Source organism: Schistosoma mansoni, chromosome 5 (assembly GCF_000237925.1).
Source record: "Schistosoma mansoni strain Puerto Rico chromosome 5, complete genome".
NCBI classification, from domain to species: domain Eukaryota; kingdom Metazoa; phylum Platyhelminthes; class Trematoda; order Strigeidida; family Schistosomatidae; genus Schistosoma; species Schistosoma mansoni.
Window position 1 is genome coordinate 1,102,442 of NC_031499.1, and position 124,864 is coordinate 1,227,305.

Consider the following 124,864-nt stretch of genomic DNA (forward strand, 5'->3'; position numbering starts at 1 on the left):
AGGGAGGAATACACTTTTTGGCTTGTTTACCGAACGTTCTATGGTACCAGCAAATGTTAGGTCGGATGGTGCTTGGACTACGACTTGTACGACTTCTGGACCTTCCTCTACACTTGCAGTGGTGGGTATTCGAAAATTGGAGCTGAGATATCTGTTTAGTGACGGCTTCGACTGTCAGTCGTAACTCGGCGATCTCGTCGGTTGAGTTTGTTTGTACGTGTGATACTGAGTGAGTCCTGGTTCGCTCATAAATTCGATCGGCTGTCTGCCAGCTTGTCAAAATCGACATCCTCGTCTCCAATTGCGAGTATCTGCTGTATGTTTTGTGGGAGGCGTCTGAGCCACAATTGATATAATAGACGTTTATCAACTATACGATTCCCTAAAACACTTGTCATATGGCGTTTTAATTGGGAAGGTGTGTTACACCTAGCTCTACATTGGCTAAAAGTTGATCGATTGTCTGCTGGTCAGAGAGAGATATGACACGTATGACCTCTCTTTTTAGGCAATCATATGATGAGTCAGGATCCGGTTTAAAAATGACGTCAGGCACTTGCTCAATAACGTCATCCGGCAGCAACGAATTTGCGTAACTAAATTTCGTGATCTGGCTTGTGATTCTGTTTGTAACAAAAAGCCTTGTAAGCGTGCAAACCAGAGTTCTGCCTTTCGAGGATTAAAAACAGGTAAAGGTACAGAGATGGCACCCATGGAAATAGACTTAGATGAAAGGCTTGGTGAATTATCGAGTGACATGATACAAAGAAATAATAACAGTAGCAATAATAATAATAAGCTGTGGATTGAGATATACAATATGAAGAAATAATCAATAACAACAAGAAATATATGAGAGATTCACTGAGTAATAAACTCACTTTTGGTACAAATATGCGAATATATCGATATAATTCCAAAGGAACAATGTTATGAGTAAATAGATTATGACTGTCAATGAATTGTAACAGTAATTCCAATGTGAAGTTTTCTATGATATGATTAGAGAATATGCAGCAGACTTGTAGAGAGATAGTGCACGTTCAAAAAGCGGATCACAAACTTTGTAGAAAAATGGTGCGTGTTCAAAATGCGGCTCACCAACTTTGTAGAGGATTAATTCCTCTACATCTGACTCCAATAAACAAATAATATCCCGCTAACTCATTATTTAATGCAGGCTAAATCTCCTAGTAGAATTATGGGTTTACTCGAGATTATTCAAAAGCCTGAACACCAGTTATAGAGATAGTTTATTGTTGAAGCTCAGTAAAAATCCGCAAGCGTACAGATAGCAAGCACACTAAAGAGCTGTCCTTTGGTGTAAATTTGAAGTGATCTTACGAAATACTACAAATCCTGAACTTCGACAAGACAAGCAAATGCTCGAATTTGAAGTTATTTTAATTTAAAACAGATTCAAGCGAAACACAAAATATTGAATTGTACAGTAAATGTATTACTTATTTACCATAAACAGCCACCTATTTGTTGAGCCGTTATGGTATTAACTGGTGGTTGTCAGGAGTCTATATTCAAACAGACTGATTAAATCCAGTTATAAATAATAATATTGAGCAAATACAAATTTCTTGTCAAGCGAACATAGTACTTGTAGTTTTACATGTTCCAGTTTGCATGGCATCGATTCTTGTTTCTTTTTGAAGTAGCTTATAAGATTAACTGAAAGCAAATCATTTCACTCAGACGGAGTGATTCAACTTAACGTATCCAGTCATTGTAAAGCTACAGATGTAGACTTTGGGCCAGCTAGAGCAGATATCCTAACTCTACAAAGGGTCAATTGTGGTGTGAATAAGCTATTGACAACGTCAATGACTGACATCGATTCAGAACTCTATCGGAACATTAGTCCCCTCAGTAATACATATGCGTTTAGCAAACGTGTGTCAACCACCACAAAACTTAGATCCGAGGCTTCCTACCAACAACGTTTAATGGTATTAGATAGACGAATGTTTAAGATCTACTTATATACATACGACTTAAAATTCACATACTCAACAGAACACTTAGCTCGTTTTCTATATTATCTTGTTAAGTACACCATTTTAGGCATAAACCTTAAACAATCGTTTCAAAAACTTTGTGATTCGGTGATTAATCATGATATTGGTGACTTCTAATTCTAGTTCATGAACTTGTTTGCTACTTCAAGACATTTACTGGGAAGTTGAAATCATCTGAATATTCCTGTAGCTACTTCCTTATATTATTGCATCTGTATGATTTTCTCCGTAAATGTAACTTCGTAATTACTCCTTTCATCATCACCAAATAGTGCTATTGAAGTGAATGAGAACACAGGTGAGGACAACCAACTGTGTACTAATCTCACATTACAAAGTTGCTTAATAAAATACAAAAATCATACTCTGATACTCTATTTGCAAAATGTTCATTAATTGGCTCAAGTTTCGTTGTTCCGGGATTTCCACACCAATTGCTTTTTATTTCTGTTCTTCTCTTCTTGATCTTCTCAATCTTCTGCTGTCAGATATTCTATTCCTGGCTCACGATATATACTACTTATGTCGATATTAGTAGCCCACACCACACTCGTCCCCCATTTTAATAAGCTGTTCTCGCAATCTTTCCGATCACCGTACCACTGTCTTCTTTGGTGCTGTTCATAACTCGTACTCATGATGCTGTGGCATTTGATGACTGGCATTTACACGCTTCTGTTTGTCTTCTCTCCGGATCGTGTAAACCGAGCCACGTCTCTCCGTGATAATGTATGGTCCCTCCCATTTCGGGATCAACTTTCCTAACCCTGGTCCCCCTTCTATGCTACCTTTCCGTTCTCTACACTTTACCAGGTCACCCACTGTAAAAGACTTCCACGTCCTTCTCTGCTGTTCCGCCTTCTTTCTGTCTGATATTTGTTCCTTTTCCACGTTCTTTATTGCCTCCGTCCTCTCTTTTCTTAATCTTGTTGTTGTCCACTTCTGTTGTTATGGCCATGTCTTATTATGCATCGGAAGTCGTGGCTGTCTACCATACATAAGTAGGAAAGGTGATTTCCTAGTTGTTCCTTGTATGGAGGCACGATGCGCCAGCAAAATTAGTGGTAACTTTTTCTCCTAATTCCCTACTTTAGATGCTAACCATTCCTTTAACGTCCGGTTGTTTCTTTCTGTAAGAACGTTCGTCTGAGGGTGATACGGTGTAGTTCGTATCCTCTTGATGCCAAACTGCTTTAACCGGGCCTTAAACTCGTCACTTTCAAAACAGGGACCCTGGTCGGTCAGTATCATCTTCGGTATTCCGTGACCCGCTACAATATGCCGGATTATTACTTCGGTAACTGTTTTTGCCCGCTGGTCTGCAATCGGTACAGCGCCTACCCATCGTGTAGCATGTTTCGTCATTACTAGTAAGTATCGGTTGCCGCTATCCGTCTGTGGAAATGGTCCCATCACATCTACTGACCATGGATCGCCGACTGCGGTTACTGGAACTGATTGCAATGGCGGTTGTGGGTATCTATCGCTTTTCATTGGTTGGAACTGCTGGCACGTTAACACGTATTGGGCCACATCGTCTCTCATGCCTGGCCAGTATGCACTTTGCCGTAGTAAATCCGTCGTTCTTGCAATACCTGTATGCGCTACCTGGTGACATTCGTGTATCATCTTACGCCGCCAGTCTTTCGGGATCACAGCCACCCAATTCTTGTCATCATCCTGCCAGACCAGTGCTCCATATGTGTTCACTCTCAGCCTTTCCTTTTGCCGAAGTAACATTATTACCTCCTTATCCATTGCTCGTTTGTCAACATCTGGCGGTCTAGCATGTTTTTGATTTGGTTAAACGTTTGTTGGGCGGTCTCAGTTCACGTAAACTTAGTGTTGCTCAACAACTTATATAGGGGTGCTGCTATTTCGTTGAAGTTCTGGATAAACTGACTGTAGAACGCCGCCCTTCCCAAGAACTGTTTCAATTTCCTTTTCGAATTAGGTACTGCAATGTTCTTTATGGTCAGAATTTTCTCCGGTAGTGGTTTTATTTCTCCATTTCCTACTTTATGCCCCAATAACGTGATGCTTTTTTTCGCCATCTGTGACTTGTCCTTATTAATTCGAAGTTCGAATTCTTCAATTCGCTTTAAGACCGCTTCCACATGCTTGACATGATCTGTTTCTGTCTGGCTGTATACAACTACATCGTCGCCATACACTTCTACATTATCTAGATCCCTGAGCAGTAGCGACATTAATCTTCTGAACGTAAATGGTGCACCCACCAACCCGAACGGCATTCGTCTAAATCGATATTGTTTGTCACGTACGGTAAATGCTGTCTTGCTTCGATCGCTCTCTTTTATAGGCAGTTGCCAATAACCTGACCGCAAATCCAGCACTTTAAACACCGCAGCATTCTGCAGCCGATCTAATCTTTCCACCACTGTTGGCATTGCACACGGCTTTAGTTCTGTTATATTATTCAGATCTCTAAAATCAACACAAAATCTATACTTTCCATCCGGTTTCTTTACCAAGAGTACCAGTGAGCTATAGGGGCTGTCCACCTCCTCAATTATACCTTCTTTCAACATCTCTTGGACCTGTCGATTTACCTCAGCCTCTAAGTGCACAGGGACACGACGTGTTGTAAATATACTTACTCTATTGTTCTTTATCGGGATTTCGTGCTTTACTTTGTCGCAAAATCTGTACGGTTCTCCTTCTCCAGTGAACAGTTTCGCATACTTTGTGCACAACTCGGTTATGTTTAGTTTCTTCATTGAAACGACTGTTGCCACTCTTACTTCAGCCACCTCGCTACTTTCATGTATTGGGAACGAACCGTACTTTGTGACCACCTCACCGCTTCTTAGGTCAACTATTGCTTTTACTTTTCTTAAGAAATCTGCTCCTAATATTGGTCTCGATAGGTTTGCAGTTACCACGAACGGAAAATTTATCTCAGAACCATCCACTTTTACGATACTGTTAGACACACCCAATACCTTTAACATACGCCCTCCTATGGTGTGAACTGCTACTGTACACGGCTTGAATCTCTCACATTGCTCTTTACTTATTAAAGATACTGCTGTCCCTGTATCGACTAGACACACTGAATCTCGTTCATTTATGTTCACTCTTGTATAGACTGCCCCTCTGTCTACCAGAGCAACAACCCCCAGATTCCTAGGGTAAAACGAACACGCGTTATAACGTCTAAAATATCTCCGTTTCTGTCTTGCTGGACAGTTTATCTTCCAGTGTCCTGTCCCTTCGCAAGCGTAACACTAATTATTCCCTTTACCATTCACTCGTAATGCCGCGATATCGTGCTGCAGCCCACACCACACTATAACTTTACTTAACTTGAGTTCACATCATTTTATTTTTCTACCTTATTGTTCCATTAAGTTATTTTTTTCTTAGCATTCAACTACATTTGATTTGATTGCTCATCCATCTTCAAATTCTCTTTTACTACGCTAATGTGAGGGGCAGGAACTGGGATTAACATGTCCTGAACTGTACACTAATAGTCAATGAATCACCAGATTTATTATAAACAAAAACAGCTTTACGACGTTCGATGTATATGGTTCTCTTCCTTTTGATTTCTTAATGAACAAGTTCTACGTTGTGACTGACTGAATGAATGAACAAGTATTTACTGGCAGTTTCTATCAATGAGCATGATTTGTTGTAACTTTATCAGAAAATGCTCCCTTTGAACTGACGTGAAGGATAACGAAATTGCAGATGATATATAGTGAATTATTCAGTCAGTCAGTCAGTCACAGCATAGAACTTCGTACGTACGTACATCAGTCCGAGCTGCCATACCACTTTAGCACAGAGATGAAGTTGTCGATTCAAATCCCATAGTGGTAGAAGTGGTAAGAGTATAAACATTATGTGAAAGATTAGGGTTTGAGGATGTTATTGAAGGAGTATAATACAGTGAGATAAATTTGAAAAGAGAAAAAGGATAGGGACATGTAGAATTTAGAAGATTAGACTTTGGCAGAACACAAAGACTGGATGCACCTTCGCCATTGCAAACGATTTTGAGCCATGTCATTCAAGGTCTCTAACCATCGGTTGCTATCATCTCGCGAATCCCAACCAGGTAGTCTACACCTACCAACATGGCTCAGTCCACTTGTCAGTGACTTCATGGATTTGTGCCACATTTTGGTCTGGCCACCCCTAGCTTTCTTGTAACCTACTCCTACACCATAAAACATTGCACGTCGGGGCAGTCGGTGGTTGGGCATACGTAACACGTGTCCCAGCCATCTCAACTGATGAAGTTTCACTACTTCATCAATCGGTTTGCCATCATTACCTAGTACCCGTTTCCTAACAACTGCATTACTTACTCGGTGGTCCCACCATATACGAGTAATGCTTCGAAGACATCTATGATCGAATACTAGTAGCCTACGAATGTCCTCTACTCTTATTGACCATGTTTCACTGCCATAAAGTAGAACGGAACGAACTGCTGCACAGTAAACCCTTCCTTTGGTTGCTAGACGGATATCTCGCCTACGCCATAAATGACGCAAAATTGGCGAAAGCTAGATGAGCCTTCTGTATCCGTGTTGAGATTTCGTCACACATCAGACCACAAGGGCTGACGAGACTCCCAAGATAAGTGAAGCGGTCGACACATTCAACTACTTCACTCCCTATCATTAGTTCAAGTGTCGATGCAACCCAATCCTGAAGTAACATTTTGCACTCCGAGGGAGAGAATCGCATCCCGAACATGCCTGCATAGTTGCTTATAATGGTCAGAAGACTCTGCATTATGTCAGCGTCTTCACCAAATAGAACTATGTCATCGGCGTATTCTAGGTCAACAAGTGAGTCTCCCGGTAAAAGTTCAACTCCTGGAGGTTTAGCTGATGAAAGTGTTATCTCTAAAAGTATGTTAACGACAAAGTTAAACAAGAATGGAGAGAGTGGGCAGCCCTGACGAACACCACTTGAGGTAACCAATTCTGATGACAGTTCGCCATAGGCTCTAACTCGACCAGTTGTGTTCGAGTAGAGAGCCTTTATGAGGTTAATGTACTTCTTTGGTACTCCTTTCAGTGACAAACACTGTCATAGAACCTCTCGATCAACTGAGTCAAATGCTGCCTTAAGGTCAAGAAATACTACGATTGTGGGACGTCTGAACGTTGGGTCCAACGTTGGGATGAATTCGGGGGTCGCTATGTCAAAAGATGCTTTTCCTTGTGCTTAAAGTTAGTATTTGCAAGAAATAGGCGGTTATCTGAGCATAGCTGCAACAGACGGTCTCCATTATCTGTTCTTTTCGCCATGACGCCATAAGATCCACCCACGTGTGTTTCCTTTTCACTTAGTTTACCTACTTGAGCATTAAAGTCACCAGCCACTATTACTACATCAGAATGCCTAGCTTTTCGAAGGTCAGAAAGTTTTCTGTAGAACTCATCTTTTATATCGTTTGAGCTGCAGTCAGTGGGAGAGTAGGCAGAGACGACGAAGAGGCAACGACGAGTTTCCCTATCTTTCTGAGTCCTTACTGATCCGTTTAGTCGGACAGAGCATAGACGACTGTCAACTGGGATCCAGTCTAAAAGAGCTAATTCTGCCCTAGGACTTAATGCTATACCTACTCCAGCGAGACCACGGGAAGCAGCATCAGGGCTTCCAGATACACGAAGCGTGTATCGAGATGGTTCTTTATTTTGATTAGGTGCGGTCAAATGAATGACACTACTCGGATCTTGTATGCGCGTTTCGGAGACGCAACACACATCAATGGTGTAAGATTCTAAAGTCCTAGCTAAGGAAGCTTGTTGTCCTATTTGGCACAATGTTCGGACGTTAAAAGTTCCTACATGTAGTTTAGAGCGTGGTTTCAGGAGACCAGGAATAATGTTCCGTGTACTTGAATCGTTTGCCCTAGCGGTGCGAGGTGACAAAAGGACGCGGGAAGGGTTAGTCGTGGAGATAAGAGAGTTATTAGGTGTAGGAAGGATTTGAAAGTGACCAACTTGGTCTCGTGTGCTGTTACGGGTATGAGGGCTAATATCACTTCCTGGCTGCCCACACCGTGGAAGGGTATTTCTTGAGGGACCTGAAAAGGAAGTTGGATTAATGTTGGTCTTAACGACCTGGGAGCGTGACCGCAAAGTTAAAGGGACGACTGCTTGAGGCCGGTCAAGCACGGCCTATTTGTGGGGGGTTTTGACGTGTTAGCTCCGTTCTTTAAAGGACCTCACCGCCGGAGACGGAAATCCGTGGGATAAGACGAGGTGTGCATTTTTAGGGTCGACCTTTTCTAACCACACCCCTCCTTGTGGGAAGGCAGCATCGCTGTCATGCTGGTTGTCTGAAGGAAACACCTTACTGTCGTCACACCTCTGTACAGTCGGCAGTACGACTTCGCCTTCGGACCTTGAGATTGCTGCTTTTAGTCTTACCGCTCTTCAACCGACCTGTCTGGCATGGTAGGACCTTGAGGAACGATTGTTCCAGCCAGTATAGTTCGGTTGGTTCATCACGATAGGCAAGCCCGACCACCACGTCAAGGTAGCAGCAACGGTCGGGAGTGGATTATTCACAGTGGTTTACCTCAGGTTTACACGGTTGCAGTTGTAGTAAATACCTTTCGAGTTCATAAATAAACTTGGAACTGTTCCCTGATGTACTAGCTGCAAACAATTATTTTGTACCAATTAATTTACCGTAAAATTGGTTGGGGTCCACTCAACCATCACAACCGATGGTTAAATACTTTGAAGTATGTGGCCCAGAATCGTTCGCAGTGGTGAATGTGCATTTACTCTTTGTCTTTTCCCAGATCTTAGGTTTCTAAATTCTTTATGAATTTTTCTCATTATTTCAATTTATATGTTCTCGAATTGAATCTTGGATACCGAATCCTTTTTAGCTTTGGTTTTGAAATATCTGACAATCGATTCGTACTGTATATCCAAGTCGAGGGTCCAATACACAAACATGACACCCACTTTCAAATTTCATGACCACTACTGCAAATATATCTAAGGTCTTCCGTAGAAAATTCATTAAAACTTAAAAGATGCGAAACTAAGATCCAACAAGTCAGTATCTTTAGGCGTAAATCTAGAAATGTAGCAATAAAGATTGTTCGGCTTGAAACACTGTCGATGCATGATTTCTCTGCTTCTATTCGTGAAATAAGTATGTACACAGTATTTTATCAGTTTGTAACTCTACATGAATGTCGCTTTTTATCTGAATATGGGATATGAATGCAATGACATTTGTCTCTAATATGCTCAATTTGTAAAGAACAGAGCATTTAAAACGACTCAAATAACATCATTAATACAATAAAATGTTCAGCAACAACTTGGGTTCAAATTTCATTATGGAAATAGACACAACCTAACATTTTCTTTGTTACCATAGTTTAGTGCTAAAATGTTTCAAAGCTGTTTCTCACTAAAGAATCACCATAGAATCAAACATCTCAACCATCAGTGAAAACAAAACACGTGTTACATCAATTGAAGGCATATATAACAATCATATTAAAGTTTGATAGTAATTGACTGCATCATTGTACAGTTCATAATATTCCTTAATAAGATGTAGAAAGGGAACATCAATACCAACTGCCTCCTTCTGAAAGTTTTAAAACAATTATCACAAAATATATGTTTAATGAACGCGCAAAGTGATGTGTGATGGTTTGTGGTGAATCTGGAAGAAATTTCTGTAAAATGTTCATGAAATTTTGATCGCTATTTATAAAGACAACATACTGAAGTTAGTAACCCATTCTAAAAGGATCAAACATTTCAGCGCAAGCTGTGAAGGCTGCAAAATTGCCTCTAGATCAAAACAATCATCGATTTAATATATTGGCGTAGACACTAAATATCTGGGGTTTTTGTGTTTTTGGATCACTAATTCATTATTAGGATGATTGCTTGTGAAATTTCAGAAAATCTGAGTATGAACTCGATTCTATAGAAGATTTGTAACTATGCGGAGTTTACGAAAACAGATTATAAGCAGTGCAAGAGCCTGATTTATGGGGAATGTTATGGATATTTTGGACATTCAAGATGGAAATAGGACGATTGTATTTTTACAATCAAGAAACGTCTTGAAGTGGTTAAAATTAGTGCACCATAAATATTATGAAACAAAATTTTATGACACGTTCGCGTACGTATTACTACTAACAAAAGAGTAATTATTCATGCCTAAATAAGTCCTCTAATTGATTCATATGTATATCCACTAAATTTCCTCAAAAAGATCACCAAATCCAAATGTTACTGAATATCAATGAATTTATATGGTTGTCTCCTATAAACCTAAGGTGTTAAATAAAATGAGTCATACGCGGTTTATTAAAATATCTCCGGTGTTGTTCTAGATAACAGAGATAAACAGAAAGAACGCTTCTAGCAAAAGATCAAATCATTGCACATATTTGTACATCTGTTAACAACCCTTGATTTTGATGACCATCGTACATCAGTAAAAGTTGCTAACTCTGGTTAAACTCAAATATCTCCACACTTTCAAGGTGTAATCTTGAACACGGGCAAATCCTTCTGCCATTATTTAATGTATCGACAATAATTATCATGGAATAGTATTGTATGTATGTACATTTAAGCTTCCAGAAATCCATACTTCGCAAATTTCATATTGGTTCTTACGGATTTATTGGAATTTCAAATGAGTCGTTGTGCAGCAGTTCTACAACCTGAATGATCTCAATGTTTTGTTTTTTGAGTTATTGATTCATGTTTACACTCTTTCAATTACCCGTTATTGTCTTTCCATCACTATTTTACTGAGATACTAACTCCGATATGCTCATCCTTATACCCTCTAGATTTTCGTCCTGGCTAAGTAATTTTACGTCTCCACTTTCTCTTAAATAAAAAACCCATCAGTTGGATATAAACCTGCTAACAAGTGTCCTTTACAGTAGTATATCAGACCAGAAGGATGTGTTTAAAATAATTAAACTACGACGGACTCAAGATATGGGGACATATATTTCAAAAACGTTTTCTGAACCAGTATGTACTACAATTGGTGCACACTAGACGCCATATAAACAAAAAAATAAGGACTTACAGCAGAAGTTTCGAAATATGGAATACTTAGATCATCCGCTAACGCCTGGGCTTCTTCTACACTGTTGATACGCTTCGCTTTAAGATCTATTTTATTTCCCACAAGAACGACTAGAAGCCAGGTATATAGTAAGAAAGTGCTCATACCCGGTATACGTATGTAATTAAGAGATTTCCGGAATTCTGTCAGTGTAAGCTTTGCACTGGAGAAACTTTCGTGGTCAGTTACATCAAAAACAACAACGACAAGGTTGGTCATATCAATCTAACCTTATAAAAATAATGAATACCCTACATAATGATTCATGAGATCCTGAAGAACTTCGTTGCCTGGGATGTTATATAAGAACAATTCCTAAGAAATAAGTTCTTTATTGTTCACTTTACCGCACGATGCTGTCATCCACTCCTGGTATTATCATTGTTTTGACAACGAATTCAACTGTCTTAGACTGGAGTTCTTATTGTTACTTTGAATAATCATAGCTACCATAAAGTAGTTCTTTGGAAAGTCCCGGCCAGCACTGCAAAATGATTGAACAATCGATGTTTTCCCGCAGGACTGACTTCCTAAACACTTAAATACGATTATTGAACACTAACCAAGGATATAACATTTTGCTCTCAAACTTTCGTGCATTTTCAAAAGTCACCGTGACGATGCTATGACAACCAATGTGGTGTAAATAAAGAGTAGAAATGACCTTGAATTACTTTAACCAACGAAAAGACTCCGTCTGTGAAAACTTTTATGAAGAGAAAGTAATGCAGCTATAATGATTGCTAAGAGCTGGTGCAAGTCAACTGGTTTCTTTGGGCTAGTTGTTGCGATCTATGTTGCGGTTTCAGGTTTTTGGTAGCTTTTAATGAAAATAGTCTGTCCACTCGATTCCATTAACGCGAGTAAAGTCTATTGTTATTTGTGGGCCCGCATATCTACAGTCTGGTTAAATCCATTTGTGTAAGAATATGGAACCAGCAACTACCAAATTACATGCAGACGATTGTTTGATTGTAATATTAAGAGTGCAAAATTGGGATCCAGAGGAGCAACAAAACAATGATGGGGAGTAGTCAACAAGTTAACTAAGCAAACTTCATAAACGAGGGGGCCCTTGATTAACAAACGAGGGAGAGTAGATGGCCTCGCACTGCTCTTGTGGATACACTAGGGGTGAACGTTTTACACTTCAAACACACTCTGTTAAATTTTGGTACAAAATGCTCGGCCCTGAAGATAATTTGATAGCTAGGAATGTAGACATAAGAACCCTATTCGATCGACCTTAGCCAGTCGGACGGTATGGGGAATTATATCAATTGCTTCTGGGAGATCCAGGAGTAATGCAAGTATGAACACTTTAAGTTCCCAGCATTTTGCTCAACTATCCACCGATGACAGCATGTTTGTAGCACAGTACCTAGGCGTCCCTATCCCATGTTATGCTTCATAAGAAGGTTATCTTGCTGACGAACCTCATCATCTGGTCGTTTACCTGGCTTTCAGGTAACTGTAATGTCATCGGAGGCAAAGCTAAGTGTCAGTAGCAGATCCGGTTCGCCCTTTCTCCTCCTTGAAATCAGGAGGACAATCGCTCCTCTTCACTCCTTCGTCAACTGCTTGGATTTAAAAGAGTACTAAAATGCATTGATTTGTGGGCGATAAGAATCATTCACCAATTCCTCCAACATTGTGGAGTTCATATTGTCATGAACCAGTAATTTGCAGGTTTCCAAATTCGACAGCTTTCCAAACACTGGTCTAGGTATTAGTTGGTCAACGCCTTCGAATATTTTCAGCGTTGGAGTATCGATCCAAACATGTTGGTTCGGTTCTTTATAAAAGTGCCTAACAAATACGTCACGGCACCAAGGTCATTTGAGGAGCATATTAAGACACGGTGACGACAAAATTCCCTGGACCGTGCTTTCCTTTGTGATATGAACTGGTACAGTTGCTCCAGGCCAGACCTTGGTTTTTCAGCAGGGTCTGTTTAAAAATCACTCCTACGCTTTAAAACTCTTATTTTACACTTTTGTCTCGGCCCTAAGTAAAAGTTATGGTCGAATCTTATCATTGAGGCCTGTTAAGTATTTCAAGTTTCCTTCTTTATATAAAGTAAACGTTCACTCCCCCATTTTATCTAGAGTGTTTTCTTAACTGGATTATACCGCAAATATGCAGTATTTGTATCAACCCAGATTACATGGTTATGAATTGAGTGACGACTTTCTATAAGGAGTAAAATATCACGGACGAAATAGTCATCTATTTGGTCTATGTGGGCATTACATTTCTTATTTCTCTCCATTGAATGACGAGATGTTTGCGTTTACTAAATGATTGTTAAGAACACTCCTTTTTTGCTTGGAGTTGTGTGATCAACCGTATGCTAACAATCATAAATCCCCTCTAATTACTGTGTAAAATGTTAAGTATTAAAAAGTCTTCTAACAGAACTGGAGATTCGGTTCGTAGGCTCTTCGAGTAACCCCTAGGCTAAATCTACACAGCGACTAGAACACGAGAGAAAGGCACTAAACATAGAAAAAACGCCTTACTACATGGTTCGTTTATGTACAGAAAATCTGGTATTTTAGGCGGCGCTTTGTTTCCAGAAAATTCTGGAACATGCTAGTCATAGTAGCAGTATAGGTAACCATCCAATCAGAAATTCAATATGTGACTTTTTCACTTTCTAGATGTTTCTGGCCAAACTTCTAGTGAATGTTGATTGGATAAGGTGCTTCTCGGTGTTTTCAGAGCCCTTTCCGGCTGTTTGTTCGAGGAGTTTTCTGGAGCTTCCTAACAAGTATACTCCTATTATGCTATCCAAGGCGGCCTTTTCAGTAATACTGTCTACTGCTTTCTAGTTTTTCGGGGCCATGGAGCGTGTTGAAGACAATCCCTCATAGCCAGATTGTTAACCCATGTGTATTATATGCGTTGATGAAATTTTCTGTATTTCATCGGGAACCCTGCAGTGAGATCGCTGCTACTTATATGGTGCGTGGATATAAACGTTTTCGACTGTAAGCCTATCAGCCCCGTACTTTTGTTGCTAGCCGCCAGTTTGTTGTTCAGCCATCAGACTGGTGCTACATTTTCTTTCCTAAGAAAACAGTAGTGTATGTCAAAGCCATCATCAAGAAGTATCTTGTCACATCCCAGGATTGTTGATAATGATAGTACTTGCATTATCAGTTGTTTTTGTGTCTCAGCCTGTGGGAGTACCATTCACTCCTTCAGTCCAATATTTGTTATCGCCCCCACCGTCGAGTTATCAGATGTACTGCTGTAACCCAGCAAGCGAGAATTTAGCCAAAACCGAGGTGTTGAGGTTTCCTGTGATATAAGTGGTCCCCTAACCTTCTGGTATATCTTCCTTGTTACATAAGAATAGTGTCATACCTTGGGTGTTCACCTGATTTCACATGGCATCGAAGGCTAGTAGAATTGCAGTAGGGGCTATGATCATCATTTCGAACCGGACAAAAGTTTCGAGCCCCACCATTTTACATTTAACCTCAATGTAAAGATTTTCATCTTTTCGGCGTCTTAAGTGCCACCGTGGAAGCACGTCAAAGGTCTTTGTAAGATCTATTTTGAAGGTGAAAATCCCTCCATGTGTACATTTGCAATTTCTTCTTAATGGTTTCTTTAGTTGTATATATTGTTAACTTTTTTGATGCCAATTGAGACTGTAACGTTTAATTTGATAATAGTTTTCTCAGTTTTCCTATCCCTTTCATTGAGTTTCTATGTTTCTTCTTGAACTGTATCTAATGTGTTTTAATTGATATTATTCTGGCGGCTGCCATATTGACTGTTCGCTCTTTGATTGTGCTGTTTGATTTTGACTGGGATCGTGCATTTTGGTTGTAAATTGGAGCACTTTCCCAGAATTTAAAACACTTTGTGTCATAGAACAGACGCTCAACCGGAATCTTACTTGATCTATCCAGAAAGGATAGAATAACACTTACTTTTTGGTGTGTTCGGTAAATTTTTATATATTTCTTACCACTTTGCTATTTATTGTAATTTAGATTGATTATTTTGGGATCCATTGTTCGTTGAATAACTGTGTGGTAATATTTGTTTGGGTAAATTTGTATATTTCTATATATGATGAATTTTAGAACCGTTGTCACCCGAAACACCTTGTTCTGATTTCGATTGGGTCACGCGTCCATAAACTTATTCCCCAGTTATTCATCAATCCAAGTTAGGCTTGGATTTTACAGTCTTCACTTGTGTCACCACGCAAGAACTAATAGAGACTTTATGGTGTAACAAGGCACTTGGCAATATAAAGCTCAAATTTAAGGCTCAAGTTTTCAACGTTATCTGAATATGTGGAAAACTTGGTCAAACATTTGTCGGTTGGTTAGATCTCCACGCATGAGTATAGCCTTTTTTAGAGTTTCCTGAGGTTTCTAACTATTTCCAGTAAACATACCAGGTGCGACGTACCTTTTGAAATGGTGCGGTAGTGCCTTCACTACTGTGAGGAATTGTGCACGGGGGTCTGTCAAGTCGTGCTCATAGAAGTTAGCTTCTTCGCAGCAGAATCAGGCTTAGATGATATCGGGCCAGATTGGCATTAGCCGAAATGACGGGGTAAAAGAATCTTGATCTTAAATATTTAGGAGCCTGTTCGACCATGATGAATATAAAGTATAACGATGAACGGGAAAAAAGCTATCAGAAGGTTGATAAAATATCATAATGTGTAAAAATTAGAGTAAAAATATGATATACAAGGTCCCAACAAGGAACAGACTCAAAGTTTACAAATAGGCGTACCAGATGACGTCGTGCTCACCACTGAAGATGCCACAAGTATTCGGAGTTTGACAATACCTTACCTAGTAGCACCTATATAATCAAAGTGTGACAACCCAGTAAATTGAGAAGTCAGAAATGAAGAGGCTCGAATACACATTTGAAAGGTTATCGGTATATCATTGATCGTTTAAGCCAAGCTCATGGAACTTTTTATTAATGGGATTTATGTACCGCTACACCGGCGATAATCACAAGCTCAGTCAACATTCAGATAGACTATGACGACCAACATCCCAATATTTTGGTTGAACGCAAATCTAATGAACCAAAGTTTATTCGATCAGACTAGACTTCATTCTTCTGTATAGTGTACGACGCGTCTTTGAGTGACTGGTGTTAGATTAGATCAAAACACAAACTCCGTGCTCAAACTTAAACAGCAGCTTCAATCCTGGCTACACCACTGAGCGTGATGCTCTTATACTCGCTAAGTCGAGGAAAACTACCGAAAATTTGGAAGCTGGCTCACATCATACCGATTTTCAAAGGAGGTCGACGAAGCGAACCTTCAAGGTACCGACCGGTGACTCTTCTCTCTATAACTTCAAAAATTATAGAGTCCCTGATATGCGATCGTATACATGACTACTTATAATCCCTAAGCTTCTTCTCACCCAAACAGCATGGTTTCGGGAGGCGTCACTCTTGTATAATCAACCCACTGACTACGGTGGACAGATGGACAGGCATCCTTGATCTCAAGGAGAAGGTTGACACCACTCACCTCGACTTCTCAAAAGCTTTTGATAGGGTCAACATATATGTCTTATCAACAAGCTCAAACGATTAGGTATCAAACCACCTCTAATTGATTGACTTACTTCATATCCAAAAAACCGACGTTTTAAGGTCAAGGTTAACTTCACCTTATCTCAGGCTATGAAATGTCTTGGTGGGGTCCCCCAGGGCTCGGTATCGTGACCTCTACTCTTCTTCATTGATATAAACGATCTTCCACAACGGGTATCTTGTAACCTTTTACTTTTTGCTGACGATGTAAAACTTTGGAGAGAGATACACAATCAAGAGGATATACTGGCACTTCAGGAGGAACTGACTCTACTTCAAAGTTGGGCAAATGACAACGGGCTTACCTTCAACACTTCAAAGTGTAAAGTAATTCATCTGAGACATGTTGCAGACTACAAATACACTTAGATAACTCCATCCTAGAGGTATCCCAGGTTGAAAAAGATTTAGGAGTGTTGGTATCCTACTATTTGAAATCTTACGCTAACTGCGACAAGAATGTCTTCCAAGCAAACCTCGCACTGATAACACTGAAGCACATTTTTGGCAAGTTTGACGGTAGAACTTTCCATATAATCTTCAACAGTTTCATTCGTCATCATTTAGAGTACGGAAACATAGTATTTCTTCCCTCACTCCAAAAGGATAAAGACATTCTGGAGCGTATCCAACGGCGATCCACGAAATCAGTCAAACGATTGAAATTCAAAATCTACAGAGAGTGTCTCCAATCAGTTAATCCATATCCACTGAAAAACAGGCGTCTTGGTGGCGACTTTCTGATGGTCTACAGCATCCATAACACTTCTAGACATCCCCTTAAACACCTACTTAAGTTTGGCTCCAACACAAAAATTAAGGGGTTGCACCCAGAAACTGGAAACACAACATAGCAGAACGGACTGTAGACACAACTTCTACTCCTTAAGAGTTGTCAAATGCTGGAATTTGCTGCTGGCTGGTCTAGTCCAAGCAACTTCCCAGGATTCTCTTCAGAGGAAATGTTAAACCAGGAGACTATATTTGTAGTATGCCGAGTATAACGCAAGCGCTCAGACGCTAGAACCTTCCCAATTAGCAAATGAGAAGACAAGTGAAAGGAATGTTATTACAAACAGTGTCAATCATGATACAAAACTGTCAGGTATTTATAGTTTTTAGGTAAAAAGAAATCATCATTAAAGTTATCCCATCCACACACAAAGGGTTATTAGCATTTGCCCACTTGGGAAGCTACATGTATTGATTCTGGAATATTCTTTCAAAAGGTGATTAGACGGAATATGTTTGGCTTCTTCTGGGATTCTTGAGTTTCCTCAAGTTCACCTGTGGACCGTCATCTTACCTTCCCCCTTTAAATTCTGTTGTGTAAAACGTTTCCCTCAGATCCACCTTCCACGTAATTTTCAACAGTTTTATTCGTCCCCATTTACAGTACGGAAACATAGTATTTCCTCTTACCCTCCAGAAGGATAAGGACACTCTGGAACGTATCCAACGTTGAGCCACGAAATCAGTTCGGGGACTCAAATTTAAACCTTATGAAGAGCGCCTCCAATCACTCAACCTTTACCCGTTAGAGTACAGGCGTCTTAGAGGTGACCTTCTTATGACTTACAGTATCCTTAACACTTTTGATCATCCCCTTAAACATCTTCTTAAGCTTAGTCACAACACTAACCTAAGAGGTAACACCCAGATAATGGAGACCCAACATAGCAGGACAGACTGCAGACACAACTTCTACTCTGTAAGAGTTGTCAAATGCTGGAATTCGTTGTCGACTGAGCTAGTCCAAGCAACTTCTCAGGAGTCCTTTAAGAGGAAACTTAACTTGTTCTCAAGGACTAAGGATAACATATTTTTTGATTTACCAAACTCTTTTTTCTCCCTATTATCGTTAATATACCTAGGTTCTTGCCTGGAGATATTGGTGATCCACTGCTACTAGACACGGAAGCCTGTAAGCGAAAGCTTCTTCTATTCCGTCCTCAACCATTTGAACCATTTGAAACTTCGTTACCGCATCCCCCTTGCGGCTCATCACTTCTGAAGGTTGTACCGCTTTGTCCTTGCGTCGTTTATCATTTCTACATTTGAGCTCTTGAGGGCTTTTTCGTGATGAGTCCACTAGCAATTGGAACGGGAGTCGGCTTTGTGGTATCAATGTCTCTCCGTCCCTTTGAAGTTGATTTATTTGTCTTATACACGTTCCGACATTTCTCCGGATTGGGTACAGTACACTTCCCATCCGACGTCCTATAATACCTGGTTCCCACTTCCTATCACCTTGATACGATTTGACAAGTACTCTTTCACTCACCCGGAAGCTAAGAGTGACTGTACGATACTCATTCGCGGGTTTATTTATCTTTCTGAGTGTCAGCATACCGATCGTTTCATAGGCGCTGGAATTGAGGCTAATCACATAGGCCCTGCTGCGTCTTATCGAGGGAGATGATTTATATCTCTATTAAAATTAGGCTTTCTACCATTTGAAATGTGATGTTGAATATATTTCCAATGGCGCTCCAGTTTTCTACCTTGTATATACATGAATCCGTGGTTATTCGAAATTAGTGCTACTGTTAGTACTGTTTTCATCTCTCCGATGCAGTGGTTAACTCGGAGAAAAATGGTGCTCTGAAATTGTTTTTTTCCTGTTGGCCAATCTACAGTTATCACTGGCGCTAATTCCGGTATTGGTCGCGCAACTGCATTTGAATTGGCCAAAAAGAATTGGAAACTTACGTTAGGTTGCAAAAATATGGACTCTGCCATTAAGGTTAAAGAAATTACATCTCTCACTGGTAATCATAACATTTCTGTTAGACATTTGAATTTGGAGAATCCACAGACGATTAAGGAATTTGTACAATTTTTGCCTTCACCTGTTCATGTTTTGATTAATAATGCCGGTGCGTTTCCAAAGATTCTTCGTCGTTCTATATATTTCCAAGATATCAATGTTGCTCTGGCTACTAATTATGTTGGACATTTTTACCTGACTTCAGTACTTTCACCTTACCTTTGAAAATCATATCATGAAACATCTATTTATCCTCGTGTGATTGTTGTAAGCTCCTCTTTATCAAAAAGTGGACGTTCTCAATAGAAGATTTATTTCAACCGTACAATACGGCTTCAGATATAAATTCTGGTAAAGCTTGTCCTTATTTCAAATTGGCTTGCAATTTATTTTCACGTCAACTTCATTAGAGGTATGGTTCAGGTGATAATAAAGTACCTGATGTTTATTGTTTATTTACCGGAGGGATGGTAAATGCTAATTTATTTATTCCGAAATACTTTGAAGACTGTCCAGATTCTCCTCCCGAACATACATACGGCTGGTGACTTTCCTTCTGGTGCTGCCGAGTTAGGGGTAACTCTGTAAGATATTGGGAACTTACTGACTACTTTTTCTGGGATACCCTCTCCTCCCCCTTTAACTAGAGCTCTTTTCATCCTATCCATGATCTTTCTGCCTGGCCATTCGACTGAGTTTGGTACAGAGAACACTGAAGGTGAGATATGCCTTTTTTTACTGCAAAACCGTCCAAAAACAGATGACATGAACTGAGTGCCGTTGTCAGTCATTAAGATCTCTGGAACCTTAAAGCAAGCAAACAATCCTGACAATCTTCTATTGTACTCCTGCCTTGTATTGGACCGGCGAAATCAGCGTGTATTCTTCGCCAAGGAAAGTCTGGCTTTGGCCATGGTTGTGGTTCAGATTTAGCTGGGTTCCTTGTGACCTCTTAACAGGACGAACGACTGCGACATTTTTGTTCTATATAATGATCCATCGAGGTCAGTAGGCATAGCTACGAGCTAATGACTCCATTTTGCTTATTCCTGGGTCCCCTCTATGGAATTCCTTAAGGACTTGGTGTCGGGGGTTTCTGGGGATAACAATACGGTGGCCAAACATGATGCAGGAATCTACAACTGTCAAAGAATCTCGTCGGCGGAAATATTGCAAGGGCTCTCCACGTAATCTAGGTGAGCGCCAATGGTTGAGTATGCAGTGGCGAACAATCTTCAACGTATTATCCTTCTCACCAGCTTCTTTAACTGCTTCGAATGTGACCGGAAAGCTGGAAGCTGCGTCTGCCAGTGCTGTGTGAACCTAGGCCTCAACATCTGCGGCATCTTCAAGCACCTCCTCTTTTTGTTTTGCACGGGAACTAATTATTCTTCAGAAGGCAATAGCCTGTCGAAAATCCGTTGTTGGTTGATATTTTATCTTGAAATCATATACCAGCAGTGTAGCTGCCCATCCCTGTAGACAGTTTACTGCATATACAGAGATACCTTTTTTGATTCAAAAACTGTCAGTAGCGGTGTATGATCTGTTAGTAAGGTGAACTGTCTACCAAACGGTATCTTCTGGAATTCTTTTTACAGCGAATATTATGGGGAGGGCTTCTTTTTCTATCTGACTGTAGTTCCTTTCTGTCATAATCAGCGATCGTGCAGCGTAGGCGATTGCCTACACAGACCCGTCAGAATAAATATGTGAGATTACTGCCCGGATTACTTAGTTTGACGCATCTGTTGCGACTATAATTGGAAGGTCTGGATCACAGTATGTTAACAGAAGGCTTGACGACAGGAGCTGTTTTAGTTTTAAGAATGCTTCTTGGCATTCGGTTGACCAGAACCATTTGGTATCCTATTTCGGTAACCCATTAAGAGGATCATGGGGCGATGCAGATCTGGAAGAAAAACGCCATGATGACTAAACATCCCCAATAAGGAACGTGAAGTTGATGCATTTGTCAATGAAGCCGTGAAGTCGTTAACCTCGACGTCTTCTGGATCAGGTTTTCGTCCGTTTTTATCGATTATGAATCCCAAATAGCGGACTTGACCCATGTAGAAATCACATTTTTCAGTACGTAATCTGGACCTATAATGTGCTATGCGTCTGAGAACTGTATCCAACTTATTCTCTAAGTCAGTATGATCTGTACCCATGATTAGTATGTCATGAAGATAGGCCGCAGTACCAAGAATATCTTTTAGCATAGTATCCATAACTTGTTGGAAGATTGAAGGGGCGGTCTTTACTCCAAACGGAACTCTGTTATTTCGAAGCAACCCTTTAGGAGTGTTTATTGTCAAGTAATGCTTACATTCTTCCGCTATTGGAATCTGTAGATAAGCTTCTGAAAGGTCCAGCTTTGTAAAATACTTCCCCCATTCAGTCTCGCAAATATGTCTTCTGGTAACGTCAAGGGGTACTGATGAGCTTCAAGTGCTTCGTTTAATCCAGTCGAATAATCTGAGCATAGCCGAATACTTCCATTGGGCTTTTTAACAATTACTATTGGTGCTGCCCAATTCGAAAAGTTCACTGATTCTATAATTCAACTTCTTTGCAGTCGCTCTAATTGTTGTTAAAAATGGGTAGCGCTGCACAAGGTACAGGTCTTTTAGGCCGAAAGACGGGAGTAGCTCCGGATTTGAGGGTTAAAAATGCTTTGGCCTTCGTACATTCTCCAAATTCTTCTCCAAACGAGTTGTGATGTTTTTGCAGCACAGCATTTTTCTGGTTCCACTCTAAGAGGTTATCAGTCCTGATCCATCTGCTGATGCTGTTAATTGTATGGTCTGCTAGTTTAAGAGTCTCTATAAGATCTAACAACAAGTGCTGGTCAAGTGCTGGATTCTTTGTAAAATATACTGTTGCATTTGTCGCAAAAGTACCTTTAGAAACAATGTAGGGTACTTCTGTGACAATTCACACCAGATGTACTGTGTGCCCGTTGTGTTGTTGAATGTACTGTCGGTCTCTCAATCTTCCTCAGAGTTTCCGGGCTGATTGGAGTAATATCAAATGCTGTATGATGTTGAAGGCAAGCACGCTGTTTATTAATATCCAAGGTTACATACATTCTTTGGCGATAAATTGGTGCTCGGTTATGTGATACCAATATTTTGTTAGTTAATGCGCCAGATCCGTATTTCTGGCACTCTGTGGTTCCTTGCTGTAGTGTTATATTCGGGCATTGTTCAATTTTACTCAAAATTCTGGTTCTGATATCAGCATCTTCGGGTAGTCGGAGCCTGCACACAAACACGAGCCACTTAAACTGATCTTTTGCCATTGCTGACAGTTTGATCCGCCCACACTCACGATTTACGTGACCCGTATACTTCACCTAGCTTAGGTTTATTCGAGTCTTTGTGTACAGTATCATTAGGGGGACCCATTTTTAAATAAATATGTTTAGTTGGATGTGTTCCGATACACGGCTCACACTTTAGTACTTTACTGAGCTAACGGCCGGGATCAGAGATGTCGTCATGCTTTTAAGTGACAGTTGGAGACCGTATCTTATCCAAAGGTTTCTGATCTGCAGACTCATCTAGATCTACGGATTGACCTGCTGTTTGTGGTATGACATCATGCTTGTATTCCATGTGCTTTATATCATTCACTGTGTTGCATGCTGTCTTTAGCTGGTTATTTACTATAACTCTATCATACGATTCTATTGCTTCACGTATTCTTATACGACGTTGACTGGACGTTAGGTCAGGAGGGACTTTTATGCTTTTGTATGGAATTATTGGGCTAATATTTTTGCTCCAGTCAATAAATTGTTTGGCATCGTTACGACAGCTAAACTTAAACAGGAGAGGGTAAGTCAATCTATCCGACCTTTTTCTAAGGCGGATGACTTGGCAGATGACTTTCAGCATACCGCATGCTTTAAGGTAAATATCCCTTAACTTATTTGGGTGTGTGCGATCAGAGGGATTGTATACAACTACATTGTGGGAAGACATCAATCTTTTCATCACTTCTTCAGCCACAAACTCTAAAATGAACTCAGCTTTAGTGAGTTGTTCAAGATTTTTATCAGTATTAATACCCCATATGTGTGAGGGATGCCAGTTGGTTAAGTCGAATGTTAATTCCGGTTGGGGAGTTTTGTAACTGACGAATATCAGTACTATGTCGATCAGTATTCTCGTAAGTGTGAGATAAACTGTTAGACTCCTTGGTTTTTGGTATTTTGGATCTAGGCCTTAGTTAAGCATGCTGTCTGTTAGACTGTGGCGACTTTTCGATGCACGTGGGTATTTCGCCTTTTATGTCAACTAGTCTTACCGTTGGCATACTGCACGAAGAGATAGATGGGTTGTTACATGGAGAATCAGGTAGTGTTAGTGATATTTGTGGATAGGGTTCAAAAGATGAGGGTTTATCATTGTCAGGTACTGAGTCATCAGTTGTAGGAGTCAAAGACGTGACCTTTTAATAGGCCTGAAAGTTGGTGAAAAATTTTTTTACTAGATTTACTTGACATAGTTTGAAGCTGGGTGATGGATGATCTGTACGATATTCAGGGCCCGACCGACGGATGATTTGTCTAGGGCTCAATGACATTTCACTGCCCCTACAATAAAACACAAATATTGACAACTCAAATGGAATGGAAAAGACTACCAGAAAGTACAACAGAAGGAATCAATAGGAACAAATTACAAGTATATACATGGGGGGATTTCCACACACCAAACCTTCAAAGGGATCTTACTGCACCTGCTTAAAGGTTTCATGCGAAATCTGAGCGACGATGTCATCTCTCATCTCTTACAAATTTTCGGCTGTGCTCAGGTTACTAATATGTCAGGAAGTAATGACATCCAGTGTCTGATGCTTGCAAGATGCACATAAACTTGGCGAATTTTTTCTATCGAGTAGGAGCGTTACAAAATCTTATTAAAGCCTGACTTGGCCTCTAGAGGTCTTTTATTTTCATCATATATTACCACATTGTTCATAGTTGCTGAGTAATCGTCACCTGTATCAAGTTTTCATTCAGTTTGTTTTAGAGATAGCGGGTAACCGAAGAGTCGCTTTAGGTTAGTAAAGTTGTTTGTTGAAGCGCTTTTCCTGCCGGATTAAAAGTAAGTTGTGGCACTAGCTTTCTAGAATGGTCACTGACAGCTGGTGTTTTAATAACAGTTCTCTTTCAGTAATATTTACACCCATGGATTTCAGGGTGATTATTTCATCCACCAGTGTTAAAAAGTCAGTGTAATGTCACAGTTTGGCCTTCTAATGTTCTGTATAATCTGATCCTAGTTTAGGGAAGACTTCATATTTCGTATCTCAAAATTCATTGTTAATGGCTGGGCATTACCAACGAAAGTATCAATCTTACGGACTGTTTTTTCAACTAAACAAAGGCTAATTAAGAGAACTGAACGAGCAGATGTAGTCGTCATATACTTGATCATAGTATATGTTCATGTGGATTTTACATTTGCGTGGTAATCTCGGACTCCACATGTGTTGCTCTCTGTCTCATGCCCAGGTAAAGGATAAGGGTAGGGTATGGGGTCAACAACTGTATCTCATAGAAAACAACCTTGCTAAAAACGTCGACTTCCCTTCCTTCATTTGAACTTACTCCACCTTGATAAATATCACAACTCATTGTTCTTTATTACTACATTCTCTCATCTGAAGCCTCTGATCGCATTTCACGCTGGTAACAAGAGCTAGTAGGAATTAAATCTAACAATTTGCCATACATCTGTCTGTTCCATCACTAAATGTGAAGCATTGTTTATCGTTCATGTCCAAATGCCTTTCTGTCCCTCGTTTTCTCTTTTTTTCTTTCTCCTTCCTCAGAATTTCGCTCTGAGGGCAAAGCTATAGAACTTCTGACATTTGGAACAAACTCGACGTACGCATCTTCCCAAGTTCATAGTTCACATCAAGCGCTCTACAAATCTACTTTTTAACGGCTATAAACTTAAAAAGTTGCATTGCATAAATACTTAGCACGACCAAATCCTGGACAAGTTTTAAGAAAGGAAGAACAAAGAGACAGCAATTAACAACAGCCGGACAAGAGCCGAGAAGGTCAAGATACAGGCTGAATGCATAAAAGCAAAAAAGCAAATGAGGAAGAGCATTAGAGCTGACAAGCGAAAATACATGGAAGACCTAGCAGCGATAGCAGAAAAGGCTGGATGAGAAGAAACTACGTAACAACTGTATGACACAATGAAGAAACAGGTGAGCAAGCACCTTGATGAATTCCTGAACAGACCAGCTCTATTGAATCCATTGGACATGGATGTCTCTCTATCAACGATCGAATAAATCAGGATGGTTATCACACGAACCAAGACTGAAAAGCAGCAGGACCTGACAACACACTTGCTGAAGCACTGAAGTCAGACACAGAAGCAATAGCAAAGATGCTCCACGTTCTATTCAGGAAGGTTTGGGGGGAGAAACAGGCGCCGACGAACTGGAAAGAAGGATATCTCATCAAGGTGCCAAAGAAAGGAGATCTGAGCAAATGTAAAAACTACAGATGCATCACACTACTATCGGTACCAGGAAACGTTTTCAACAGAGTGTTACTGAGCTGGGTGAAAGATTCAATAGACGCCCAACTTTGAAGTCAACAGGCTAGATTCCGCAAGGATCGGTCGTGCACAGACCAAATGTTGACACTGTAGTGACCTGCTTTTCTCGACGAGAACGCGATTAGTATAATGGAAACAATTATTATTATAACCAATTATACCAGTGATTGTTTTAATGTACTCGTTGTTGTTTAACTGTATCAAATTCACTTCCCGTCTGGTCGTCCGCCTTGTTCGCTCGAACTTTCCTACGCTCTTCCCTTATTGCCTGTACTCGTTAGCACGTCTCAGTATTCTTTCGATACCACGAGATCGACAATAAATATACCTTATCTGGACTAATTACAGCCTTCTGGTTTACGAACTATCAAAGGAACCAAGTCGTTTTCGGGCGCGTAATCTTACTGTAGTGGTGATCATAGTCAATCTAGACTCGACGCCATCTACAATACTACGGATCATTGTTGAGCAATGTATCGAATGGAACTCGTCACCATGCACCAACTCCCCTGACTATGAAAAGGTGTTTGACAGTGTGGATAGGAGAACCTTACGGGACTCGGTTCGACACTATAGTGTACCTCAGAAGATCGTCAACATCATCCGGAATTTATACGACGAGCTACAGCGCAAAGTCGTGCATAGAGGAAAGCTGACAGACGCACTCCAGGTGAGGAAAGAAGTCAGACTGGGTTGCCCCCTTTCTTTTTCTTCTGACTGTTGATTGCACTGTGAAGACCTCCACATCTGAGAGGAAGTACGGAATGCGGTGGACAGACTCGATGCAACAGGAGGCTTTGGACTTTCTCAGAAGACCTGACTCTTCCATCCTATACTCATGAATAATTGCAGATGAAGACAGTCAGCATAGAAGAAAAATCTGCATCAACAGGCCTCAGCATACACAAGAGAACATGCAAGACCCTAAAACACAACACAACCAGCACCAATGAAATCATAGTTGATGGATAGGTCGTGAAAGAGGTGGAAACCTACATACCTAGGCCACCTCACCGATAAACAAGGAGGATCTGATGCAGGCGTAAATGCAAGGATTGACAAGGCAAGGGAGGCATTCCTACAATTGAAGATTACATAGGACTCAAAGCAACTGTCAACCAACATCCTACATCCTAGGTTACTAAAGGAATTAGCTAACATTGTTGCGAACCCTTTAAGTATATGTTTTATTCTATCCGTAACCCAGGGTCGTCTACCAAAAGACTGGAAGAACGCCATAGTAAGTCCTGTCTTCGAAACAGGTACAAAACATAAGCCTGAGAGTTACCGACCCATTAGCCTAACTAGTATGGTTGTTAAAATCTTAGAAAAGATTATCCGGATGGAGCTGTTTAAGTATCTCGATGAAAACCGGATCCTCTCGGAGAAGCAGCATGGTTTTAGAACAGGTTACTCTTGTCTCACTAACTTATTAGTCGCTCGTGAAAGCTGGTGCGCTCTTAAGGACCAAAAGTCACCTGTAGACGTAGCTTACATCGACTTCAGCAAAGCTTTCGACAAAGTTCCGCACAACCGTCTGTTATATAAGCTAAGGAATGACCTCCCTCGTCTGCTATCGTCATCGGTCTTTCTCTATGCTCACGATGTCAAGATATGTAGAGCGATACAAAGTAAGGGTGATAGCTTAGAACTCCAAATCGACCTGGAGAAATTATCTGAATGGTCCCCAACCTGGCAATCGCCAATAAATACTTCTAAGTGTATTGTGATGCACATTGGCCACCAGGGTACAGATACATACACGATGAATAACACTGAGCTACCTATTGTCCAGACACACAATGACTTAGGAGTCACCGTTAGCCAAGACTTAAAGACTACTGCACACTGCCGTGCAATAGCCGCCAAAAGTTTTAGAACTTTATGGTCCATACGCAGGGCTTTCAGTCATCTCGACGCTAAAACGTTTCTGACTTTGTATACAGTGTTCGTGTGTCCTAAACCTGAGTACTGCATACAAGCAACTAGCCCCTGCCTAAAAAAAGACAGTGAACTCTTGGAAAGGGTTCAGAGAACGGCAACTAAGCCGATTCCCGGAATAGCGAAGCTCCTGTATGATACTAGACTGACTAAGCTAAACCTATTCACGCAGTCATATCGAAGAACCAGAGGAGACTTGATTACAGTTTTCAAATTGCATAGTGATAAATTTGCACCTGATATGCCCTCATTTTTCTTGTCTCCCAAGACAGAAAATCTACGAGCACACTCCAAAAAAATTCACAAGCCCAGGACGAATTACTTGTCAGCTGACTACTGACTTTCCCATCGAATCATCAACGAGTGGAATTTATTACCTCAGCACGTGGTTGAGGCTCCATCCGTCGACTTTTTCAGAAGCAAGCTGGATCAGCTGAGAGACCATCATTGTCAGGACTAACACAGGCCATCAAGCCTCCTGTCCTTTCCAAACTGAAACTGAAACATCAAAGTGAAGATCTTCATTACGAACGTTTTATTGTACGAAGCTGAAACGTGAAAAAATAATACAATCATAGTCAAAAATACACATGTATTCATAAACAATTGTCTAGATAAGATATTTCAGATCTTGTTTGAATACACTTCCCATGTTCATTACTTAGGCGCAAATTTATTTGAGGTTGTTATCTCATCATGGAACGGACGTTTATTATGGTCAAACCTGATGGCGTGCAACGAGGTCTTGTTGGGGAGGTTATACAACGATTTGAAAGGCGAGGCTATAAACTTGTAGCTATAAAGATGATGCATGCCTCAGAACAGCTGCTTCAGACGCATTACGAAGCACTCAAATCCCTTTCATTTTTCCCGAAACTAGTTGCATATATGTCATCTGGGCCTGTTGTACCAATGGTATTTGAAGGGCGTAAGGTAAGTAAAAGCTCAAGGCGAGACTTTTTATAAAAATATACTGATACTTCTCATCTCTCCAGATATCTACAAATCATCCCAAACTTCGGAATTTAGGATATTTACCCGAAACAAAGAGGAAATGTTTAAAATGCATAATCTCTTCAAATGTATTGAGAGTTTCCACAAAACGACCTGAAATTTTGAGGGAAAACCATAGACCAGTAGTGTTTATTGCGGAGGGGTTGTCGCATTTCCCCTTAATTTCCTATCGCAGCTCGCTCAGAATGTACAAGGTGAGACTCACAACATGGGCAGTCCAAAGGTGTACCACAAGAATCCGCATTGTTTTTCGGCAATGTGATGTTCACGCCACCGGTCACCAAAGTATCTGGCCTTGGTAATCGAAATATATACACTAATTTCTAAGGATATGTGGTTGGTTGGTCCACGCGAGTTCTGCAAATGGGGCCGTTACGAACAGCCGTGATAACAGCAGCCACATCTATTGGTAATTTTTACCAAACGATTTCAAAAAGACCAGTAGATTTCTAAGTTCATTGCAATGATGGGTTCGCGTAAACTCATCCCATCAGGCTCTGAACACGACGAGGAGCGTAAACAAATCACATCTAGGTTGACTAAAAGTCTAAGGAACGATCGTAAGCAGTGATGGGCAACGAAAGCAAAAGAGATGGAAACGGCAGCGGCTATAGGCAACTCGTTAGACTAATAAAAGAAACCGAAATTAAGAAGTCAAGTGTGAGCGAGACGATCTCGGGAAAAGACGAAGTTCTTATGTGCTCTCAGCCCGGACGTTTAAAGCGATGGGCGGAACACTTTAGAGAACAGTTAAGTTGGCCTTCAGCTACTCTACAGTTACCCACAATTCCTAAACAGTCTGAATTTCAGTCAGTCACAGCGTAGAACTTCGTACGTACGTACATCGGTTCGGGCCGCCATACGACATTAGCATAGAGATGAAGTTGTCGATTCAAATCCCATAGTGGTAGAAGTAGTAAGAGTATAAACATTATGTGAAAGATAAGGGTTTGAAGGAATATAATGCAGCGAAATAAATTTGGAAAGAGAAAAAGGGTAGGGACATAAGGAATTTAGAGAATTAGAATTTGTTAGAACACAAAGAGTGGATGCACCTTCGCCATGAAGTTTCACTACTTCAATCGATTTGCCATCGTTACCTAGTACCCGTTTCCTAACAACTGCATTACTTACCCGGTGGTCACAGGATATACGAGCAATGCTTCGAAGACACCTATGATCGAACACTAGTAGCCTACGAATATCCTCTACTCTTATCGGCCATGTTTCACTACAATGAAGCAGGACGGAACGAACTGCTGCACAGTGAACCCTTCCTTTTGTTGCTGGATGGGTGTCTCGCCTACGCCATAAATGACGGAAGTTGACGAAAGCTAGACGAGCCTTCTGTATCCGTGCTGAGATTTCGTCACATACTAGACCACAAGGACTGATGAGACTCCCAAGATAAGTGAAGCGGTTAGCTCAACTACTTCAATCCCTATCAATTGTTCAGATGTCGATGCAACCCAGTCCTGAAGTAACATTTTGCACTTCGAGGGAGAGAATCGCATCCTGAACATGCGTGCATAGTTGATTATAGTGGTCAGAAGACTCTGCATTATGTCAGCGTCTTCACCAAATAAAACCATGTCGTCGGCGTATTCTAAGTCAACAAGTGAGCCTCCCGGTAAAAGTGTGAATGGAACATTGAAGTAGGTCCCCTGACTCTTGTTGAAGTTCAAAAGCATATAGATAATCTGAAACAAGAAGAGCAGCTGGCCCAGATGGATTGGCTCAGAGGTCTTTAAATATGGTGGCCCAATCTTAGCGACTAGGTTGACTAAAATCTGGGAGTTGCACGTAATCCCATCTGACTGGTCGCAATCATTGATTATCCCAATATATAAGAAGGGGCCAAAATCATCCTGTGATAACTATAGAGGGATTAGTTTGACCAATATAGCATCTAAAATACTAACCTCAATAATTATCGGGCGCCTAACTAAGACTCGTGAACTCCAAAGACGAGCAAACCAGGCTGGCTTCAGACTTGATCGTGACTGTATCGACCACATACTCACTATTCGTCAGGTTTTAGAACACAGGCATGCTTATCAGCGTCCGACAGTGATAGTTTTTCTTGACCTAGAAGCAGCATTTGACCCTGTAGACTGAGAGGTTCTGTGGCAGTCTTTGTCATTGAAAGGTGTACTTCAGAAATAACATAGACCTTGTGGGGGCTCTTCACTCAAACACTTTGTCGAGTGAGAGCTTATGGCGAACTGTCATTTGATTTGACAACCTCAAGTGGTGTCCGACAAGACTATCCACTCTTTTCATTTTTGTTTAACCTCATCATAGATCTACTGCTAGAAATAACACTCGTCGACTGAATTTTGAGGAATTGATCTCCTACCAGGAGTTCCACTTATCGACTTAGAATACGCAGATGACATAGTCCTGTTTGGTGAAGATGCTGATAAAATGCAGTCTTTTGATAGCACTGAGTAACAATTCAAGGATATTTGGGTTGCGTTTCTACCCCTGTAGATATCCGTCTATCAATTAAGGGACGAGTATACTGCGCAGCTGTTCTCTCTGTTCTACTTTACGGCTGCGAAACGTAGCCATTAATGGTAGAGGATACTCGTGGATTACTAGTATTTGGCCGCAGATGTATTAGAATTGTTTCCAGCATCTGCTTGAGTCATCGGGTTAGTAATAGTGAGGTTAAACTCAGGGTATTTGAGAACGATGGTTAATCAGTTGGTGAGGTTGTTAGTCTTCATCAACGGAGATGGTTGGGTCACGTGTTACGTGTGCCTGAACACCGATTACCACGACGCGCAATGCCGACTAGTGTTGGAGATGGATGGGAGAAGTTAGGGACGGCCAAACCAAAACGTGGCATTAGTCCTTGAAGTCACCAACTTCTGGTCTGAAACATGTTGGTGGATGCAAACTACTTGGTTGTGGTCCGCACGACTATCTTAACCAATGGTTGGAGACTGTGGCATGGCTCAGAATCGATCACAATGGCATAGGTGTATACACTCTTTATCTTCCTTTAAACTATGAGATTAGAATTGCTTCATATCTTCCTGTACTATGTACTTATATACAATCTTTCTTTTATATATTACCACCATTAAATTGACTACTTCTATGACTTTGGTGTCTATCTTGTTGTGCTAATGAGGTATGGCAACTTGGACCGATGCATATATGTGCCTGGTCCTACGTCGTAGCTGAATGACTGACACAAATAGAGCGATGGTAACTAATTGCTTAAAGCACTTAACTTTCAACTGGTATTTCCCACATTAGAAACGCTGTTCACATACTCAGGTATCAGCAGCCCGGTAGTATTGTTATCCATTATACAATTAGTGTTGCACAAATCTGTACTTTGTACGTGCGTTAATCAATAAGACATGCTTTTAAACTTATATATAATTATTAGTTGAAGGCGTTTTATTGCCTCCTAATGGTTATTCAAGATAGGGGTGATAAGTCGCTATTTCTGGATGATGTTAAATAAATGTTATGATACCGCCTGATTGTATTTTGAATAGTATGTATTGCTCTCAGATACCGTTCCAGTGAGACATATCAAAATTGAAGAAACAAGTATATCTAGCTGAATTTTTCAAAATAGAATGGAACCCATGTTCTGAATTATATTGCTAGCTACTGTCCAAAAATATAGTTTTTCCTATTTTTTTTATTGAAGTTCATGATTGTATACGGCCTTAGAAATTTAAACAACAAATATAAGCTTCTATGATGATCGTATAAAACTATTTCTTGATTATGTTACTGTTATAATGAACTGTGAACCTATTCATATATCGTGTATATTTTTCCTTACAATTTCGAATATGTTTCGTACCTTTATTTCTCTTTCATGTATTAGACCGAGAACAAAGTAATAATTAGGATAACCATTCATTTTCAGGATAGTGGCTTGTAGTGATATCCTGGAAAAGCGTTTTATCCAATATGAATAGACGGTGAATTTTGCCTGAATGTTAGTATTGATATTTTCAGTGAGACTTAAAACTCGTTATGATCTCTTCACTTTATGACTTATCCACTAGGCTACTAGTCACGGCTGTAAGCAACTAACTCAACGAGTATAATATTGATTAGTATTTAGATATGTTTCCATTTTTTTTCACTGTTAGTATTCACTTTTTCCTCATTAGTCCTTGTTAGGCCTTTTGAACAAATCCCTTGATTTTTCCTTTCGTGACTCAAAAGACTAATTAAAAAGATTTTATCACTTCAAGTGATTGCTCCCGGTCGTGTATTCAAATGTCAGAATTAGTATTGAGAGACGTGTACATCCAAATGACGTATCTCTAATGGGATGAAGGTAACAACTTGGATTCTACTGCCATCCATTATGTAGAAAAAAATAGCTTGTAAAATTAAACAGCATCGTAGCATCGATTCGAGAAGTTTCTGGTATGATAGAAACAGGTCCATTCAGCAACTGTAGAGTACAAAGTCTTAGAAAGAAAATTAATGACTAGCTTTATTAATACATCAGATCTATCTTCTGAGTAAATTTAAAGTACATTGCCAGTTACTACTTCCTATCTTATGAGAGCACCTTATTTGTTTTAGCAAACTAACCTCCAGTCTAAATAGAACTATGTTCATAATAATAAAGTTGTACATTTTTAATGTAATTTTTATCTTGACCTGACATTGGTTATGGTGTGGTGAACGATACTTTTAAAATCTAATCTAATAATACTGAATTTACAAGAAAAATATTATATCCTACTGTAGTAAACAAAGACTTGGGGATAAAAACCAATTTATCGTTTAATACAAAATTACGCGGTGCCTTTGTAAAATATAAAAAGCATGTATTAAATACATTATTTGCATATCTTTCCCTTACGTGCTCCATTATTCCTCTACTTCTGTTGTTATTTCGATAGCTCTCTGATTTCCTTCCTGTTCTGTTCATTTCAATCTCCTGCTGCCAGGTGTCCCACTTCCTATTGCGACTACATACTACTTATATCTGTCAACATAAGTAGCATGCACCACAGTGGTACTATTTTATCACTTCAATTGATTGCTCCCGGTCGTGTATTCAAATATCAGGATTAGTAGTGTGTTGTAACTGTTATATATATATATATATATATATATATATATATATATATATATATATATATATATATAATAGCATTATTAAGATTGCTGGTTGCCATTATCTGTTCATGTAACTGGAATACTAAGGCCCATCTCATTATAACTCGCTCTGGTTTGAGCTACCAACTTGAGCGCTGAAGTCTCCTACGATTACTGCCCAAACGTTTGGCTTTTTGTAATAGGACAGAAAACTTTATGTAAAACTCATCCTTTCAGAATTACAGTCAGTGTTTTCGTAGGTGAATACGACGAAGAGGCAACAGCGTGTCCCTATTTTTCCTTGCTCTCACTGCTCACATAAATACTTATTTTATTTAAACACATAAATATTGGTACAAGGGGCACCAGATATATATACGCCACACAGATCTCATTTGATTTGTGTGACGGCTGTCATACTGCCCGGGTGCCCAGATTGAAGCACGTGGTTTTCTTAGAGAACCACACCCTGAGCCTTCGACCTAAAGGTCTGATCCACAAGGCAGTGGAACATCGTGAGGAGATGCAGTCCCATGGTAATCGGTAACCAATTATTGGTTCGTACGCCATTTGTTCCCTCAGGATCCTGGAGCCCATGTGCACCATTAGTTTGGAATCAGGGTTTTCCAACTCCCCTCGGTGAACTTCCCGTGTCCACCAACCCGGTTAAAGCGCCGTATATTCGCTTTTCGTCCTCTCAATTTCGTAAACAACAGTAGGACCACGGGAAGACAGTGAGTAGGACATCTCGGGCAGAGGCTATATACGCGTGGCCATGTGAGAGTATTTCGAGAGGGAGAGCAGACTCTCCTCACTCTCAGCCGTACCAGGGCATTTGGGGGCTGTCACTGCTCAATTTAGTTGGAAAGCCCACAACACATTTCAGGCTTTGTAACTTCATAATCTGAATATGTATTAATAAGTTTTGTCAACTCAAACAAAAGCTTTGACACATTAGATATTAGTATCATACGACAATTTCCTAATATACTTCGTTTTAACTAAAGGTATCCTTAGTTTTATGTTGAGGCCAAAAATATTTCATTATTAAAGTACGCCGTAAAGATGCTAGGGAATTAGCACAATAAATATCCTCGTAGGGTCAGACTGCTCAGGATCCGGATCCATCTAAATGACCTCGAAACGTAAATCACTTAGACTGTTGTGCAGCGAAGTAAAATAAAATCAAGTCCGAAGGAACAAACTTCTTTTAAATATCTGAGTTTTATTTTTTTTAATGTTAATCGCTGCGTACTATTACAGTTACATCGGTCTATACATATGAGTTGGTGCTATCAGCATGCATATGAAGACGTTAAGGTGAATCAATAGTTCGTATGATAAGAACTTGCAAATGTTCAGTTTTCCAGTCTCCACGACCAACTTCAACTGAACATGTATGCTTAAAACAATATCGTATTAAGCAAAAGTGCTTTTTATACCACTTAACGACTGCGACAGGCCATTGAATTCAAGTTTCATGTTAGCATCAACCATTTTCAATTTTCCCTTTTTCTGTTTGTTTGTAGTAGTACATCTAAGGTGATTTATACTAGCAGGATAAAAGCTAGATATAAAAGCCGTTCTTAACTTCAATGTACGAAGATCAGTTAACCGTTAATCCTACAAGTCTTGTCATCAGGACTGTGCTAAATTAAGCAAACAGCATCAGAAGTATGACTCAACTCAAGCTACAAATCTTCAAACCTCACTACATGTGAACAGGTCCCACAATCATTATAGTGTTCACTTGGTATCCCCTCACTGTCGATCATATTTACTATCTGTTCCTAATTCAACAGTGACAGCTTCTAACCACTTAAAATTTCCTCGTTGCGTATTAATGAATATACATTTTCTACCGACCATGTTTTTTTTATTTTAGGTTGTTGAGAACGGACGTACAATGTTAGGTGCTACTAAACCTGAAGCAAGTTGTCCTGGATCAATAAGGGGAGACTACTGCCAAGATGTAGGGAGAAATGTTGTCCATGGATCCGACTCAACTGAAAGTGCTAACAGGGAAATCAACTTATGGTTTTCTCCACAAGAACTATGTCAATATAAACAAGCCGTTGACCCTTGGATCCATGAATAAACTACGGTTTGATTATCATTTTCTCCCTGTAGACTGAGTGGTTGGCTATTCAAATAAATTAAAGGCTGTATTGTATTACTACAAACGAACTGCTAACTTTATATGGTGTTTATATCATGCTATCTTTGGGTCAGTACCAATAATAAAACGTATGGTAGTGGACTACACTGATCACCGATCAAAATATCTGCTATCTATGTGCAACAAACAATCCATGTTTTATGGGAAAGTGCTGATAGGAAACTGATAGTCGATTTCCCGACATAATCTACGGAGTTAGTTTTGGTGTGTGCACTGAGTGCCTGTTACTTGTTAAAAGCTTGTTCGAAGCTAGAAATGTATTCGGATAAAAGTAAGATGAGCTGTGACAGCTACAGTTCTTACTTAGGCTAGGCTGCACATGTAACAAGTCTTAAAGAACTGTCCTTTTGATTGGGCAGATTTTCCAGTCACATTGCATTAGCTTCCCAGAAAGCGAGTTTTAGCTTTGGAAGTTGACCAGAAGCATGACAATCCTGCTAGTGCACGTTTAAAAACTGGGCATCTCTTACTAGTCGCGTAGTCCGTAAACACATGGAGATTACCAAATCGCATTTATGGCGCTTTGGGACGTTATGACAAAAGATTACATGATAATTCGTTTCTTGGGTCTGATTGAATGGTACGTTATTGTCGAGACATACAGGTGTTTGGCCTAGTGTTCAAATCTCATTCTCCGCGGCAACAAATCAGACAATTTCTAAGATTGGTTTACGAATAGCTAGATCAAGGGATGAGTCCATTTAGAGGATTCATATATAGTGTGATCCGAATGCTCTAGGGATAAGGACGAGGTTGATCATTCTAGATGTTAACTGCCTGGCAGTTATTATCGTTAATAGTCTCTTGTTATTACTGATTCAATACAAAAAATCCCATGGTTTGTTCATGAAGAAATGGTGTATGTTAGCATACAGCGTCGTAATTAATACTAGGTGAATATTCTTGACCTTGTTCTCAACACTTAATCCACTTGCCTATTTGATTTTGGAGCAGTTCTCCGCAGACCACCTGGAATACTAGGTTTTGTCGTCGATCCTTGGTTTTCCTAACCCTAATTAATCTTAGCTAGTTAGTTGTGAACACTCGATTAAACTAGGTAACTCATATTGCAGCTTGTTTTAGAATCGACACGTCTCAAAGATTCACGTAACAGAAAGCATTCACATGTCAGTTGAACTGCATCTAATTTTGTTTTTACCGAAGCACTGATCAGATTTGTTTTGAAAGGTGGTGTAACATAAATTCTAGACAAATGGTGTAACACAATTTATATTTCGTACATACGAATGACAGCATTCCAAACATGGTTTCATCAGTGCATTAGAATACAGGAACATTTAATTTAATGTTAGTGAGAAAACATTCCTCAGGCACAGGATAAAAATACAAATGTAATGGCAATGGGTGAAGGAGAAGTAAAGCAGGTTAATATACTCTAAACGTGGGTACAGCTTGGCTAAGGGAAACAAAAGATATGACAATATTGAAGAGCAACAGTATATACCTAACTAAATACAATAACAAGGATAATGAGAAATATGTTTTTTTGACCTCACATTATTTATAAAGTAGCGGTAGTCTTCCATATATTACACATTATTCAGACTTACATAGACCCACTGACGTACAAACCACCGACAAATAACAAGTGTTACGACAAATTGAAGTACACTCACTTAATAATTGGAAAGGAGCTATTAACTTATCAGGGAGTCGGAATCTTAAATGAAGTAGTGTGTATAAAAATTGGAGTGTTACATGTAGAACAAGAAACAATAAAATGTAGACGAAGAAAGTATCGCACACACCTTCCAACGCCGTTAACTCTAAACAGTTACAGCTGATGGCAATGCTGTATGTGTAGTGTGCCGATGATGAACTAGACATATGATCTGATTGCTCTATACAATAAGCCCCATTGTAATTATTAATTTAATTAATACTATTAGTTGTATTTGTTGATGTATTTAATGAGTTATCACTTGATTTCGATTTGCATTGATTTCCAGAAGCATCTAAGCATACACTGGTAGTGACTTCATCGTCTTCTAAAACACCGAAAGAAATAGTACTTGAAATTAAGTTGGCTGAAAATTGATTTTAGAGAAACAGTAGGAAAAATGAAATATATATTTGGTCATTTTACAGCAACCCATGGAAATGTGAACATTCCTCAAAGCAGAAAACCAGGAGTATCTTTTTAAAGTAATTTAAATACTGTCTCAGTTAACTATTTGGTTGGATGTTCGTTTCAACGATGAAATATCATCAAGGATACACAAATATCGTCTTATTGTGTCAATACTATTCTAGGAGTCGATGAAATTCAGTTCATAACTAATACCAAAGATTTTAGGTCTTGGAATTAAATACAATTATCATACATTAGTTTTTATCATTTACTTCGAGCTCATCTATCCATAAATACTCACTATTTGTGGCAGTAAATTTACTCTATCTTCCTTGTCGAAAACACTTATGGAAGTTCTCAAAAGTAAGGTTATTTAGCTGTCTTTTTTCGCGTAATGCTAGAATGATGTGCACAAACGATTTCCATCATATACTTTGACATGTTGCTCAAACTTCGTAGATATATGAGTAAAGATAATGCACTCTAAACATTTATTTAAACCTAAACCATGAAACACTCGACTTTCAATTAGAGGTACTAGTTCGAACGCTGTTAACTCCAGACTGGGGTACCAAATATCTGAGTCTAAGTCATAATTATTCAATTATTAGATGACAATCTGCTAAGATGAATACGCTCTACAGTTAGGGAGAATATAAGCAAGATAATGTTAAGTAGGAACATTTATTACAACTTACTCCTGTCGTCTGACAAAGCTGTAAATCGATCAATAGAACTTCTTGGAGTACATGTTCGCTGATACTACTCCGGTATTTTGACCACTGTTATAACTAATTGATGAGCCCATCTGACAACCACCAGCTTTGATAGAACCGACATTGACTCAAGTGAGATGAATATATTAATGAGGATCTGGATTCGGTGTTGCAGTCGAAAAAAAATCACATAAGTAGCATTTTGCATATAGGATTCCACTAGAACTTCTTGTTCCATAGCCAAACAATCAACAAAATCATTGTCAAATAATTAGTAACAAGAGTGTGAACGAAACAATGCAGGGTAAAAAAGTCAGAGCTTTTCAAAGCTGCCCGCCGTTTCGTTTTAAAGACCTTGGATGCCTGACAAGAGTCGGTCATTCCGTATTTGAGTTGTTGACGCCCTGTTTGGTCTCCAATGGATTGCACGAATATCGGTTTTTTCGCTACAGTAAATCCGCAAAATCAATGCGAAAATTGTCAGTTTAGCTTTCTCTGTTTTGTAGTGTACACTTTGGCTCTTCTGTTGCTTCGTGGGCTCGTTTAGCTGAAGGCGCTCTATCATGCATCCGTACCAGATTACGTTTTGGAACGGCGTGGGAAACATCTCCTGCGATCATTAGCCAGATTAGATCAGTCACTCCTCGATATATTGATAGCCCATCAAATATATCATGTTTTCCGGAATACTTTATTTATTTATTTTTCGTTCATTATAAAAGTTCATTTATCACCATGACGGAAAAGAAAGAAAAACAATTTGGGTTAAAGAATATCCCCCCACAATCCATTTACGTAATTTATTTGGAAGGGAATAAAAGTTAGAAGTTGGATATTACCAGAGTTGAATACCGGCTCAGTAGTCTTGTTTTATATTAACGCCCACGCTCTCGCAAATAATCTAAAACAAACATCATAAAAATCCGTCCAGTGGTTTCGGAGATACAACGATTTTCATAGAACGGCTGGTCGGATTGAGATGATTCTTGTTTTATATTAACGCCCACGCTCTCGCAAATAATCTAAAACAAACATCATAAAAATCCGTCCAGTGGTTTCGGAGATACAACGATTTTCATAGAACGGCTGGTCGGATTGAGATGATTCTTGTTTTATATTAACGCCCACGCTCTCGCAAATAATCTAAAACAAACATCATAAAAATCCGTCCAGTGGTTTCGGAGATACAACGATTTTCATAGAACGGCTGGTCGGATTGAGATGATTCTTGTTTTATATTAACGCCCACGCTCTCGCAAATAATCTAAAACAAACATCATAAAAATCCGTCCAGTGGTTTCGGAGATACAACGATTTTCATAGAACGGCTGGTCGGATTGAGATGATTCTTGTTTTATATTAACGCCCACGCTCTCGCAAATAATCTAAAACAAACATCATAAAAATCCGTCCAGTGGTTTCGGAGATACAACGATTTTCATAGAACGGCTGGTCGGATTGAGATGATTCTTGTTTTATATTAACGCCCACGCTCTCGCAAATAATCTAAAACAAACATCATAAAAATCCGTCCAGTGGTTTCGGAGATACAACGATTTTCATAGAACGGCTGGTCGGATTGAGATGATTCTTGTTTTATATTAACGCCCACGCTCTCGCAAATAATCTAAAACAAACATCATAAAAATCCGTCCAGTGGTTTCGGAGATACAACGATTTTCATAGAACGGCTGGTCGGATTGAGATGATTCTTGTTTTATATTAACGCCCACGCTCTCGCAAATAATCTAAAACAAACATCATAAAAATCCGTCCAGTGGTTTCGGAGATACAACGATTTTCATAGAACGGCTGGTCGGATTGAGATGATTCTTGTTTTATATTAACGCCCACGCTCTCGCAAATAATCTAAAACAAACATCATAAAAATCCGTCCAGTGGTTTCGGAGATACAACGATTTTCATAGAACGGCTGGTCGGATTGAGATGATTCTTGTTTTATATTAACGCCCACGCTCTCGCAAATAATCTAAAACAAACATCATAAAAATCCGTCCAGTGGTTTCGGAGATACAACGATTTTCATAGAACGGCTGGTCGGATTGAGATGATTCTTGTTTTATATTAACGCCCACGCTCTCGCAAATAATCTAAAACAAACATCATAAAAATCCGTCCAGTGGTTTCGGAGATACAACGATTTTCATAGAACGGCTGGTCGGATTGAGATGATTCTTGTTTTATATTAACGCCCACGCTCTCGCAAATAATCTAAAACAAATATCATAAAAATCCGTCCAGTGGTTTCGGAGATACAACGATTTTCATAGAACGGCTGGTCGGATTGAGATGATTCTTGTTTTATATTAACGCCCACGCTCTCGCAAATAATCTAAAACAAACATCATAAAAATCCTATCGGTTGTTTGCTTTTCAGTGCCGCAATTTTTAAATCGTTAGTTTCGATAACCGATATAATTCTAATCTTAACGGCGCGTAAAATGAGAAGGCAAACGTTAGCAGTAACCACAGTTGATTGTCGAATAACCCAGGTCAGAAAGCTATCAACACCTGAGCGAATATCAACGAGCGAGTGAACGGCATGCGAGCGTGTAAACAGGCTAATAAGCGAAGGAAGCTAACGAGGAGCAAGCGAGCGAATAGCAAGCAATTACATAGGCAATTTGTAGTCAAATTTAATAAGGGCACAGCAAACCAAAACAATGGCCGATAATAATATTTGCGTGCGTACATATATTGGTGAGGAGTATGAGTCATCGAATGATATTTAAGCAGTCAAAATTTCGGATAGAGTGTCATGTGCTCTAGTGGTATAGCAGTGCAAAGAATATGCAAGTTGTTACTATCCAAATGACGATATCTGTTAGGTAAGTTAATAAGAAGGGCTTAACCAAAATTGACTAGAATCGAAATTGATTGTAGGATGTTTGCTATACCTTCATACAGAAATTTTTACAAACTTGTCTGCTGTTTGTTTTATTTTGACGCTCACGATCTGGGAAGTAAACCACATAAATTTCATAAAAATCCGTTTGGTGGTTTCAGAGATACAACGATTTTCTCAAAATTTCATAAAACGGTTGGACGGATTCAGCCGATGTTGATCATAAAATGCCAAGTCACAAGAATAATACACCTTACTAAACATGGAAAAGAAGAGAAGCGTTAGGACAACTAGAAGTGGATAAAAGAGGCAATCACTTCAACATGTTAGGAGGTTCTGGGCCACAGGAACAACCATCACAAGGAATGGATCACTGTCGATACACTGGATAAGATTGAAGAAAGGAGGAACAAGAAGGCTGGAATCAATATCAGCTCAATATCAGTTCTTCAGCGTGAACTCAAATACTACATAGTCGATGAGAACGGAAATAACGATAGCATCAGCATCGATCGCATCAAAGCGCATTTAGAAGTAAATCCTATCCACGTCCATTTTCCTTCAGTACAATCGAACGGCTTCTACACTTATAATACCTCATCCAACAGCTAACATGCAGGTTGATACTTCGGCAGTATTTGAAAATGAACCCAAAACAACGCGTTCTGGAAGAAGGGTAAAGTTTTCAGAACATTGAACTGATTAGTGCACGTAAAACACTATGTAACATTTTGTTTCGTCACGATTTTTCTTTTTATTATGTTTAAATTAAACCAATTTTAATATGCTTATATATATTTATTCCAAAAATAAAAACAAAATTTCTTTTGTTTGCTAATATACTCATTTATATGTATACATTTTTATTTTTTCAAGGAAAATAACCATGCTGTTATAATAGCTTTTACGCCATTGCACGTTTACGAAACGCATTTATATAAGTTCATTTTCCTTTTTTCCGCCCGCTTTAAGTCTTTACACACGTATGAGTGTAATTCGACACACACTTACATATCCTTTTTTCTTTTCCAGGATGGCTGGAAAAGATGAGAAAAAACGACGAAGTTTACAAGGAATCGAAATTTTCATTGTAATTCCTTTCCATCACTATATTGTACCACATGGCCTCTTATGGTAAGGAAAGACGACCAAACGCTACTGAACATAGCAATTATCAGAAGATTGTTTACCAAAGACAAACTCGTTGGGTTCAAACTTCTGGCTGGTCACGTCTTAGGGTCATCAACACCCCACTAGGAGGGGGTGATCTGTAGCGGTAAATACATCCCCAAAATCAATAGCTCTGCAAGTCTTCGATATTTCATGCTGACCACATTAGTTATAATAATTATAATAGACTCAGCTAGCTGAAGGCGCTCGGTCATGCATCCGCACCAGATCACGAGTGGGAATGCCGTACTCAACTTCTCCTGCAATCGCTAGCCGGTTTAGATCAGTCGCTTCTCGATATATTGATAACTTATCAAATATATCTTTTGACCTCCTCACTTCTGACTTTTGATTTCACTTGGTGGGAGCGATTCAATTATAGGTGTTACTGGTTAAAGTGTTGTCAAACTACAAATACCTGTGGCATCTTCAATACCTAACATGGATTACCCTTTCGTAATGTCCAAGATCCACGGCTATATTAATGACTGTATAGAACAAACATGACCTTACTAAAGAAATGTATTATGGAAAAGCAGAGAAACGTATATTAGAGAAACGGTTGCATAAGCCAGTTCATGGTGTGCACCTGAGTAGTTTGCACTAATTATCTTTGACCTTGACAATATTCAACACTCTCCAACGCTTAGTGAACTGTCGTATAATGTAGAAAAGATTTAGCTCCACGGCTGACATGACTGGTGCTTGATGAGATTTTAGCGGCCCTATACACTTATCATACTTTAAAACTTAGAGCCCCTTACTAAAATTTTCATACATATATATACTCCGCCCGGAGCCCCTCTGCGGCTACGTCGATTCGAAACCCGGATAAAGGAGGAGGGTTGGGCATGGGGTTAGAGACTACATCCCATAGAAAACTAACTGGCTAAATAAACGTTAACCAGAAAAAAATAGTTCAAACCATTTAAACTGTGCCCTGGGAGTTAGGTCTTCATTTAGAAGAGTTATGACGCCTCATGGTGAAAGCCGAATTCCTTCGAAAGTCACGAAGCTGATGCCCCTTCTGACAACCAGAGAAACCATTAATTTAGGTACATGGAATGTTTGTACAATGTGGGGGATCGGTAGAGTCACCAAATGGCTGCAGAAATGAAAAGATACAACCTCGAGGTGCTTGGAATCAGTGAAACACATTGGATGCAGGTTGGGCAATAAATAGTAGCTTCAGGGGAGCTTCTGTTATGCTCCAGCCATCAAGAAGGAAATGCTCCACATACACAAGGAGTTGCATTGATGCTGTCCAAACAAGCAAAAAATGCACCTATAGGATGGGAATCTCATGGACTCAGGATCATCAAAGCCTCCTTCAAAACAAAGAAAGAGGGCATTACAATGAACGTTATTCAATGCTATGCGCCTACCAACAAATACGATGAAGACCTTAAAGACCAATTCTACGATAGGCTGCAGTCGATCGTCGAGAAGTGCCCAACAAAGGACCTGACTATTCTGATGGGAGATTTAAATGCCAAGGTCGGAATGGATAACACCGGATCTGAAGACAGCATGAGACGACATGGACTAGGAGAAAGATACGAAAATGGTGAGAGATTCGTAAACCTATGAGCCTTCAATAAGCTGGTCATAGGCGGCACCATATTCCTACATAAACACGGATCACGCTACTCAGAACCAAATCGACTATATCTGCATCAAAACAAAGTTCAGGAGGACGTGAAAACCAAGAGAGGAGCTGATATAGCCCCAGATCATCACTTGCTGGTCTCCAAGATGAAATCGAAACTCAGGAAGTACTGGACAACGGGGTGGAAAACATCACAAAAGTTTAATATGGCTTTTCTTTGAGGTACTGACAGATTCAACGAATTCAAGATAGCCCTCAGCAATAGGTTACAGGCCTTTCGCAATCTACTTAATGAAGAGGGGACTACTATGGAGAACAACTAGGAGGGGATAAAAGAGGCAATCACTTCAACATGTTAGGAGGTTCTGGGCCACAGGAACAACCATCACAAGGAATGGATCACTGTTGATGCACTGGATAAGATTGAAGAAAGGAGGAACAAGATGGCTGGAATCAATATCAGCTAAAGAAGAGCATAGAAAGCCAAGGCACAAGCTGAATACACAGTAATAAACAAGCCAGTGAAGGGGAGCATGAGAACCGACAAACTTAAATATGTGGAAGATCTAGCAATGACAGCGGAAAAGGGTGCAAGAGAAGGAAACATGAGGCAATTGTATGATACAACAAGGAAACTCGCTGGAAATTACCGTAAACCAGAACGACCAGTGAAGAGCAAGGAAGGCAAAGTAATCACCAACACTAAAGAACAACGAAACAGGTAAGTAGAACACTTTAAGGAACTCTTGAATCGACCAGCCTCACTGAACCCACCCAACATTGAAGCAGCACCCACGAACATCCCAATCAATGTTGGCCCACCAACAACTGAAGAGATCAGCATGGCCATCAGAAAAATCAAGAGCGGTAAAGCAGCGGGGCCAGACAACATCCCGACAGAGATACTGAAATCAGATGTAGAAGCAAATGCAGAGATACTCCACATTCTCTTCAGTAAGATTTGGGATGAAGAACAAGTGCCAACAGAGTGGAAAGAAGGACTTCTGATCAAAATAACAAAGAAAGGCGATCTCGGAAAGTGTGAGAACTACAGGGGATCACTCTTCTCTCAATACCAAGAAAAGTCTTCAACGGGGTACTGTTAAACAGAATGAAGAATTCCGTAGATGCCCAACTTCGAGACCAACAGGCTGGATTCCGTAAGAATTGATCGTGTAGAGACCAAATAGCAACAACTATCGGGAGATAAGTCTACTTCAGATTGCGTCCAAACCATTGGCTTCTGCCATTCTTCGTAGGTTGCTTAAAACCTGAGAAAGATTGACTGGCGAGGAGCAAGCTGGTTTTCGTTCTGGTCGAGGATGCATTGGTCATATCTTCACCCTCCGCCAAATGTTAGAACACCGTCATATAATCAGTTGGCAATCAATGTCCACAGGTACGTCATGTGCTTTGCACTCTCCAAGTACTCCTACAAGACTGGCAGGATTCTAATCCTGTACTCACCCTGGATGGTGAGCAGATTGAAGTAGTTGAGAAGTTCGTGTATCTAGGTAGCTATATAAGTGCTGGTGGTGGCGTGAGTGATGAGATCGATGCACGTATAATGAAAACCAGAGCGACTGATGCCAGTCTGGGTCATCTTTGGCGCCTTCGTGGTGTTAGATTGGCTGTAAAAGGCCGGATCTGCAACGCGTCTGTGATAGCAGTTTTGCTCTATGCTTGTGAAACCTAGCCTCTCCGAGTTGAGAATGTTAGACGACTCTCTGTGTTCGATCATCGTTGTCTCCGAAGGATTGCTGACATCCAGTGGCAACACCATGTTAGTAATGCAAAGGTTCGGCATCGTGTATTCGGGCGCAGAGACGATAATTCGATTGGTGTCACCATCTTGAAACACCGACTTCGATGGCTTGGACATGTTCTACGAATGTCGTCCCAGAGAATTCCACGTCGTGCATTATTCGCCGACTCTGGGACTGGTTGGAAAAGGCGGAGAGGTGGTCAGTGTATGACATGGTGTCGTGGTATGAAAGAATGCTGCAAAGAGTTGTCTTCTGTTGGTCCTTCACGACTCCCTGGCTGGGGTCCAAGAGATGGTGCAACACAGTGGCTAGAGACGTTATCAGATATGGCTCAGGATAGAATCCAGTGGCGATCCTGCTGTAACCTTCTTTTACTTTCTTCATAAAGAATGGTTATAACCTTCTTAACTGAAAGAGTCTTCTGGTTGTACATTTCAGTTCCCCCCATCATTACTCTTCTCTTTTTTTCATCCTATTTTTTCCTTTTATATATACGCATCTTCCCCCTTTCTCTTCCCATTCTCATTGTTTTGTGTGGCGCGTATATATCTGGTGCCCTCTTAAGAGGGCAACAACACAAAGGACGTTATTACAGGAATATATTAGTTAAAGTAGATACAAGCGAAAGTAGAACCACTGCCGCATGGGCCAATCCATGGCGTATGATTAACTGATGCGCGTTGATTGTCCTTGACCTTGACGGAGATCGATGATCTGTTCGATATTTAGTGACCCAACTGCCGGATGATTTGGCTAGGGTTCAGTTACATTTCACTGGCCCTACAGCAGTATTGGGGATAACCCGAAGTCGTTCAGAATGTCCACAGAATGCCAAAAATATTGGGTTTGTTCAGAGAACGTAGATGGGTTCCTCTAAAGTTGCCGAAACCACTGTGTAAATATTAGGGAAAAAAATCAAAATTTTTTGGGGTTTCATGATACTTTGCAAAAATTTTCTATAGTGACTTTCTTGAAACACATAAAACTTCCCACAAAATAGGGTGGTTGAGGAACGTTGCAAGCCAACCACCATTGCTTACAAAGATGGAGGAATGATAATTCCCGCTTTACTCTGATTGGTCGCCAAGTGAACTGCCAAAATTACGAAACGGAGTTGAGTTTAATTGCAGTCACAGTTTTTTTAACCAACACATCATTTGTTCAGCGAACTAGTTGTACAGTTTTTACAAACCATTTTATTGATTTAACCCTATGTTTCATTCTTATTCTTCTGGGATTGGAAACATCATGAATCAAAAAACCACGTGCATATTTACATACATAATATTATAATGAAAATCGTTTTAATGATTTTGTAGCTGTAAATAATTCCCCAAAATCAATAGCTCATTAAGTGTTCGACATTGGATGCTGACCATGTTGTTTAAGTGGACTTGTTTAGCTGAAGGCTTTCGGTCATGCATCCGCACCAGATCACGTTGCAACACGGCGTGGGACACAGCTCCTACGTTTCATTAGCCAGCTTATAGAAAAGGTCCTCGATATATTGGTAACGAATCAAATATATCTTTCTTACCTCTCCTCGTCTGACTTCTGGTTTCTATCTGACTGGGAACGATCGAATATAGAAGGTGCTACTGGTAGCTAGTTGTAAAACTAGAATATCCGTGGTATCCTCAGTGGTGAACCCGACGTGATCTGGTACACCAAGTCAATATACTGTGAGTCTGTTCCATTTTGGAATATTATTATTCATTGTTATTCTTTATTTGAATTTTATGTATTGTGATATACCTTTTTTTTCGCGAATTTTTTTTTCTCGGACATATTTTAATTAAACATTCTTCGTTATCTATATTAATATGAAGGAACACTCACCCAAGGTCTTTAAGTTAAAGTCTATTCCCCCTATTTCGATTCAGTTAACGCCATTTTGGCCCGACAATATCGAGTCCTGGTTCTGCTATGCAGAAGCCGATTCTTGCATGCACGGAATCACGGACTCGCGCACACGTTTCCTCGCGGTAGTTAAGGCGTTACCGCGCGAGTTTAACAGGTACGTAACACCTAGTATGTTTACTAGTGATGTTCCCGAACCTTACGAAACGCTTAAGCTATCGATTTTAAAACGCGGAGACCTAACTGATCGACAACGGTTAGACAAACTCCTTAACAATATCAACTTGCAACATGGTTCTGCGACGGACATGTTGCTTAGAATGAGAGAAGTCATCGGCCAACGAACTTTCGATGATGGCCTATTTAGACAACTTTTCTTGTCTAAACTCCCTCAACAGGTGCAGGCAGTGCTTGTTTCACTTCAAAACAATGCCATAGATGAACTAGCTGCATCTGCCGATCGAATCTTGGAAATCACCAAATTTTCTAAGGCCGAGGTTTTTTCCATCAAAGAAAAACCCCAATCGACCTCGACTGACATGGCCGAACTATGTCACACGCTTACAAGATATCTTAGAGTTCGTAATGACCGTAGTCGGTCAAAATCCTCACGTAGGAGCGTTTCACGTAAGCGATCTGTCTCTCGTGGTCGAGAGACAGACAACCCCGACTGGTGCTGGTATCACAACTAGTACGGTAAATCCTCTAGAAATTGCAGGAAGCCCTGCAATTATCCGACCCCAAAATCGAGTGACACGAAACACAGTTCGGGAAACTTCCCAGCCGGCACGCGTTAACGGCAACCGTAGCCAGCGAACACAGCCGCCTCTTATATGTCACTGATGTGACCACGAAAGTTCGCTACCTCGTCGACACCGGCGCAGAAGTTAGCGTTCTTCCCGCGAACTCCAACGACAGAATTCACGAGTCTGTTTTAAGTTTACAGGCGGCAAACGGAAAGCCGATCGCTACTTACGGTAAAAGGTACGTCTACCTTAACGTGGGTTTACGCAAACCCATACACTGGATTTTCGTGGTTGCAGATATCTCTATGCCAATCATTGGTATAGACCTGTTACAACACCACAATCTACTCATCGACACACGCTCAAGAAGGTTAATAGATGGAAACACTAAACTATCTGTTTGCGTAACTCCTTGTTCTGGTTGCAGGTTATCCCCAGTCACGATTAAGCACACCATAGACCCCTCGTACCAATCAGTACTCGACAAATACCCCGGGATACACCAATCGCAATCGAAATTGCCTTGTGTAACCAGCAATATTACACATCACATCTCGACTACAGGACCACCTGTATTCTCGAAAGCCCGAAGACTCGCTCCCGAGAAGCTTAGGTTAGCCAAAAACGAATTCGACCACATGATGGACCTAGGGATAATTCGACCATCGAATAGTCCATGGTCATCCCCATTGCACATGGTCCCTAAAAAGGACAGCAATGATTGGCGGCCAACTGGTGATTATCGGCGTCTGAATGCAAAAACCATTTCCGGTCGTTACCCGCTGCCTCATATTCACGATTTGACAGCTACCTTGAAAGGTACAACTGTCTTTTCGAAAATCGGCTTGGTTAAAGCTTATAACCAAATCCCGATAGCACCTGACGACATTCCTAAAACAGCCATCGTCACTCCCTTCGGTCTTTACGAATTCTTGCGAATGCCTTTTGGTTTAAGAAATGCGGCTCAAACTTTCCAAAGGTTTATCGACGATGTCTTCCGAGGTCTCAACTTCGTACATGCGTATGTTGATGACTGTCTAATAGCAAGTCCGGACAGAGAATCGCATCTCAAGCATCTGGACATTGTTTTCGATCGACTCCAAAGGCATGGCATTACTGTCAACATTCAGAAATGCCAAATCGGAACTAACTCCTTAGACTTCTTAGGACACACTATTGATGCCCAAGGCATCCGACCCCTAAGAGCAAAGTGGCGGCCATTCTGGATTACCCAGAACCGACCACGATCAAGCACTTACGAACTTTTAACGGACTTGCAAGTTTCTATAGACGGTTCATACACAAATGCGCATCCCTCATGAAACCGTTAACCGATCAGCTTCGTGGAAATGCGAAATCAATTAGTTTAGACGACATAGCCTGTGAAGCATTCTCCACAGTTAAGGAACACATCGCTAAAGCAACCCTGCTTGCCCATCAGGACACTCAAGCGCCCATTAGTATCGCCGTAGACGCATCCGACTCAGCAATCGGAGGAGTCTTACAACAATGGGTTAACAACTCGTGGCAACCTTAGGATTTTTCTCCAGACGGTTGCTAGACGCGGAATCTAGGTACAGCACGTTCGGTAGGGAACTCCTAGCTATGTATTGTGCTGTACAGCATTTTCAACATTTCATCGAAGGAAGAGAATTCACACTTTTTACCGATCACAAACCTCTTACCTTCTCTTTAAGTTCATCTTCAGACAAGTACTCACCGCGAGAGTCTCGACAACTCGACTATATTTCGCAGTTTACTTCAGATATACAACACATTTCTGGAGCAAACAATGTAGTCGCAGACGCCTTGTCTCGAATAAGTTCCTTGAACAGTTTCCAAGGAATCAACCTTCTTAAACTCGCTCAGCTTCAAAAAGAAGACATTGATCTTCAGCATGAGTTATCCTCGACAACTCTTAAACTAAGTATTAAGCAGATGGGAACAGGTAAGGAAACCTTACTCTGTGACACATCTACAGGTAGGGATCGTCCAATAGTACCAAAACATTATCGACGCAACGTCTTCAATACGTTGCACAATCTTTCCCATCCAGGTGCTCGTGCAACAGTCAAACTTATAGCCGAACGCTTTTGTTGGCCTGGCATGAATAAAGATGTGGGGGAGTGGGCACGCTCCTGTGTAAGCTGTCAGAAATCTAAGGTCATAAGACACAACAAATGTCCCTTAGGCTCTTTCAAAACCCCTGACGCTCGTTTCGACCACGTCCATCTAGATTTGGTAGGACCCTTACCCGACTCGAACGGATACTCATATCTCCTAACATGCGTGGACCGTTTCACTCGATGGCCAGAAGCAGTACCGATTAAGGACATTACTGCTGAGACCGTGGCCCGCGCTTTCGTCGAACGATGGGTAGCAAATTTCGGCTGCCCTTCCACAATCACTACAGACCGCGGACGCCAGTTCGAATCTGGACTTTTCCGTTGTCTGACCTCACTATTAGGAATCACGCGCTTCCGAACGACCGCCTACCACCCACAAGCAAACGGGTTGGTAGAACGTTTTCATCGACAACTAAAAGCTTCATTATCAGCTTCAAACGTTTCACAGTGGACAGACGCTCTTCCACTCGTCTTGCTAGGTATCCGCAATGCAGTGAAAGCTGACATTGGATACACGGCATCTCAACTCGTTTACGGAACGACACTCCGACTCTCAGGAGAATTCGTGGATCCTTCAGCTTCTTCATTGAACATGGATCTAAACTCTTACACGAGTAGGCTTACAAACGCTATGAGTTCAGTTAAACCTGCTCACACTCGACCTCAATCAACTGATGTTTTCGTTCAACCCGAATTACGACATAGTACACACGTCTTCGTTCGTCGAGACTCACATCGACGACCCATCAAATCAGCATACGAAGTACCCTCCAAAGTTCTTCAACGCGAACCTAAGTACTATGTAGTCGATAAGAACGGTACAAACGATAGCATCAGTATCGATCGACTCAAAGCAGCGTACTTAGAAGGAAACCCTAGCTACGTCGATTTTCCTTCGGTACAAGCAAACGACACAGCTACTACACCTGTATTACCCCACACGACAACTGACACACAACTTGATACTTCGCCAACGTCGATAGATAAACCTAAAACAACGCGTTCTGGAAGAAGAGTAAGATTTCCAGAACATCTTAACGAATATTGCACGTAGGACATAAGCTTTATCTTGAATTACCCTTTCATTGCTTATTATAAAAAAATTTTTTTAATATGCTCATTTTTTATTTAATTAAAAAAAACATTTTTATTTTTTTGAGCGTATTTATAATTTTTTATATATAAAAAAACCAAAAAAAAAACCATTTTTTTTCCGGTCGCTTTTACGCTGTTTGTAAGTGTATTAGTTTATTTTTTTTCCGCTCATCTTGTGTCCTTACGCAAGTACGAGTGTATTTTCGACATGCACTCACACGTTCTATTTTTCCTCTTTTCCAGGACGGCTGGAAAAGAACGACGAAGTTTCGCAAGGAACCGAAATTTTCATTGTACTATATTTCTTTATTGCTATGTTGTACATTTTGGTCCCATAGTTTAAGGAAAGACGACCAGACGCTGCTAAACGAAGCAAGCTATCAGAAGAGTGTTTACCAACGACAAACTCGTTGGGTTTAAACTTCTGGCTGGTCACGTCTTAGGGGCATCACTACCTCACTAGGGGGGGGAGTGATCTGTAGCTGTAAATAATTCCCCAAAATCAATAGCTCATTAAGTGTTCGACATTGGATGCTGACCATGTTGTTTAAGTGGACTTGTTTAGCTGAAGGCTTTCGGTCATGCATCCGCACCAGATCACGTTGCAACACGGCGTGGGACACAGCTCCTACGTTTCATTAGCCAGCTTATAGAAAAGGTCCTCGATATATTGGTAACGAATCAAATATATCTTTCTTACCTCTCCTCGTCTGACTTCTGGTTTCTATCTGACTGGGAACGATCGAATATAGAAGGTGCTACTGGTAGCTAGTTGTAAAACTAGAATATCCGTTGCATCATCAATTTCAATCGTGCGAAATGTTTACGGAATTCTGTACAAGTTCATAACGATTCTCCGGAGTAAGTTTCTTTTTATGCCAAAATCAATGCGAAGGCTTTATCTCTTGGGTGTATTAGTAATTTGTAGCATAATAGCTTTGACGTTAAAGCTAATAATGTACATTATTTTGGATCGTTTGAGTTTCTATGTCACATTACTTCAAGTGATAAATCTCGCAATAAAAGGTGAGGGCTAGCTTCAAAGCGAAATTTAACAACCTCAAATGTCATCCACTTAATTGTGGTAGTTCGATTAAGTGATTCGGCGGTAGGATTAAACTATACTGCCGAACCAATCAGAAGCTTTCGCGGGTTTTCAAGGTCACAACGCTAGGTTCGGTACCTGATGCTTACGTACGATCGCTTTACGGCGGATTTTAGGGAAGACGTGATAATTCAGCGTCTACAAGAGAAGTGATCATAAGATTTTGGCGCGAAATCCAATTATCCATTTGGATAAATAGAGTTTTGGCATTATAGCTGATGTCAGTTCGTGATGAAAACCCTAAGTATAATTCCTAGCCTTAACCATGAACTGTAAATCATAATTTGAATTCTTCTTACAGGTTTGTAACCCTCATTTGGTCTTATTTATTATTTGACACTCTCAGAGTCACTCTAGCGTCGCTCAAAGGTCATTCATAAATTATAGTCTCACCCTTAACCCGAAACCCTAAATCGTAAACCATTCCAATATACTTACATTATTGAAGCTACGTGGTCGAGGCTAAAGGGATTTTTGAGACCTTATCATGGTTTCAGAGGTCGACTACTATGAAGCCATATGGATGTGCTCCTGTGCCGTATGCACCATGATTTTAGAACTTCTGAACCTATATCTGACCTTCAGAAGTTTTTGACTCATGTAAAGGAAGTGTTTCCACTTTAATTCTTTGGTTTTGTATAATAAATTTTTACTGTACACTAACTGTCTTCTGATTGGCTAATATTTCTCAAGGTCATTTAAGATTCGTTCAAAGGTCGGCAGTATAGTTTAATCCTACCGATTCGGCGACATACGTCCGAAGAGATGTAGCCAATCTGGCGGTATTTCTAACATACAACGACAATAAGGGAAAATGTCACGCTATTTCACCATGCAGACGAAGAAAGGATCTATATAACGCGTTTTCCCTTAGCTTACCCCGTATTTACACCTAGTTAACCTTTTCCGTAGCTTGCGTTACTAAATGTTTGTTTAATGGTGTTCAAAATGGACCCAGTCACCTACTTTTTAAGGCAGTTTTTACTCCCGGTAGTTTTGCCTACTCTTATTGATCGGTCATAGTGTCGATCAACGTGAATTTTACCATTCGCGTTCGGCTAGTTACATTTATTGAGAAGTTCGAGATTAACCTCATGTTGAACAGTTTTTTCAGTGCTTTTTCTTCATAATCTATTCCTCAGTACGTTAAAGATCACATATTTCTTTCCAATAAGGCCTCAAATAAATCCGTAAAGACAGTTACAAATGGATGTTTACGGATAGTTATAAAAATGTTAACGTCCTACAACCGTTTTGGGAAACTTTCTGTACCTGTAGCGCAGGAAAGATATCTGTATACTAACTGGACGTCGGGTACTGTACACAAGTTTCCTCTATGTGTTTACTCCTGACCTTTGGTAGTAGAGAATACTCGTAATATACAAATGACTTCAAGTCGTTCTTCTTGCCCATTATAGTTGTGATATCATTAATAAGTGCGCCATAGGTAAATTAGTGTGGAAGGTTGATAATTTTATGTAACAGGCAAACATTTATCAGCTTAGACTCAAGGTAGACAGTTACTACATATATCAGTCAAGTATTGAATAACAAACAGGAGAATGTATTCTCATTACGGTTTTTACGTACTCCTTAGTTATTCACACATTTTTATAGTTAGGCCAGTATAAAATATTAGATATACAGTTCTGGGCCAATGTATGCAAAATCTTTAGTTTATTTTCATCCGACAATTTTTGCTATTTAAAAGTAATATCCTATTTTGTCACAACAATTATTTACTTTGATAAGTCCATTTCTGGTTATATCCTTTTTAGATGAATGGGGCTTCTTTGTTCAAACAATCAATAATTCAATTACTAATAGGTCATTACATTAAAGTATGTTACTTACTCGCGCCTGTTACTCCCAATGGAGCACAGGCCGCCGACCAGCATTCTCCAACCCACTCTGTCCTGGGCCTTCATTCCTAGTTCATTCTCTTCATGTTTATCTCCAATTCTCAACCTTGTGTCCTTTGGTCCTCCTCTTCTCCTTTGGCCCTGAGGATTCCAAGTGAGGGCTTGCCTTGTGACGCAGTTGGGTGCTTTCCTCAATGTGTCCGATCCACTTACAGTGTTTCTTCCTCCGCTGGAATCTGGTTTGTTGTCTCCCATAGTAGCTTGTTGTTGATAGTGTCTGGCCAACAGATCCGAAGTATCTTGCGTAGACAACTATTAATAAACACTTATATCTTCTGGATGATGGCTTTCTTAGTTCTCCACGTCTCCGCCCCATACAGTAGGACTGTCTTGACATTTGTATTGAAAATTCTGATGTTGGTGTTGCTTAACAATTGTTTTGAAATCCAGATGTTCTTCAGTTGTAAATATGCTGCTCTTGCTTTGTCGATCCTCGCCTTCACATCTGCATCAGATCCACCTTGTTCGTCGATAATGCTGCCCAGGCATGTAAAGGTTTCCACATCCTCCAAAGCTTCTCCGTCAAGTGTAATTCGGTTGGTGCATGTTGTATCGTATCGGAGTCTTGCTTTTTCTTTTGCTTATATTAAGACCTACTGCTGCTGAGGCTACTGCTAGAGTGGTCGTTTCCTCCTACATTTGTTGTTGCGTGTGTGATAGAAGAGCCAGATCATCTACAAAGTCTAAACCATTCAGATGCATTTTAGCTATCTACTGTAGCCCGTGCTTCTCTCCAGATGTTGTCGTCTTCATAATCCAGAAAATCACCGGGGGAAAGAGAAAGGGTGAGAGTAAGCAACCTTGTCTGACACCGGTCTTTACTTCGAACGAGTCTGTGGGCTGTCCTCTATGCACGATTTTGCAGTTCGATCCATCATAAGAATTCCGTATGATATTGACTATCGCCTAAGGCACGCCGTAGTGTCAAGGAAGCCTCCATAGTGTTGTTCTGTCCAGTCTATCAAATCGTTTCTCGAGGTCAATGAAGTTGATGTAGAGTGGTGGATTCCAATCAATTGATTGTTCTACAGTGATCCGTAGAGTTGCGATTATTTATTTATTTATTTATTTAAAAACACAAATATTGGTACAAGAGGGCACCAGATATATACGCGCCACACAAAACAATAAGAATGGGAAGAGAAAGGGGGAAGATGCGTATATATAAAAGGAAAAAATAGGATGAAAAAAAGAGAAGAGTAATGATGGGGGGAACTGAAATGTACAACCAGAAGACTCTTTCAGTTAAGAAGGTTATAACCATTCTTTATGAAGAAAGTAAAAGAAGGTTACAGCAGGATCGCCACTGGATTCTATCCTGAGCCATATCTGATAACGTCTCTAGCCACTGTGTTGCACCATCTCTCGGACCCCAGCCAGGGAGTCGTGAAGGACCAACAGAAGACAACTCTTTGCAGCATTCTTTCATACCACGACACCATGTCATACACTGACCACCTCTCCGCCTTTTCCAACCAGTCCCAGAGTCGGCGAAGGGACATTTTTTGTGTCTAATCACCTTAGATTTCTGGCAGCTTACACAACAGCGTGCCCACTCCCTCATGTCTTTATTCATACCAGGCCAGCAAAATCGTTTTGCTATGAGCTTGTTAGTTGCACGAACACCTAGATGAGAGTTTGTGCAACGTATTCAAGACGTAGCTTCGATAATGTTACGGTACGATTGGACGATCCCTACCTGTAGATGTGTCGCACACTAAGGTTTCCATGTCTGTTCCCATCTGTTTAATACGCAGTTTTAAGGTTGTTGAAGATAACTCGTATTGAAGATCAATGTCTTCTTTTTGAAGCTGGGCGAGTTTACGAAGGTCGATTCCTTGAAAACTGTCCAAGGAAGTTATACGAGACAAAGCGTCTGCGACTACATTGTTTGCCCCGGAAATGTGTTGTGTGTCTGAAGTAAACTGCGAAATATAGTCCAGTTGTCGAGACTCTCGAGGGGAGTAGTTGTCTAGCAACCGTCTTGAGAAGAATACCAAAGGTTGCCAGGTGTGATCAACCCATTGTTGTAAGACTCCACCGATTGCCGAGTCGGATGCATCTACTGTGACGCTAATGGGTGCTTGGGTGTCCTGGTGTGCAAGCATGGTTGCTTTTGCGATAAGTTCCTTAATTTTGGAGAATGCTTTTCTCGCGGTATCGTCCAAATTGGTGGATTCCGTATTTCCACGAAGTTCGTCAGTCAGAGGTTTCACAGGGGACGCTCAGTTTAATATGAACCGTCTATAGAAACTTAGTAGTCTGTTAAGCGTGCGTAATTGTTTGATTGTTGTCGGCTCTGTGTAATCCAGAATGGCCGCCACTTTGCGTTTCAGAGGGCGGATGCCTTGCGCATCAATAGTGTCCGAGGAAATCGGTTTCGATTTCGCAGTGTAACTTCGACATGAGCTTGGGGGTTGCACCATTTCCTCCCCGCTAGAATGAACCCTGGTCATTTACATGGATTTACATTCGTGAACTATAAGTGACAATGTAAAGTAATTAGTACTGCCAACTTTATTTCTTAGTATTTATTCGTTTATTGAGAAATGGGTAAAGTTGAACTTTGGCAGTAAGATCCTATGGTTATAACATAATCCCCCGAACGCCCTGGTACAGACGAGGGTTGGCAGAGTCCGCTCTCACATGGCCACGTGTATACAGTCACTGCCAGGGGAGTTCTACTCATTACCTGCATGCGGTGGGGTGTTGTTTACGAAATTGAAAGGTCAAAAAGCAGATGTCCGGCGTTTTAACCAGGTTGGTGGACATGGAGGACCCACCAAAAGGAGATGGAAAAGCTTGATTCCAAACAAATAGTGCATGTAGGCTCCAGGATCCTGAGGGAACAAATGGTGTATGAACCTATTGTTGGTCACTCGCTACCATCAGACTGCATCTCCTAACGCTGTTCCAGAGCCTTGTGGATTGTACCTCTAGGTGAGAGACTCGCGGAGTGGCCTTAGAGAACCACCTGCTTCGGTTTGGGCGCCCGAGAAGTATCCTAGCCCTTACGTAAATGGACTGATTAAGTGTGGCGCATATAAATTTGGTCTCCCTTATACTAATATTTTTCTCCTTAAATAAATGAATAATCACTGTAAAAATGGTAAATTGTTCGATTAATTCTTGCAAAAACCCTAAATTACTGCTCTCTCTGTTTTCTCTCAATTTTTCAGCTCTACTTGTGCATTCTCGTTCTGGAATAATGAAAATTACATTTTTCTCTGATCACATTTACATTTTAAAATGTTTACTTCGTTTATACATGCCAGATGTAATGATGATTAACCTAAACAGAAATTTATCACCCCCCCGATCTACTTATCAATGTATTGGTTGGTTTTTAGATTTTATTTCAACGATTTACACAATTTTTATGTTAGAACCAATTTTAAATTGTTTCTCTTTATACCTTGGTGGTCGAAAAAATTTCGGTCGAACTCTAATCGCGCTAGTATTAACTTATTTGTGCTTGATTCTATGTTTATTGTATACAGTCCTGATACCACGTCGTCTTTTCATTTTGAATTCATGCTATTTATATGATGAATATAATTCAAGCAAGTGTAGTTTACGTACTGAGGGTACATGGTTTTTGTTACATTTTACATTGAGTCATTTAATCGTCGCCAATGTTTATTTCCATTATTTATCTGCTGTTTTAATTAATCCCGGTAATGTACCACAAATTCCATATAATACGTCTAGTAATACTAATACTACATGTTCACGATGTTTTTTATCACGTCCGAAAAGAGCACATCATTGTGCTATATGTAAAACATGTATATTATATATGGATCATCATTGTCCATGGACAGCTAATTGTATTGGTTTGTATACACATCGACATTTTTATTTAGCATTGATATTCATGAGTATTGGTGGGATATATTTACTAAATGTTGGTTGGTCAGACTTTCGAAGCTACTTATTGGAAATTAATCAAAATCAAGTAAGTTTCACTAGTATGTAGTGGAAAAAGTATTTCTCTTAAAATTCTTCTATTACATTGTTAAAATTGGATGGTGGTGTATATTATGATGATTAGTTGGTCGTAAAAGATGAAATAGCTTTTAAAATTTGTCTAACTGTTATAAATTTCTCGTATTACGATCCAACTATCCCTATTGCTTAGTATTCCCGGACACCAACTCACTCGACAAGTTCCCAAATCAGAACACGGTTGGACAGGAAAGATATCCTATTCCGAATAACAAAGGTAGTTGGAAGTAAGAAGCACAATAAGAGATACGTTAGTATATTTATAGTTTTTACATGAGATTTTAGAATCTTCTCCAAGTAACGACCAGCTCTGATTGGATGAGAATTATTCAATCAACGTGCACCAACACAATCGTGCACGCAATATACTTTAATTCAATTTATGTCCCGCTAACACTCACTAAAATGAATCCATGAATTAAACGTTGGTATTCAGCAATCTCTACAAACCTCTTTGTGGTGTGATAGTCTTTTGGTTAAGTTATATTTGAGAAAGTGTTTGTCTCTTTTTCGTACAGTAAAACTACAGAATAGACAACAGTTATGTCAGCTGTATAATACTGATTGAAGGTGATCACTCTACTGAGGAAATAGTAATTAGTTGTCATCCGACCGTTGCTGCTACCTTGACGTGGTGGTCGGGCTTGCCTATCGTGACGAACCAGTCGAGCTATACTGGCTAGAACAATCGTCCCTCAAGGTCCTACCATGCCAGGCAGGTCGGTTGAAGAGCGGTGAGACTAAAAGCAGCAAACCCAAGGTCCGAAGGCGAAGTCGTACTGCCGACTGTACGGAGGTGTGACAGCAGTAAGGTGTTTCCTTCAGACAACCAGCATGACAGCGATGCTGCCTTCCCACAAGGAGGGGTGGGGTTAGAAAAGGTCGACCCTAAAAATGCACACCTCGCCTTATCCCACGGATTTCCGTCTCCGGCGGTAAGGTCCTTTAAAGAACGGAGCTAACACAAAAACTACCCACAAAAAGGTCGTGTGTTACTGACCTCAAGCAGTTGCCCTTTGGGCACTGCGGTCACGCTCTCAGGTCATTAAGATCACTTCTAACCCCATTTCCTTTTCAGGTACCTCTAGAAGAACCCTTCCACGGTGTGGGCAGCCGGGAAGTGATAACTGCCCTCATACATCTAACAGCATTCAAGATCACTTTATTCATAAACAATCTCCTTCTTCACTTCCCACTATTCCTTCTACCTCAACTTTCAACACTAAACTTCCTCTTTCGTTTTCCTCCTCAAGTGTCACCATAGCCAACGATTCTAGTGCGCGAAACACTGTCCCAGGTCTACTAAAACCTCGCTCCAAACTACACATTAGAGCCTTCAACGTATGTACCCTAAGTCAAATCGGTCAACAGGCTTCCTTGGCGAAGACCCTAGAATCTCGTACCATTGATGTTTGCTGTGTCTCTGAAACACGCATACAGGATCCCAGTGTGGTCATTTACTTGACCTCGCCTCGCCAAAATGGACAGCCAATGAAATACACCCTCCGTGTATCTGGTGACCCCATGACTAGTTCTCGTGGACTCGCAGGAGTAGGCATAGCACTTATTACAAGGGCAGAACAAGCACTACTAGAATGGATCCCCGTTAACAGTCGCTTGTTTGCTGTCCGGCTAAATGGCTCCGTAAGAACCCGGAAGGATAGGGACACACGTCGTTGCCTTTTCGTCGTTTCTGCTTACGCTCCCACTGGCTGCAGCCCGGATGAAGTGAAAGATGACTTTCACAGAAAGCTCTGTGAACTTCTTCAAAAAGCTAAGCGCTCAGACATAGTACTCGTTTCGGGTGACTTTAGTACCCGATTAGGCAGCTTAAATCAAACAGAAAGACATTTAGGTGGGTATTTTAGCATTCCGGCTCAGCGAACCGATAATGGTGATCGTCTGTTGCAACTATGTTCAGACAATCGTTTTAGCAAGCACTAATTTTAAGCATAAGGAGAGACATCGTCTAACATGGCGACCACCTGCACACGCCATAGTGACACTTGAGGAGGAAAACGAAAGAGGAAGTTTAGTGTTGAAAGTTGAGGTAGAAGGAATAGTGGGAAGTGAAGAAGGAGATTGTTTATGAATAAAGTGATCTTGAATGCTGTTAGATGTATGAGGGCAGTTATCACTTCCCGGCTGCCCACACCGTGGAAGGGTTCTTCTAGAGGTACCTGAAAAGGAAATGGGGTTAGAAGTGATCTTAATGACCTGAGAGCGTGACCGCAGTGCCCAAAGGGCAACTGCTTGAGGTCAGTAACACACGACCTTTTTGTGGGTAGTTTTTGTGTTAGCTCCGTTCTTTAAAGGACCTTACCGCCGGAGACGGAAATCCGTGGGATAAGGCGAGGTGTGCATTTTTAGGGTCGACCTTTTCTAACCCCACCCCTCCTTGTGGGAAGGCAGCATCGCTGTCATGCTGGTTGTCTGAAGGAAACACCTTACTGCTGTCACACCTCCGTACAGTCGGCAGTACGACTTCGCCTTCGGACCTTGGGTTTGCTGCTTTTAGTCTCACCGCTCTTCAACCGACCTGCCTGGCATGGTAGGACCTTGAGGGACGATTGTTCTAGCCAGTATAGCTCGACTGGTTCGTCACGATAGGCAAGCCCGACCACCACGTCAAGGTAGCAGCAACGGTCGGGACTCGATAGAAGACTGTCGCTCGTATTGGAATACTTGTTTAGACTGATCACGCTTTAATACGAGCACGCATTTGTCTGCGCCTCACTGGACGCAAGAAAACTACCCTAAGAAGACCCATTAGGTTTGAACTGGAGGACGAGAAATCCAAATGTAAATTCCAGGAACAACTGAGTTCATACTTCGGCAGTTCTGTAAACGAGACTGACCCAGATGCTGCTTGGAAAGACATACTAACAGCTGTGGAAAAAGCAGTAATTTAAACCATATGGTTCCAAAACACCAATGGATTTCTTCGAAGTCCATTTCACTGATGAATTCGCGTAAACTCACCCCATCAGGCTCTGAACACGATGAAGAGCGTAAACAAATCAGATCTAGGTTGACTAAAAGTCTAAGGAACGATCGTGAGCAGTGGTGGGCAACGAAAGCAAAAGAGATGGAAAAGGCAGCGGCTGTAGACAACACCAGGTAACTCTTCAGACTAATAAAAGAAACCGGAATTTAGAAGTCAAATGTAAGTGAAACGATCTCAAAGAAAGACGAAACCCTTATCTGCTCTCAGCCCAGACGTTTATAATGATGGGCAGAACACTTTAAGGAGCAGTTCAGCTGGCCTTCAGCTACTGCACAACTACCCACTATTCCCAGACAGTCTGATTGGAACATTGAAGTAGGCCCCCCGACCCTACCTGAAGTTCAAAAGGCTATAACTAATCTGAAAATAGGAAGAGCAGCTGGTCCTGATGGATTGGCTCTTGATGTTTTTAAATATGGTGGTCCAATTTAAGCGATTAAGTTGACTAATATTTTGGCTAAAATCTGGGAGTTGGACGTAATCCCGCCTGACTGGTCACAATCACTTATTATCCCAATATATGAGGAGGGGCCAAAATCATCCTGTGATAACCATAGAGGGATTAGTTTGACTAACATAGCATCTAAAATACTAGCCTCGATAATTATCGGACGCCTAGCTAAGACTCATAAACTACTAGGGGGTCCGCTAAGCGACTTGGAATACGCAGATGACATAGTCCTGTTTGGTGAAGACGCTGGCAAAATGCAAAGTCTTCTGTTAGAACTGAGTAATAATGCCAGGATGTTTGGGATGCGTTTCTCCCCATCTAAATGTAAATTGTTACTCCAGGACTGGCCTGCGTCAATACCTGAACTAAAGATAGGGAGTGAAGTAGTCGACAATTGCACTTATCTTGGAAGTCTGATCAGCCCTAATGGGTTGGTGTCTAACGAAATCTCAGCACGGATTCAAAAAGCTCGTTTGGCTTTTGCCAACTTATGTCACTTATGGCGAAGACGAGATATCCGTCTACCAATTAAGGGACGAGTATACTGCGCAGCAGTTCGCTCTGTTCTACTTTACGGCTGTGAAACATGGCCATTAAGAGTAGAAGATACTCGCAAGTTACTAGTATTTGACCACAGATGTCTTAGAAATATTGCTCGCATCTACTGGGATCACCGGGTAAGTAATAGTGAGGTTAGACACAGGATATTAGGCAATGATGGTAAATCAGTTGATGAGGTCATGAATCCTCATCGACTGAGATGGTTCGGCTACGTGTTATGTATGCCTGAACACCGATTACCAAGACGCGCTATGCTGACTAGTGTGGGAGATGGTTGGAAGAAAGTTAGGGGCGGCCAAACCAAAACGTGGCATCAGTGCTTGGAGTCACTAACTTCTAGTCTGATCCATGTTGGCAGATGCAGACTACTTGGTTGGGGTCCGCGTGACAATCGTAACCAATGGTTGGAGACTCTAGGTGACATGACTCAGAATCGATCACAATGGAGTAGGTGTATACACTCTTTATCTTCCCTTAAACCTTGAGATTAAAATTGCTTCATAACTTCCTTCCTTCCTATACTATACCTTTATATACAACCTATCTTTTATATACTACCATCACTAAAGTGACTACTATAAATTTGGTGTTCATCCTATTGTGCTAACGAGTGAGGTATGGCAACTTGGACCGATGCATATATATGCCTGGTCCTGCGTTGTAGCTGACTGACTGAAGTAGTTGTCAACTGTGATGGGTGGATATGTCACGTATAATAAGCTACTATCTTATCTGAGTTACTTGGGAGAAGGCTTGCGATGACGTGATAAAAAAATGGAATCAATTAGAAAAATCATATTAACCACAGTCACGAAAACAGTGAATATTTATTCGAATTCAGTGCTATTACAGTTATCTGTAATTGGAAACTTTAAATATCATTGTTAAAAGTAAGTAAAAGTGGTGCACATACTTCCACTTTTTCTTGATGGAATTATTCCGTAACTTTCATTTTTATTCGAGTTATATCTCTTATTACTAAGGGTTTTCATTTAGCATCTGCTGATATTCAGTTACAGAAAAATTCAAACTGTTACTAATAATGTCTTCCTAGTGAATAATTATGTTAGTAATTACTTGACCCCGGTAGCTTAGCGAATAATACATCAGTGTTTAAGGCGACAGGTACTGGATTTGAGTCTCAGTGTGATAACTTGAACCAATATGGGTCTGTCCCAGACCTTATGTCTTCTATGTCTGTCTGGTAATACTCTCTCATTTGTATTTGGTTCAACAACTCATATGTATTAAGATCTTTTTGTTGGGATGACCCACAAAACTTCTCGCAATAGACATGACAAACTCAATAAACATTAAGAAGCATTCTATTCAATCAGCGTTTAACTAAAAGTTTTTACAGAAACATCACAAAAATAAAAAGTCACATGTAGAGTTTCTGATTGGCTGATTACTACACTGCTTCTATGTTTAGTAGCATTCCAGAATTTTCAGGAAAACCCAAGGACTTCTAAAATACGATAAAAACCCTATATTTTCTGTACATAAATGAATCTTTGGAATAAAGTGCTTCTCGCGTATTTTGCGTCTTTTCTCTCGTGTTCAAGTCGCTGTGTAGATTTAACTTGGGGGTTACGAAACTAGCTTAGGATCTGAATATAGCGTTCAATTAGCAAGACTTATCACTTTTCCTACCAGTTTACATTTAAAAGTGACGATAAAGCTAAGATTAAATTTTAAAAACGAATGAGCTATAGCTTCCTGATTACGTATATCTTAACTGAATATGATAAACATTGATACTTGTTACACTGAATTTCTGAAAGTTATTTACACAAGCCCTTGGTATTTTGATGCTGGGTTACACTATATTATATATCATCATTATATATCCACGGATTGATGTACGATTAGACCTACAGCTTTTGTACTTATTAACAAAAACTTGACTGTTTAAACAGTTTCTCAAGATTCAATAATTTATGTTCTATGTGGTCATCATCTTATTATATTTGTGGATAATCCTTTACACTTCCAAATTGGTTCTCATAAAAAATCACAGCTCATTAGATCGCTGCACAATAATAATAAAGTCTAGCCGTATATCAAGAATGTGTTGTATTACATTCAGATGTTCATTTTTAATTTTTAGATTAATATCACCGTAAAGTATTCATCAATTTGGTTCAGCCATAACACATATTTACCATCGAATAAATTCTTCATTCAATTGTATAAAGGATGTTTCATTTTCAGTGCAATTGCAGTTCCTTTAGTAATTGCTCTATGCGCTTGGCATACATATTTAATTAGTAACGGTGAGACAAGTATTGAACGACATATCAATGCAAAATTCACAAAAATATTAAGACAACGTGGAGTAATTTATCGTAATCCGCATGACTTTGGTATATTTTTAAATTGGATAAAATTTCTATGTCTTATTGATAAGCATGAAATGGCTAATTACGATATCAAGAAAAAATCATATCGTCTATATTTTGTACTTTGTAAAAGGTTTTTTAATCGTATTCTATTGCCTTCATATCATAAACCTTATGATGATGGTTTTAACTATGAATTGAATTTGAATACTGCTGAGTCAGTTCTAGAATCTTTGTCAGAGTCTGGAATATTGTAATGTACTTTCCGTCTTTGTAATTTTTAGATCTTGTTTCGCGTCATTTCAAAACTCTATATTTCTTTTTGTTTTCTACTTCGTGGTATATTACTCATTACTGTTCAAGCAGTATAAGTATATTCGTTGTCGTTACGGGTAGCTTTTGTGTTTTAAGAAAAACCATGTATTCTCTCAGTTTGTATTCGTTTTTATTTGCTTCGCAACAGCAGTAGAGGGAGTTGTGTCGAGTGCATTCTACGTCTTGTCAGTAACGGCGAACTACGTTACAGGATATTATTGTTAACAACTCATAAACTCCAACAAGTCATACACTATGTTCACTAAAGTTGGTCGAAGTCATCTGTAATGTAATACAATATTTTCAGTGGAGTAACGCGTTGAAGGTTACCAAATTGTCTGTTATCTGAGAAACATCTTGTAATCCCACCACCTCAAATGTTGAGTATTAAAACGAGTGATAAAAAATCTCCAGTGATTGAGTGCTGTTGTACGTGATGAGATTTAAAAAGCAGATGTATTAGGTAACCCTTAAAAAATCTCTTGACTCACAAATGTAAGAGTTACTAAACAGTTAGCTATTAATTAGATTATTTTGGGAAAAAACGAGAAAATGGTTCACTCACAGTTCATTAGACCAGAACGATGGATAGAACACTGGGAGAAATAATTCAATCTCCCTCCAGCTACTCTCGTGTTACCCAATCTCTTCAAACAATCTGAATAGGAAATCGATACGAATTTACAAACGCCATACTTCATCTGAAGCGTGGGAGAGCTAGATGATCTGATGAATTAACCCCGAAGATCCTTAAGGATGGCGGCATAGTTTTAGTAGTTCATTTGACTGAAAATTAAGTTTGGAAGGTGGAAGTTATCTAACCTGACTGGTCTCAATTTCTGATCATCACTGTATAAAATATATAGGAATCCTTTTTGTAATTATCACAAAGGAATTAGTTTGACCAATACAACGCCCAAAATATCAACCTTCATAGTCGTTGAACGTATGAGCGAAGATTGTAAATAGCGAATCTGAGAAAAACAGGCCGATTTTAGACCTGGTCATGCATTTATTGACCAAGTCTTTACATTTCGGTAGGTTTTAAAACATGCATAAATCAATGCTCCATGATAACCATATTACTTGACCTTAAACCGGGCATTCGATCGCGTTGATAGAGAGGTTGTATGGAAAAATATTTTCACGGAGAAGTGTACTGAGGAAGTAGGATAACCTTCTGAAGCTTTACTTTTTGGAAACTAATGTTTGAATTAGAGTTTCTGATGAACTAACATCCTAAATGGTAAACCCAACTGATGTTCGTTAGGGCGACCCATTGTTCTTAATTTTGCCGGTTCTTCCCGTTCCCAACGTCCGTTACCTCATATTGTACTATATTTCAATGTTATAGTTTATTATTAATCTACTTGTAAGCGGTTGAAGAGAAACTACAAAATACAATAAGTTCATATTATCTTGACTCAGTTGTTGTTTTGACTTTATTCAAATGAGTAAAAGTATGAAATGGGACTGTTCCGATTCGAAACAAACGTGGATTATTTTAAATCTCAGTTTTAAAAAAAACACAAGACTAGCATTGTTCGGAGCCGTCTACTGGACAAACGACGAAAAATACTTATGAAACTGCACTATTTGTATATCAAGATTATGAATGTATTTCAAGATTGATAAATTCCTTCAAAGCGATATATATATATAATACGAAATTGCGTAATATAATTAAGTTCGTAAAAATATAAAACAGTAGTTTGACTCTCACTTGGCTTTACAAAAAGAAAAGGTCGAAGAAATGAAAAGAGTAAAATGTGTTCGACTACTTAGTCAGGGTTGGCACCCATCATTATTACTTTTATTGATAGTAGTAGTATTCGCAACGATTAGAATACACAGTGTTCCAATGTTTTGTCTCTTTTTCATTTTAAAAATAATTTACACTTACAATATTTTTCATTCGTAATATCATCACAACAGTCATCATCTTCGATAATCTCACCTTCTTCTTCCTCATCGTTCTCCTCTCTATTGTTTTCGACGACATTATTATCGTGAGAGTTCTTGTCGTTGTTATCAAATACAGCAAACAACTCTTCGTTCTTTTTTTCTATGTCTTTCACTGTGTTCAGTCGTTCTGTTTTACTGTCGATTATTGCAACACCATCCTCCCCACTATCATTAGTTGAAGTTGATGTCTGTGATGATAAACATATTGAAGGAGAAGTGTCAAATCTTGACGTTGATGATACGGAGGAAAGATATGATGTTTTTTTATTTGTACATGAATCTTGATTAGAAATGTTTTTGTCAAAACAACGACGTTTAGCACTACTATACAATAATAATAATTCTTCACTATTGGTATCATTATTATGATTTGATAGAAATGATCGTTTCATTGTTCGGTTTCCACTATTACTCATTTTATCAGTATTTATGGGAGTATTATTATTATCATTAGTAATAGTAGTATTTGAAGTCAAAGTCGACATAATTGTTGTAGATGTAGGTCTATCTGAAATAAAATAATCCACCAATTGCTCATCCCAATTTTGTACTTGATCTAATATTTTATTAATATAAGGTTGTTTATATCGTTTTGAAATAACTGAGCGTTGAAAATCCAATTGACGAAATGTATCTGTTGAAAATTTTAAAAAGATTTTGAGATAGGGTGTTCAATGTTAAATGAAGTAAATAAATTTATTTCGTCATTTATTCAAACAAAAAAGAGCCTAGCTCATAAATGTATCGATCCAAATTGGTATACACTATACAATCAGCACAACGAGATCGATGGCTGAAGCAATCGAACTGTTTGTATCACTGATGGTAAAAAAAGACTGCACTGGTAGAATATGTTTCGAGAGGAAAGAATCAGTCTCTAGTATCGAGAAAAAATATGAAATAATGTTGAAATCCAGGATCTAACAGAATAAAAATAGTAAATAATCGTGCTTTACTGAAGTCGGTCCTTATCACACTATATTTTCAACTATTGGTAATAATGAGCGAAAGAACTCCGACCAGGTGGTTTGGACCTGCAAACACGGTTTAGTTAAACAGTCAGTGATTTCACGAACTGATGCTATGCTTTGGTTTGCCAGATGTTTGCTTTCCCGCAACTTACTCTCGTACCCCAGTCAACATCGTGTATCAAGGTAAAGGGTAAGTAGGCATGCATAACGCGTGTTACAATGACCTCAGTTGGTGGGTATTTGGAATTTTATGAACCAATTAATCATTCTTGCTCAGTACCCTGGGTTCATTCTGGAAACTGATAACCCAGTGGTCACAACTTACATATTCAAATTAGAGATACGTACAGATTGGTTTATTTGAAAATAGTTTACAAAGTCAAAATGTAGTTTAGAAACAATCGCTAGTTAGTTATTCACTGATGACTAACTTTGGAACGAATTCACTCGAGTTTTAATGAGAAGTTGTGACTTACCACGAAAAGATTCGTGCACTTGACTAATGATGCTACCCGATTATCAAGACCGAAGTAAGCGGAGCAGGGCTTGGTTCTATGGATTATGGGTTGAAATTCCAACGCTTTTAGCGCTAAACTATGTACCCGCTATCACATCTACAGGTTCTGGACACTATCTCTGACAAAGCAGTATTGGGAACTAAAATAAAATAGACTCAGTGCTTTCCAGTTTGCAGTGATATCAATTTCCTTATCATAATTATCCCCAACTAATACACTTAAATGATTCATTGATTAAAACGCTCGACTTGCAACCACTAAGTTCTAGGATCAAACCCGGCTTCATATACTTTGCTCTACAAAAATGGGCGGTACCACTATCCTGCACAATTAAAGTGTGGCTTGAAACCAGGTACAGGACTCTATCTGGTAAACGCGTGAGTAGTTCCAATATGGATGTTCTAAAACTTTAGTAAGATACCGTGACATACGGATGATGATTTCACTAAACAACCTGAAAGTTCACCGGAGTCAGATACTTGATTTTCCATGTGAAATGTTCCGCTAGAATACTGTCCATCAAAAGTTTTCCTAAATCCTTTTCTTGAACAACCACTGTATAGTTGACTGGCGATGATAAAGCCAAGGAGACTGTACATAATCAGAGTTCCCATCAAGACAGGAAGTTAATAGTAGTTCTTGTTTCATACCATTTTTGTGGTTCTTTTAAGGTTTACTAAAACGTCTAGTCCATATGAAAGAAGTTGATTATTACACTATTATCTCCGTTAACAGCTAACAACATTTCATAGTTATTCTGAAAAGTCTACTCAACGTTTCCACCAAAACTTTGAATTCCTCAATTCGTGTATTTCAATTTACAAATCCGTGTAAAATATGAAAATTCATTAAAACAACTTGAAAACTGGTTTCACAAGCGAATATTCGTGCAACAGACATATCAATATTGTATGATATATATTTCAACAGACGAATACTACTACTAATACTCACCTTGATGTAATTCCAATGCCTTTTTAGCTGCTTCCATTTGAGCTTGTTGAACAGACCGACCTTCACCAGTTGCTAATCGTTGACCACGAAAATAAACACCAACACGATAAACACGTTGATTAGTTGGCCCACTATGTTCTAAAACCTAATAAAGATAACAACATAACATAAGAGAATAATAAGTTATTCAAAACGTGGTACATTATTCTACTAATTAGTATGAGGCATTCTGTCCTTCTAAATTCAAGATAAATTGTCAACAAAAGCTGATACCAAGAGAAAAATTGTCGAAAAACGCCGAGAAAGAGCAGAAGTAAATAAAAAGTTTGTATTTGCCCGTTGTTGATGTTGAGAGTTAATTGAACTAAGCGAACCGTCCCGAAGAAGCCATTTAGTCACAAGTTGAAACTTGTATTTATGAAAACTTCGAACGTGGGTAGTATTTTGTTGTTGCTGGTTACCTGTTCAGATGATTGTTGATGAAGTGAATTCAGAAAAATTGTCTTTGCTGATCTCTGAGCATCTCAGAAAACACAACACCTCTAACATCCTCATCCTGAGCTACAAATGTGATCCATAATTTAAAGTCTACTATGGACACAATTCTAACAAAGATATGAACATTTTTACACGGTTGAAATAATGAACCAATCTAAGCCAGACCACGATTGGAAACCTGGAAGTGCTGGACAGCCGTTTCGTTCTAGTAGTATAAGGCTACTCAGCAGTGCGTGTCCACGATCTCTCACACAGGACACGAACCAAGGACGTCCGGTCTCGTTTGTGAACGCTTAACATTTAGACCACTGAATCGGCATCCAACGGTGTTAGTGTCTAACTTTAATCGATCTATGATCCTGCGCAACTCTTCACCCATTGCTTGAGGTGGAATGGATGGAATTCATCACTCTACATCAACTTTATTGACTATCAGAAAGCATTTGATAGCGTGGACAGGACAACACCATGGAAGCTTCTTCGACACTACAGCGTGCCTGAGAAGATAGTCATCCTATGATGGATTATATTGCCAAATCATCCATGGAGGACAACTCACCGACTCATTCAAGGTAAAGACCGGTGTTAGCAAGGTTGCTTACTCTCACCCTTTCTCGCGGTGATTGACTGGATTATGAAGACGTCAACATCTGAAGAGAAGCACGAGCTACAGTAGACAGCTAAAATGCATCTGAATGATTAAGACTGTAGCAAGCTCATTCAACTATTGTATTATTTGTGTGCTCTCTGTAATCTTAACATTTAATCCACATTGTAAATTTATGCGTGAGTCTGATTGAGCGCATGTGTCTGCACATCAATCTTTGATCTGTTCTCTTATTGGTTGTAAGCAAAGGCAATCAATAATGTATCCACAACCGATTAACACTCATAAATACATATGGATTTTTAACACACACACTTGTTTTCCCTGTGTGCTTGCTTTCTGCACGCTTGCGGATTTTAACCGAGCTTCAACAATAAACTGTTTCTATAAGTGGTGTTCAGGCTTTTGAATAATCTTGAGTAAACCCATAATTCTACTGGGAGATTTAGCCTGCATTAAATATTCAGTTATCGGGATATTATTTATTTATTGGAGTCAGATATAAAGAAATTAGTCCTCTACAAAAAGACTTCTCAGATGATCTGGCTCTTCTATCACACACGCAACAACAAATGTAGGAGGAAACGACCACTCTAGCAGTAGCCTCAGCAGCAGTAGGTCTCAATATAAGCAAAAGAAAAAGCAAGACTCCGATACGATACAACATGCACCAACCGAATTACACTTGACGGAGAAGCTTTGGAGGATGTGGAAACCTTTACATGCCTGGGCAGCATCATCGACGAACAAGGTGGATCTGATGCAGATGTGAAGGCGAGGATCGACAAAGCAAGAGCAGCATATTTACAACTGAAGAACATCTGGAACTCAAAACAATTGTTAAACAACACCAACATCAGAATTTTCAATATAAATGTCAAGACAGTTCTACTGTATGGGGCGGGGACGTGGAGAACTAAGAAAGCCATCATCCAGAAGAAACAGGTGTTTATTAACAGTTGTCTACGCAAGATACTTCGGATCCGTTGGTCAGACACTATCAGCAACAAGCTACTGTGGGAGAGAACAAACCAGATTCCAGTGGAGGAAGAAATCAGGAAGAAGCGCTGTAAGTGGATCGGACACACATTGAGGAAAGCACCCAACTGCGTCAAAAGACAAGTCCTCACATGGAATCCTTAAGGCCAAAGGAGAAAAGGAAGACCAAAGAACAAATTACGCCGAGAAATGGAGACAGACATTAGAAGAATGAGCAAAAACTGGATAGAACTAGAAAGGAAGGCCCAGGACAGAGTGGGTTGGAGAATGCTGGTCGGCGATCTATGCTCCATTGGGAGTAACAGGAGTAAGTAAGTAAACAGTAAGAATAAAAGTCCATTAATAGGTCCCGGAAATTACCCATACTTATGTCTTCGCTAAAATATAACAAGCACTTCCGGGTTTTCAATCGTGGTCTAGCTTAGATTGGTTCGTTATTTCAACTGTGCGAATACTACAATCTCCACAAATCCCCACACTGATAAAAATATGAATTAATAAAAGGAAAGAAAAGCAAGGGTTCTGATTATTCTCAGGGATATTTTGAGCAATCAGAACGCAGATGAAACAAGTGTATAATCACAAATGGAAATAAAAATTTTGTAACCTTTGTTTTAATTGAATAGAGTACGGTAGAGAAACAAAAAGGAGTTTTCATTCGATCACTAACTTTATAATGTGCAATTTCTGGATCTTCATTTAATGAACGGAATGTAAGACAACACTGTTGTAATTTTGATTTGGCGTCATTCCATTCTTGTTTTAAAATAAACTCAACAAGACGTGGCCAAAAACATATTTGACAAAAACGTTCAACCCATGCTAAATCTTTATCCACAAATAATGCACCAATAAATGCTAAAGTGAAAATCGAAAAAATATAACAAGGAAAAAAGAGAAACATTGATATTATGTAATTGGTGTTTTTTTAATGTAATGAATTAAAAATGGTTATATCAGTACAGATATATGGCATAATAGTTATTTCACAATCTGTCAGTCAGGTCAGTAGACCAAATGTACGTTGGTTCAGTTACATTTCACATCAATAAGGAAAATGACAAGACGAAAGGGGGAAAAGTCAAAACAACACTAATAACAGCAAAAAAAATTTAGTTCATGATATTAAACTTCAAATTCAACACCCTACAATAACAGCCACTATATACTGACTAGTGGTTAATTTCCAGAGATGTTTCCCGGAATTCAGCTGAGGCCGTAATTAGTACAGTCGTTTAGAGGCTCTATATCTGACTCCTTTGGATCATTTCTGATTGCTACAAAATAATTGTTGTCAAAATAAACATCCTGACTATTCTCGTTTATTATCATCGATTTAAATCACGTTGTTGAACAACGGGATTAAATGAGTCAAATACGAAAATGAATTTCGAATACGTATATTTCATACAATCGCCGATCCAGACAAGAGACCGGAGGAGTGAGGAGAAGAGAACGAAGCGAAATGGCGCGCAGTGGGAAGGCGTGTGAGCCAACTCAATTCAATCAAGTGTTAATCGATATCTATAGTCAAATTAAGTTACAGACATGTGATGAATAAGATACGAGGTGCACACATAAACTCATGTAAAAACAGTCAAGGTTGATAAGCAAATAATTGACAAGGCGGAAATTAGTTTGTCCAGATGCTAGAATAGGCTGTATGGGCTCAACAAAGCAACCGACACTACAGTCCAGCCATATCGGATATGTGATAAATATCAAAAATTGATGATAGTCGCACAGTATCGTGAATGAATAAGAGTTGGAGGCTTAAACCATTGTATGCGCTGACTCAATGATCTGAAAGTTAGGTGCTCGGTGTGAGACCTGGAGGTCTTAAGTTCAATACTACGTGGAGTCGTTAATTAGCTAACAAAGCAGTTATTCAGTGCTATCTGGGTTTTAACAGTTATGTAACGAAAGTCATTTTGTGGTGTGAGGCTTTAGATAAGGCAATTTTAACGTCATGTAATGGTAATAGCTATAACAAACGAACGAATGAAATCAAAGTACGAACAGTGTCAAATTATAATAACACATTGTCTCATTCAAACAACACTTGATTCGTTGATATTATGAAGCTTTAAACGTACAACAACACTAAATAGTCACCGTTATGTATTAAAATTGATATGAAGTTCCAATTTCTAGTCAAGTTACTTGTATACAACACTAAAAAATGACTAGTCAAATTTTAGTTTTAAATGCCCAACCATTTAGATTCTGTCTGAACATCCGAAAATAAATATACATAAATTAGCATCTAGGTAATATTCGCTACGAACTAGCCTCATTCTGAGAAACACTGTAAGTCAAAGAGGATGGGATATTTTATTGTTCCTTTGATTTAAATCTGCGATTCGTCAACACAATGAGCACCTACAGTGTTAGAAATCATCGCGTAACTCCTAAAAAAGCTGTTTAGAAGTCAGTGAAAATTTTCACGAATATTTTGGACATTCCAAGTTGATAGGACATGTCTAAGAAAGAACAATTACTTACGCTTAGCTAATTTTGATTAAATAATTATCATAAACTTGTTAACAATCTTGGCATCTTTCTCGAAACTTGGAATTTAAACGTGGTCCTATAAATAACTTTAATTCATGAATATCATTTTATCTTTTAAGTTTAATTTTCATATTTCTCACCTGACTTTTTTCCGTTAAGAGAAGGGAGTGTTTACGAGTCAAAGATTTCATACGACTAAGAAGATCGCTTAAAATATTCCGAGTACAAAACTTATCACGTGATTGACCATCAAAAATATAAAATCTAAAAAAACTAATCATAATGTTGTTTAGTGTTCAACTTGCTCACAGCCAATCCTTCTCCTAATTCCTTAAAGCTCAGTGCCTGACAAAACGATGAATTTTGTTCGATCCTGCCAAGACTTCGTACTTAAACCATTTGACTTTAAACCGTTGTGTACTGCACAGTTGAACTTCCAATTCTACCTAGAACTCAGTTTGAATAAACATGTAGTACAGATAAACAAAATAAACTGTACCACTAGACTGAGTACATACATATTATACACTGGAAATGAGTTTTACAACAAAAAGGAATATAATTTATTAATAATAATAACAATAATAACAGTGGTGATTATAGAAGTCAACGTAATTCATAATCTCATAATTACCTTCCAGTAAATCAGCTCTATATTTTACATTTTGATTTTGTGAATTATTACAATTGTCATTTTTATTTCTATCTGAATTAATAACTTGTTTTTGGCCACCTTTTTTATTTTGTTTAGATTTGAGTATATTCGAGCTTTGACAACTTATATAAGTAGTATTCAAGGAAGAATTTGAATGTTTCGATGTGTTATTATTAGTTGTATTATTGTTATTATTAATTTTACCATCGTATTTATGCATACTATTATCTTCACGACGTATAACATAATGTTCTAAGCCTAACTCACTACATACAGATGCCTGTGTATATTTATTCACTAGTGAATTTTTTAACAATGATAAATGTCCTTCATGATGTCGTGGAAAATGTCGAAATAAATAATCTGTCGATACATATTTCAATAAAGAATCCCCAAGAAATTCTAAACGTTGATTATCACCCCTAGAAATTAATACAAGTAAACAAAATAGAAATGAGTGAAAATAAGATATTCGAAAAATAAGTGAAAGGTGTTACATCATAAAATACCACTGACAGTCAAGTGGAAAAAAAAGTACGAAATGAGTGAGAATTAGGAGCAAGGAAAGTTTTTTTTTCTGTTTTAGTCTGAAACTGATTAATTAACTAACAGTTTTCAGTCACCTATTTTCAAAATGTGCAAACATTGTAATAGATTTTCAGATTTTAGGTTTGTTTCAAATTATTTGATAATTATGTCTGATAAACGTCTGATGGACTCATCGAACCCTGTTTAAATAGCTTACATACTATCAGGAGATTGGTTACTCTAAATTTTGGCGAGACTACAATGGTGGTTGGAACTGTTCGGTAATAAAATTCGTATAATCAAGGTCTTGTACTATTCACACTTTGAACAGGTTAGTGATAACATTCCACATTATGAAGTTGGGTGATGTGAGTTCTAATCCCACAGGAAACATTAGTCCTCACAGGATCTCAAATACACCTTGTTGAATATTTACTTTCGAAAAAATACGGGCCGAGAATGTTTTAATGTGATCAAACACATGGCACTGAATAAGGTCATCATTATTGTTGGCATCAACAATGGGTATATCATCTATATATATATCATCTATAAACAGTGAAATTTCTATACTGGATGTATTATAATAATTCACCTCATGAATCAATATCGATCTGCCAGTTAGAATTTAATTAACAAAGCAGCAATCTCATAATATACTATGATTACAAAAATAATAACATCCGTCAGTAAATCCCCTTTCAGAATTTCAACACTAGTTTTATCTACACTATGATTAGTGTTGATGAGAAATCTGAAATTTTTTCTAATGAACTACAAACCGAATACATATACATATTTCAAATTGCAAATTGTGAAACGAAGCGAATACAAAATGATGAGGTGATGATACACAAAAATACGACAACGAATAACAGTCTAATATGTTTCATCATTCCTAAAAAGTCTATTGATTTGAGAAATTATATGAACTGTTAATTTGTAACAGTAAACGCTTATAATACTGACTTCTTGCCCAACTGATTGAGGTGAAAAAAATAGAACTTATTTTTATTTACTAAGTACAGGTTTATGTATTTGACTTCAAATAATACATTGGTTGTGTGAAGACTAGAATGATACTACAACCCGGCTGTTTACATTAAACTGGAAAGAGCGAATTTCGAACAAAGGACCTAGTTGATTGAAAGTTGAGTGTTTAGTGTAGACCACAAAGTTATTGTTAATGGACACATCTCTATGCACTTTGATCCGTAAGCTTCAATCACATATCAATATAGTGAGATCATTAATATTTTCACAGATGACATTGCAATTTTTTTGAAAATATGTCATATTACCAATGATGAAAGTGTATAAACTCGTAACAATTTTGGGACTAACTAAAGGTGTTATAATTATCTCAAACTTATTCAAAGCTTTCCTCTAAGACGTAAGATAGCCGTATGAGACTTATAATCAGTACGTTTAACAAAAGTTCATCACATTCTCTCAAAATAATTGACAAAAAAAGTCAAATTTCGAATATCAAGAACTTAACCAAACAAGCGAAATTACCATCGTCATCATAATTAAAAACGGAAATCCCTAATTTATAGGTTGCATACAACCTTCGTTAAATAACCGCTGAAAACTAGGAAATACTGTGTCGCTATTACGTTTTAGTATGAGACACCATGCCAGCGTGCATTCACCAACCAACCAGAGGCCGAACACAGAACCTTCGGGTCTCTTAGCACTAGAACTAATGGTATAGGCTACTGAGAGCTTCCACAATAAAAGTAAATAGCTGTCCAGTTACTTTCTGGTTTTAAATGGTAGCCCAAACTAAGATTGATATCTGTGATGGATACAACCTACAAATAGAACCAATCTTACACAAAATCTCTTGACTTAAATGAATTTTTTATAAAAAAATAACTTACAATGTGTAAAAATTAAAACCAGTTTTTCGTATAGTCATAGCACGAGCAAGTACACGTAGGTGTTTAAATTTTATGCCCAAAGTATCTTCTAATGTACACAATTTCTAGAAGGGTTAGTGGATGGTAGATAGTTAGTTGGGAAATGACAAATATAAAAATATGAGGACATTTACATGAATATAGTTTGTTTTTCAAAAGAGAAGACTTTGATTGGAAAGACCAAAACAAAAATAAAACAAACAGTTTGATAAATTACGATCAATAACTTTTGGGAGTATTCAGACGATCGATAATTATGGAGATACTGCTCTTCTACTTCAACTGAGCTACCTGCTCAAGAACTTCATATTTGTGTGGTGCAGATTTATCTTAATCTCCAGTTATACTAGTATTTTTGTATTTTAACTGAAATATTTCGATAGAAAAAGACTGGTTACAATATATGTTGTCTGTTTAATAACTAAGCGAAGTTTATAAAATGCTTTCTTTAGAGAATATCAGGGCACATTATTCGTTTGATTTTAAAAATACTGTTAACCGATGTCATCTTTGTTTACATTCTGCAAAACATCCCTAAAAATTGTTAGAAGTCAGACTATCCATTTGCCTCGCTTTTTTGTGTTTAGTTATCGCTAGATTACCATAGTGCGCCCTCCCTCCCAGCGACCATTTGCAATTAAGGGGACAAGACTCGATTGTAGGGTGGTAAACTCTGTTGAGTAGAGGAACTGATCTAGAACACATTTTACTCAACCTTAGAATCTCTACTAGAATTGTGTGCACAGACAATTGTCTTTGCACATTTGTTTTATCATTTATCATCTGAACAGTGAATCAGAGCCGAAGAAACTGCATATCTTCGATGTCTTATAAAGAAACTCAAGAGACCACCTACTGGAAAATGTACGTAGGAGTACATGGAAGGAATATTAGTGCAAAATAATGTAACGTGAAGTATTGAAAGACCATTGGTCATTCTATGGCATTCATTCCTAACTTCAACCATTCATTTTTTAACTAAGTCATGCAGTCCTGAATAAGTATTATACAAGTGTAAATGACATCTTTAACTTCATAATATAGTTTTAAGACACCCAGTTAGTATTTTCGGATTCCTAAACCCTTATTTGGTTGAGTATACCGAGAACTAGTCAATCCGATAGAATTATTTATTTCATCATGTCAGTCATTTCACTACATTTTATTAAATAGATTAAAGCTCGTCAATAGCACGCATATTGTACGTAAATGAATCCGGACATTAATTATGTACACATCTCATCACGGAACGTCACACTGACACAAAATTTTGTTGTATTTATGATGTGGATAAATTTAAAAACAATTATCAAGAATTTTCAGGTTGGTTTCCTGGTTCCACCTTGTTTGGTGCTTGGAACTATTCACGTTTCGTAGAACCTGAATAAGCGAGGGTATATTTCTGGAGAGGAATATGCTTGAAAAACAACTGTACTTATCTTTTCAAAGTTGAAATCATGAGTCAATTGAAGCTAGACAACCATCGAAAACCTGGAAGCACTGGACGGTTAAGGGCTTCGGCTCGAGACTGTAGGTCCTGGGTTCGAATCTCGCGAGAGCGGGGTCGTGGATGCGCACTTCTGAGGAGTCCCATAGTAGGACGAAACGGCCGTCCAGTGCTTCCAGGTTTTCGATGGTGGTCTAGCTTCAATTGACTCATAAACTTCAACTTTGAAAAATACTGATATCTCCACAAATCCCCTTCTAACTGTACTTATCATATAATCAATAATATCCAGTCACTCAGTCACCCTTGAAAGGCATAATAACGACCATGTCGAACCTTACCAAACGATTTCAATTAGAATAGACTATTCCAGTTGTTAGCCTGTTTATTTATTTATTTAAAAACACAAATATTGGTACAAGAGGGCACCAGATATATATGCGCCCCACAAAACAATGAGAATGGGAAGAGAAAGGGGGAAGATGCGTATATATAAAAGGAAAAAATAGGATGAAAAAAAGAGAAGAGTAATGATGGGGGGAACTGAAATGTACAACCAGAAGACTCTTTCAGTTAAGAAGGTTATAACCATTCTTTATGAAGAAAGTAAAAGAAGGTTACAGCAGGATCGCCACTGGATTCTATCCTGAGCCATATCTGATAACGTCTCTAGCCACTGTGTTGCACCATCTCTCGGACCCCAGCCAAGGAGTCGTGAAGGACCAACAGAAGACAACTCTTTGCAGCATTCTTTCATACCACGACACCATGTCATACACTGACCACCTCTCCGCCTTTTCCAACCAGTCCCAGAGTCGGCAAATAATGCACGACGTGGAATTCTCTGGGACGACATTCGTAGAACATGTCCAAGCCATCGAAGTCGGTGTTTCAAGATGGTGACACCAATCGAATTATCGTCTCTGCGCCCGAACACACGATGCCGAACCTCTGCATTACTAACATGGTGTTGCCACTGGATGTCAGCAATCTTTCGGAGACAACGATGATCGAACACAGAGAGTCGTCTAACATTCTCAACTCGGAGAGGCTAGGTTTCACAAGCATAGAGCAAAACTGCTATCACAGACGCGTTGCAGATCCGGCCTTTTACAGCCAATCTAACACCACGAAGGCGCCAAAGATGACCCAGATTGACTCAGTCGCTCTAGCTTTCATTATACGTGCATCAATCTCATCACTCACGCCCCCACCAGCACTTATGTAGCTACCTAGATACACGAACTTCTCAACTACTTCAATCTGCTCACCATCCAGGGTGAGTACAGGATTAGAATCCTGCCAGTCTTGTAGGAGTACTTGGAGAGTGCAAAGCACATGACGTGCCTGTGGACATTGATTGCCAACTGATTAAGTGGGGATTGCATGCCTTGGGTATTATCGCACAGTAAGACAATATCATCCGCATACTCAAGATCGAGAAGTCTTTCTCCAGGCAGCAGATTCACACCGCCATTACTTACATCCATCAGAGGTGTTTCCATAACGTCATCGGTAGAGGTAGAGGAATGGTGAGATTGGGCAACCCTGCCTAACCCCACTGCTTGAATGGAACGAAGGAAAAAGGTGGTTGTATGCCCTCACTCTGTCTGAGGTGTTTGTATACAGGGTCTTTAAGATGTTAATAAACTTCTCAGGCACACCCTTCTTCAATAGACAATCCCAGAGAACAGTCTTGTCCAAAGAATCGAAGGCAGTCCTGATATCAAGAAGCACTACGATTGTTGCCCTGTAATAAATATGACGGTGTTCTAACATTTGGCGGAGGGTGAAGATATGATCAATGCATCCTCAACCAGAACGAAAACCAACTTGCTCCTCGCCAGTCAATCTTTCTCAGGTTTTAAGCAACCTACGAAGAATGGCAGAAGCCAATGGTTTGGACGCAATCTGAAGTAGACCTATCCCCCGATAGTTGTTATAGGAACAACGTGAACCCTTTTTAAAGATAGGGACAACTATCGACTCATTCCATGACTTAGGAACACTTTCTAGCTCCCGAACCTTTGTAAGCAACGCAGTCAATTCCTTATCCAGAAAATCACCACCATCTTTAAAAAGAGCCGGAGGTAAGTCATCTGGTCCCGGTGATTTGTAGCGTTTCAAGAGTTGGAGTTCCTTGCGGACTTCCGCCTCATTTGGTGGAGCAGTCGTCACCGGCCAAGGAGACCAGGGCAATTTGGTCGATGTTGTCGGAGCTGCAGGCCAGTTGAACTACCCCTCGAAGAATTCCGCCCATCGTCCAAGACGTTGATATATGTTAGTGATTAGCATCCCGTCATCCGCACAGACTGTTTCACTTACACCAGACTTCTTGTTGCCAGTGGCTGCAACTGCTGCTTCCAACTCATTAGCACGCTCCGACCACCAGGCTTCTCGGTCCTTACGCAAGCCTTGCCCAATTTCGCTGCGTAACAGCCTGCGTTTGTGGTCATACTCACGGTCACCCGGAGTAGACCGACGGGCTTCAATGATTTGTAAGGAGCCAGAAGAAGCCCAGTGCTTATAAGCTGGACGTTTCACGAAGCCGTAAGCGACTTTACTCACCATTTTCATGGCGTCATGAAGTTGCAACTAACGCCCATCTATAATTTTCGGTGGGATGGTAGCTAGCCTGGAAGCTAGCTGCGCTCGATACTTACTTGCAACAGAAGTTGCAGCCAGTTTACTAACATCGATCCGTTGATGGTGGTCAATCCTTCGGCCACTCAAAAGTAAGGTGAGATTGGCGCAGACCAGGGCAGGATCAGAGTCCAGATAAATACTCCAAAAGGAGCGGCAGTCTTGTGCACAACCACACCAGCGACTGCTGATCGCGATGTGATCAATCTGAGTCCAGGCTTGAGATGCAGAGGGAGGACGCCAGGTGGCACATCGGCGATGACTTTGCCGGAAGTTAGTGCTAGCCAGAAACAGGTTGTGGTCTGTACAGTTGTAGTAGACGGTCCCCGTTATCTGTCCTGCGACCAACAAGTCCCCATCGGCCACCTAAACGACTCTCTTCTGTGCCTAGACGCCCTATGTGAAATTCGTCGTTACCAAAAGTCAACCGAGCTGCTCATCTGTAAACTGCCTTTCCAGCGTTTCGTTCGGGAGATCGAGCAAGACATTAAGACCGATCTAGGTTTCCAAAGTTCAGCAGTTTCTGCCCTCCAGGAGGCGAACGAAGCCTATCTTGTTAGCCTTTTCGAGAACACTAACTTGTGTACCATCCATGCCAAATGTGTAACCATTATGCCAAAAGACATCCAACTGGCCCGTCGAATCCGTGGTGAACGAGCCTAAGCCGACCTATGGAAAAACTGACCTGTGAACGCCAAACGGCTGAGAGTGGGGAGAGTCCGCTCTCCCTCTCGAAATGCTCACACATGGCCACGCGAATATATAGCATCTGCCAGGGAAGTCCTACTCACTGCCTTCTCGTGGCGGGGGTGTTGTTCACAAAAGTGAGAGGATGAAAGGCGAATGTCCGGCGCTTTAACCGGGTTGGTGGATGTGGAGGATCCACCTAGGGGAGTTGGAAAACCCTGATTCCAAACCAATGGTGCACATGGGCTCCAGTATCCTGAAGGAACGAATGGCGTATGAACCAACTGTTGGTCACCGGCTACCATGGGGTTGTATCTCCTTACGATGCTCCACTGCCTTGTGCACTAGACCTTTAGGTCAAAGGCTCCGGGTGTGGCCCCCTAAGAAAACCACCTGCTTCAGTCTGGGCACCTGGGCAGTATCACAGCCCTCACACAAATCGAATGAGATTTGTGAGGCGCATATTTATCTGGTGCTTTTTTGTACCAATATTTATGTGTTTAAATAAATAAATGCTGGTAGAATTCATCCTTGATTTAATCCGGACTGCAATCTGTCGGGGAATAGGCGGAGATGACAAAAGACATCGTTTCTCACGCCGATTTCTGCTCACTTTGATGGAACTTTCTAATCTAACAGCACATAACCGACTGTTAATGGGGATCCAACCGATTAGTGCTGCCCCAGCTCTAGTGCTTAGTGTGACACCAACGCCAGCAAGACCAGATGAAGATGCCACAGGGTCCCCGGATAAACGCACGTGAAACAAGCTTTTCAAAGCGACAAATGGAGGGCGAATTTGTAGTACTTCACTAGAGTCTTCAATACGGGTCTCGGATAGACAACAAACGTCAACATTAAGACTTTCCGAAGACATAGCCAGCCCCATCTGTTGTCCAATCTGCATTAGTGCGCGAACGTTGAAGGAAGCCAGTTTAAACGGCGTACGTGGTTTCAGAAAGACTGCTTCAGTATTCGTATTCGGTGGAAGCATTCACTTTTGACCAGGCAGTGACTGGAGATCGATTAGATAGAACAGAGTTTCCACCATGGGCGAGCTGCTGTATAAGTTGAAAAGTAAGGATACACAAATTGGGAATAAAAGGGAGTGAATAAGCGACGTGGTAAATAATAATAATAATAATAATAATGTAAATTCTCTGACTTCTAGTAGGAGCGAGAATAGTATTGTCAGTAGAAAGCGTCATTTGATTTATTTGTGTGAGGGCTGTGGTACTCACAATCGATTTATCACTGGGTGGTGATCAATGTCATGAGTGTCAAGTACTTCTTAGTGCTGATCAAATGCTATCGATCAAGTTGCAATGTGGTCTCTAGTCTAGATGGCTCGACACTGCGTGCACTATATATTGAGATAAGATGGTGGTTGGAGGTGGTCAACAGGAAACCCTGGACCCGGGTCTCGTGCTACTTGGCACTCGTCAGCAAGGTGTACCTGTACCACTGAGCTATTCAGGCCGCGACCAACTTCCTATAGGACTGAGATGTAATCACAATTGATTTATCACTGGATGTTGATCAATGTCATGCGTGTCAAGTCCTTCTTAGTGCTGATCTAATGCTATGCTATGGTACTGCCTGGGTGCCCAGACTGAAGCAGGTGGTTTTCTTAGGGGGCCACACCCGGAGCCTTTGACCTGCCACCAGAATGCAGTGAGTAGGACTTCCCTGGCAGAGGCTATATATTCGCGTGGCCATGTGTGAGCATTTCGAGAGGGAGAGCGGACTCTCCCCACTCTCGGTCGTAGCAGGGCATTTGGGGGCTGTTAGCCTGTTATATATATATATATATATATATATATATATATATATATTGATAAAAATGCAGAAAACTAACCCATTCACCATTATTTACCCCGATTGATGAGTACATACCACATACAAGCATGTAAATTCGAGATGATTTTTTATCGATAATTAATTGTAATTGTTAGCATATATTAGTAGTATAAAAATAGATCGGAAAATACAAATTGAAGTTTATAGAATTCACATGTCGACAACAATCGGCGATTTAACTTTCTAAGCATTATACTGGTCATGATACATACCAAGGCGAACATTCTTCTTGCTTCATATTTTTTCTTTGTTTTTTCAACATCAGTTCCCAGCAGATGTTCTGAGGACAATTAATACAAACAACACAAGAACTGTTGGATATTCCCACAGTTTTATTGTTGCATGCCTCATTCTTCACAGTAATGAACACAGAACTGTTTGATCAGTGGGTAAATATCACAAACCAGAAAATAGCTTGAAAGTTCTTTTCTAACTGTTTTATTAAACAACTCACTCTATTTCTGCTAAATTTATTATTAAAAAAACATTCAACAAGAAATTCAAGTGAATATGGTAGATCGATCAAGTTGGTAGAACAACACTTTCAGTTTGTACAGAACATATATTGATTGGCTAGAATTCAGTAGCGATACAAACCAAAAGGCAATTATACCAAAGTATGATTGGAAATAATTTTAATCATATATATATATATATATATATATATATATATATATATATATATAAACATCCATTGTTAAAAACTTCAAGTGGCAGTTCAGTGAATGATTACTTACAAATAAACGTTCTGTTTATGTCAGAGCGACAACTCACAAACTAGGAAAGCTTAATTTTTAATCAGTGATTCGAAAGTCCGAGTTACGCTCTACATACATGTCAGGTTAAATAGTCTGCTCATCCTTGTTAGTTTTCACACACACACACACGTGTGATGACATGAGCCTATAAAATTGGTATAACTAGGTGTGATTTATCAAAGTAATCATAACATGAAGGTTGTATGATTAGATAGGATGTATAAAGTTTATTTTGTATGTCTAGTTATATAATTAACCACTGATATTGTTACCATTTGTATTAGTCGGGCATTTGACTAGATAATTTTATTAGGCTACGTGCTGATATGATGTGACAACTTGAACTAATGTGTATATATATGGCAGATCCTACGTTGCTTATGACTGACTGACTAATCAAAGTTTTTCAACAATGGATGTTTTATTGAAGATATAATTTAACACGAAATGAAAATTACAACAATAATGGAATGAATACCTTAAGCATTGGAACTTTTGTTGCCCATGATCGATCACCTTCAGGGCATTGTGACTGTAACGGATGCAATGGGATTTGTACCCAAACACGATGAATTCTTTCATCATCACCAAATAGAACGGCACCAAATATTCTATCAACAATATCAAGTCCAGCGTCTAAAGTAATTGCAGCTAAGATATATATACATTATTTTAGTAAAACATTTGATATACATTATGACAATCAAGAGTAGTTGTCCATAATGGACAACGAAAGGTTCACAATTATACCACTAACCGCATAAATCACAATAAAAACCATGTAACATGTAACAAATAATCATTAACTATAATATAATTAACCAATGCACATACAGCAATTAGTAGCTAATCAAAAGTATGCGAAATATTTCATTATCACTATTATGACTGAGCAACCAAGCATTTTTCGTCTACATTTGATCGAATAGCATTTGGGCGCCAAGCTGATGTGAGACATTAAAGAGGAACAATGTATTTATATTTACCAGGCGAAACGTTGGATTTACTTCAAATTCATCCGCTGAGATTTTACAAATACATTCTTCCTCCTTAATGAGCGATCAAGCACTTGATTAGTTACATTGAACCAATTACTAGTAAAAAAGTACGGTTGACAAAATGAAAAGTGAAATTATAAATGTACGTCGATCGAATAACAACATTTTGAATAGAAGTCTAATTATAACATAGTTAAATTTAGGCTGTTATGTGGTCTGAATAATCAATCTTGTTGGCTCGTTTATATCATTGTTTAACCTATCAGCTTAAATTATTCAACCATTCTTTTGTATTGGTAATTGTAGCGTGATCATTGTCAATCGAAGCGACAGAGAGAAGGAACGTTAAGCATCGAAGAGATTGATGAGTTCTATTTTTAATTCTTAAAAATTAACAACATATTTGCAGGAATATTAGGTGTACTAGTGTCTGCAACTATTTTGAAAATGAGGGAATCAGATAATTCAATCAGATGCTGATTAGTTATCATGGGGACTCAATGAGCTTTTTTTATAAATAAAAAAAAGAGAAAGTCGTAGGTGAAAAAACCATGTAGAGTGATACAAATAAACTGTGAAAGAAAAAATCTATCACCAACATTGGCGAACCACGCTGTAGGGGTTATTTTAGTGATTAACTACCAAACACTATTAAGCTGTGGGTCCCAATCCCGCTCTACTTACTTCAGTTTGGACACAAATAGATAGTAGAACTAGTCTGTACGTATACACACATACAGTATAGATCATCGTTGAGTAATATTAAATTATTTTACTGCACGTCGTGGATTTTAATTAACAGCAGACCCGTTAGTAGATGTACCTAATGTTCAAAACTGGATCATGTCCAAAGAATTCAACCCGGATCAGCCCTAAAAAATTGTCTTATAATTACTAATTTAAATCATTAAAATGCATAATCGTGAATTTAGAGTTCGAAAATTTGCATTGTCAGTGGTTGCGAATAAAGATATCCAAAAAAACCCAAAAATTATCCACAAGTTTTTCACCGTACACATTGTTGGATGAATTGATGATAAAAACTCATTCTTTTGTTTTATCCTGTCAATTGTTAAGACTGAATCAAAATACTATTTGTTGATAATATAGTTACAAGTCCAATGGAAAGTTTTTTTTGGATTATTGAATTCACTATTTACATTGTCATTACCAACTGTCGCTTGAAATAGATCAGAGGCGCTGATATACATAATGATGCATAAACTAAAGTTACATTTCAAAGAAATTCAAGTTGTTTAATGCCCTTTGTTAATTGAGAGCACACACACAACTCTATAAACAAATACAACATTAGTTATCAACATGATAAAAACTTACCCATTAAAGCTTCAAATGCATCAGATCGAGCGTAGATAAATGTAGAGTCATAACAAAAGTCTACACTATGAGTATACAACAAGTATTTATGAATACCAAGACGCTAAAAAAATTACGAGAAATTTATTCTTAAATATTGAACGAAATAAAAAAGTAGTCATAGGATACATGAAATCAGATATTCACTCATTCAAATATACGATGTATCCAATGCTCACAAATTGAAAACAAATCAAAATCGTTCAAGATTTAGTTTATTTGAATGTACGGGTTTAAAACTATTGTGTGGTTAAAAGAAAACAAAAATTGATTCGGAAAAAACACATGTTGTGTACAATTTTCTCAATAATTATTAAATGAATATATTGATTTTTAGTGATTATCACACAAGTGTTGCACCTAGGTGACAATTTACTATCCGCGATGTTAATTTAAACTCACTTTTTTGGATAAATATAACAGTTTAAGGTGTTGCGTATTCGCGCCAGATTTTATGTACTTAGTTACTTACTTATTCCTATTACCTCTCGCGGAGTATGAATAAAGTGGAAGAATGAAATCTCTTACGATCAAGGTGTTTACACACTAACTGATCATGAAGTAGTAACTAGTGTCGTGATTGCTTCGGCTATATTTTTACTGTTGATCAAATTTATTGATAAATTTGCAATGCGGCTACTAGTCTGTATGTTACTCCATAACTTTTTTTGCATTTCTTGCATGATGTTATGTGATTGATTATATTCTAAGAGACAATTCCAAAATCTAAGTTTCCTGTTACTAATTGAGGCACTAATCACTAGTTAATTTGTAACTTTAATTTTTATTGATATTTATCTGATGGTATTAAAATTGTAGTTGAGTATTTTGTGCATAAATAAATTATTGTTTCGATTCTCTTTGAAGTATATATCATTAACTCAGTTGGGTAATACAATTGTCTTTTGAATTACATTCACTTAACACTTGAGTATCAATCATATAAGCAAATCATCACTTTAGACAACAACTGATTAAAATGTCAGTATACTTAGATGATCAATTTAATCAATCGTCCCGATGTAATTGGAAGAATATACATTAAGATATCTGGTATTATTCTATCGAGTCGAAATAACGCTCAGATTTCTCTCTGAATGAACACTAATTTGCCTAGGATGAACACTGAACGATTCACTCGCGCTCTATGCTGGATACCCAGCCAGCATTATTCTACCAGGCATCAACACAATTCAAATCAATAACACGTGATTTGCCAGACAATCAAGTAAGTATAAGAGGTAGGGATATATATATATATATCTTTGATACACCTAATATCTATCAGGCTATCTAAAAGTTCGACTAGGTAAACAACCAATCCCTACTTTCTCTCGCCCATCCAATAAGAGTAGTTGGCTGGGTCATGATAGTAGGTGCAGTCCATCTGATTGGAGTTTGTTCAAATACCGTGACCAAATGTTAGAAAAGTTTAGGCAACATGTCTCATCGATCGTAATGGCACATATGAATTCACTCTTTATCTGAAGATACTTATATTTTTTATTCGAAAAATTGGCTTTCTTCTTGAAGTACATTGTCTATACCTAGCGTTTTCTCCTACCAGAAATACTAACATTACTATCACTCTTACTGCTGTAAGATTTATCGTGATAGTTTCATCTTGCCATGTTAACAACTTGAACCGATGAACACATGCTAAATTCTGTCATTTGTGATTGAGTGATTGAATTATTAAGTGTTCAATGAATGAACTTACGACAGCTAATTCAGCTAAATGTTGATTTTGAACGATGGCTTGACGGTACGCATCCAAATGACCTTCAGATAATTCAGGGAACATAAAGAATAAGTGGATACTGCAAACGGACATACAGATACATATAAACACAAAAAGGGGGAAAGAGAGTAAGCGGAAGGAAAAAGGAAACTATCTAAAAACAATATTCTTAAGAAAAAAATTCATAGCTACTAAAATAAAGAGGGGTCTTTTAGCAGTATGCATCCAGGACCATACTAGCAATCAGACTCGTGACTTTTACGTCCTGAAACGAATACTAGATCATCAGAACCCGAGAACCGGTGTCTAATAGTATATTTTTGACCTCAACCAATACACGATACAGCGAGGCTACCACCATTCAATGCCACTGGTAAGAACTGCTTTGCTCCTGAGATACCTGAACTTCATCGATCAACTCACATTTCAGAAACATTTAGAAGTAAATAACTAGTCGATTGACTATTAATAGTTTAGTTGAAAGTCTTGTTAAAATTAATTTACCTTTTAATGTGATTGTGCGCCACGGAATGACATCGATTAAGATGTAATACTGAAAATCAGGGAGTACAGAACACAATTATTTTGTCCTAGTATTATTGGATACCTACCTTTCAGTAATCTGTATATACAGTCCCGTAAAAAATCGAACTCAAAGCCATCAGTTTAATGAGCTAGCATGAAGAGTGAATCATTATTAAACAATTAACAAATAACGACCAGTCATCCAGACAAAAACAATAATAATCTCTATAAGCAATCAATACGTAAGTCACATAAACAACGTATGACCTGAAGCAACAAATGAATACCAGTCCAACATGTTTCATTTCGAATCAACCCAATTACAGTGAGGAAATTGTCAAGGTTTAGAGCGATGAGGAATATAATAATCATGATAATATCAATTTTAGTAAATAGTTAAATATAAAACGTAAAGTTCAGTAAACAGTGTAGATGAAACCAAAGAATGAAGCGTCTGGACAGGATACTAAGCTCATGAGTTAAGGCCGGATGTCAAAAGACTATGAGGAAAGTAACAAAGAAGTCCAGATGAAAGTGAAAAGTCAAATATTAGAGATATAGAGAGAGAACATAAATTCCAAGCAGAATAAATGTAAAGAAGGAATTAAAAACGTGAAATAATAACCAAACCAATTGATGTTATATAAAATTGTCAATTGATTAAATTGGAAAGTTTTTGGTTCAGATTAACCTCAGCAGACAAACCACTGAAAACCAAAAAGCACTGGGGATAGACAGCTGTTTCATTCTACCTTTATAACTACTAATTTGTGGAGATCGTAGGCGTGCACTGTCGGAATATCCCACACAAATTGGATAGGACAGCAGCGGTCCTGAGGCCCCACGCCCTTGGTTTTCAAAGGTTTATGAGTTGAAGTTAACCATCAATTCAAAATAATTATTTAACTCACTACCTGGAGATAACTTCAACAACTGCATCGCCCAAAAATTCCAATCGTTCATTCCCATAAATATTTGATCGTTCTTCATGCATTTTTGGCAGAAATGACATAACTTGTATCATTTTAGTTAAACCCTTTTTACGCCATGCCTTATATAATTCGAGCTTATCACCATATTCTAAAATACGTGGACCGCAACTAACCAAGGAATTTTGAAAATGATCTTGATTTGTACCGAAATTTGTTCGCCGATATGATGGATGAGTAAGGGATTGCTATAAAAACAAACACAGAGGGATAGGCAAATACATAAAGCGAAACAGATTATAGCATACATGATTACATAGTTATGTCACAATTTAGACTTCTTCCAATCTGAGTTATTTTTATTGCCCTTGTTTTGTCAATATGCATGTAAAGAGTCGGACCTACAATACATCTGTGATGGCAGTTCTGCTTTGTATTTTTGAAACTTAGTCCTTCCAAGGTGATGATGTTAAGCAACGCTTTAAGTTCAGTCGTCACTATCTCCGAAGAATTTCTAATATCCAGTGGCAACATCATGTTAGTCTGGATGTTCAGGAATATGTATTCGGGGGCAGAGTGGTGATAATTCAATTAATGTCACCAACTTGAAAGATCGGCTTCGATAGCTAAAACACGTTGTACGAATGTCATTCCAGAGGCTTCCACATCAAGTATTGATTGACGACGCCAAGATAGGGTGGAAGAAGTAAAAAGGCTATCAATTCGCGACATGGGATTGTGGTATAAATTAATGTTGCATATAAGCGGGATCTATTGGTTCATCAAAACTCGCTTGTTGAGATTCCAGACAAGGTACAACTTGATTAGCTTGAAGCATTATCCGATATACTTGTAGGAAGCAATTTCCTACAAGTGTAACTCTAAGCTATTCTCTAGACAGTCGAACACAGTCTTGGTTTCGCCAAAGTCAGAACAAGTAAGTTACTTGGCATAATGAACTTTATCTGTTTCTAAAACGTCAATTAACAACGTTAGTATACAAACAAACAGTACAGTCTATTACATAGGGAAAAGGGTAGTCAAATAACATACCGAACAGTAACTAGAGGACAAAAAAATGAGTCAATAAGACGAATATTATAAGCAAAGATGGATAGTGGCTAGCAGTGAAATCCAGAACGCGCGTTTCGTCTTATTTGGGACTCATCAGCTGGATGTACCTGCATCTCAGAGTTGATGTTCACTCTGGGACTCCAACCCAGTACCGTTTGCTTCAAACGCCATCGCGTTATTCACTTTTCCCGAATAGGATGGAACGCGTGTCCTGGATTCCACTGCTAAACATTGTCCATCTTTGCTTATAATGCTTGTGCTTAAGCGAACAATATTGTTTTCGCTTAGATCCTCATCAGGCTTTACTCTAATATACAGTAATATTTATATGTATATACGAAATTATTAAACCAATCAAGGCAGTTTATGAGTCAATGATAACAGTGGAATAGATTACATAAGTAAAAATAATAATAAGTGAAAACTACAAATTAATAGTGTAATGACAGGCGTACTAGTTGTGATAAGAATAATAAAAGGCTTGAATCAATGTTACATAATAGGAAAATAGGTCAATGATTAGAAAAATATAGACACATTCATAGAAATTATAAGATTACGTAATAAGAAGTGTTCAGATAATTGGAACGTGAAGCGAATATTAGAAAAAATAATAAGTAAATAATTGGTAGGGGGATGAAGAAAAATAAACGAAGAAAGAGTATGGAAAATAAAATTATGTATTAAGGCAGCTGTTGATATCTTCATTTACTTACTTGTTACATGCAAGTGTTTCTTTAGGAAACCTTGTGGATAACCCCTTCCAATCAGCATATTATATATGACCTCTAACTCATTGTTAATTGAATCGACTGAGCAAATCTTCCTAGCTCTATTTGCCAGACAAATGACTAAGTTTCTTTTCTCGATCATAAAGTTGACAGAAATCAGTCATTTAAAGTTATCGTATTCCTACTAGTTTTCCTTATGGGGTTCGATCTCGTCCCTTACACATAGCAGAAGCTATAGGAATTCGATCCAACAACCCAAGTCTTTGTGTTCATAAGAAATTTGTAACACCCTATTCTCTCCCTTGGCCTTAATAAATAATTTTATTTTCCATACTCTTTCTTCGTTTATTTTTCTTCATCCCCCTACCAATTATTTACTTATTATTTTTTCTAATATTCGCTTCACGTTCCAATTATCTGAACACTTCTTATTACGTAATCTTATAATTTCTATGAATGTGTCTATATTTTTCTAATCATTGACCTATTTTCCTATTATGTAACATTGATTCAAGCCTTTTATTATTCTTATCACAACTAGTACGCCTGTCATTACACTATTAATTTGTAGTTTTCACTTATTATTATTTTTACTTATGTAATCTATTCCACTGTTATCATTGACTCATAAACTGCCTTGATTGGTTTAATAATTTCGTAATAATTTCTCAACTAATGTCTTACCGAAAATGTGGAGAAAGATAAAGATAATCCCTATACCAAAGAAAGCTTCTGGTGATAAAAATGCGAAACTTAGACCCATTGTAATAACTTCACCTTTCCTTAAAATAATTGAAAAATTACTGATACAACCACTTCAACCTGCAATAAAAGAGCAGTGATCCATATCAGTTTGCTTACAAATGCAAAAGAAGCACATTAGATGCCGTTGCTGTTCTGCATCACAATATAGTGTTCGGGTTGGAAAAAGGTAAGTATGTTAGATGCGCTTTCCTAGACTTTACTTCTGCTTTTGATTCTATTCCAAGACACCTCTTACTTAACAAGCTGATCAGCGTCGACACTGACAGCTGGATAACCAATTGGATATGTTCCTACCTTTCTGGAAGAGAACAGTACACTGTATTTGAAGGAAAGTGTTCAACATCTCTACTGTCTAATGTACGTGTGCCACAAGGAGCTGTTCTTTCACCTTTGCTCTTCTTTTTTTCTGCATGATCTGCCATCTTCCACAGAAAACACTTTTGTAAAATATGCGGACGACCTCACTGTATGTATGCCGATTTCTACCTCCTTACATCCCATAGAAATGAATGAGTTTTTATCTCATATTGAAAGGTGGTCTGTTGGTAATGGTCTCTTACTCAATCCATCTAAATGTCAAGCTGTATATTTTAGCTTGAGACATGGACAGAACCTACACTCTATTTTGGGATCACATAATGCTTGTGCCATTGGAGACTCCTTAAAAAACACAGTGTCGAAGGTCAAATATCTTGGTGTCATTTTTTCCTCTGATCTTCTCATGTTTTACTCTTATCGAAAAAAGTTTACCGTTTGACATACTACATAAAGAGGCTGCATGCTTTTGGGATTACTCGCTATTTACTCTTACAATTTGTAAATTCCTGAATATTACCTATTATTCTATATTGTTCTCCATTATTCTTTCCTGGGCTTTTGAGAAAAGACTTTGCTGTTTTGCGTAGAGTGCTGAAGGCGGTTTGCAAGGTATGTGGTGAATCTTTTGAAGTCATTATTAATATGCTTGTGGATAGACATCTTAAGTCTTACAAACTCTTGGCAGGTGTTATCTTATCAGATACTAACCATCCGCTTTATTCATATCTTTCTCCTTGTATATCTTCTGGTAGAACGAGACGTAAATACATTAAAATCCATACACGCAAGCAAGTCTATAAAAGTTCTGTAATACCTTACTTAGCAAATTTACTTTGTGACGAACAGGCTGTTAGAGTTGACCTAGTAAATAACCTGTCTTCTTAAGCATGTTTCAAATTTGATAATTTGTATAAACTCAGTTTTTCTTAAACCTTTTTCATTCCTTTTCTGTTTTTTTTCTTGGGGTTTTTTTGTTTTTTTTTCTTGGGTTTTTTTTTTGTTTTTTTTTTGGTAAAAAACTTGTTGAAATAACTCGTGCTGAGAATTCTATATTGTATCAGATTATAATATTGAATAAAGCCATTAATAATAATAATAATAATAAGTATATGCATATAAATATTACTGTATATTAGAGTAAAGCCTGATGAGGATCTAAGCGAAAACAATATTGTTCGCTTATATATGATGTTCTAAATCACAATATGGGAATTTTTCGAATATTGTTTTACAATGAACATAAAATTGTGATTGGTGGATAAACAAGATACATACAAGGTCAAAGAAAGTTAATGTGGTGGTGAGCGTTTCACTTTGTAATTGATGGGTTTGTTTATCGATCACACTTTACAATGCTTAAGAATAGAAGCTAGTAGTGGTCCTGCTGTAGTATTCGTTTACACTCTTCATAAAAGTGAAACTCCCTAAACAAAAAGCGGTCTTCCGTGATTGTAATTTTAATTTACTTATCTGTATCTTCCTATGATTTACTGTTTATGATCACTTATTCTTTTGATTGTAATCCCCTTCTCTTTATTATCTCTTCCTAATGTTAGCCTTTTATTTTGTATGATGCATACTATTTTTGGTGCTCAGTTCATTTGTATCAAATTTTATGTGAACTAAATATACAACAATAATGTTCTATGTTGTACGTGTTTCCAAACATACGTACATTTACACACACACACACACATGGAAACCAGGAAAACAGAGACTTACATGTAGCAGAGATTTATCGTTAAACGTATATCCCAAACGATTCTCCAAACTTTCCAACGATTTATGAAAACGTAGGTGAGCTATTAATGAGACTAAATTCAATGCATATTGTGGAATATCTGGTCGCATTCCAGTTCGATAAAAACCTTCACAACTTATCTCTACAGTAATTTCACGTCGATGTACTCTAGAAAAGACCAAAGACAGATATTTATCATTAAAGGTAATAAATACCAAGATTGTAAAATATTTGAAAAACAGTTATTCGATTTATCATATGTGAAAAAATTATATCTGAAATAGTCTCAGCGATTGAAATATAAATAATTCCAACGTTTCGTCCAGATAACTTGTCTGGACGACCAATCTGTCTACAATAGTTTGAAGTTTAAATGCGTTTCTCAACGAATACAACAGAAAATGTGTTATATCTTCTCATTCCATTAGACAGAAAAAATTCAGTAAGGAAGTACACGTGTTCATTTGTACATAAACCTTTTGAATTATAAGTGTTTCACCAGGTAGTTTGTAAGACCAATCTTGGTTGTCTAAATAGAAGCGAACGAGGGGGAGGGTTTAGAGTATGTAACCGAATACATGTTGTTTTATCTGTTAAGCGACCCTCTACTCGATTTCGCTGTACAAGGAATGCAAATAAATAAGAAAATCTAAATCTTATGATTATGATAAGGGACGATATCGTCTGTAAAAACAAGTTGTGAAATGAACTTCAGATGTTTAAAATCCCTACCATAAAAGTTAAGCGTTATCATATGCAACTACTTAAGAAATATAGTCTGCATACAATTTTTACTTTGAAAAATACCTAATTAAGATTGTTGAATTAAAAAACACTAAATGAAATATCGGTCTTAAAGACAGCAAACATAATTATCGAGTTAGGGAGCCTTGAAACATCATAGGTTAGACCCTCAAACCAGGATATTGCATACAGTGAGTCCACATAGATCAGTTGGAAAACAGCTGTTCAGTGCTTCCTGGTTTTAAATGCTTGTTTGACCAAAGTTAGTCAAGTCATTATTTCGTTTATAAATGTTAACAATCACCACAAACCCCTTACATTAACGACCGAAACAGAACTTACCCAGAATGTTCCATCTCTTCTAATTCATTGGCTAATTGTACTAACTGTACACGATCAGAAGTACTAATTCTTGGCTTATTCATCATTAAATATTGTAATTTCATAAAATTTTTCAGCACACATTTATACTTGGGTTCACGTGTTAAACTTAATTTCATTGGTGTATAAGTCATGTGTACTATGAGTGGATAAATTAATATGGTTTGATTTGATTGACCTGTTACAGATTGACGATCTAATTGATCTATGCGTATAGTTGACGGTTTCTGTAATATTAGAATTAAAACAGACACACAAAGAGGGAGAGTTGAGAAAAGCAATAAGTTATCAGAATACATTTACTAGTCAGTAACAGTATACAATCCAAATGGTAGGAAATCGATTAAAGTAAGCATCAAGAACTGAAACTGTTGGTCAATGAAATATATAAGTTTCCCCTCTATTTTTGACTTTGATTTTTACTAAGACATGGTCTCAATAATCCTACTGAGCAGGTTTATAAAATAGATAGACCACATCTAGTAGTGGAGTTGAGGACGTATATCTCATCCTATTTTGAACTCTTCATCTAGATGTACCTGAAAAGTTTTAATGTGAACATCAGCATTAGTATGCAGTTGCATTAAGATAACAAGTCTTAAATAGGACAAAATGTCCCTCCTGAATTTCATTAATAGCTATAACTCATCTATTCTACTACATCCTCTACCTGATTACGGCAGAATACGGTTTACAACTATCAACACTCAAACATGTAGAACCCCATAATCACAAATCAAGAGACGGAAGAATCAAGATAAGTCAAAAGTGTACAGAAAAACAGAGGTACTTATAGCTTTTATTATAGGCTATAACAACATTATAATCCAGCCAACCCGCAAGTAGGAAAGTTATGCAACTGTTCAATCATAGCAATCCACGTTGATATTTTAGAAGGTTCTATCAGGTTATGATTGGATACAATCTCTTCATCTCCTTTGGAGCCTCTGGAAGCTTCGTCGTGGTTTTGGGGAGCCGTCCCAACATATTCCGTAGAAATTGTCACAAAATGGCTACATAAAAGCAATCCACATAGGATGTACATATCTCAACAACGATTGATTTAATTTCGACCAATAACCAACTTACTTTGCCTGGAAAGCAAGCCAATGTCCCTCGTAAATTAGCAATATGATTTGACCATTCAATTGTTGTCATATGTTGTATTGAAGATAATTCCATCATATTAATTACTGGAGTCAGTGCCTCTTCTAACCAATGTCGCATTATTACATGAACGGGTAGTAATTCCCCAATTACTGTATTATTATCACTATTATCGACACAAACGATTGATTTATTTAACTCGACATTATGTTCTTTACCGTTATCTACTGAAATGCCGTTGTTAGTAGTAGTAGCAGTGGTTGTAATCGAAAAATTATCATTGGTAGTAATAGTAGTATTTGACAAAATACGTATAAATCTCGGCATTAAATGTATCACATTACAGCTCTCCTTTGCTCCATATGGTTTCCAGTTTAAATCTAACAACTCGAGTAATTCAATGAATACATATTGTGTGAGTAGATCTAATGAACGAACAGTAAAATACTGAAAAATAAAAATAGGAATAGAAATATTTAAAAAATTTAACGATAACTTACGGTATGCATTTTAAAATGTAAAGTACTTCTTCAATACTGATAGGAGTCAACACTTACACATTCTTTGTGATAATCCGTTAGAAATAATCAGAAAATTCACGTATCTGGGTAGCTGTGTAAGTGTTGATGGTGGCGTTAGTAATGAGATCAATCTACATACAGGGAAAGGCAAATAGACTCAATCTAATCTGGGGCATCTTTGGAGCTGTCATAATATTCGTCTGGAAATCAGATGTTCGGTGAGACCAGTTCTGCACCATACTTGTGAAACCTGGCAGTATCATATTAATAATGTGGAGGTTCGGTGTTCAGGCACAGTGACATTAACTCACATGGTGACACCATCTTGAAATACTGACTTCAGTGGTTTGGGGAGGCGTTATGAATGTCACCCCAATGACTTCTACATCAGGGATACTTTGCCGACGATGAAATGGAGTGAGAGAAAGCGAAGGTGGGCAGTTTATGACTAGGCCCCGAGGTACGAACCAAAACTGTATATAACTGGGATCTGTCAGTTTATCACGAATCCTCAGTTTGGGTTAGTAGAGAATGCGAAACCCAGTAATCATTACAATCAACAACATAACATCAAGTATAATAGAAACAGACAGAAAAAGCCTAACCTGAGGGAATTCCTCTTCAATCGGGAAAATATCGTATAAAAGATTGAAACGTAGAACTTGACATGGGGGCGGCTAAAATTTAAATATAGTAATACAAAGGTGACTTTGAATACAATAAAATAACCGTTAAATTTCCATAAGTTAATAAGTAGAATAAACAGAAGAGCTCAAACACTATAGGCGATCGTTGGAAATTAAACGAAAAGAAATATATCTTGAAAGAAACAGTAGAAATATACTTTTAATTAAATCTTCATCAGTCTTCAATCTAATATACGATTATATTTATATGGATATACTAATCAAACATACGCTTCAGTCAGTCAGTCAGGTACAACGTAGAACTTCGTACGTACGTACATCAGTTCGAGTTGCCATACCACATTAGTGCAGAGATGCAATTGACGATTCAAATCCCATAGTGGTAGAAGTAGTAAGAGTATAAGCAGTAATCCGAAATATTAGGGTTTGAAGATGTTATTCAAAGAGTCTAATCCAGTGAAATAAATTTGAAAAGAGAAAAAGGATACGGACATGAAGAACTCAGAAGATTAGAATTTGGCAGAACACAAAGAGTGGATGCAACTCCGCCACCGCAAACGACTTAGAGCCATGTCATTCGGTTGTTATCATCTCGCGGATCCCAACCAGGTAGTCTACACCTACTAACATGACTCAGTCCACTTGTCAGTGACTTCATGGATTTGTGCCACGTTTTGGTCTGGCCGCCCCTAGCTTTCTTCCAACCTACTTCTACACCATAAAACATTGCACGTCGGGGCAGTCGGTGGTTGGGCATACGTAGCAGATATCCGAGCCATCTCAACTGATGACGTTTCACTACTTCACTACTATCATTAAGTAGAACCCTAAGAGGTTTCCCTGCAGTGTCTTTTCTACGTCCAATAAGACGCAGACAGATACGTGCTCGCACTAGAGTATGATCTGAATTTAAACATGTGCTCCAGAATGAGTGACAGTCTTCTATCGAGCCCCTCCATCGGTGGCTGATAGCGATGTGATCTAATTGGGTCCAACGTTGGGACGAATTCGGGGGTCGCCATGTCAGAAGATGTTTTTCCTTATGCTTAAAGTTGAAATTTGCAAGAAATAGGCGGTTATCTGAGCATAGCTGCAACAGACGGTCACCATTATCTGTTCTTTGAGCCACGACACCATAAGATCCATCCACGTGTCTTCCCCTTTCGCTTAGTTTACCTACTTAAACATTAAAGTCACCAACCATTATTACTTATTATTTATTTATTTATTTAAACACATAAATATTGGTACAAAAAAGCACCAGATAAATACGCGCCTCACAAATCTCATTCGATTTGTGTAAGGGCTGTGATACTGCCCAGGTGCCCAGACTGAAGCAGGTGGTTTTCTTAGGGGGCCACACCCGGAGCCTTTGACCTAAAGGTCTAGTGCACAAGGCAGTGGAGCATCGTAAGGAGATACAACCCCATGGTAGCCGGTGACCAACAGTTGGTTCATACGCCATTCGTTCCTTCAGGATACTGGAGCCCATGTGCACCATTGGTTTGGAATCAGGGTTTTCCAACTCCCCTAGGTGGATCCTCCACATCCACCAACCCGGTTAAAGCGCCGGACATTCGCTTTTCGTCCTCTCACTTTTGTGAACAACACCCCCGCCACGAGAAGGCAGTGAGTAGGACTTTCCTGGCAGATGCTATATATTCGCGTGGCCATATGAGAGCATTTCGAGAGGGAGAGCAGACTCTCCCCACTCTCGGCCGTACCAGGGCATTTGGGGGCACCATTATTACTACATCAGAGCGCCTAGCCTTTCGGAGAAGGTCGGGAAGTTTTCTGTAAAACTCATCTTTTATATCATCTGAGCTGCAGTCAGTGGGAGATTAGGCAGAGATGACGAAGAGGCAACGACGAGTTTCCCTATCTTTCCGAAACCTTACTGATCCGTTTAGTCGGACAGCGCATAGACGACTGTCTACTGGGATCCAGTCTAAAAGACCTAGTTCTGCCCTACGACTTAATGCTATACCTACGCCAGCAAGGCCATGGGAAGTAATATCAGGGCTTCCAGATACACGAAGCGTGAATCGAGATGGTTCTTTATTTTTATATGGTGAAGTCTAATGAATGACGCTACTCGGATCTTGTATGCGCGTTTGGGAGACGCAGCACACATCGATGGTGCGAGATTCTGAAGTCCTAGGTAAGGAGGCCTGTTGTCCGATTTGGCATAATGTTCGGGCATTAAAAGTCCCTACATGTAGTTTACAGCGTGGTTTCAGGAGACCAGGAATAACGTTCCATGTACTCGAATCGTTTGCCCTAGCGGTGCGAGGTGATAAAAGGACGTGAGAAGGGTTAGTCGTGGAGATAAGAGAGTTATTAGCAGGTGTAGGAAGGATTTGAAAGTGACCAACTTGGTCTCGTGTGTAGTTACGGGTATGAGGGCTAATATCACTACTTCCCGGCTGCCCACACCGTGGAAGGGTTCTTCTAGAGGTACCTGAAAAGGAAATGGGGTTAGAAGTGATCTTAATGACCTGAGAGCGTGACCGCAGTGCCCAAAGGGCAACTGCTTGAGGTCAGTAACACACGACCTTTTTGTGGGTAGTTTTTGTGTTAGCTCCGTTCTTTAAAGGACCTTACCGCCGGAGACGGAAATCCGTGGGATAAGGCGAGGTGTGCATTTTTAGGGTCGACCTTTTCTAACCCCACCCCTCCTTGTGGGAAGGCAGCATCGCTGTCATGCTGGTTGTCTGAAGGAAACACCTTGCTGCTGTCACACCTCCGTACAGTCGGCAGTACGACTTCGCCTTCGGACCTTGGGTTTGCTGCTTTTAGTCTCACCGCTCTTCAACCGACCTGCCTGGCATGGTAGGACCTTGAGGAACGATTGTTCTAGCCAGTATAGCTCGATTGGTTCATCACGATAGGCAAGCCCAACCACCACGTCAAGGTAGCAGCAACGGTCGGGTAATCCTATAGTTTTTATGAATGTTATTTCAGCATCTATATTTTCTCAAGTCATTGACCCATTTCCAATTATGAGACATTGATTCAGGCCTTTGTTATTCTGATCGCAACTAATATACTTGTCATTGCACTACCGAATATTACTTTCTGCTTATGTTTATTTCATGTAATTTAATACACTGTTATTACAGAGAGTGCATTTCGAGAAGAAGGGCTAACTCTACCCACCCTCGGCCATAACAGGACATTTCGGGGCTGATTTTGAATCCATGCACATTAGTGTATTTCCTGAATAGCAACTATGTATTCATTATAGTATACTCCGACTATTCTATAGGCATGGAAAGCTTTGCATTGACTTGTCTGTTACATCGAAAACGGTAGGATTCTTAAGTAGTCCTTATGACAGAGTACCGATCAGCTGCAATATACTTTAGGTGAAAAATCGATTCAATCAACTTGGATTAGTCGATGTAATATGAGATACTCTACATTATTAAATTGTAATCTGCTACAAATAAATTACTTTAAAATGTGATAATTTTAATGAATGCACAGTACTGTACTGTTTCAGGTTATCTAAGCCAGTGATCTGTTCGAGTCCACTAACCAAATACTGTGTTGCTCATTGAGCATCTATAAAAATAGAAGTACACAGGATTGTATCGGACGTTAGATACTCCACATCAAAGTCAAGAAGTGGTCGGTGTCAGTTCTGTACGAAATTACCTAGTCAGTGTCAGAAAGTTTTGATAACAGTGTATTCTCAGGATATTGGGAGATATAGAAAGAGGAGTAGGGGATATGATCTTTGAAATGAATATACAACAGAAGCACTAAACACAATCATGAAGTGCTATAGCATTCGGAAAGATTAATGAATTAATTATTAAACTAATTAAAAACAAAATCTACAAAGAATTAGATCTACCTTATCCAATCTATAATGCATAAACAATGAAAAACCATCAAAGAGATAATCATGTTCATTATGAGTAATTTTCGACGGGATTGGTTGAACAAAATTAGTTGTCGGCGATATAATCACACGATAATGATAAAGACGATTACGATTATTGGATTCTGGAATACATAGTGGAATAGGCTGGAATAATAGACAGATAGATATTAAAAAATTACTAAATGTTAATTTATCATATCGATTTTTTTAAAAATACAAAACAAAAAAAGACATTTAAGAGTTACTGAGGATATTTATATTTATTTATTACCTACTTGTTGATATTCAGGACTGAATACCATTACTGATCAAAGTCATTGTGAGTATATGTACACCATAAGCGAATGCTTGATATTGCCATTTCCTTAAGAGTACTTTGGTAAATTTACATTATAGCTTTCTTAGCGGAATCCAGGACACGGGTTTCGTCATTAGCTGGATATACCTGTCACATCCCAGTGTTCAGGAAGGGACTCGGACCCAGTACCTATAACTTTAAATACTGTGATCGTCCACTAAGCTACTAAGTCGAGAGTGATGTGAACAGCGAAACAAGTAGCCTTAACAAACTACGGAAGCTATTTTTGGGGACGTTATTTCAAAGCTTGTAAAACTGTAACATTTACTTTTGCCCCTAGTCTATTCTACAGATCATGAGCTTTCGTTTGATGTATGATTCACTGCCATAGCATTTTCTGTTCCAAAGCTACTGTAATTTAGACGTAACCTTTCGTACTCTATTTTCCACTCTAATCCCCCAGTTTTGGACATAATTGTATTTTCCTAATTATTGTGGTCAGGATAATCATCTATTTATTCATGTATCCTTTTACACTAATCTGAATTCGGGTACCAGAGTAGGATTGGAATAAAACGATTGGTGTTCCAGTTGTCTTGTCTTCTCTCTCTCTCGCGTGCTTGTCAGCCAATCAGGGATACAATAGTTTTCGTCTCTCTACCCCCACATCGAACTCACGCAAACTAGCCTCAAGGTTAAGCCAGTCAGCCTATCGCGTCAAGGTCTTAATCTACATTAGACAAGTTATACTCGGCACGAAAGTGGGTAGACAGATTCAAGGACATAACTGGGAGGTTATTAGCTAACTACTTGTTAAACAAATATGTCTATTTGTTGATAGTTAGAAATAAATACTGACCAGTTTCCGTTGGCATATGTGAATTCTGAAATAGGATTTTTTCTGAAATAACAGGGTAACTGTTATATCCCCTGGTGAATTATGAATGACAACTTTTGAGGTCTATTTATGGATCAATGTAGTATGTATATTTCCTATGGTATAATTGTTGTATCATTAGCTTTATTTTGACTTATTATCATACGATTCTTGAATTATCATCAGTTTATTGATTACTTTCCCCCTTACTAACAGCCACATTTGGCCAATTATTGTACAAATGTTTTCTATTTTTTGGTACGATGTGGTCTGTTTGGTTCGTATATAAATCCAGGAGAATAAAAGTAATTTATTTACGAACTATAGGTGACGGTAATGGGCATTGATCAGTAACTATTTGAGGATTAGTGCTGATATACTACTATTCGACTTCCTAAATCGAGTACATTTCGCAAAATTTGAGACTAATAAGTTGACCCACTTTGAACAGTGCAGTTACCTCTAATCTACTTAATGGTAATCACGATACTGATATTTCTAAATCATCGTCAGGATTCGATCAAGACTAAAAGAACTAAACAGTTATGATATTGGTAAATACTCAGTGATAAATCATTTGTAAAATCCCTCAAAATAATTAGTGAGGACTTTGGACTTATTGCATTTCAGATAAACTATCACCGTCACAAGGCTTAAACTGGACTTATGTATTCAAAAAAATACTTGTCAGTTTAGCATTGCCCTAGTGACCTCAGTTCCCAACACTCACTGAGATCATGAACCGATTAATGCTAGACCATCGTTGGAAACCTAGAAGTACTAGGCGGTCGTCTTGTCCCAGTGTGGGACTCCTTAGCAATGCCGATCCACGATTCCCCACGTGTGACTCGAACCAAAGACCTTCGGTCTCGCGCGAACGCTTAACATCTAGACCACTGAACTGGCAACCAGCGGTGTTAATATCTAACCTAACGCTCAGTTGGAAAGCTTCTCATTTTTAGATCTCAGCAATAAGTTCATTTTCCTCATTCTTGTGCCTTATCCCGGACCTACTCACTTTATTCCTCGAACCAACCGTTTTTTGTAATGGTTATTGTGTAATTTTTAAAGTCCTTTTTTTCTGTGACCTGTTACCATGCATTTTTTTTTGACAACATTTACATTATTCTTTCTGATATCATGGTATAAATTATGTACACCGTTTGTAGATCATCAATACTATTTCTAGGTTGTAATTAGTCGAGAACTTACGAAGTTAATGAATTCATATTATTCTACAGAGATCGTTGTTATTATCTTATTCAAAGTTATAAATGGGAAGAGTTATCTTAAGATGTGGTACAGTTTAGACATGGGCAATTGCTTCATTAGAATTCACTCAACAATAAACAAAGTAATAGAACCTGGAAAAGAAAACTTCAATCAGTCAGGGTTCCTACATACCATCGCATCAAACATAGAGAAGAGTTAAAAAATCAAGAGTCAAAATAATCAGAAATGACAAATTAAGAAACAAAGAACTAGTGATTGTTTTTTGGTCTTTAATATTCATCCTTGGCAACTGATTTTTCAATTAACTCATTTAGAACGTACAGATTCATGTAAATAGTATTGACGGCTAGTGATACTATCCGGTTATCAGAACCGAAGTACGTGAGATGGGATACCTCATAATTAGTAGTTGAAAGTCGAAATCTCTAACCACCGAACTCGCACTTTAGTGATTCCTTACTACCGAACGATTATTATAATTCTTGGTTGTAAGTTAGGAAAAAAACAAGGCAATTATTACGTGGGCAGTAAAATATACATGGCTCCTTCCGATACAACAAAAATATGGCATATAGACATTTATGATCTATATCATTATGATTAGTATAACCGTATAGTACAAAAGAAATTATATTAACATTACCTGTTCACCTTCGTATTGATTGTGTAATGGTCCAATACGATATTTCGGTTTACAAGAACAAGCTGGACCATCATTGAACTCGTTAGCTTCATTATGCCAAATATCAGGATGTAAACGATTAGGATGTTCAATTTTATGAGCGACTTCACGTTGTTGTCTTATACTGCGTTGACCTATGGAATGGCCATTGACAGTGTGACAATCAGAATTTAAAATACTATTATTATTCGTGTTATTATTACTGTTATTAGATGTACAAATGGATTCATAATTATTGACTTCATTTTTACGTAAATGACGATGAGAGTTAGATGATGATGGTGAAGATTTTGAATGTTTTGTGTGGTCGATGGATAAGTTCTGTAATTTGAAGCAATATAAAAAACAACGATTAGCATGGAATCGAGTAAAGTATGTTTCTGTAAAAGAGATGGGATATGTACTGAAAAAAGTTACCAGTGTGAGTTATTTTCTTTCAACTTACTACTACACCGGGAAACACATCGCGTCAAAGTTGAGAGTAGCTGAGGACACATAATGCATGTCCTAGCCAAACCACCACAGCCAGTTAGTGGGATATCCCAGTTTCGATATCAAGCCATTATCATCAATCAAAATAAGTCATATTGAGAATGAGACACTTATTACAGATAAGAACGGATGGTAATTGAGGTTTATCGCAAATCGACTGCACTTTAAAATGTAAGCCATTAGAATGGCGCTCATTAGTGTACAGGTATTTTCCTTACTGACTGTCCCGGAATCACGTTTAAATTTGAAATACAGAGAAGCAATCGTGAACTACAAAAAATTTGCTATCCAATGTATCCTGGTTCTAATGCTGACATCAGTCTCTCACGATAACTAGCTATGATGGTTAACTTTACTGTTAGGTTCTGTGATACATAAGATGACGACCTATTAAAACGCACCATAGACGTCGTGTCGATACTCATAAACTTTGAGCAATACTGTTAGTGAGAAGGGCAGTAATACTATAATATGTCTATAAGAACCGAAATAGGTGAAGAATAGTTTAAATCAATGACCTGATAGATGAAACACGAATTCTTTAACTACTGAATGCCACCAATCCATTTACTTGAATAACTCAATTGCATGTAAACATTTCTAAGCCTTTTCATTTCCAGTCTAAACCATTGCTGACGAATAGGATGTGAGCATCAAATGTATTTCGTATTATTTACAAAATAACATCAGCGATGATAATAAGTATCAATAACAATGTTACAACAGTTAATTAAGAATACCTTATTTTTAGATTCAGTCGATAAACAAACTTCTTTTGAAGTTTCCGTGTTATCACTGATAACCGCCAAGTAGTCATCATCATTATCGGAATTATTGTCAAACATTGAATTCACTGTATCACTTTTGTGAGTTGACTTTTTCGAACGATGAAGATGTGAAGCACGGGAATTACGTCGATGCTCTGTTAATAAATAAACAGATAAATAAATGTGCATGATTAACCAACTGACCAGATGAAATAGGTATTGTGCCACTTAAACTTATCTTGTGATGACTAACTTTACCAAATTTTAATTCAGAACAATTTACGTAACTATAGAATTGATGCGATGAAACTTTGAAATAACTGTGTAGTTAATTTGCACCGACCGCTATTGTAAAGAAAGTTATATGAAGAAGGAATGCATATTTATTATGAGAAGTTACAAACTATCTACATTATACGTATACATAGCCTTCAATCGTCCATTTGCATCTTTCGGTGTATTCTGGAATCTGAACAGTCTTCTCATCTGGTCTCCAAGTGTTCTGCTCACGATGCGCTTTCGATGTACTGAAACTCTTTACTCCGTCCGACAACTTTGAGGCAACGTTCCGCAAGACACTACTTACAAACCACCTTGTGAGTAGCGTCCACTATACTACGACTGCCTTCTTTGTTTTAAACCATAGTACTAACTGGAATTCATTAACAAATACAGATTTATATACTGAAATAAGATTGCCAATGACTTTTATTATAAGTCTTGTTTTATAACTTCTTAAGACACTGAGTTTTACGATCTCTAGAACTTTATTCGAGGTATTTTGATGAGCTGCAACATTTGATGTGGGGAGGGATAAGGTTACACTCAGAGTGGCATGTTCTCTTAGCACGATAAAATATAGGTTTCTATACTTTTATTCAAATAACATCTATTGTTTTTGAGAGTCAATAACCAGCTATTCAAGCACAAGCAGAAGAGGTTGAAACATCACCAATTATTGAAAATCGACCTCTAAGACCAATAGGCGATATTATTTTGGAATATGTAACCAAGAATTGTTTACCTGTTAGGTCGTTAACAGAAATTACACAAGAGAACTCTTATAACATGTTTTGTGTCAGTGGTTGTTAAGGGAATGTCCCAAGAGGCTAGAATCTAAAGCCACTGGACTGCATAACCTTTAAGATCCCACCCAAAAAGTAACAACAGATCGGGAAATCCCGACCATATACAGCTATATTTCATTCCATAGGATTATACAACAAACTAACTCTTTGTTTCTTCCGACACAATTAAGTCTGTTTTGTTTGACTGGAACTATGCCATAGACAAAACAGTAAATAAAAAGTTCACTGCTACTCACCACTATCTGACAATGTAGGACGTTCAGGAGGCTGTCTTACTGGATCATTTAAAGTAACACGATGACGTCGAGCGACCACCTCATTTTCAAATCGATCTTCCAGATCAATGAATTGACGTGTAGCTACATACGATCCAGTCTATTTGAAAACAAAAGAAAACAATAGTCCAAGTATAATAAAAGCATTCGGTGGTCGGTGGGTATAGATATTTTTATATTAACGAACTCATAAGGAGAACTTAATCGGTTAATTTATTTAAATGATAGTGTTTTTCTACACATTCAAATTATTTATCTGACGTGTACATCAGTGATTTGATGAATAAAATATTTGATTTTTAACAAACAGGTAGCAGGCTAGCACCTCACACAAACTATTCCAATTTGTACAGACAGGTAGTAGTATTAGCGTTAGTACTAGTATTAGTAGTGTTAGTAGTAGCAGTAATAGTACCAATAACCCTAACATAAACAGTGGCTCAATGTCGAGTAAACAAATTCGTACATGAAACCGTAGATACCATAGAGGTTATTAATATACATATAACAAGACAAGATATGCCCCTAATGTATATGTATGGACGTTCATGACGTTACTCACAAGGGCTTTTCTTATCAACTGATGGATTCTTTTTCTAGTTGAGGTACTGAACGTAGTAAAGAATTAGTCACTGAAAGTGTTGAGGCGATCCTGAAAATTTCTCGCAATAGACAAGAAAGGCTTAGGAAACATTAAGAAGCATTTTATTCAATCAGCATCTGACTAGAAGTTTGACTAGAAACATCACGAAAATAAAAAGCCATATGTAGAGTTTCTGATTGGTTGACTACTACATTGTTACTATGTTTAGTAGCATTCTAGAATTCTCTGGAAAATTCAAGGACCTCTAAAATACGATAAAAACCCTACATTTTTTGTGCATAAATCAACCTTTGGAGTAAAGTGCTTCTCGCATATTTTGCGTCTTTCGCGTTCACGTCGCCGTGTAGGTTTAACTTGGGGGTTACGAGACTAGATTAGGATCTGAATATAGCGTTCAATCAGCAAGACTTATCAGAAAGCGTTGATAAAAAAATAATTGATCATCAGATTAGATCAGACAGATCTTGATATGATGGTTTAGAATTAGATCAGACAATCAGGACTTAATTTATTAGAGAGTAAGTGACCTACTAGCTGAGTTTATCCAATCGACTACAACATTTTACCATGTCGCTTCTTGGGTTAATATTTTTGCGTAAGTATATCACTTTATTACACAGAGGAAACCTATACTTCTGGTAAGTGGTTTTGTTTTTGATCTCAAATCATTCTGGGGGCCTATACCAATAATTCAGTTTTGTGAGTAGCCATCACTTAGAGATATCGTATCATGATATATCACATATCGAACAGCATTCTACTCATCGATATTGATAAGCGTAAATCCTTCAATAAAATCATAAGATCCCGCTCTATAATAGATCCATTTATTCCGTTTTAAATTATAAGCATATAGTTTTATGCCTAAACGCAATATTATTGTTGATACAAATGATTCTTCTTACTTCAGATGTAAAATATCTAGAAAAGAAATGATCTAATATACATGTTATCAGACAAACATAGACTTATCTTTCAGTAGAATAGTCAGTTATTATTATGATTAAAACAAATAAATATTGGTGCAAAGGGGAACCGAATACATATGCGCCACATGAATCATTCGATTTGTGCGTGGGCTGGGATACTGTCTGGGTGCCCATACCGAAGTAGGTGTTTTGCCTATGGAGTCACACCCAGAGCCTTCGACCTAAAGGTCTAATCCATAAGGCAGTGGAGCAGCGTCAGGAGATGCAGTCCCATGGTAGCCGGTGGCCAACGATTGGTTGGTACGCCATCTGTTCCTTTAAGATACTGGAGCCTATGTGCACCATTGGTTCGGAATCAGGGTTTCCCAACTCCCCTAGGTGGGCCCTCCGTGTCCACCAACCCGGTTAAAGCGCTGGACATTCGCTTCTCGTCCTCTCAATTTCGTAAACAACAGTAATGCCACTAGAAGGCTGTGAGTAGGACTTCCCTGAAAGTGGTTGTACGCACGTGGCCATGTGAGAGCATTTCGAAAGGGAGAGCTGACTCCCCTCACTCTCAGCCATATCAGGGCAGAATAGTCTGAGATAACAGAAAAATCGTCTCGTATGTGTGACGTCTAAGTCATTGTATGAAAATAAGCACCACATCTACTGTGTACCGTCCGACTGTCAAGAGATTTTACAAGGCTATGAAGAGCCTCCATATACACTAGCTCTATGGCAGTGAGGAGCAGGAAATAGTCAATATGTTCATGTATCTGAGTTGTGTGATTGTTGGTGGAGGCGTGACAGATGAGATTATTCTAAGCGAATTACAAACCAAAAGCTATTTATGCTATTCTAGGCCTTCTTCGATACATTTTCGATAACAATTTGATCACAAAAGATTGGGTGCTCAACACTATCGTAAAGGCAGTACTGATACATGCATGTAAAATCTAGGCCTTTGAGTTGAGAATGCTAGACAACCGTACAAATTCGATCAGTTATCTCTGTGGAATGATCCTTCTGTTCAGTAACAACACTGCGGACGTAATAATGAGGCTCTACATGGTGAAAATGATGACTAAAAGAGTTTGTCCTTTACGAAGCATTAACTTTAGTAATGTGAGAGTGTCTTGCACATGCCATCTTAGTGTCTTTCATACCGCGCATTAATTTCTAATGCTGGAAATGTGCCAAAAAAAAGCGGAGACAGTCTATGGTATAGTCCTGTAAAGTGATAGTTGTGTTGGTGACTGTTACCTCATTACGACTCCATGGATAGGACTTACGCGGTCACACGATTCACTGGCTTCCGATTTTATCAAACACAACTAAAAACAAAAAACCAACAACAATCTTGTGCCAATTCCTCACTAGATTTCTTATAAATCGTACGATGAGGCAATGGCTTGGTGGTGAAGGAGTCCAATTTATAGCCACTATGTACCACGTGCGGGCTCCGTTCCACTTCGATTTGGGCAACCGGGTAGTAACATTAGCTCTCAAACTTATAGTGTGATTCATATTCAAGCACTCAGTGAATGAGTCAATTCAATTTTCATTGATTTCGAATAGTATGATACATGTTCCAAATGAGCATAATCTATCTTCGTTGTGTACTAATTTGGACAGCCTCCTTTAACACTTTTTATTCTTGCTTATTATATCACATACTTTCCTCTTCTATTTCTTTCCGATATGATAAATTCGCTTTAAATGATGTCTATTTTGATGCTCTATTATAAAGAGCATCATTTTGTCTCTTAAACTTGAGATCGAAAACTTAGGACATAATTATATTCGGTGTAAGCCAATGAAACAGATCCTCATTAACAATTGATGATAAAATGTCTCGAAAAATCGTGTTTTGAACGTGATACTTATATTTCTCAATTAGCCAGTCCCAGTGTCTTAAATGAAGGGTTACTATTGAGCTTAGAGATGAATAAATAAACTTGCTTGGAGTGAAGTTGAATTACGCAGTAAATAAACACAAACTTTAGATAAAATAGTACTCAATACATCCTGCTACAGGTATTCCGCCTATCATCTAATAGACAATACAGTTACAGATGAAAAGTCGAGTTATCCAGGTTATAATCAATTAAAATTAACCTTTTGATTGTCTGTAAGTCAAGTAATATACATCGTGCAATTTTTACTGTAGAAATGATGATAAACATCAATAGCTAAATAATAATTTCTCTTAACAAAATGTGTATGAAAATTGAAAAGAACATGACTTCCATCAGAACAGACTAGGTACATGGCTTAGTGACAAAAGGAAGCACGAGAACCAGATTTGAGACTATGTAGGTTACCTTTAAATGCCCAGAGTTTATTTAAGAACATTGCACTATTATGCTATACATTTAAGTGAACATATTGAGCTATTTGTTTACTGGAATTTGTACCACACAAAGAATTTAAAAACTCCATCGTCCACTTTTTAGCGACTAATTTATAAAACAACAGCATGTATTACCACAAAAATGCACGCTAACCATTTGATAATTTACTCGGTCTTACTAAGGAATAAAAAAATGTACTCACACTACTGTCAAAAGCAAAGTAATCAGGTTCCGAAGCGTAGATCAGTTTGGTATATCGTAAAGGATGCGATTGTTTTGATGATGACGTTGATCCACTTTTCGAGTTAATCGGTTCTGAAGATCTTTTGAAAGACAAGAGTGGAAGGCAAAGAAAAATCTAGGAAAAAAGTCAAGTAACCATCTAACTGATATTTCAAAAGATAAAGCAATTGAACAACTTACTAAACTTTTTAAATGAGAGCGGCAGAATGAAATATAATTACGTTTTGATTTTATTTAGACAAAATAAAAAACGAATAATTTTTAATAGTAGATAAGTACAATATACTGTAAGATGTTTTGTTCCCACATAGCATTAACCATGACTTTATGTCCTCTAGATTAAAGAATAAAGCATATTAATCTCGTACAACCATGAGAAATAGATTATGAACCCCATACTTTTAATAGCCCCCAAATGCCCTGATATGGCCGAGAGTGAGGGGAGTCAGCTCTCCCTTTCGAAATGCTCTCACATGGCCACGTGCGTACAACCACTTTCAGGGAAGTCCTACTCACAGCCTTCTAGTGGCATTACTGTTGTTTACGAAATTGAGAGGACGAGAAGCGAATGTCCAGCGCTTTAACCGGGTTGGTGGACACGGAGGGCCCACCTAGGGGAGTTGGGAAACCCTGATTCCGAACCAATGGTGCACATAGGCTCCAGTATCTTAAAGGAACAGATGGCGTACCAACCAATCGTTGGCCACCGGCTACCATGGGACTGCATCTCCTGACGCTGCTCCACTGCCTTATGGATTAGACCTTTAGGTCGAAGGCTCTGGGTGTGACTCCATAGGCAAAACACCTACTTCGGTATGGGCACCCAGACAGTATCCCAGCCCACGCACAAATCGAATGATTCATGTGGCGCATATGTATTCGGTTCCCCTTTGCACCAATATTTCTGTTCAAATAAAATAAATAAGTCATTAGTGACACTGCCATACTACATAAAATAAGATAGGATACGAATATATTTCGAAATAGTTGGAAGTATACATAGCTGAGTTACAATCCGATTCCTGTTGTTACAATATTTGTAAGGAGACAAGTCTCACTTATGATTTTATCTTACATCAACGGAGGAGCACCAGGTTAAACAGGCAATAGGTTTTGGAGAAAGGGTTGTCATATGTAATCAAGCCGAGTAAATAACTAAATAGTTGTTTGGTGATATCTAGTAGCATAGTAAAATCGTCTAAATTAAGATAGATACGCATACCCGTTCTCTTCGTTTGATCGACTGAATGCACAAGAATTTTTGGTATTGTTGGTATTCATAGTACTTGCGACATATGTAACGGTATTATTATTAGTAACTGCAGTAGAACTATTAATGAGAACAGTGTTGCTGGGCTTCGAAGTTACTTGTGGTAAACTTAAAGGTGGAGGTGGTTTGTACGGATTGAATGTTTGAAAGTACAAAGTTGATGGAACATTCGATTGGAAAGTAGGGAAATTTTGGTAAGGATGAATGTACTGACCAGATGCTGCGAATACATTGGCACTTGGGGGATATAAAGTATGGTTTTGGAAAGCAGATGTTACCCATGAAACTGGTTGTGAACCGACAAAAGGTGGAAGTTGAAGAGGAGGGCAGAATCCATAAGGAGGAATTAAGTTTGTTGAAACCACAGAAGGAGGATATGGAATGTTAGCGTGATAAGGGACTGAATACGGGACTAATGTGTTATTATAATAATTTGAGCTGTTGGTAGACGAAGTTGAAGCTGAACCAAACGTTGAACAGGTGACCGAAGATGGATTCTGGCTAGGTGCACCAAATTGGGTTGAACTACAACTTGCTAAAGGGTCAGGTTCTGGATTTTCTGTAGTTGATAGTACATAGATTGGTCCATCTGTCGGCAGACTCGAAAGATCTTTAGGAGAGATGTAAATAATCCTTTTATCAAGCGGAAAACGACTTCCAGTCATCTAAAATTTGAAATACCATTAAAACAACATGAGGATTCCTAATGTCGTAAGCTCAATTTTAGTATTTAGACAGAAAGCTTGAAGCCAATACTTATAACACAGTCAGTCAAAACGTAGAACTTCGTACGTACGTACATCAGTTCGAGTTGCCATACCACATTAGTGCAGAGATGCAATTGACGATTCAAATCCCATAGTGGTAGAAGTAGTAAGAGTATAAGCAGTAATCCGAAATATTAGGGTTTGAAGATGTTATTCAAAGAGTCTAATCCAGTGAAATAAATTTGAAAAGAGAAAAAGGATACGGACATGAAGAACTCAGAAGATTAGAATTTGGCAGAACACAAAGAGTGGATGCAACTCCGCCACCGCAAACGACTTAGAGCCATGTCATTCGGTTGTTATCATCTCGCGGATCCCAACCAGGTAGTCTACACCTACTAACATGACTCAGTCCACTTGTCAGTGACTTCATGGATTTGTGCCACGTTTTGGTCTGGCCGCCCCTAGCTTTCTTCCAACCTACTTCTACACCATAAAACATTGCACGTCGGGGCAGTCGGTGGTTGGGCATACGTAGCAGATATCCGAGCCATCTCAACTGATGACGTTTCACTACTTCATCAATCGATTTGCCATCCTTACCCAGTACCCGTTTCCTAACAACTGCATTACTTGCTCGGTGGTCCCAGCATATACGAGCAATGCTTCGAAGACACCTATGGTCGAATACTAGTAGCCTACGAATGTCCTCTACTCTTATCGGTCATGTTTCACTGCCGTAAAGTAGAACGGAACGAACTGCTGCACAGTAAACCCGTTATTTGGTTGCTAGACGGATATCTCGCCTACGCCATAAATGACGCAAGTTGGCGAAAGCTAGACGAGCCCTCTGTATCCATGCTGAGATTTCGTCACACACCAGACCACAAGGGCTGGTGGGACTCCCAAGATAAGTGAAGCGGTCAACACGCTCAACTACTTCACTCCCTATCATTAGTTCAGGTGTCAATGCAACCTAATACTGAAGCAACATTTTGCACTTTGAGGAAGAGAATCGCATCCCGAACATGCCTGCATTGTAGCTTATAGTGGTCAGAAGACTCTGCATTATGTCAGCGTCTTCACCAAATAGAACTATGTCATCGGCGTATTCTAAGTCAACAAGTGAGTCACCCGGTAAAAGTTCAACTCCTGGAGATTTATATGATGAGAGTGTTATCTCTCAAGGTATGTCAGCGACAAAGTTAAACAAGAATGGAGAGGGTGGATAGCCCTGACGAACACTACTTAAGGTAATCAATTCTGATGACAGTCCGCTATAAGCTCTGACTTGACCAGTTGTGTTCGAGTAGAGAGCCTTTATGAGGTTAATGTACTTCTTTGGTACTCCTTTCAGTGGCAAACACTGCCACAGAACCTCACGATCAACGGAGTCAAATGCCACCTTAAGGTCGAGAAATACTACTATTGTGGGGCGTCTGAATGTGTGTCTATGTTCTAGGACCTGACGTAGAGTGAATATCTGGTCTACACAACCACGTTCAGATCGAAAGTCAGTCTGGTTTTCTCTAGTCTGCTCTTTACGAGCTTCGGTTGGGCGTTGAAGTATTATTGAAGCTAATATTTTAGACACTACATTAGTCAAACTGATTCCTCTATGATTGTGACAAGAGGACTTTTATCCTTTCTTATAGACTGACACAATCAGTGATTGGGACCAGTCAGATGGAATTACGTCCAGTTCCCAGATTCTACCTCAGTCAATCTTGCTGCTAGTACTGGACCGCCATCCTTAAAAATCTCAGGGGTAAACCTGTCAGGGCCACTTATTACACGACACAACAATAAAATGGAGCAAAACCAATCGATTGAAACATGATTTCAGTTTACCACATAAAATAATATGTACTACACTTAATAAAGGAAGAGTAAGAGAAAAACAAATAAAACAGGTGGGGAAGGGAAAACAAACGAGGCTTGAAGTTTGTGCATCTCTGTTGGCTTGTTTTTATAGCAAACAGAAAAAACATTGCCGTGTCACAGATTAGTCGGTTTTTGAAGTAAACCTGACTATCTGGAACCAAATATCCGTAAAATTTCCTCCCAACCAGTCATGATGCATCAGCAGATCTCAATCCAACATGTATATTCATCACTTGGAGTTGCCCCCCTATAAATCTTTCGCTCTTTTAATTGGCAGTATATTTTACAACTACTAGAAAACAGGGTTTTGATACACTGTTAACTTTGTCAAAAACGACTTCAAACCACAGATGAGTGTGGAAGTGAGTAGATCTAGAGTACGAATCTTAAACAGCGAAATGTGCCTAAAGAATAGGTGATTAGTTAAAAAAATGTCGAATAAGGGCGATAATTAGGTTGAGAATCTTACTACAGTAAGGATTAGTAGATATATCTGGGCACTAACGTTATGAATTCAGTAGTCATCGGGTAAGCATTAATGGTCCACGATATGATGCCAATCCGATACAATAAAAAATAACGCAACTATTGAAAACACCCGTCAAATTCAATCCATAGTGCCAACATCATTTATATAATCTTAAAATATGGGTAAGTCAAAATGTGTGTAAGAGCATACTGATTCGTAGCATAATACTGCCCTGAACCATATAAAGAACATGAGAAATGGTTAATACATCACTGAGAGTGAGCTGGTAAGAAATCTAATACGTCCTACTAAACATCTGACTAGGAAACAGGCATCCGATAGGTGGTCTGTTAGCTATCCGACTGAACTAATTCTAGTCAGTGGGGTAGTTGTTTGTGGGATAGTATATCCTGGGATAGTACGTTTGTCTCATGTTAGTAGGAATTCTGTATACTAGCATATATCACATAACCAGGTAGGGGGTTGGATCGTTGCAATGTGAAAATAGTTAGGTGATGATCCGGGTGATAAGGGATGATTGTTTCAAGAATAAATAGCTAATTTACCTAATTGATAATTTGTAAGAAGATGGAGTTGAAGAGATTAAATGAGAACGGAGATTATAATAAGAGAAATAGGAGGTAGTTACTGGTTATGCTTTAATGCTAACCTTGTTAATTTATGATATATGCGTCAGGCATAGCTTGTCCAAGAGGGATGGTAATCCACAGGTGAGTACATGTTCGCCAAGCCTTCTCTGTAAGCTATCTGATTCAAGCGGTATGTATTGGTCAAGTGATCGGTTTATAACGTAGTTGGACTAATCGACCTGAGTTATCTGACCTACTAATCAAGGTCACTGGACATTAGTGTAATATGCTCTGTTTTAGTCATTTCCGCAAGCTATGATTAACGCTGCTCCATTAAACATTCGCCTGCAGTTTTCTTTTCCAAGGGGGATTGGAGCCTAGGTATATTAAATTAGTCATGGCTCCTGAAGTCGATTAGTTGATCTGACTTTCTTCTGGAAACATTAAAGGATGTAGCTTTAACAGAGCGTCGAGATAGGAGGCTTTACTCTTTAATAACTAGAATGGAGTGCCGGTAGTCAGCAGACAAGAAATTGGTTCTGAGAGTGTGAACATATTTTTGAACGCTCGTAACTTACGTCAAGTCACGATTGACTATGATCACCACTACAGGTAAACTTCGTGTCCGTTACTAGGTTGAATCCATTCGTAAGCCAAAAACCAGAAGGCTGTTGATGGTTGCAATAAGATATATTTGTTGGTGATCTAGTGGTATCGAAAGAATACCGAGACGTGCCAAAGACTACAAACGGGGCAACTGAGTGTACTCGAGTTCGTGCAAGGTCACAGGCAACGGAAGAAAGTATGTGTTTTGTACACCTAAACAAACAGGTACAGCAAAACAATCACTGGTACATTTCGTCATAATAATTGTTTTCATTACGTCAATCGCGTTCTCTTCATAAATGTAGGTCACTACACTCTCTTGTAAGCTCTGTTTTGTAAGGGGAGAAAGATAAGGGCATATCAGTTGCAAACTCATCATTATGTGGTTCAGTCAGTGTGATCAGGTTACCCATAGTACTTCTGTGCGACAAACGGATTAAGTTTTATTTAGCCAGTCACTTGTTCTGCGGAAAGCTTGTTTTTGTGCCAGTTAATTTTGTAGTGTCCTAGTAACGGGCACGAAGTTTACCTGTAGTGGTGATCATAGTCAATCACGACCCCACCCTCCTGGAACTTTGTTGCCGATCTTTAAACTTTTTCAGTATCTCTTTGTCTTCTTAAAGGTAGGGACAGCCTGCTAGTTCTTTTTTTTTCAGTGACATGTGTTGCTGCTGAGAGTTTTGATCACTCAGCTTCTGGGGAAACTGACGATTAACCTCCTGTGTGATTCCTGAGTTTCCCAATGCTTACTGTCATGTAATTGACTCCTTATTTGCCAGGCAGGTTGAACTAATTTTCTTTACCTGTTGACTGCATCCACCTAGTTAAAAACTTTTCAGACACGTTACGTTCGTACGTTCCCCACGTACTTTTGGTTTCATTAGTGACGCATGATTACCGAGTTATGGTGCTTTTAATCAATTGAATTGGTGAGTACGTAATTGTCAATTCTTTGTTCGTAGAGAATATTATTTGAAAGCAACTGGAGCTCCGCGTGTCATTTCACAATCTTCTCTCACTAGGCATTTATCATTTGACAACGGTTCGAACCTTATATCCTTAGTGGCAATTAAGTCTTGAGAACAAAATTTTGTCAATCTTAAACTTTAGTGCTAGTCTCCTTGGTTCAGTTGATCATAATCCTAGTATCCACACCGGGTCACTTTCAGGTACTCCTTACAACCGATCAGCTTAGATTAGGAACTTCACTACGCATCGTCTATTTCCCAAACGTGTCTTTGAAAACGTTATTGTTTTCAGTGTCAATGAAAGCCAGTGCGCACCAGTCAGTTGCACGCCACGGATAGGTGCGTGTGATAGTGGCCAAACTCGGTTTTTGTACTGAAAATTACTGAAACATTGCCGTCGTTACATTATATTTTAGCTATGCAGTAATCAAAAAGCTATTAGTGACTGGATACGACGAAAGGGCAGTCTACGTTTTGTACCAACCGTGTAACATGATTTTGATGTCAGCTGGGATGCTGAGCCATTTACGTTCAACTCGATCGAACCCCAAATTATCAATATGGGCCACCCATATTGGTGATGTACAGAAAAATCCCATCGTGTCTACTCTATTTTCACGAGTGCAGATAACCATCCTTTTTCACTACGCAACAAAAATGTAATATCTGGTCTTTTCTGTTCACTTGGTGTACAGTGCAACATTCAAGAGTGTAATTTTCATTAGGGAGTTCATTTTAGTTTTATAGACCTATCTACGTTTGTATTCTGTTGACATGATGCTGCGACGCATCCAGAATTCTTTGACAATATGTGAAAAAGTGAAAATTAGGGCTTACAGTGGAATTTACGATGAAAATCATGCCCTTGTATTCAGCTTCCACTCATTAAGTGAATGGAGCAATGTGTGATCCTGAGATTATATCATCTAGTGATGGCAATAATAGTAAACTTTACTGACCAGGTTACTCATTGATCGAAAACAACTTTTTTTAGTTAAAAGCACAAGCACCATGGTTTGTATCTTGGCAATAAAGCTATGAGATATGTTAACGTCGAAATTCCCTCGGTAGACTTTGATGACGTGATTCGGTGGTCTTCCAGCTTCAGCTTTATCTGATATAACTGATGTCTCTGACTTTCCACATAACCGTAGTAGATGTCACCATTTTGTTGCGTTATCCCCTTAACAAACGAAAACAGTCGTTCTGAACGAATGGAGTTATCAAGTGCTAACTGTTGTTATTCAATGATATAATAATGCTCAGGGATACACGTTTGGCTATTTCTGACCTATAAGTTGCTTAAATGCTCGATTCTTAAGCATTCCTTTTTGTAGGTGGAGTTTGATAAGTTTTATAGTATAACCTGAATCCCTATGTTATCAACTGTTTCTTTACACGTAACGCATGACTACTGCTGACCTAAAGAACCTTTTCTTAGATGTTTGTACAACCCCGTAGTTAAAGCTCTGAAGTTTCTACCAGTTGTCATAGCATTTTGTCTGTTGAGTAATGATCGTGTAAATGGTACCTGCTTGTCATTCCGGTAGGTATCGATGCAGAAAAAATTCAGTGCAACTCTCAAGAGTGTAATTTTCATTAGGGAGTTCATTTTAATTTTATAGACCTATCTACGTATGTATTCCTGTTTGGCAAACTCACAAAATTTGCCATATCTGAGCAAGTGATCAGAACAAAGGGGTTTAATTCGAGTTCTTCGGCATCATTCTGAAGCATTATGGTCCAGGTTGGCATAGGAATACTTACCTATGCTACTAGAGAAGTAGGCTCACTCCAGAATTGTAGATTTGCCGTTATACGACTATTTAACGCATAAGACCTTATGAGATAATCACATTACTAACTATTCTGATTCGCCTTACTTAACGGTCAGTAAAATGATGTGAAGAACCTCCGAAAAACACATGCAGGCTGGGGACAGAATAACCTATTTGTTATGAAAGGGGAAAGTTATTTCGTGACTATGTCTACAGAGCCAAGCCATACTGAACCAGTCAAAATGCTCCCGTGTCCATTTTTGAATTTCCATCTGTGTTGAATGTTAAAGGATGCGGTTAGGAACCAATAACCTAGCTTTATCCTGACACATTTGGGGGTGATGTATAAAGTTCCAAACACCAAGGCGTGATCAAGTTATGTGAATTTCTGAGAACGATGATGTCTCCCTTACACAGACCAAACCTATGGAAAGCAGGCATTCAACTTGTTCTGTAAACGACGTCACCGTTACGTCTCTCTATCAGGGTGGGGGTTACGAGGTAGGTTAAGAAACAGTCATAACTCAATAAAAATTTTACAAACATTTTTCAGGAATGATTATGACTATTACAGATTTCAGTGCCTAACCTCAATCCACCCATGTCTATGGGGCAAAAAGATTTGTTTGACTACTGCATATTTTATTTTATATGGATGCAGCTAATAACGGTATGGACGTTACTTTCCTATCTCAACTAATTCTAACTCACGTTTGTAGCCCTAAAGTAGTCTCACTTTCCCTCGAGAAATTGTATTAAAGCTAAATTGTACAACTCTACCGACAAGGAGCACACTCATGACATTATAAACGTAATAAAAATGATAAAAAGACAGATAATAATTTCTATCAGTACACCATTTTCCACACTGCATTTTGGAAATCTACCTTAGCTTAATTTTTTCAGCTTTCTAGAATCTACTCCATTCGTTACAATACTGTTAGCTTACTTTCGTTAACTTATTTGAACACGTTTCCGTAGCAACTGATCTACAGAGAGGAAGCAAGTCCACAAATTCATATGTTAACCTGTTAGTCGAACTCCCTACTTATGAATATTATTGTTCGTGGGATATAGATTGGATTAAGCATGTTTTATGCATGATGGTGTTGCTGCGCGCTGATTGGTTAATTTTAAACCGATCAGCCCGGGCATATTATTGCAGAAAAATCTATAAGCTTCTTATGCATATACTATAAATATATGAACGATATTTAAACTATTGATTGCTGATTGCTGTTCACTTATCATTATTATTTGAATACAATTTCATTCCTGTTCAACGTGTTCTGATTTTGGGGTCTTGTCGAGTGTCATCGTATAAGAATACTAAGCAATAGGAATCGCTGGGTCGTTTATATAGCAAAAAAAACACAAATATAACAGTGGCGACGAGGAAAAAGGAAAATTCATTCAAAATGCCTATATCAGATGACCAGCTCAACCGAATACTACAGCAACAGCAAGCACAACTTGACGCACAAATGCGCCTGTTAGAAACCCTGACGCAACAGCTTAACGTACACTACTCGAGTTCACATGCTACTACAAGTACTTCTTCTTGTGATGCAGTTGCCAGCAGCATCCCAGAATTCTATTATGACCCCGAATGTGGCAATACATTTCTCACGTGGTTCAAGCGTTGGGAAGACACATTTAGAATAGAGTTCTGTAATCAAGACGACGCATGGAAGACTCGACTGTTGATGCGCAAGTTGGGAAGTCATGAACATGCACGCTATGCTGATCATATATTACCAAAGTTACCTCGAGAGCTCAGTTTCGAGGAGACAGTATCTCAGCTGTCAGAAATATTCGGTGAATCTTCCTCATTATTTAGTATTCGCTACCAGTGTCTTAATTTGGTGAAACGAGAAGCCGATGAATATGGTGTTCTAGCAGACATCGTCAACAGAGAATGTGAAAAGTTCAAGTTACGCTCGTTGACAGAAGATTAATTTAAATGCCTTATATTCATCAAAGCTCTCCAGTCACCACAAGATGCTGAGATTAGAACCAGACTTCTAACTCGTTTGGATCAAGATCCTAACATCACACTCAGAACGTTAACAGATGAGTGTAAGCGGCTACAGAACATCAGACACGACAATCAGTTGATTGAACAGGTAAATCCTAATTTAACCTGCAGTAGTGTCGATGCTATTACGAGGTTAAAAGTTCAGAAACCGAAAACAAGTGGTAGCAAACCAACGACTGCATGTTGGTTATGTGGTGATTGGCATTATGTACGATTCTGCCCATTCAAGAAACATAAATGTCAGATGTGTAACAAACGTGGGCATAAAGAAGGTCATTGTCCTCCAAATCGTACGTCCCAGCCTAAGCAGAAGCACAAACGTCCTCGACACATAAAGTCAGCCGAATCTAAATCACTTTCTCTGGTAGCAGCCTTTCAAACAGACTATGACATTCGGAGAAAGTATGTTACGATCCAGATTAATGGTATAGCGGTTCGTCTTCAAATTGACACAGCATCCGATATTACTCTAGTGTCTAGAGAGACTTATAACTTGCTGGGAAAACCGCCAATGAAGCCATCCAAGAAAACGGCTAAAAACGTATCTGGAGGTGTACTTAAGCAAGTTGGTGAATTACAATGTGAATTTTCCTTCAATGGAAATAGCTGTAAAGGAGTATGCTATCGAACAGAACGACCAAACCTTGATCTACTTGGTCTAGATATGTTAGAAAAGCTTGGATTAATGGATATACCCATCAACAGCGTGTGTAACGTGTCGTGTCCATCATTAGACACCACCTCATATGCAAAGAAGACAGGTAAAAAGGTTCCAGAAATACGGAGTGTAGCAGCAGCGGCAATTCGAAACACTCCAGTGTCGTCAGGTGAAGTCAGAAAAGACTTTTCAGCACTTTGTCAGCAGAACGGAATCAGGCACATCCGAACACCTCTATTCCATCCGCAATCGAATGGTCAGGTAGAACGTTTTGTTGGTACGTTCAAAAATGCTCTAAAAAAATCAAGAGGGGAGGGGGACACCGAAGAGATCTTAGAGAGGTTCTTGTTTATACACCGTTCGACACCGAACCCTCAGACAACAAATGGAGTCTCCCCAGCGGAAGCGTTACTTTCCAGAAAAATACGTACACATTTTGAGAGCATTCGTCCGACTCCAGATCTTAAGCCGCAACGACGACTCCAGATCTTAAGCCGCAACGAAACGTGATGATGGAGAAACAGTACAATAGTCATCATGGGGCACAAAAACGATTGTTCAGTGTGGGTCAAAAGGTACTTGCTATGGACTATCGAGGAAAACATCCTACATGGATAGCTGGTCGGATCGTGCAGAAGAAAGGAAATGTGGTTTACGAGGTGTCCGTTGGTTCAGAAATCTGGGTGCGTCATGCTAACCAACTGAAATCAACCTCGATCTCCAACAACGAAACGCAGCATAGATTACCTCTTGATGTTCTGCTAGACACCTTTGAGATCAAAACACCTGAAACAGACAGGACAGTCAAGGTGCAAACGAAGGATGATACAACGTCCTTATTACCTAGAAGATGGACTAACCGAAAGCACAAACCAGTAAAGCGGTTGCAGTTGGACCCTAACACCAGATCCTACGAATCTGCTCAAGGGGGA

At 38.8% G+C, this 124,864-nt stretch overlaps 4 protein-coding genes across 5 annotated transcripts; 3 read left to right on the forward strand and 1 right to left on the reverse strand.

Annotated features, from left to right (window-relative positions):
- Nucleotides 1-9,699: 9,699 nt before the first annotated feature.
- On the forward strand, nucleotides 9,700-19,758 carry Smp_092740 (putative short chain dehydrogenase; the record flags this gene model as incomplete). Its single annotated transcript, XM_018797569.1, has 2 exons — nucleotides 9,700-9,709; nucleotides 19,403-19,758. 2 exons carry the CDS (start codon nucleotides 9,700-9,702, stop codon nucleotides 19,756-19,758), a joined length of 366 nt encoding a protein of 121 aa, XP_018652598.1.
- Nucleotides 19,759-28,732: 8,974 nt separating this feature from the next.
- Nucleotides 28,733-36,443, forward strand: Smp_092750 (nucleoside diphosphate kinase). The gene is made up of 2 exons (XM_018797570.1): nucleotides 28,733-29,006; nucleotides 36,070-36,443. The coding sequence occupies exons 1-2, from the start codon at nucleotides 28,770-28,772 to the stop codon at nucleotides 36,280-36,282; spliced, it is 450 nt and encodes a 149-aa protein (XP_018652599.1). The 5' UTR covers nucleotides 28,733-28,769; the 3' UTR covers nucleotides 36,283-36,443.
- Nucleotides 36,444-58,815: 22,372 nt separating this feature from the next.
- Smp_142520 (putative zinc finger protein) lies at nucleotides 58,816-66,062 on the forward strand (the record flags this gene model as incomplete). Its single annotated transcript, XM_018797571.1, is given in 4 exon segments — nucleotides 58,816-59,394; nucleotides 65,574-65,613; nucleotides 65,801-65,802; nucleotides 65,808-66,062. Coding segments are annotated over 4 exon segments (876 nt in total).
- Nucleotides 66,063-67,718: 1,656 nt separating this feature from the next.
- On the reverse strand, nucleotides 67,719-114,899 carry Smp_142510.1 (putative ribonuclease III; the record flags this gene model as incomplete). 2 transcript variants are annotated; one of them, XM_018797572.1, is made up of 21 exons in its annotated part: nucleotides 67,719-68,719; nucleotides 70,529-70,673; nucleotides 73,303-73,490; nucleotides 75,781-75,852; nucleotides 76,039-76,223; nucleotides 78,216-78,319; nucleotides 86,128-86,300; nucleotides 87,986-88,088; nucleotides 89,745-89,844; nucleotides 91,205-91,467; nucleotides 95,830-96,016; nucleotides 96,935-97,200; nucleotides 98,063-98,246; nucleotides 98,385-98,527; nucleotides 99,207-99,278; nucleotides 103,111-103,284; nucleotides 106,192-106,551; nucleotides 107,463-107,644; nucleotides 108,814-108,952; nucleotides 112,924-113,044; nucleotides 114,187-114,899. In XM_018797572.1, the coding sequence occupies 21 exons, from the start codon at nucleotides 114,897-114,899 to the stop codon at nucleotides 67,998-68,000; spliced, it is 4,596 nt and encodes a 1,531-aa protein (XP_018652601.1). The 2 variants fall into 2 exon arrangements, with proteins under 2 accessions (XP_018652601.1, XP_018652602.1); XM_018797573.1 differs by having other exon boundaries at nucleotides 67,998-68,719; nucleotides 98,063-98,527.
- Between the last annotated feature and the right edge of the window lie 9,965 nt (nucleotides 114,900-124,864).

Coding starts and splice junctions, on each gene's coding strand:
- Smp_092750 (XM_018797570.1), top strand. CDS start 28,770: ATGGAACGGACGTTTATTATGGTCAAACCTGATGGCGTGCAACGAGGT. Junction 29,007..36,069: donor TGGTATTTGAAGGGCGTAAG/GTAAGTAAAAGC, acceptor TTTTTATTTTAG/GTTGTTGAGAACGGACGTAC.